At 41.7% G+C, this 142,457-nt stretch overlaps 4 protein-coding genes across 5 annotated transcripts in view; 2 read left to right on the top strand and 2 right to left on the bottom strand.

Moving 5' to 3' along the window:
• mapk4 (mitogen-activated protein kinase 4) overlaps nt 1-36,848 on the bottom strand; it is a 64,346-nt gene extending 27,498 nt beyond the window's left edge. Inside the window, exons 1-3 of one of the 2 annotated variants that reach the window (XM_034170492.1) lie at nt 36,539-36,848; nt 12,425-13,567; nt 9,064-9,239 (exon numbers count right to left, since the gene is read on the bottom strand). In XM_034170492.1, the coding sequence (XP_034026383.1) occupies nt 9,064-9,239; nt 12,425-12,791 (543 nt within the window). In that variant the 5' untranslated portion in view covers nt 12,792-13,567; nt 36,539-36,848. The remainder of the gene's footprint in view (nt 1-9,063; nt 9,240-12,424; nt 13,568-36,538) is intronic. The other variant, XM_034170491.1, reaches the window with a different exon arrangement.
• A 22,887-nt stretch (nt 36,849-59,735) lies between these two features.
• Nucleotides 59,736-83,715, bottom strand: tspan36 (tetraspanin 36). The gene is made up of 7 exons (XM_034170490.1): nt 83,560-83,715; nt 71,484-71,675; nt 71,249-71,323; nt 67,877-67,969; nt 67,231-67,383; nt 63,314-63,397; nt 59,736-60,706 (listed from the first exon to the last, which is right to left on the bottom strand). The coding sequence occupies exons 1-7, from the start codon at nt 83,617-83,619 to the stop codon at nt 60,626-60,628; spliced, it is 738 nt and encodes a 245-aa protein (XP_034026381.1). The 5' UTR covers nt 83,620-83,715; the 3' UTR covers nt 59,736-60,625.
• Nucleotides 83,716-98,449: 14,734 nt separating this feature from the next.
• On the top strand, nt 98,450-104,949 carry mpeg1.1 (macrophage expressed 1, tandem duplicate 1). Its single transcript, XM_034170489.1, has 2 exons — nt 98,450-98,957; nt 102,224-104,949. Exons 1-2 carry the CDS (start codon nt 98,505-98,507, stop codon nt 103,877-103,879), a joined length of 2,109 nt encoding a protein of 702 aa, XP_034026380.1. The 5' UTR covers nt 98,450-98,504; the 3' UTR covers nt 103,880-104,949.
• A 17,132-nt stretch (nt 104,950-122,081) lies between these two features.
• prf1.5 (perforin 1.5) lies at nt 122,082-141,181 on the top strand. Its single transcript, XM_034170488.1, has 5 exons — nt 122,082-122,352; nt 124,911-125,186; nt 125,272-125,543; nt 138,915-139,056; nt 139,167-141,181. Exons 2-5 carry the CDS (start codon nt 124,917-124,919, stop codon nt 140,052-140,054), a joined length of 1,572 nt encoding a protein of 523 aa, XP_034026379.1. The 5' UTR covers nt 122,082-122,352; nt 124,911-124,916; the 3' UTR covers nt 140,055-141,181.
• The last annotated feature ends 1,276 nt before the right edge of the window (nt 141,182-142,457 follow it).

Genomic DNA, 142,457 nt, shown 5'->3' with positions numbered 1-142,457 from the left:
TCCTCGGCCTCCTTTAGCAGTAACGGTACTTGTAATAAGTGTAGCTTATTCGTAGCTTTGGAGGCCAGGCTGGGCGAATTGGAGACTCGGCTCCGCACCGTGGAAAATTCTACAGCTAGCCAGGCCCCTGTAGTCGGTGCGGACCAAGGTAGCTTAGCCGCCGTTAGTTCCCCCCTGGCAGATCCCGAGCAGCCGGGAAAGCAGGCTAACTGGGTGACTGTGAGGAGGAAGCGTAGCCCTAAACAGAAGCCCCGTGTACACCGCCAACCCGTTCACATCTCTAACCGTTTTTCCCCACTCGACGACACACCCGCCGAGGATCAAACTCTGGTTATTGGCGACTCTGTTTTCAGAAATGTGAAGTTAGCGACACCAGCAACCATAGTCAATTGTCTTCCGGGGGCCAGAGCAGGCGACATTGAAGGAAATTTGAAACTGCTGGCTAAGGCTAAGCGTAAATTTGGTAAGATTGTAATTCACGTCGGCAGTAATGACACCCGGTTACGCCAATTGGAGGTCACTAAAATTAACATTAAATCGGTGTGTAACTTTGCAAAAACAATGTCGGACTCTGTAGTTTTCTCTGGGCCCCTCCCCAATCGGACCGGGAGTGACATGTTTAGCCGCATGTTCTCCTTGAATTGCTGGCTGTCTGAGTGGTGTCCAAAAAATGAGGTGGGCTTCATAGATAATTGGCAAAGCTTCTGGGGAAAACCTGGTCTTGTTAGGAGAGACGGCATCCATCCCACTTTGGATGGAGCAGCTCTCATTTCTAGAAATCTGGCCAATTTTCTTAAATCCTCCAAACCGTGACTATCCAGGGTTGGGACCAGGAAGCAGAGTTGTAGTCTTACACACCTCTCTGCAGCTTCTCTCCCCCTGCCATCCCCTCATTACCCCATCTCCGTAGAGACGGTGCCTGCTCCCAGACTACCAATAACCAGCAAAAATCTATTTAAGCATAAAAATTCAAAAAGAAAAAATAATATAGCACCTTCAACTGCACCACAGACTAAAACAGTTAAATGTGGTCTATTAAACATTAGGTCTCTCTCTTCTAAGTCCCTGTTGGTAAATGATATAATAATTGATCAACATATTGATTTATTCTGCCTAACAGAAACCTGGTTACAGCAGGATGAATATGTTAGTTTAAATGAGTCAACACCCCCTAGTCACACTAACTGTCAGAATGCTCGTAGCACGGGCCGGGGCGGAGGATTAGCAGCAATCTTCCATTCCAGCTTATTAATTAATCAAAAACCCAGACAGAGCTTTAATTCATTTGAAAGCTTGTCTCTTAGTCTTGTCCATCCAAATTGGAAGTCCCAAAAACCAGTTTTATTTGTTATTACCTATCGTCCACCTGGTCGTTACTGTGAGTTTCTCTGTGAATTTTCAGACCTTTTGTCTGACTTAGTGCTTAGCTCAGATAAGATAATTATAGTGGGCGATTTTAACATCCACACAGATGCTGAGAATGACAGCCTCAACACTGCATTTAATCTATTATTAGACTCTATTGGCTTTGCTCAAAAAGTAAATGAGTCCACCCACCACTTTAATCATATCTTAGATCTTGTTCTGACTTATGGTATGGAAATAGAAGACTTAACAGTATTCCCTGAAAACTCCCTTCTGTCTGATCATTTCTTAATAACATTTACATTTACTCTGATGGACTACCCAGCAGTGGGGAATAAGTTTCATTACACTAGAAGTCTTTCAGAAAGCGCTGTAACTAGGTTTAAGGATATGATTCCTTCTTTATGTTCTCTAATGCCATATACCAACACAGTGCAGAGTAGCTACCTAAACTCTGTAAGGGAGATAGAGTATCTCGTCAATAGTTTTACATCCTCATTGAAGACAACTTTGGATGCTGTAGCTCCTCTGAAAAAGAGAGCTTTAAATCAGAAGTGTCTGACTCCGTGGTATAACTCACAAACTCGTAGCTTAAAGCAGATAACCCGTAAGTTGGAGAGGAAATGGCGTCTCACTAATTTATAAGATCTTCACTTAGCCTGGAAAAAGAGTCTGTTGCTCTATAAAAAAAGCCCTCCGTAAAGCTAGGACATCTTTCTACTCATCACTAATTGAAGAAAATAAGAACAACCCCAGGTTTCTTTTCAGCACTGTAGCCAGGCTGACAAAGAGTCAGAGCTCTATTGAGCTGAGTATTCCATTAACTTTAACTAGTAATGACTTCATGACTTTCTTTGCTAACAAAATTTTAACTATTAGAGAAAAAATTACTCATAACCATCCCAAAGACGTATCGTTATCTTTGGCTGCTTTCAGTGATGCCGGTATTTGGTTAGACTCTTTCTCTCCGATTGTTCTGTCTGAGTTATTTTCATTAGTTACTTCATCCAAACCATCAACATGTTTATTAGACCCCATTCCTACCAGGCTGCTCAAGGAAGCCCTACCATTATTTCATGCTTCGATCTTAAATATGATCAATCTATCTTTGTTAGTTGGCTATGTACCACAGGCTTTTAAGGTGGCAGTAATTAAACCATTACTTAAAAAGCCATCACTTGACCCAGCTATCTTAGCTAATTATAGGCCAATCTCCAACCTTCCTTTTCTCTCAAAAATTCTTGAAAGGGTAGTTGTAAAACAGCTAACTGATCATCTGCAGAGGAATGGTCTATTTGAAGAGTTTCAGTCAGGTTTTAGAATTCATCATAGTACAGAAACAGCATTAGTGAAGGTTACAAATGATCTTCTTATGGCCTCGGACAGTGGACTCATCTCTGTGCTTGTTCTGTTAGACCTCAGTGCTGCTTTTGATACTGTTGACCATAAAATTTTATTACAGAGATTAGAGCATGCCATAGGTATTAAAGGCACTGCGCTGCGGTGGTTTGAATCATATTTGTGTAATAGATTACAATTTGTTCATGTAAATGGGGAATCTTCTTCACAGACTAAAGTTAATTATGGAGTTCCACAAGGTTCTGTGCTACGACCAATTTTATTCACTTTATACATGCTTCCCTTAGGCAGTATTATTAGACGGTATTGCTTAAAGTTTCATTGTTACGCAGATGATACCCAGCTTTATCTATCCATGAAGCCAGAGGACACACACCAATTAGCTAAACTGCAGGATTGTCTTACAGACATAAAGACATGGATGACCTCTACTTTCCTGCTTTTAAACTCAGATAAAACTGAAGTTATTGTACTTGGCCCCACAAATCTTAGAAACATGGTGTCTAACCAGATCCTTACTCTGGATGGCATTACCCTGACCTCTAGTAATACTGTGAGAAATCTTGGAGTCATTTTTGATCAGGATATGTCATTCAAAGCGCATATTAAACAAATATGTAGGACTGCTTTTTTGCATTTACGCAATATCTCTAAAATCAGAAAGGTCTTGTCTCAGAGTGATGCTGAAAAACTAATTCATGCATTTATTTCCTCTAGGCTGGACTATTGTAATTCATTATTATCAGGTTGTCCTAAAAGTTCCCTAAAAAGCCTTCAGTTAATTCAAAATGCTGCAGCTAGAGTACTGACGGGGACTAGAAGGAGAGAGCATATCTCACCCATATTGGCCTCTCTTCATTGGCTTCCTGTTAATTCTAGAATAGAATTTAAAATTCTTCTTCTTACTTATAAGGTTTTGAATAATCAGGTCCCATCTTATCTTAGGGACCTCGTAGTACCATATCACCCCAATAGAGCGCTTCGCTCTCAGACTGCAGGCTTACTTGTAGTTCCTAGGGTTTGTAAGAGTAGAATGGGAGGCAGAGCCTTCAGCTTTCGGGCTCCTCTCCTGTGGAACCAGCTCCCAATTCAGATCAGGGAGACAGACACCCTCTCTACTTTTAAGATTAGGCTTAAAACTTTCCTTTTTGCTAAAGCTTATAGTTAGGGCTGGATCAGGTGACCCTGAACCATCCCTTAGTTATGCTGCTATAGACGTAGACTGCTGGGGGGTTCCCATGATGCACTGTTTCTTTCTCTTTTTGCTCTGTATGCACCACTCTGCATTTAATCATTAGTGATCGATCTCTGCTCCCCTCCACAGCATGTCTTTTTCCTGGTTCTCTCCCTCAGCCCCAACCAGTCCCAGCAGAAGACTGCCCCTCCCTGAGCCTGGTTCTGCTGGAGGTTTCTTCCTGTTAAAAGGGAGTTTTTCCTTCCCACTGTAGCCAAGTGCTTGCTCACAGGGGGTCGTTTTGACCGTTGGGGTTTTACATAATTATTGTATGGCCTTGCCTTACAATATAAAGCGCCTTGGGGCAACTGTTTGTTGTGATTTGGCGCTATATAAAAAAAATTGATTGATTGATTGATTGTGAAAATAAATATCTGTTATATGTAAGATTAGCTCCAAACCCATCACAGTATAATGGTGTGATACACAGTGCATTTGCACAGCGTCATTAAACAAGAGAGAGAATGTTGTACATTCAGTATAGACATCTGCTTTGCTGACAACACTGTATCACAAGTAGCACAGCATCATCTGCACACTTCATCAAACACATACACACAGAACTCTGCTGAAATGATTTAATGTTATACAAATAATGACATTCTGATAGGCTGCTGGGTAACTGACATATGCCCTGTTTAGATGTTTACGTGCACTCATCATGGACATGAATGTCATGGCCATATTTGACTGCCAGTGATTTCTTTGTTCTTTTTCTTGAGCAGACGTATTGTACTGTCCAACACACAGTACAATGGAAAAGTCCAAGGAGCTCAGTGTTGAATATCTGTTGTGTAAATGAGCCAGGATTGGAATGTCTCTTGGAACCTTTTGAAACAATTGCAAAGTTAGCGAGCATCAGTTCACACGTCATTTGCTATGCAAGTACCAAATTTTCCAGTGTTGAAAGTTGCTTTTTTTTTTTTTTTACTAGTATGAGAGGCCCTGCAGTTTAAAATCCAGTGTCGCCGACTGAATGGTTCCCCTAAAAATCGGTCCACCCTGCCTTCACTACACATGCGTCATTTCTGTTGGTCATCCCGATTCACCGATTATCGCCTCGTTTCTGCTTCAAACTGCACTCCAGTCATCATCTATCTCAGCGACAGATATCTGAAGCTTTTGTACAATTATCATTTCCACATAAATTCTGCATTATTTCATCATAATAGACGGAGGAAGCGATCAGAGCGCCGCAACTACATGAGCTGCTAGCTGCTGCGATTATTGCCTCGTTTCTGCTTAAAACAGCCTCGTTTCTGCTTAAAACTGACTTTTAAATGATTTAAGAGGTTTTACCTTGTCATCTAATGGTTAATAATCAAATTATTTCCTTTGATCACTTTGGGTGTAGAGACTCAGTCCCAGATGTGCTGCTATGGTCCGAAATTACGCATTTTGGACCACAGCAGGGGGGACCATTCAGTCTGCAACACCGGTGTAACAGTATATCTTTCCCCCCAGATATCTGATATTTGATCCTTTTGTGTACTGAAAGGTACCTCACTAGAGCTGCTATATGTGAAGTTGCAAGAGTCTGCGATGTAAACTGTGTGCTGCACAGCAAGTTAAAAGGTGAAAAATGCAATGATTACAAACAAGCAAACAACAACAACAAAACATACATACTGACAAACATATCTTGAAAGATTTTTTTTTTTTTGGGGGGGGGGGGGGATATCCAGGGTGGGGGTAAAATATCCTACGACAACTGTTCCACCGGTACTCAATCCACCACATAATAAAGAAAGACATCGCTACTGCACCACATTAGTGCATAAACACAAAATACAGTATGAGCTGAAATAATGTTCAGATTGCGATGACAAACTCTCCAATTTAGTGATAAATACATGTGCTTTAATTTGGATGAATGGAAATTAACAAAATCTTTATAACATTGATAGATATGCATTCAAATATGTGTTTTGTGTGTGAAGATCTCCATGGAAACATGTCTCTGCTAAGCTGAAAACGTCAAACTCTCACAACCTCTTGTCCGGTTCCTTTATTTACCTTTAGTTACTATTTTCACTTTTTCCCTTCCCTTAATATTTCTCTTCCATGTTCCTCATCTGTTCTCTGTCCCTCGTCTCCACTATCCCTCCATATGATCCAGATGCACCCCTTGTGTCTGCACCCAGCTGATCCCTGGTCCTGTGCTCTGAGCTGACAAAGCTCATCTTTCACAAAAATGCCTCCAAACACACACACACAGTCACTCAATCTTCAAAAAAACCCCACACACAAACCTGCAAACACACACACACACATAACCTGTGCTGCTGGTGTTACAGCGTTTCTCTGGTGCATGCACAATAAAGCAGAGATTTGGAACAATGCAATGTCACATTAATCTGTCTGAGCTATTCATCTCCAACGGACAGACTAATCACACAGCTTGATTAGTACAAAACCTGACACCAGGCGTGGGAAGAAGACATTAATAGGAAGGTTTGGACCAGAGAGGAGACTCACTGTGAGAGACAGCGACCAGTAGCATCAGTCAGGGGAATGTGTAATCTGATAAGCCTATGATGAAATAGCTGTGCACTCATAAATCATCTCTCTTATTTCCTTTAAAGTCTGAACAGAAATGCAGTGGTTATCATTTCAAAGATTTTAAAATTCCGGACTTATTCAGCCATTCAGTGAAAAGATTTTTTTGAAGTAACTCAAACTCAAACAAAAGATGCTGAAAATATCATGTAATTATATATATATATATATATATATATATATATATATATATATATATATATATATATACACACACAGTCAGGCAAATAAGTATTTGGTCCACTGTCAATTTTGCAAGTTTTCCCACCTCCAAAGAATGGAGAGGTCTGTAAGTTTTATCATAGGTACACTTCAATTGTGAGAGACAGAATCTAAAAAAAATTCGGAAAACTCACACTGTATGATTTTTAAATCATTAATTTGCATTTTATTGCATGAAATAAGTATTTGATTACCTACCAACCAGCAAGAAATCTGGCTCTCACAGACCTGTTAGTTTTTCTTATTCTGTTAGTTTTTCCTATTCTGCACTCTTTACCTGTATTAATTGCACCTGTTTGAACTCGTTACCTTTATAAAAGACACCTGTCCACACTCTCAATCAATCACACCCCAATCTATCCACCATGGCCAAGACCAAAGAGCTGTCTAAGGACACCAGGGACAAAACTGTAGACCTGCACAAGGCTGGGATGGACTACAGGACAACAGGCAAGCAGCTTGGTAGAATTACTTATTAGAAAGTGGAAGAAACACAAGATGACTGCCAATCTTCCTCGGTCTGAGGCTCCATGCAAGATCTCACCTTGTGGGGTAAGAATGACTCTGAGAAAGACCAGAACTACATGGGAGGACCTGGTCAATGGCCTGAAGAGAGCTGGGACCACAGTCACAAAGATTACATGAGTAACACACCACACCGTGATGGTTTAAAATCCTGCAGAGCACGCAAGGTCTCCCTGTTCAAGCCGGCACATATCCAGTCCCGTTTGAAGTTCACCAGTGACCATCTAGATGATTCAGAGGAGGCATGGGAGAAGGTCATGTGGTCAGATGAGACCAAAATAGAGCTTTTTGGCATCAACTCCACTCGCTGTATTTGAAGGATGAGAACAACCCCAAGAACACCATCCCAACCGTGAAGCATGGGGGTGGAAACATCATTTTTGGGGGGTGCTTTTCAGCAAAGGGGACAGGACAACTGCACCATATTGATGGGAGGATGGATGGGGTCATGTATCGTGAGATTTTGGCAAACAACCTCCTTCCCTCAGTAAGAGCATTGAAGATGGGTCATGTCTGGGTCTTCCAGCATGACAATGACCCCAAACACACAGCCAGGGCAACTAAGGAGGGGCTCCATAAGAAGCATTTCAAGGTCCTGGAGCGGCCGAGCCAGTCTTCAGACCTGAACTCAAAAGAAAATCTTTGGAGGGAGCTGAAACTCCAAACCTGAAAGATCTGGAGAAGATCTGTATGGAGGAGTGGACCAAAATCCCTGCTGCAATGTGTGAAAACTTGGTCAAGAACTACAGGAAACGTCTGACCTCTGTAACTGGTAAACAAATGTTTTTGTACCAAATATTAATGTCTGTTTTTCTAGGACTTATTTCATGCAAAAATCATACAATGTGATTTTCTGATTTTTTTTTTTTTAGATTCTGTCTCTCACAGTTGAAGTGTACCTATGATAAAAATTACAGACCTCTCCATTCTTTGTAGGTGGAAAACTTGCAAAATCGAAAGTGGATCAAATACTTATTTGCCCCACTGTGTGTGTGTGTGTGTGTGTGTGTGTGTGTGTGTGTGTGTGTGTGTGTGTGTGTGTGTGTGTGTGTGTTGTGTATTATATGTATATATATATTCAAATAATGAATGTTTGAGTGCAATGGTACGAATATTTCATGAGGTGAAAGTTGGAACATTCCATCTTTCACCTCATGAAATATTCGTACCATTGAACAAATGAAAAAAACATTCAGTATTTGTTTTGTATAACACCTAAAAATTTGATATTTTATTAATTTATAAACAAGAGAAAAGCGACTTACATTTTGGTGTGCGTTACTGGTCCACACCAAACGCTCCAACACAAATATTAAATAGTAGTCCAATCCAATCCACAATTGTTCTCAATCAACTTGCAAAAACAGTCAGGCAGTTCAAAAACAATCCTGACGATGTAGTCCATAGCTGATGCCGTGCAATGACTTCTTTGTGTACTTCTTCTGCTTTTCTCATTCCAGCAAAAATTTGCAACAGAAATTTGTCAAGCTTCTTCTAACAGCAGTTCTACTTTAGCTAGAAACATCCCAGCGAATATTGCAAATGCCTCCAGACGGCTTACTGGATTTGTTTTTTCCTTTGTGTTACAAGAATGAGCAGCGCCAATAAGCTGCTAATTACCATCACCGCTCGTGTGCGCGGGAGGTGGTCACAGCATGCAATGGTACAAATCATACAGAACCAAAATTGCATACTAAATGGAGCACAATGACAAATGGGAAGAATGATCAATATCACGTGACACACAAACCACCAATCAAATGACAAGGATCTATTCAGGCATTCTATACATATATTACCTTGTGAGAATAGTGAGGGTCTACTATCCTGGCGAGGCCGAAGTCTCCAATCTTGAGCAGCAGTTGGTCAGTGTTGATGAATATGTTTGCAGGCTTCAAGTCTCTGTGCAGTACGTTAGCTGAGTGGATGAACTTCAGTCCCCTCAGCAGCTGGTAGAACAACAATGTGGCATGACCTGTTCAAGGACAAAGCAAAAACATAAATCTGAAGTCCTGACTCTTGATGTTTCAGTGACATTGTGTGTTTACAACTCAGTCTTTAATAAAATGCTTTTTCTTCATTCTGTCATTCTTAATTGACTTACCATGAACACATTATTAGTTATATTTTGCACAACTAAAATGAGGCATTTCTATGGTAATTACAAAAACATCAACATTCCATGACAGGGATCTCTGTAACCATAGAGGGTAGAGCGAGGCATTCAGCCTTAAATTACTCAGAGATCCCATATTTCCATTCGCTACAATTCTTGTTTTGTCCTTTGACCCAGATAAAATCACCACTTGTATTTCAGGATCAAGTCTGCAAAATAATTGAATTACATGTCTGTTTGTAACTACACATAATTACTCATTGAGACCTTATTAATTTCAGGAAATAAAGAATATACATTTATGTGTATGAGTTTGCATGCTGTGATGGCAGCAATGTTTTCTAGGCCATCTGCAAGGATAACAGTCACCGTTCCCTGTTTGTTCCTCTGCCATCGTGGAAGAGGTACCACACTGTAAGGACATGGACAAATAGGCTAAGAAACAGCTTTTTTCCCCAGAGCTGTAGCCTCCATCACCCCACCCATTCCCCCTATCACAAACATTCAGTAAAGGACTATCAACATGTACAATAAATAATACAACCCCAATTCCAGCGAAGCTGGGACGTTGTGTGATATGTAAATAAAACAGAATACAATGATTTGCTAATCCTCTTCAACCTATATTCAATTGAATACACCACAAAGACAAGATATTTAATGTTCAAACTGATAGACATTTTTGTTTTTGTGCAAATATTTGCTCATTTTGAAATGGATGCCTGCAACACATTTCAAAAAGCTGGGACAGGGGCAACAAAAGACTGGGAAAGTTGATGAATGCTCAAAGAACACCTGTTTGGAACATTCCATAGGTGAACAGGTTAATTGGAAACAGGTGAGTGTCAAGATTGGGTATAAAAGGAGCATCCCCAAAAGGCTCAGCTGTTCACAAGCAAAGATGGGGCGAGGATCACCACTTTGTGAACAACTGCGTGGAAAAAAAAATAGTCCAACAGTTTAAGAACAATGTTTCTCAACGTTCAGTTGCAAGGAATTTAGGGTTTCCATCATCTACAGTCCATAATATAATAAGATTCAGAGAATCTAGAGAACTTTTTACACGTAAGTGGCAAGGCCGAAAACCAACATTGAATGCCCATGACCTTCGATCCCTCAGGCAGCACTGCATTAAAAACCGACATCATTGTGTAAAGGATCTTACTGCGTGGGCTCAGGAACGCTTCAGAAAACCATTGTCAGTTAACACAGTTCATCGCTACATCTACAAGTGCAAGTTAAAACTCTACCATGCAAAGTGAAAGTCATACATCAACAACATCCAGAAACGCCACCGCCTTCCCTGGGCCCGAGCTCATTTGAAATGGACAGAGGCAAAGTGGAAAAGTGTGCTGTGGTCTGATGAGTCCACATTTCAAATTGTTTTTGGAAATCATGGACGTTGTGTCCTCTGACAAAAGAGGAAAAAAGACCATCCAGATTGTTACCAGTGCAAAGTTCAAAAGCCAGCATCTGTGACGGTATGGGGGGTGTGTTAGTGCCCATGACATGGGCAACTTACACATCTGTGATGGCACCATCAATGCTGAAAGGTACATCCAGGTTTTTGGAGCAACACATGCTGCCATCCAAGCAACGTCTTTTTCAGGGACGTCCCTGCTTATTTCACCAAGACAATGCCAAGCCACATTCTCACGTGTTACAGCAGCGTGGCTTCGTAGTAAAAGAGTACGGGTACTAGACTGGCCCGCCTGCAGTCCAGACCTGTCGCCCCTTGAAAATGTGTGGCGCATTATGAAGCACAAAATATGACAACGGAGACCCCAGACTGTTGAAAAACTGAAGTCATATATCAAGCAAGAATGGGAAAGAATTCCACCTACAAAGCTTCAACAATTAGTGTCTTCATCCCAAACACTTATTGAGTGTTGTTAGAAGGAAAGGTGATGTAACACAGTGGTATGTTTACCACTGTTACATCAGTTTTGTTGACCAGCTTTTTTGAAACGTGTTGCAGGCATCCATTTCAAAATGAACAAATATCTGCACATTGTATTCTGTTTACATTTTACAGAACGTCCCAACATCATTGGAATTGAGGTTGTACAGTCTATTTCCATATCTAAAACTATCCTTCCTCACTAAGCATTAAGCACCTTAAGTTATTAAGCAACTTTTTGCACTGCTACACTTTTTTTTTGTATTTAAGGATGTCTGTCGTCTTATAAAGCTGTTTGTTGTTTTTTATAGCTGTTTGGAAAGTGCCACCAGAATTTCACTGCAGAAATGCAATGACAATAAACATCTATTGTATTCTCGTCATAGTTGACCACTACAACTGTGCAAACGCACGGTTAGAGGTGTGTGTATTTCTTTGTATCAGTTGGTAAATGCAACACTTTGCATAGAAACATTTGTATGCATGGTTTACACACAAATCACTTCATACGAATGGTTGATATAAATGATGGCCCTGGATTGTGCACTTGTGTATTGGAATCATCTTTCCAAACCAAGACTCAAAGTAAATTATCACCTCAGTACTTGTTAAATAGGAATGAATGAGCAAAATGATGAATATACATTGTTTTATCACCTTGTTAATGAAATGTACACCAGAATAACTGTGCCCACATTCAGTGACTAATAAAAAGTGAAAAACTGAAATAGAACACAGCGATATCACAGCCTCATTAAAATTAACCAGAAATGTAGAGAGAATGTTACTGTAACCTTTAAACTGCCAGGTACACTAAGAATAAAATATCTCATCCACTTCTATAACATCACACATTTTTGTATATATTAGCATGGGCATTTAACCAAGACCTCTGATCTTGATTGCTGACCAATCTTAACCAAAAGCAAATTATATCCTCCCATCCCTAGGCCTAGTGTACCTGCCTAGTTTTATCAAAACTGGATTAGGCATTGTTAGTAAAATCGGTGCAAACATAGTTACAGAGAGACCAAAGTGACCACAGCATAGGCTTCCAGTCCTGTTGCTCAAGAAGGTCTTTTGTCTCAAAAACAAACATCACACATTACTTTTGAGTGAACTTTCTGGTTTTGTTTCACGTTACCTGTGGGTAGTGGTCCTTGCTCCAGCAACCGAGCCAGATCCGTCTCCATGCACTCCTGGATGATGTACAGAGCACTAAGCACAGTTGGGTCTTCGGGCAGGGGTTGTCCATACGGGGCTAAAACCTCGTGAACCCGGACCACATTCTCGTGGTGGAGCCGCTGGATGATTTTGACCTCTCTCAGTGCGTGTTTCACTGCCACAGCGTCACGCATTAACAATTTTTTAATTGCTACCCGTTGCCCGATACGCTGGTCCACTGCTGACAGTACCAGGCCGGTCACCCCGCTGCCCAGAGGTCGAAGGTCAACAAAGTGGCTGCTGATGTCAAAACCGTAGAGAAAGAGGGGCATGTCCTTTCTGGCCATTACAGAGTTTTTAGGTGCAGCTATCAAGAAGATGAAGAGGAATTAAGAACATATCAACAAAACCTGAGATCTATGGAGTTTACTCGAGCAAAGCCTTCCAGTCCCATCAAATCAAACTTAATCTAAAGGAAAACGAAACAAAAAATCTGTGCTTTGATTTTAACATTGTCCTACATTGAGTATGTCACATTTTGAACTATCTGTGATTTATTTGGGATGTGGACTGTCTAAGCAACAAATGGAACCTCAGAAAGGGTCAAAATAAATGAAACCAAGTGGACAGAAATCTAACATCTGGTTTTGTCTTTGATGTTGCACCTTCACGTTTAATCATGTGCTGACAGCATTTACACAATAAAATATATTTCCCCCCCCGCTTTGAACATCTTCTCATCACTTGATTATCTCTCTGCTCTCAACAGATGTTTGACACTGCACTTCTAATCTGCCTCTGAGCTCACAGAGCATCATTACTACGAAGGGCAGGGGTATCCATAGAAACAGTCTTCTGTGTGGCTGATCATGCTCTCTTATATGTGCAGGTGCATCATGGGATGTTTTATCCCCAAGGTCTTCCACTTGTAGTAAAAGCTGTCAATATCAATGCAGAATAATGGAAGTGTGTCAGTTAATTTCAGTGACACTCTATTGGTTCCTCTTCTTCTTCCATGACACCAGAGAGCTTTGCACTCAAAGGCAGAGCAGCTGTTGTAATTGGTTGTTTTCTCTATAATGATGTCAGAATCCTGCTGGTGTGGTCACTGTGGAAAGAAGCTCTGGAAAGGAAAAGAGCAGAGACAATATCTAAATATTTTCCTTTATGATTAATATATAGATTATTTTGACACCTGTGTATGGTAATACTGTACATGCAGGGGTATTGTGTGAACAAAATAACTCAGACTTTAGAGTTGCTGGAAGGCTTGATGGTCAGACAAACACAATGTGATTTGATTTTCAAAAAAATTGCTTACCTTTTTTTTATACAGCCAGTAGTTCCCAACTTACAAGTGTTCCAACACTTGCTTTTTCTATCTATCTATCTATCTATCTATCTATCTATTAATGATGTAGAAAGATTCTGTCATTTGAGTTTAGAAAAACAGAAAAGATTTCAGTCATAACCCAAGGATCACTGATTAGTCTTTTGGAAGTGCTGTATGGTTATGCTGAAACTAAAAAAAGTTGTTCTGTTACCCATTAGGTTTAAGAATTTTTTTTTAAATTTTATTGTTTCATGTTCTGTATTATTTTAACTTGTATTAACACTATGATTTCACACACTCCGATACATTAGGCGGCAGTATGCACAGCTAAAGTTGGCTTCCGATATTCCAATAAACACAGAAGAATTTTTTAAAAATGTATTCAGAAAATTTAAATCTATTTTCAAAATGTTGCTGATGACCTGACCAAGGCATTAAGGTGAGTACCAAAACGTCATGATTCATGATAGATTTAATCATTCACCTGTGATGTAAACATCTTGAAAAGGTTAGTGCAATACTAATGTTATCATGAGTATGTCTGAGCACAGTTTGCAGTTTGTATTTCTTTATTCAAAAACTTTTATAAACAAATGTTGTGCAATAAAATAAAAACAGAAAAGAAATAAATATCATAATATGACCCAAGTAAGTAACTTCATCAATTATACGTAGGTATTACAAATGGTGCAGTGAATTATCCAAATGGATCAGCTAAGACGTTCGGTAGCTCCATCAAGTAAAATTTTCATGTAATTTCATCCATCCATCCATCCATCCATTTTCTTCCGCTTTATCCGGAGTCGGGTCGTGGGGGCAGCAGCTCAAGCAAAGCCGCTCAGACCTCCCGATCCACACACACCTCCCCCAGCTCCTCCGGGGGAACCCCAAGGCGTTCCCAAGCCAGCCGAGAGATGTAGTCCTTCCAGCATGTCCTGGGTCTTCCCCGGGGCCTCCTACCAATGGGATGTGCCCGGAACACCTCTCCAGCGAGGCGTCCTGGGGACATCCGGAAGAGATGCCTGAGCCACCTCAACTGACTCCTTTCGATGTGGAGGAGCAGCGGCTCGACTCCGAGCTCCTCCCGAGTGACCGAGCTCCTCACCCTATCTCTAAGGGAGCACCCAGCCACCCTGTGGAGGAAAGTCATCTCGGCCGCTTGTACTCGTGATCTCGTTCTTTCAGTCATGAGCCAAATCTCATGACCATAGGAGAGGATTGGAACGTAGATCGATCGGTAAATCGAGAGCTTTGCCCCCCTACTCAGCTCTCTCTTCACCACGACGGTCCGATACAGCGACCGCATCACTGCAGATGCTGCACCGATCTGTCTATCGATCTCACGCTCCATCCGTCCCTCACTCATGAACAAGACCCCGAGATACTGAAACTCCTCCACTTGAGGCAAAGACACTCCACCGACCTGAAGAGGGCAAAGCACCTTTTTCCGGTCGAGAACCATGGCCTCGGATTTGGAGGTGCTGATTTTCATCCCGGATGCTTCACACTCAGCTGCAAACCGCCCCAGTGCACGCTGAAGGTCCTGATTTGATGAAGCCAACAGGACCACATCGTCCGCAAACAGCAGAGACAAGATTCTGTGGTTCCCAAACCAGACCCCCTCTACACCCTGGCTGCGCCTAGAAATTCTGTCCATAAAAATAATGAACAAAACCGGTGACAAAAGGCAGCCCTGGCGGAGGCCAACGTGCACTGGAAACAGGTTTGACTTACTACCGGCAATGCGAACCAAGCTCCTGCTGTGGTCGTACAGGGACCGGATAGCCCTTAGCAAAGGACCCCGGACCCCGTACTCCCGGAGCACCCCCCACAGGGTGCCCCGAGGGACACGGTCGAACGCCTTCTCCAGATCCACAAAACACATGTGGACTGGTTGGGCGAACTCCCATGAACCCTCGAGCACCCGATGGAGCGTGTAGATCTGGCCCAGTGTGCCGCGACCAGGACGAAAACCACACTGCTCCTCCTGAATCCGAGGTTCAACCATCGGTCGAATTCTCCTCTCCAGTACTCTGGAATAGACCTTACCGGGGAGGCTGAGGAGTGTGATCCCCCTATAGTTGTAACACACCCTCCAATCCCCCTTCTTAAACAGAGGTACCACCACCCCGGTCTGCCAATCCAGAGGCACTGTCCCCAATTGCCACGTGATGTTGCAGAGGCATGTCAGCCAAGACAGTCCCACAACATCCAGAGACTTAAGGTACTCAGGACGGATTTCATCCACCCCAGGAGCCTTGCCACCGAGGAGCTTTCTAACCACCTCTGTGACTTCGGCCTGGGTAATGGATGAGTCCGTCTCCGAGTCCCCAGTCTCTGCTTCCTCTTCGGAAGACGTGACGATGGGATTGAGGAGATCCTCGAAATACTCCTTCCACCGCTATGTAATTTCACTTATGTAATAACGTTAACATGTTAGCGGGTATCATAGCTTAGCTGATGTTAGCTCCACTCAACCATAACAGTTTACCATTAGTAAGATAATAATCAGGTCATCATTTTTTATTCCTCACCAAAGCCACTCATCAAATAAAACCACCACTTTGTTCACAAAAATATGCTTTAATAACACCCGAACCAACATTAGCCAGTTAGCTTTGTTTGGTGTACAGACAGGAGTGCATTCTCCCCACACAGGTCATTCAGAGTCTTGCCTACGTGTCAGCGCTTTAGCCATTTATGGGTTGACCGTTGAGCTATTTATAGCCACGGCAGACTGCTGTTGATTAAACAGTACAAAATAACAGATATGAATATTCTGTTCAATGCGCAAAAAATAAAACAACATATTTTAATTAAATATGCTCATAAGAAGCCCAGTGACCCAAGCTATAAGCACACCAAATTTGGTGCGCACACACACACACACACACACACACACACACACACACACACACACACACACACACACACACACACACACACACACACACACACACACACACACACACACACACACACACACACACACACACCTTTACACTATATTATGACATCACCAAATCACACCATGAACAATTAATTTGCATGACACTGCACTTGCCCCTTGTTGTTATGATATGGAACACAAAATTTATCATACTGGTCTCCCACGTGCCCTTTGGCAAATATAAGCCTCAATTTCATACAACCCCTGGCAAAAATTATGGAATTACCGGCCTCGGAGGATGTTCATTCAGTTGTTTAATTTTGTAGAAAAAAAGCAGATCACAGACATGACACAAAACTAAAGTAATTTCAAATGGCAACTTTCTGGCTTTAAGAAACACTATAAGAAATCAAGAAAAAAAGATTGTGGCAGTCAGTAACGGTTACTTTTTTAGACCAAGCAGAGGAAAAAAATATGGAATCACTCAATTCTGAGGAAAAAATTATGGAATCACCCTGTAAATTTTCATCCCCAAAACTAACACCTGCATCATATCAGATCTGCTCGTTAGTCTGCATCTAAAAAGGAGTGAACACACCTTGGAGAGCTGTTGCACCAAGTGGACTGACATGAATCATGGCTCCAACACGAGAGATGTCAATTGAAACAAAGGAGAGGATTATCAAACTCTTAAAAGAATGTAAGTCATCACGCAATGTTGTAAAAGATGTTGGTTGTTCACAGTCAGCTGTGTCTAAACTCTGGACCAAATACAAACAACATGGGAAGGTTATTAAAGGCAAACATACTGGTAGACCAAGGAAGACTTCAAAGCGTCAAGACAGAAAACTTAAAGCAATATGTCTCAAAAATCAAAAAATGTACAACAAAACAAATGAGGAATGAATGGGAGGAAACTGGAGTCAACGTCTGTGACCGAACTGTAAGAAACCGCCTAAAGGAAATGGAATTTACATACAGAAAAGCTAAACGAAAGGCATCATTAACACCTAAACAGAAAAAAAACAAGGTTACAATGAGCTAAGGAAAAGCAATTGTGGACTGTGGATGACTGGATGAAAGTCATATTCAGTGATGAATCTCGAATCTGCATTGGGCAAGGTGATGATGCTGGAACTTTTGTTTGGTGCCTTTCCAATGAGATTTATAAAGATGACTGCCTGAAGAGAACATGTACATTTCTACAGTCATTGATGATATGGGGCTGCATGTCAGGTAAAGGCACTGGGGAGATGGCTGTCATTACATCATCAATAAATGCACAAGTTTATGTTGATATTTTGGACAATTGAAAGGATGTTTGGGGATGATGAAATCATGTTTCAAGATGATAATGCATCTTGCCATAGAGCAAAAACTGCAAAAACATTCCTTGCAAAAAGACACATAGGGTCAATGTCATGGCATAGGGTCAATGTCAATGAGCAGATCTGATTTGATGCAGGTGTTAATTTGGGGGATGAAAATTTACAGGGTGATTCCATAATTTTTTCCTCAGAATTGAGTGATTCCATATTTTTTTCCTCTGCTTGGTCTAAAAAAGTAACCGTTACTGACTGCCACAATCTTTTTTTCTTGATTTCTTATAGTGTTTCTTAAAGCCAGAAAGTTGCCATTTGAAATGACTTTAGTTTTGTGTCATGTCTGTGATCTGCTTTTTTTCTACAAAATTAAACAACTGAATGAACATCCTCCGAGGCCGGTGATTCCATAATTTTTGCCAGGGGTTGTATATTTTCTTTCTCTGCAGTCACAGCCACAGGAGCTGGTAACTCCTTCAAAGTTGCTGTGGGAGTTACTGGCTTCACTCAAGTCTCCTTTCTGGAAGATCACTCCTCAGTTGTCTTGGTCTTGGCAGATTTACGATTGTGTCATACTTTTCTATTTTCCTGATTTGTTTGACTGAGCTGTGGGAGAACCTTAAACTCAACTCTAAATCTTTTATCTGCTGACTTGCCTTGGAAATAATGAGGAAATAACACACATTGAAAAAGTTCAGCAAGCAGCAGACTAATTACTTTTGGTCCCTTAAAAATTAGGACATGGCAACAGATGGTCTAACACACACACACACACACACACACACACACACACACACACACACACACACACACACACACACACACACACACACGCACACACACACACACACACACACGCTGTAATTCTTATACTCTTTATCCAGTCTGGATGTAGTTGTGTTCAAATGAAAACCATCTCCTCTGTAAAACTCTAATATTATGCTCAAGACAGCTATAATAAAAATTATATCTACGTATGTGTAAATATATACTGTACGCACCTTAAATCAAGGCTTTGGAATGGTTCAAGGAGTGAAAACAAAAAACAGAAATATATCACTAGGAACAGGAACTTTATATTTTTTTAATCTTCAGGAACAGAAACTGTCAGGAACTGAGCTGGCGTTGCACGCAGGCAGGTGGACATACATGCGGACTCATTGCTCAGAGGTGGGATTAATAAAAAGCCTTTATCAAAAAACAGGCTGAGGTCGATACACAGGTTGTCAGACAAAACAGGCAGAGGTACAGACAGTTGTGAGGCAGTGGCAGGGTCAGTAGACAAGCAGCATTCCAGCACGGGCAAACAGGTATACAGGAGGTGGCAACAACAGAGTCAGAAAGCAAGCAGGGTTCAGACATGGAGTAGCAGGTTAACAGGCTCAGACAAAAGGCGTGGTCAAAAACAAACAAGGGTCGTACACAGCAAGAAAACAGACCATGGCAAAAAAACAAAACAGGAGGCTTGGAACAAAGCAGGATGCATAACACACTAGTACTGAACACGAACACACGGGGCTTAAATACAGGGAGTAATCAGTGAGTGATGTGAAGCAGGTGCAGGGAGGAGGGCGTGGCCAGACGAGACAAGAGTGGAGTGACAGGTGGGCGTGTCAAATACAAGCAGCGATAACAGAAATGTGACGATGACAAAAGAAATGTTTAAGAACTAAGAAATAAAGATCCCTAAAATCCAATCATGACAGGAACGCAGAGCTAACAAATGCAAGAACTGAAAAAGATCAACAGGAACTAAAAGGCTGGGTCTAAACTAGAACAGAACTCAACAAGTGGCAGAAGTATGACAGATAATCCCCCAAACCTAACGTGATAAAACAGAATGACTAAGCAACAAGAAAATAAAAAGCAGAGACTAAACTAGAACAGAACTCAACATGTGGCTGAAATACAACAGATAATATGACTAAAGTGGAAAAACAGAACATCAACACTCAAGACCAGACAAAAGGACAAAGAGAGGGAAACAGACAAAGACTAGGGGACAAAACATGACTCTGGGCAGGACCAGGGTCAAAACATGACAGAAACTTTCATTTGAAATAATGGTAATTGGTCACTAACATTTTTTTCATTCTTTAAAATTAAAATATTGATAGAGTTTCCATGTTCTTCCTGTGTTTGTGTGGGTTCACTCTAAGTGCTGCATTCAAAGACATGTGGTTAGGTAGACTGGAAACTTTAATTGGCTGTATACCTATGTGTGCATGTGCATTTGTCAGTCTGTATGTGGCCCTGTGACACACAGGCATCTTGTCCAGGGTGTACACCGCCTCACACCCCATGACTGCTGGGATAGGCTCCAGCCCCCCCCCCCCCGGTGACCCTTAATTGGGGTAAGCGGGTACAGAAAATGGAGGGATACAGTTAACTTGGTGCTGAGTTCCTGTCTTCCTCTGAACTTCATTCCCCTCTTTGAATAGTAGAAAAAAAATTATCAGTAAAATAAAATCTGGTGTCCGCTACCTTTTTCCAATCAGGAGAGATCTGCTGTGTACCTTATAAATGTTGGTCTTTAACAACTTCATCATTGTTTGATGGACAATCTAACATATTAAGAGAAATGATGTTGGAAATCATTAGCTAGCTCCACTTAGGCTAAAAAAATGAGCCCATGATAGCCTATCTTGTTAACTGTGGCATTATCGATAGCCTGTAGAGTAAAATATAATCTTCACCACTAGACATTTTTATAATGTCTCAAAGACACATATTGTTATGTTGCACAGCCTTACATGGAATGTTAACCAGAATTTCATGTGGTTCTCACTGGTTCAGAAATAACAAAACCTGAAACATTATCATAGCAACTGAACTGAAGATACATATTTGTATGAAATACGGGGTGGGGGGGTGGGGGTAGCAATCAGCATGGCAGTCTGTCCATCTGTCCATTCATCTGTTTTCACACTTTTAGCACGATAACTCAAGAACCACTTGGCCAAATTCATTCATATTTAGCACAACGGTGTACTTGAGTGATCCCCCAACACCAGTCGATTACGGTGACCTTAGGGTCAATTTCAAGGTCACAGCGAGATATTCAAGGTATTGTCATTGCCACCCCAGTTTGCGAGATATCTCAAGAAGGGTTGACCAATTTCATTCATATTTAGCATAAGGGTGTACTTCAGTGTGACAGCATTTCTTTTGAAGGATTAATTTTCTCATCGGTACAGTAGTGATACTTTACCCTGCCGCTGGGGGTGACAGAACTGTCATCAGTTCTGTGCATCTGTCAGAGCACAAACCCAAAAATTATTGAGCTGAACCATCTGTAAATTTTACACAAATCACATTATTGTAGCCTGGTCCGGCTCCAGAGTGGGGTCCAGATTCTATTGTTATTTTCTTGAGGGGCTCATAGTACAACACCTGTAACTCAGGTTATCAGGAGACTCATTTACAAAACTCTGAAGAATCACTACTAAAACTATTTATGCACAAAAGCAGAAATGTGCACATGAAGTCTTTTCACCAGTGTTACAAAGTTGTGGTTATGCATGGTTCCAGGCCCATCTTGTGCCTTGAATGGATGTAGAGACACCTTCACATTACAATTTGCATATAAAACCTCTTTGTGTTTACCACTAAAAAAAGATGAACCTGTTCTGTCACACAGTGGAGAACAATGTGGGGAAAAGAAAAATACACAGAAGCACAGCCATTACACCAACAGTCCTCAGAGAGGTGGAGAAAAGAAAATGTTTCATTTGGTGTCTTTTCTGAAATCACAAATGAAAGAATAGACCAAGAACCGGGAAAAATAGGTGCTCCACTCTCATGCAGGACTTCATCTATCACCAACACCACAAATAAAGCAATGAGTAAATACAAATAATAAGAGGGCTGCACCAATATAGTAAACAGTGATTTACATTCCATTTTCTGAATTGCAAATTCTACACAGCAAATTTGTCCATGCTATTTGTCCAAGGTTAAGACACATCACTGCGAGGCGTTAAGATTCTGGTATTAATTTCAAACAAATTTACACCACATTTGTGTCACACCATAGTGTTAATTCACCTCTTGTCAAGTCTTAAGCGACCTTGACACTTGCACAAATTTGATCCCTTCACTGGCACGCAATCTTGTGTGCTAATGAGTAAACTCATCGTAAACTGTGTGAGGCCCTACGGGCAATGACATGCAGTGACACGCAGTGTTTGCGAATAAGTTGCACAACGTTCACGACTAGTTCACGCAAGTGGCACAAAATTTATGCGTGCCAGAAATTTTGACTATTTAAAATTTTCTTTCTGGCACAGAGCCTTGCACAGTTTACGTAGAGTTTACTCACTGGCATGAAGAATTGTGTGCCAGTGCAGGGATCAAAATCGCACAAGTGTCAAAGTGGATTTACACTCCCTTCATGAGCAGGAAATGAGAAAAAGAAGAAATGTCTAAATTAAAATATAATAAAATACCATCACTGGTTACATTATGCACACTCAGTGTAGTTGTACTATCATATATCTATGATACATATTAGCTGCTCAGACGTTGTAAAGGCAAAGGGAGAGCATAAAGTATTAGAGAACATTTTATAAAGGGAGATGCAAACTTTTGCATTGATGTAATTTTAATTATTTCATGCTTTCCTTTTATACATTCTTTGTCCATTTGTTTATGTTGAAGGAACATTTGTACAAGCAGTATGGGCATTAAATATCATTTTGATGAAAATTAATGTTTGTTTTATTGTTTTTTCCATTTCTCAGTCAGAGGATGCAAACCACTGCACTCAACTGTAAGTCGAGTGGACGGATTATTGAAGGTATCGTTTGTCATGACCTGGCCCGTTTGGGCCAGCTGTTCTGATTCTGGACTTTGTTTTTTCCTCTTTCATGTTCTGAGCCTTTTGTCTTTTAGTCATGTATAGTCCCGCTTAGGTTATGTCTGGTCTTGTTTCATGTTCATGTCAGGTTGTCATGCTTATGTTATCATTAGTTTTGTTTCTGTTATCCTGGTATTTGTCATTCATGTTCACTTAGTCACTTCAGTCCTGGTTTGTTTCTGTTCATTTATGCTTTGGTCTACAGTTCAGTTTATCACATTTTTGGTATTTTGCTTTTGTCACAGGTATTGGTCATTATTTATCTCTGATTATGTTCCATTTATTATTTATCTGTTAAGTCCTTTTATTTATATCTTATAATCACTGGCTCTTGCTTGCCTCTACTGGTGGTTGGCTCTCACTGCGGTATTGTATCACTTCCTGTTCCGGAGCACAGCGATGTTTTGCTGTATCTGTTAGCTGTTTAATCTGCGCAGTTAGATTGATCTAGTTACCTAGATAACGATTTGCTTCACAGTGTAATCTTCACGTGCCTTAACTAAAGCACTCCTTCTGCTGAATCACCTCTAAATTATTTACACATTATTCATTTTGTGTGTTTTTAGGAATCCGCTAGCTTAGCACAGCTACTGGCTCTTAGCCGATTTAGCATGGCGGCTTCTCCTGTCTCTCCCGCACTTTTCTGCTCTGGGTGTGAAATGTTTAGTTATTCCTCGGCCTCCTTTAGCAGTAATGGTACTTGTAATAAGTGTAGCTTATTCGTAGCTTTGGAGGCCAGGCTGGGCGAATTGGAGACTCGGCTCCGCACCGTGGAAAATTCTACAGCTAGCCAGGCCCCTGTAGTCGGTGCGGACCAAGGTAGCTTAGCCGCCGTTAGTTTCCCTCTGGCAGATCCCGAGCAGCCGGGAAAGCAGGCCGACTGGGTGACTGTGAGGAGGAAGCGTAGCCCTAAACAGAAGCCCTGTGTACACCGCCAACCCGTTCACCTTTCTAACCGTTTTTCCCCACTCGGCGACACACCCGCCGAGGATCAAACTCTGGTTATTGGCGACTCTGTTTTCAGAAATGTGAAGCTAGCGACACCAGCAACCATAGTCAATTGTCTTCCGGGGGCCAGAGCAGGCGACATTGAAGGAAATTTGAAACTGCTGGCTAAGGCTAAACGTAAATGTGGTAAGATTGTAATTCACGTCGGCAGTAATGACACCCGGTTACGCCAATCGGAGGTCACTAAAATTAACATTGAATCGGTGTGTAACTTTGCAAAACAATGTCGGACTCTATAGTTTTCTCTGGGCCCCTCCCCAATCGGACCGGGAGTGACATGTTTAGCCGCATGTTCTCCTTGAATTGCTGGCTGTCTGAGTGGTGTCCAAAAAATGAGGTGGGCTTCATAGATAATTGGCAAAGCTTCTGGGGAAAACCTGGTCTTGTTAGGAGAGACAGCATCCATCCCACTTTAGATGGAGCAGCTCTCATTTCTAGAAATCTGGCCAATTTTCTGAAATCCTCCAAACTGTGACTATCCAGGGTTGGGACCAGGAAGCAGAGTTGTAGTCTTACACACCTCTCTGCAGCTTCTCTCCCCTGCCTTCCCCTCATTACCCCATCCCTGTAGAGACGGTGCCTGCTCCCAGACCACCAATAACCAGCAAAAATCTATTTAAGCATAAAAGCTCAAAAGGAAAAAATAATATAGCACCTTCAACTGCACTACAGACTAAAACAGTTAAATGTGGTCTATTAAACATTAGGTCTCTCTCTTCTAAGTCCCTGTTAGTAAATGATATAATAATTGATCAACATATTGATTTATTCTGCCTTACAGAAACCTGGTTACAGCAGGATGAATATGTTAGTTTAAATGAGTCAACACCCCCGAGTCACACTAACTGCCAGAACGCTCGTAGCACGGGCCGAGGCGGAGGGTTAGCAGCAATCTTCCATTCCAGCTTATTAATTAATCAAAAACCCAGACAGAGCTTTAATTCATTTGAAAGCTTGACTCTTAGTCTTGTCCATGCAAATTGGAAGTCCCAAAAACCAGTTTTATTTGTTGTTATCTATTGTCCTCCTGGTCGTTACTGTGAGTTTCTCTGTGAATTTTCAGACCTTTTGTCTGACTTAGTGCTTAGCTCAGATAAGATAATTATAGTGGGCGATTTTAACATCCACACAGATGCTGAGAATGACAGCCTCAACACTGCATTTAATCTATTATTAGACTCAATTGGCTTTGCTCAAAAAGTAAATGAGTCCACCCACCACTTTAATCATATCTTAGATCTTGCTCTGACTTATGGTATGGAAATTGAAGACTTAACAGTATTCCCTGAAAACTCCCTTCTGTCTGATCATTTCTTAATAACATTTACATTTACTCTGATGGACTACCCAGCAGTGGGGAATAAGTTTCATTACACTAGAAGTCTTTCAGAAAGCGCTGTAACTAGGTTTAAGGATATGATTCCTTCATTATGTTCTCTAATGCCATATACCAGCACAGTGCAGAGTAGCTACCTAAACTCTGTAAGTGAGATAGAGTATCTCGTCAATAGTTTTACATCCTCATTGAAGACAACTTTGGATGCTGTAGCTCCTCTGAAAAAGAGAGCTTTAAATCAGAAGTGCCTGACTCCGTGGTATAACTCACAAACTCGCAGCTTAAAGCAGATAACCCGTAAGTTGGAGAGGAAATGGCGTCTCACTAATTTATAAGATCTTCACTTAGCCTGGAAAAAGAGTCTGTTGCTCTATAAAAAAGCCCTCCGTAAAGCTAGGACATCTTACTACTCATCACTAATTGAAGAAAATAAGAACAACCCCAGGTTTCTTTTCAGCACTGTAGCCAGGCTGACAAAGAGTCAGAGCTCTATTGAGCTGAGTATTCCTTTAAGTTTAACTAGTAATGACTTCATGACTTTCTTTGCTAATAAAACTTTAACTATTAGAGAAAAAATTACTCATAACCATCCCAAAGATGTATCGTTATCTTTGGCTGCTTTCAGTGATGCCGGTATTTGGTTAGACTCTTTCTCTCAGATTGTTCTGTCTGAGTTATTTTCATTAGTTACTTCATCCAAACCATCAACATGTCTATTAGACCCCATTCCTACCAGGCTGCTCAAGGAAGCCCTACCATTATTTAATGCTTCAATCTTAAATATGATCAATCTATCTTTATTAGTTGGCTATGTACCACAGGCTTTTAAGGTGGCAGTAATTAAACCATTACTTAAAAAGCCATCACTTGACCCAGCTATCTTAGCTAATTATAGGCCAATCTCCAACCTTCTTTTTCTCTCAAAAATTCTTGAAAGGGTAGTTGTAAAACAGCTAACTGATCATCTGCAGAGGAATGGTCTATTTGAAGAGTTTCAGTCAGGTTTTAGAATTCATCATAGTACAGAAACAGCATTAGTGAAGGTTACAAATGATCTTCTTATGGCCTCAGACAGTGGACTCATCTCTGTGCTTGTTCTGTTAGACCTCAGTGCTGCTTTTGATACTGTTGACCATAAAATTTTATTACAGAGATTAGAGCATGCCATAGGTATTAAAGGCACTGCGCTGCAGTGGTTTGAATCATATTTATCTAATAGATTACAATTTGTTCATGTAAATGGGGAATCTTCTTCACAGACTAAGGTTAATTATGGAGTTCCACAAGGTTCTGTGCTACAACCATTTTTATTCACTTTATACATGCTTCCCTTAGGCAGTATTATTAGACGGCATTGCTTAAATTTTCATTGTTACGCAGATGATACCCAGCTTTATCTATCCATGAAGCCAGAGGACACACACCAATTAGCTAAACTGCAGGATTGTCTTACAGACATAAAGACATGGATGACCTCTAATTTCCTGCTTTTAAACTCAGATAAACTGAAGTTATTGTACTTGGCCCCCACAAATCTTAGAAACATGGTGTCTAACCAGATCCTTACTCTGAATGGCATTACCCTGACCTCTAGTAATACTGTGAGAAATCTTGGAGTCATTTTGATCAGGATATGTCATTCAAAGCGCATATTAAACAATATGTAGGACTGCTTTTGCATTTACGCAATATCTCTAAAATTAGAAAGGTCTTGTCTCAGAGTGATGCTGAAAAACTAATTCATACATTTATTTCCTCTAGGCTGGACTATTGTAATTCATTATTATCAGGTTATCCTAAAAGTTCCCTGAAAAGCCTTCAGTTAATTCAAAATGCTGCAGCTAGAGTACTAACGGGGACTAGAAGGAGAGAGCATATCTCACCCATATTGGCCTCTCTTCATTGGCTTCCTGTTAATTCTAGAATAGAATTTAAAATTCTTCTTCTTACTTATAAGGTTTTGAATAATCAGGTCCCATCTTATCTTAGGGACCTCATAGTACCATATCACCCCAATAGGGCGCTTCGCTCTCAGACTGCAGGCTTACTTGTAGTTCCTAGGGTTTGTAAGAGTAGAATGGGAGGCAGAGCCCTCAGCTTTCAGGCTCCTCTCCTGTGGAACCAGCTCCCAATTCGGATCAGGGAGACAGACACCCTCTCTACTTTTAAGATTAGGCTTAAAACTTTCCTTTTTGCTAAAGCTTATAGTTAGGGCTGGATCAGGTGACCCTGAACCATCCCTTAGTTATGCTGCTATAGACGTAGACTGCTGGGGGGTTCCCATGATGCACTGTTTCTTTCTCTTTTTGCTCTGTATGCACCACTCTGCATTTAATCATTAGTGATTGATCTCTGCTCCCCTCCACAGCATGTCTTTTTCTTGGTTCTCTCCCTCAGCCCCAACCAGTCCCAGCAGAAGACTGCCCCTCCCTGAGCCTGGTTCTGCTGGAGGTTTCTTCCTGTTAAAAGGGAGTTTTTCCTTCCCACTGTCGCCAAGTGCTTGCTCACAGGGGGTCGTTTGACCGTTGGGGTTTTTACGTAATTATTGTATGGCCTTGCCTTACAATATAAAGCGCCTTGGGGCAACTGTTTGTTGTGATTTGGCGCTATATAAATAAAATTGATGATGAATTGATGATGATGACTGGCTGTTATCATTCTGTTCACTGTTCATTATTTAGTCTTAGTTTATACTGTCACCTCACCATTGTTTATTGCATTCACTTTTATATTTTGATCCATCTCACTCCGGTTACAGTTTTAAGATAATTGATTTCTTTGTTTACTGCCATCTTCTTAGTTCTGTCAGGTCTGGTTTATATATGATTCTGTTTTAGCTCTGTTCATTGTTCTATGTTTCTTTCACGCACGCCCAAATATGTTCCCACTCCATATCACTGCACCAGCCATTGTGTTTTTGTCTCACACTTTGTTTCTGTCTGCTTTGTATTTTCACTCACTCCCGCTCTCGCACTTGCTCACGTGTCTTTGTTACTTTCATCACTCCACTGTGTTTTCCTGCCTTCACTCTCTTGCACTTACCTTTGTCTTCCCTGGTCACGCCCCCTTCCAGAACCTTCCCTGACACGTGTCTTGTTCCACTAATTACATCACCAGTTATTTAAGCCCTCACAGTCCCTTGCTCGATTGTTGAATGATGTCACTTTCCAGCACTCACGCCCTTGCCTTGTTTTGCCTTGTATTCAGCCTGCCGGTATCTGACCTTGTTTTGCCCTCGACCTTGTACTTGTCTTTGCCTCTGATTACCTCCACGCCGTGTTTTTTGACCACAGCCTGTTTTTTGGACCAAGCCTCAGCCTCACGTTTGTCTGTACCTTTGCCGTCGCTACTGGACCTCCTGTGTACCGAATCCCAGCTTGTAATTATTAAACCTTTTTCTTTCACCAGTCTGTGAGAGTTTTGCATTTGTGTCCTGCTCGGTTTGTGCCATGCCTGACATCTTTGAGGCAAATGTTCATTTTGAGGATGCACTGCTGCTTTTCAGTGTCCTTGGACAAGATGTATCTCTTTGCAATGTCACAGACATGCATGAAGCTAAAAAATACAATACTGAAGAGCAAAATTAATGCAAAAGAAAAAAAACAAAAAAAACCCCAAAAATGAACACTTTTCAATTTTATACATTTTTGAAGGAACAATTTTTAACTCAAACAAACTGAAAACCTGACAGAGCAGAATTCATTGCCCTCTGGTGTGGGTGGTAGAGCTATGTGAAGATGGAGCAAGAATGAATATCAGTGCAAGGAAATTAAAAAGCTTGTCCATAGATGTGCTGCTGCTGTTGTAGGGAATGAAGCCATGGCTGAGGGAAGAGGATTGGGATGGGGGGGCTATAGTGCCAACAAGAATGTGTGTGATGTGCACTGAGCAGGTTTGAGTCTGAAGCAACTGGAATCAGAATCTGCACCTCCAAATCTGAGCCCATGGCCCTCTGTCAGAAAAGGGTGGACTGTCCCCTCTTGGTCAGGGGAGAAATATTGCTCCAAGTGGAAGAGTTGAAGTATCTTGTTCATGAGTGGGGGTAAGATACAATCGATTGGGGCAGAATCTGATGTTGTACAGATGCTGTACCAGGCTGTACCAGTGACTCCAACACATACGAACGTCTGAAGAGAGACCCCACGAGCGGCTATAAGAAGAAAATCATTAGCTACCTCCAAAACCTGGAGAAAGAGGGACTCATCGACAGGCAGACATACTACAGACTGTACCCTGGGGACGCCACTCCGTGCATCTATGGACTGCCCAAAATCCACAAACAGGACGTGCCACTCAGGCCTATTGTATGTAGCACAGATTCCATCATGTACAATTTGGCCAAGTACCTCAAGTGGATTTTGGCTCCTCTAGTGGGTAACTCAGACCAACATGTGGAGAACACACAAGATTTTGTGAACAAGATCAAGGACCTACAGCTGGAGGCAGATGAAACTATGGTGTCATTTGATGTGACATCGTTGTTCACCTGCATCCCCACTGCTGAGGCCATCTCAGCTGTGAGGCAGAGACTGCTGGAGGATGTGTCTCTACTTGAAAGGACCAAATTCACACCAGACCACATCTGCCAACTCTTGGAGATCTGTCTCAACACCACGTATTTCCTGTTTAGGGGGAATTACTACAGACAGATTCATGGTTGTGCGATGGGATCTCCGGTATCCCCCATTGTGGCCAATCTGTACATGGAGCGAGTGGAGAAGACAGCCTTGACGTCTTTCACGGGCATCTCTCCCAGTCACTGGTTCAGATATGTTGATGACACATGGGTTAAAATCAAACAACAGCAAGTTGAGGACTTTACAGAACACATCAACTCGGTGGACGCCAATATCAAGTTCACACGTGAGGATGCCAGAAACAACCATTTAGCCTTCTTGGACTGTGATGTTACGATTGGAGAGAACAGGCAGCTCCAGATTGGGGTTTACAGAAAACCAACTCACACTGACCAATATCTGCTCCTTGGCTCAAACCACCCCCTTTAACACAAGCTCGGGGTGATCAGGATGCTTCAACACAGAGCCCTACAGGTGCCCACAACTGCAGAGGGAAGGGCTAAAGAACAACAACGTGTTCGGAAAGCCCTCACAGTATGTGGGTACCCACGATGGTCCCTAGACAAATTGCAGAAGTCCCAGAGAACAAAGAGACCAGATAGACAGGAGACGGAGACAAGAAGAAGAGGAGTGTCTCTCCCTTATTTAGCAGGAGTAGGGGAAAAACTACAGAGGATCTTCAGAGAGCACAAAATCCCAGTTTACTTTAAACCGGTTAACACCTTGAGATAGAAATTAGTTCACCCTAAGGACATGATCCCTAGTTACAAACAGAGCAATGTAGTGTATTCTATCAGATGTCAGGAAAACTGTAACGAACACTACATAGGTGAAACGAAGCAACCTTTACACAAAAGGCTATACCAGCACCGCAGAGAGGGCGCCAGTGGACCTCAGTCTGCGGTTCATCTCCACCTTAAAGACACTAACCACATGTTTGAGGACAAGGAAGTTAAAATATTAGCCAGAGAGAAGAAATGGTTTGAGAGAGGGGTCAAGGAGGCATTCTTTGTGAAACGTTTGAAACCCAGCCTTAACCAGGGAGGGGGTCTGAGACACACTTTATCCCCTGTTTACAATGGGGTACTCAGGTCAAAGCAGTTTCAGTCTTTTGTTCATGGTAATGAGTCATTCACATCATCAAGGGAGCCATCAGAAAGGCATCCATCCCATCATTAGAGGGACAGCTGTCCTGTCATTAGGTGTGCTAACTAGAGCACAATAGTTGCTAATTAGAGCTATTGTTTTGTCACTAGCCTATAGCAGTCTGCCTCTCAGTAGGAGGGGTCTGGTTAGGTTTAAAACTCCAGCTTTTGTTGGCTTCTGTTTTATTCTTCTCTACAAGAGTCAAACAGAAGTCAGACTTCCAGAGCAAGAATTTTAGCTGAGGAAGCTTCTGCGATTTGAAGCGAAACATCCTCGCGTCAAGCAACCCAGTCCAGTCAAAGATTCAAGCTTCTCTACTATATACCAGGCTGTCGTAGAGAAGAAAGAGCTGAACCAAGAGGAGAGTCTCAATTTACCAGTTGATTCACGCTCCTATATTCACCTATGGTCATGAGCTTTGGGTAATGACCTAAAGAACAATGTACAAGATAGAAGCAGCAGAAATTAGATTCCTCTGTTGGGTATCTGGGCTTACACTCAGGGTGAGAGGGTGACAGTGTACACGGATGCTTAGGAGAAAAAAAAGACAGCAATGTGATTCATCTATAATACTCAAGACAGCAAAAGTTACCCCGAACGCCGTAGGGGATAGGAAAACTAAGGGGGGGTTCCTGGAGGGATGGCCCCCCCAGGAAATTTTGAGAATATAAGTGCCCTGTGGTGCATTCTGGTGCATTCTTTGGACTAATTTGAACCTGAAACAGCTGTTAAATTTCTCTTGTGATCTGCAGTATGGCACAACATGTGGTGTTGGAATGCATGTTGTGCATCCTGTAGGAGCATGTACAGAATATAACAACACAATAGTTTACAAATATAGCTAAATCTTAATGAAAACTTTATTTAGTTTGTTTTTGATTGGGCTCAAAGACAAGGCTATTAAAAATCATAGCTCTCAACTAACATTTAATAAATAACTTCATAACTGCTTTCAGACTAGGTAAAGAGATATCATATCATAATATCATATAATACTGAAGCCACTCCATTACTATTAGTCATTCAATAATGCACAACAATAAAATGTTAAATTTGTTTAAATTATCCATCTCAGTCTGAGCCCAAACACCTCTAAGAATCTGAACCTGAATTTTTATTTTATTTTATTGATTTTTAATTTATTTACTGATTTTCTTTTTCAACAGAGGTTTACCCCCCCCCCCCCCCCCCGTGTGTAATTTTTCACATTTTTCAATACAACATGTATTTCTCATGGAAAGAGGCTACATAGGAACTATTTAAGCTTGTGTCAAAGATTCCATCAATTTGGCAGGCGAATTAACAGTTTAACAACCAAAAAAAAGACATGGCCACATACTAAAATGCGTGGTGGATGGTGCCATTGGTGGTAACAAACTTCAATGGTCACCGTGTTTTACTCCCTAAGCATTACATTTATCATACAACAATACCAAAATATCACAGAATTTACTGGTTTAATTTATATCAGCGTTAAATTATTGCCATACCTGTATTTATCTTGTGTAATACAGTGGTCCCTCGCTATAACGCGGTTCACCTTTCACGGCCTCGCTGTTTCGCGGATTGATTTTAGTCCAATTTTGCATGCTTTTTTTTAACAGTGCATTGTGTTCCGCGGCCTCATCAAGCAGCCGGTCTCAACACCATGAAGGGAGAGCACGCGCATTGTGTTCTGCGTGTCTGTTTATAAGAATCTTCTCGCCCAGAAGAAAAAAGAGCGCCAACAACTACCCATAACTGTGTTCTACACTCGGAAAAAGACACCTGCAGCGAGGTGTGAGTCAGTGGAAAAAGATGTGACAGCGCAGCGGCGCCAGGACGAAGAGGCGCGATCAGAGGAACTGTGACATACTGGTCAGTCACTATTAATAATTTCTTATGTGTCCAACCTCGTACTTTGATCGTTAAAATTAAATTCGTTAGTTCTAAAAGCCATCATAATTATTTATAGGAAAACGTTCTATTTTTATTTCTCAAACAAATGTTTGGGCCTGAAAACAGGTTGGTCTTATTTTTCTACTCAGGTTTGAACTTTGAGAGTGTTTACACATGAGAGAAAAGAGAGAAAATGTTCATGCCTGATTGAGAAAAGTGTATAAAGTGTGTAGTGAGGGGTTTTACAGCCTTAAAACATCTATAATAATTGTAAAAAATAACGCTGGCTACTTCGCGGATTTCGCATATCGCAGGCTATTTTTAGAACGTAACTCCCACGATAAACGAGGGACCACTGTATTGGAAATAAACGATCATGAGAAACTAACTGACGAGGTAGAAAATTTGTTGAATGATGCTATGAGATTTGGCGCGGGAAGCAGGCAGGAAATTGTCTGGAACATCGAGACATTGTTGTGCATTTGCCACCTCCACAAGAGCATACGGCAAAAAGCGATTCCGCGTGGAGAGTCGTTTTGACCAATGAGAATGCGTGTTGAGGTCTTTTCCGTATACCAAAATGGCGGCCTCCTTCTCTGGTAAACAAACCACTTTCTGATGATCGATTTCAAAGGAATTTGGGCATTTTACAGCAAAATATTAGTTCGTCGAATTGAAGAAATAGAAAATAGTGTTCCGCCATTTCTTTCAGACGGCAAGAATTTACAAAAAAAGACGGAAAACCGTCCAAAGACGGCGAATAAGCATCCATGTCTACAGGTCTAAAGCATGTAAACCACCTCAAAAACAAAACAATTCTAAAATGGAATAACCATATAACCACCTGTTTCTGTGAAGGCTCTCAGTTGTACAGGTGGTTTCCATAGCAGAGAAGCTTGAATCTTCGACTGGACTGGGTTGCTTGATGCGAGGACGTTTCACTTCAAATCGCAGAAGCTTCCTCAGCTAAAATACTTGCTCTGGTAGCGATTTGAAGTGAAACGTCCTCGCGTCAAGCAATCCAGTCCAGTCGAAGATTCAAGCTTCTCTACCATATAACCACCTGTTACCACCAGCATGTTAGCTTATTACCACCACCTGTTAATATGTATTACTAAACATATTTACCTGAAAAAAAGCTGAAATCCAAAATTACCCCCCAACACCACCCACACACAAAAAAAATTGAATTCTAGAAGCTCTGAAATGCAATCTCGGACTATTCCAGACAATAAACTGCAGTGAGTGCAGCATCCATTTTGGTGAGAAAAAAGACAACTTTCCTTATTCAAATTCACTCAAGTAATATTCTGCCCTTACTAAGAAGCAGCAGTTTTCTAGCTTGGCAGATAGTTCTGGAGGAAATCACTGAAGAAATTAACAAATTGAAAATATGGTTTGACAAACTGTCATTAAACTTACATAAAAAAGGGATGAAGTGGAGGTGTACGAGTCACTAGGTGTTCACAGAAAACATTTATTTCTACATTTATTTATGTTCATTGTTAGATGGTTTTATATTTTCTGTTGTATTTTTTATCAGGTTCTTTTTGTCTCTTTCTCTAAAATTGCATTGTAGCATTATTAGTTATTATTATTATTATTATTAATATCTAAACAACCCTGAAGGGGTTCTGTAATCGACGTAGCGACATGATCATTTTCCCGACAAACACCCCCAAAAACAACGGTCACTCTGAAGGACTGATAAGGGAACCAGTGGATCGAATCATTACATACCCGAAGAGAACCGGGTTTCGATACCCAACCTAAGCATTACATTTATCATACAACAATACCAAAATATCATAGAATTTACTTGTTTAAATGATATCAGCGTTAAATTATTGCCATACCTCTATTTATCTTGTGTAATATTGGAAATAAACGATGAGAAACTGACGAGGTAGAAAATTTGTTGAATGATGCTATGAGATTTAGCACGGGAAGCAGGCAGGAAATTGCCTGGAACTTCGAGACGTTGCACATTTACTACCTTCACAAGAGTGTTTACAAAAAGACAGAAAACCGTCCAAAGACAGCGAATAAGCATCCTTGAGGGTAAGAAGCTCAACCATCTGGTGGGGACTCGGAGTACAGTCGCTGCTTCTTTGCATTGAAAGGAGGCAGCTGATATGGTTTAGGCATCTGGTGAGGATGCCTCCTGCTGGTCTCCTTAGGGAGGTCTTCCAGGCACATCCACCTGGGAGGAGACTCGGGGGAAGACCCAGGACACACTGGAGGGATTATATTTCCTAGCTGGTGTGGGAACACCTTGGCATCCCTCAGGAAGAGTTACAGGACTTGACTGAGGATAGGGAAGTGTGGGATCAGCTGCTTGGACTACTGCCACCACCATAACCCAACCCAGATAAGCAGCAGAAAATGATTGAATGAATGACCCCTTTCAATGATTCTTTGGGATTGGATTTAAAATTGGAATGAACCTTCAGTGACATGACAAATCTGAAAATTTTCACTCTCCCTCTGAAAGCAAAAAAGGAAAATGTTTCCATGCTTTCATCCACCAGTCAATAGGTTCTGGATTAGGCATTCAGAAGTACTCATGTTTCTGTCACGTTATTTCTTAAATGCCTGCGCAGGTTCTCACAACTGTAAGTTGTGCTTTTCAAGAGAAAACCTTCCACGTCAAAAAAACAAAACAAAACATAAAACTCTAAAAATCTAAATTTTTATACATTAGTAATCAGAAGCCAAAGCTCTGCCTGCCAAAAAAAAAAAAAAAAAAGAATTTCTGACATTTTTAAATAATTATTTTTTTTAACTCAAATTTGGGTTTCAAGCAGGAAATGTAACAGAAGCCCTGAAATGCTCACATCATTTTGTCAAAAGCAGCTCAAATGTGTGGCAAGGACTTGACTCATTTGAGACGTTAACTTTTGCCAAAGTAATTGGCTGACAAGACAAAAATCAACTTGCAGTTGTGTCCCCTGCCCTTTATGGGCAATTTACTTGTATTTATATGAAGCTGTAAAAATAATAAAGGCAGTGTTCTCAGTGCACCTTTAGATCGCCGCTGGAGTACCTCAATCCATCCATCAATCCATGAAACACACACACACACATTATATATATATATATATATATATATATATATATATATATATATATATATATATATATATATATATATATATATATATCAACAGCCTGAGATAGACAGAAGGAGAGGGAGGTAGAGCTGTGCACAACTTTATAAATAATGCATAACCACTGGAGATGATTCTTGCTCTTCCGTGCATTTGTTCTCCACATTTCTTCGAGTCAAAACACACTCTGATCAAATCATTTCAGTCTCTTAATTTACCATATTGAAGGTTTTCTATAATGACTGCATGCTAAATAAAAACTGACGAGGAAGCTGTGCAAAAAAAAAAAATATGTTGATAACAATTTTGAAGGTGACAGCAGACGGGCAGAGGCGGCTCCACATCCTCTCGGTCGAGTGCAGCTGCCTTTGTGTTTGCTTTCTGACTTCCCAGCAGGCTTTGAGGCAGTTGGAGCAGATGGGGAGTCTGCGTCCCCACCGCGTGCATGCTGGCTCTGTGCAGCAGCTGCCTTTGTGTGCTTGCGTGTGTGCTTACTGTATTGCCCCTCCAACAACAACAACAACAACAACACAAAGCACTCAAAGGGGAGGGTAGGGGGATTACAGACACAACCTGCTATGTTGACGATCTTATCTCTGAGTGCAAGAAGGAGAACAACAAACAGGAGAGACTCACCGGAGCAGCCGCAGCCCGTCATCCTCCTCAGCAAACACATGCGGACAAAAGACCGGTTCGATGTGAGCCCTCAGAAGATGAGAAAGTGAAAGACGACCGTGGATCACTGTGTGGAGGAACAGAGGACCACCCGGGACCGGGCCGGGTATTGTTCTGCTGACTGTCAGCGTGAGTGCAGAGGAGGAGAAGGAGAAGGAGGAGGAAGAGAAGGAAGGGAGGGAGCAATCCGGAGCACTAACACTGCACCACAGATGATTAACTACTCATCACTCCCTCCCTCTGCTCTGAAGTTGTTCGGCTTGGTTCCAATGAGCAGAATCCTGCACAGAACAGCCTGGCGGCCAGCCTTTGTGACGGCATCATGAACGGATTATGAAAAGATTATGATTATTGTCATCTATCCTTCTGTCGATTTCATAATGAAGAGATGGCTTTGCATTTTCAGGGTGCAGGACTACTTTGTGTCCCTAGGGTGAATAAGAAATCTGCAGGTCACAGAGCTTTCTCTTATTGTGCCCCTGTTCTGTGGAATGATCTCCCTGCATCAATAAAACAGTCAGATTCTGTAGAGACATTCAAGTCCAGACTTAAAGTAGACCTGCACTGAAATAAATGCAGTCAGATCTTTGGACCAAAAAATTACTTATATTTACACATAAGATCCTTCTAAATGTAGTAAAGTAAATCTGCAAGCCCAGATCTGTCATTCAACGGAGAAATCTTCATTTAAAAATGACAAATTTACAGCTAAAATTTAGCCCTCCGCAAAACTGTCATTACATCCGGCATGTTGCCGAGACTTCAAAGAGAAGACCCTATCCCAGCATGCATTGCGTGCGCCAACTGTAATTTGTGGTTTTAAGTCAGTTTGCATCCCTTACAAAAGCACCTTTTTATTGTCTTATACGGAAGGATTGACTTTTTTTAAAACTTCATATTGTCTTGCTGTACGTTTGGTGAGTACACATTTCTTTTATTTTTGTTTGAAAATTATTTTTGGGGACTTTTTCATATGCCCATTTGATTGAGTGGTGTCGCACTGAAAATCTACTGTCTTTCACCTCCGGTGTTACCGTTGCGAGGTACGGATGCGGGACCTGCAAAGAATCCAAGTCATTAAAAAGATACAAACCTCTCTCAGCGGCGACGGAGCTCTGCGGCTCCGATTACCGAGACCGTGCGGCACTGCGGATTTTTCCGCAAGAAGTCTGTCCTTGCGGGCGGCCGGAGCGCTCCGCATCAAAACAGCGAGCATAATCTCTGGACTTGTTGCCAAGTTGGCTGCACCTCCATTCAGTACAGGTGGTGCCGGCTGCACAGTAGACACGGGGGCGGTGTGAGTGGCCCGCTGCGGCGTTTACTGAGCCCGCAGACTCAGTAAGAGCATCAGAGGCAGTGAGAGCAAGGCGTCAGGGAAGAACGTCGCCCGCTGTCGATGTCGCGCTGATCTGAGCATGCAGAGCTGTATCTTGCATTCATTGCAGCTTACTTTTGGATGTTTGAAACCAGGATGTGTATAACAGTAACATTACTAGGATAAAATCAATTTCAATGCGGGATCGGACTGAAGGCGCTAGCTCTCCGTCTTCTGCCGCAGTCACTGCAATGTCCCGGATGTACAGTTTTCGCAGAGGGCCAAATTTTGCTGCAAATTTGTCATTTTTAAACGAAGATTTCTCCGCTGAATTACAAATTTGGGCTTGCAGATTTACTTTACTGCATTCATAAGGGTCTTATAAATACATATCAGCTATTTCTTTCTGAGATCTGACCACATTATTTCAATGCAGGTCTACTTAAGACGCATTTATTTTCCCTTCGTATGGCTAGCATACTAGCATAGTATGTTACTATGTTTTTTACTCTTTTAAATTAATTTTATTAGGAAACCAAGTGGCCCGCGACCTCAACTTTATCTAATTTCTTTTAGTGAAGCTTAGGGCTAGTGGCTGGCGATCACCTTAGTATTTATTCTGTTTTTCTTGTTGCTTAATGCTGCCAAATAATACTGTGTTTGTTGTCTTCTGATGCCTGATTCTGTTTTTTTCCTCTCTGTTTGAGGTGCGGCTCCATCCAGAGATGGGTGTGGTGTCTGTTTCTGAACCCTCTTGTCCTGTGCACGGCAACATTTCCTGTATATTCATTTTTGTGAACTGTTTTGTAATTTGTGTCTGTAGCATGGCCCAAGCAGAGGTCACCCCTTTAAATCTGGTCTGCTTGAGGTTTCTTCCTCAGAGGGAGTTTTCCTTGCCACTGTTGCTCTGGGGTTGGTAAGGTTAGACCTTGAATTGAAAATTGAAAATAGTCATATTAACCAATTGACCAAACAATCCGTTTCAGTTTCTTCCCAGAAAGAGTTTTTCATTACCACTGTCGCCCACGTGCTTGCTCTGGAGGTTGGTAAGGTTAGACCTTACTTGTGTGAAGCACCTTGAAGTACCTTTGTTGTGATTTTGGCGCTATATAAATTAAACTAAATTAAAAACGAATTGGATCCCTTGAATTTGCGTCGCCTGAACCACAAAAAAAGCTTTAAAAAACATCAGTAGAACAATTCTCCCATCACCCAGCTTTTTTCAGCTACTTTTCGGAATGACGCCGACCGAGAGAGGACTGACGACTTGGTGGGATACGATCGAACCGCGATAGCGGGCCGACGTGCACGGAAGAAGTCGGCCTTCAGGCATCATCCCTGGGCAGAGAAGGCAGGCAGCGGGGGGATGGAGCAAACCCCAGGCGCTGGATGACCTTAATCGCGTTGGCATCCACCTTGATAACTGGTTGCAGGAGTGGTTGGGCATCTTGGTCCTCCCTCTCTCCATCCCTGCAGGTCGCCTCTCCCTCCACTGGTCGGACACCTTCCCAGTCCAATAGCACCCCGTGTGGACAGTCCAATGCAGATTGGCAGGTTCCAGCTCTCTCCTGAGGAGAAAGTGCACCACCTACAGGCTGGGGAGTGTATGTATTGTAGTCTTTAGGGGCTTATCTGATGCGATTGCCCCATTCAGCCAAAAGAGATCACTCACCAACCACGTCCCAGGTGGTGAGTTTATCTGGAACCTTGCCCCCGTTTTTAGCCAAGACAGGGCCCTGTCACTACCCCCTCATCGACCCTATGACTGTTCCATCGATTTGCTTCCCGGAGCTACCTTAACATCTAGCAGGTTATTCAATCTTAACCACCGGGAGCGTGAATCAATGGAACAGTATATTCAGGTATTCAGGAGTCACTGGTGTCAGGTATCATCCGGCCCTCCTCCTCCCCGGTGGGTACCAGCTTCTTCTTCATGGGGAAGAATGGCACCTTCTGTCTGTGTGTTGATTACAGAGGTAGAGATAGCCCTCACATATCCTTAAACTCCTTTTAGTTGGATATCTGCTACCGAACAGGCCTTCATGCAGCTCAAACACCTGTTCACCACCACCCCTATGCTCGTTCAGCCAGACCCTGGCCGTCAGTTCATGGTGGAGGTCGATGCCTCTGATAGCGGTATCGGGGTGGTCCTTTCGCAGAGTGGAATTGATAGCAGAATGAACAGGCTAGAATGAACAGGCTTGACATGGCTCACATTAAAGGATAGGGTGGATTCGCCTAGACCTTGGGAGACTGAGGCGAACAGAAACTGGATTAATAACCTTGGAAACTGGGAATAGACCAACAAACCTGGGAGATAGTTTTCTGGGCAAGTGCTTTCAGAGGAAGATGACGAGTTGAGAGCCAAACTTTCTGTCCAGGTTCATATGTAAGTGCGGAGGACCTTTTTCGATTGGCAGCCATCTTATAGGCTGTTGAGGACCGTAGTAGGGCCCTTCATGCCCGCTCCCAGGTTCCTCTGCAGTGGAGGATGAGTCCTAGGGCAGAGGCCACAGAGGAATCAACTGCTGTGGATGGAAACAGAGGAGGTTGATGACCGTAAACAACATGAAATGGAGAAAAAAAAACAGAGGATGTAGTAGGGAGACTATTGTGTGCCAGTTCTATCTATGACAGTTGAGCAAACCATGAGGCAGGATGCTGGGAGGCGAGAAACCTGAGTCCTTTCTCTAACTCTTGATTGAGACGTTCTGTCTGTCCTTTGGCCTGAGGGTGGTAACCTGAGGTTAAACTGGCAGTGACCCAGAGGAGACAACAGAATTCCCACCAGAAATTAGACACAAACTGCGGACCTCTACCTGACACAATATCTTGTGGAAAACCATGTAGCTTACACACATGTGCGAGCATTATTTCGGCAGAGGGATGAAGTGATGCAGCACTGCCTGTCTGAGTAAGGACAGTTTGCCCGAAATGTCACGTCTCTTTGAATAAAGCTTTTTTTTTGTATGGGGGCACTGTGGTGGTGTAGATCTTGTATTTCTATTTTTAGAGGGATTGAAGTGAGCCATTTGGATAGTCTATCAACCACAGTTAAAACGGCAGTATTCCCTCCAGAGGGTGGCAGACCAGTTACAAAATCTAAAGTGATATGTGACTGAGGATGAGTAGAAACAGGCAGTGGCATTAATGAGCCCTCAGGCGGGCGGTTAGATGACTTGTGAATAGCACACATTTTGGCAAGTGTTAACATACTCAGTAATATCTTTAACATCCCAAGGCCACCAGAACCTCTGCTTAACAACAAACACTGTCTTCTTGATTCCTGGATGGCAAGAGAACCGGCTGTTGTGTCCCACCTGATCGCATCCCCCCTGAGATTGACCGGAACGAAGAGCCTACCCTGGAGACAACCTGGAGGAACCGGAATATTGCCTAAGGCAGACTGGACCCTAGATTCTCTGTTCCACGTTAATGCTGACACGAAACGGCCGGTTGACCGGGTCGCCCTGCCGCAACAATGTGTCGGGCTGACCATTTTGGAGCCAGATCAGTAAGAGGTTAGAGTACGAAGTTGAAGACGGCTGAATAAAAATGGCCCACCTGGCCTGATGAGCCTTAAAGCCGCTAAGCGGCTTTAAGGTATGCTAAGTTCTTGTGATTGGTATAAACCAAAAACGGAATTTGTGCCCCCTCCAACCAGTGGTGCCACTCCTCCAAGGCCACTTTAACTGCAAAGAGTTCACGGTCTTCGATGCAGTAGTTTTGTTCGGCAGCAGTCAACTTTTTTGACAGAAAGGTGCATGGGTGCAACCTATTGTCTGAGGAGTTCACCTGCGGCAGGACTGCACCAACACCAGTATCAGAAGCATCTACCTCAACCACAAACTGTCACGCGGGGTCAGGGAGGAAGCAGCACGGGGTCTGTGATAAAGCGAAGCTTTAGGACCCTAAAAGCCTTGTCGCACCTCGGCATCCACACGAACGGCCAGAGGGACAACGTGACCTCGTGAAGCGGAGCTATGATCTTGCTGAAATTACGGATGAACTTTCTGTAGAAATTGGCAAAGCCCAGGAACCTTTGGACTTCCTTATGGGTGGTAGGAACCGCCAAATCCTGCACGACCGCAACTTTCTCAGGGTCCATTTTAATCTTACCCTCTGCAATCACGAATGCAAGGAATGATACATTTGTTTGTGGAACTCACATTTTCAGCTTTAATGAATAGGTTCTTTTGTAACAAGGTTTGCAGGACGGTGCAGACATGGCAAGTGTGGGTTTCCAGATCGGTGGAAAAAAATCTGAATATCGTCTAGGTAAATGAAAACAAACTTATTAAGGTACTTGTGCAGCACTTCAGTAACAAGGTTTTGGAAAACCACTGGGAATTTGTGAGGCCAAAAGGCATGACTAGGTACTTGTAGTGTCCTGAGGGCATATTAAACGTGGTTTTCCATTCATCACCTTGCTTATTACAAACCAAATGATATGCATTGCGAAGGTCGAGTTTTGTGAATATTTTAGCTCCTTCTAAAAGCTCAAAAGCAGATGAGATGAGTGGCAACAGATAACGGCTCTTTACAGTGATGCTGCTGAGCCCCCGATAATCAATACATGGACTGAGGGATTTGTCCTTCTTTTCTACAAAAAAGACCCCTGCCTCTACGGGTGACGACAATGGCCTAATCAAACCAGTGGCAACAGATTCTTGAATGTACTCATTCATGGCGTTGCGTTCAGGAGCCGACAGAGAAAAGAGTCCCTTGAGGTGGGCTTGCCCCAGGGAGGAGTTCTATCGCACAATCATATTCCCGGTGAGGTGGTAATGATTTAGCTTTGCTTTTACTAAACACTGGTGCCAGGTCATGATAGCACAACGGCACCCCCGTGAGGTCTGGGTTGGAAGTGGACTGAGCGCATACAGGTTTAAAATAGACATGAATTGTTAAGCAGGCCCCCAGAAAGTAATCTCCCCTTAACCCAGTCAAAATTGGGACCATGTTTTGTAACCAGGATGCCCCAAAATGGTCGGGGTGAGTCATCTTATCAAAAATGTGAAAACTGATCAGTTCAGAGTGGTTTTCAGAAATCATCATCTGGACTGACTGAGTGCAATGAGCAATGCAACCCAATTCATGACCATCCATGCCGTGCACCACCAGGGCATGAGAGCTTATACGTTTAAGGTGTAAGGATACCTGGCAAGAGAAAACAAAATAAAGTTTGCATCAGAAACAGAATCAACAAATGCTGACACGGATACTGATGAATAAATAGAAATTAATTTAGCCAAAATCACGTTTTGTGCTGAGGAAGGAGAAATTGAATTTTGACTCACCCATAAGTCAGATTTTGGCCACATGGTGGCACCCCTGGCTTGACAATTGCTTATCAGGTGACCAGAACGTCCACAGTAAAAACAAAGTCTGCCTTCTTCGTGTTGCTGCCTCTCGGCGGAAGAAAGACAAGTGCAACCTAATTGCACTGGCTTCTCAGTGGTGTGGTGTGGAGAATCCACGCTGAAATGGCTGGAGAAGGACGAGCAGACGGGAGGTATTGCGGCGCGTCAGTCAGGAAGCCGGGCAGCATGGTGAGGAAGGTCCTGCAGATGTCGGTCGGTCCTTATGGCAAGAGCGATGAGCTGGTCAAGGTCTTCGGGCAAATCAACAGCCACCAGCTGGTCCTTGATGTTTTCAGCAAGCCCCTAGAAAAAGACGACACGGAGAGCTGCAGGATTCCAATCGCTCTAGGCTGCCAGAATGCAGAAACCCACAGCATAGTCAGTGACTTGGCATCCACCCTGCCTCAGCCTCATCAGGGTACGGGCTGTTTCTCGCACTGGAGAGGTGTATTGGAAAAGTGATTGCAATGCTGCTGTGAATGCCGGAAGAAAGGCACAGGTGCCAGATCAGCAACCCCACTCAGCTGTTGCTCATGCTAAAGCACAACTGGTCAAGTGAGTTATTGCGTAAGCTATCTTCACCCTGTCGGATAGGTACTTACATGACATGAGCTCAAAGTTTAACTCACACTGAGTAATAAAAGGTCTGATGTCACCGGATTTGCCTGAGAAGCGTTCAGGCGAAGACAGTAGATTGCAATAGTCCAGTTCAAGTACGCAAGTACGGTGCAGCTGTTGACCACCCCAGTGGAGGCATACTGGTGCTGCCGGTGGCCGGAAGTAGAAGCCTGATGATCTAGCCTAGACAGTAATTGTCCCATCTGGGAGCACACTGACTCCGTGAATGAGTCCTGGCATTTAGTGAGGTCACTAAACCCAGAAAAAAGAGCAGTGAGGTGGTCCTGTTGCTGTGCGAGCTGCTTACTGTGGTGTTGTACCACCAGCTGGAACAAGTTAGAGCTGGCTGTGTCCATCGTTGGCCAGTCTGTAGTGTCAGGCTGGCTAGGAATTGCAGGACATAAATGCATGGCTCAAACAAACAGCTCTGGTTTTTAGAAGGCTTTACTGTTGTGGATAGCAGAGGTCGGTAAACGAGTAAGCAGTCCAGAAAAAACAGCAGTACAAAAATCATCAGGCAATCAGGCATGGTTGAAGCAACAGGCTGGAGGTCAGGTACACACAAAGAGGCAAGCAGGACTATGGAACTCAGGTACAGTGCTGGAATAAAGGCACAAGGCATGACAGACTGAGAACCAGAGAGCTTATATAACCCCAGGTGGTAATCAGCAAATCAGGAACAGGTCTGCATGGAAAACACCAGAACCAGGACGTGGCCAGAGAAAGAGAGAAACACCCATCACCAAGAACCAAGAGAGAGACAGAGACAGACAGACCCAAGCAAGAGAATAATACAAACCAAAATCAATGAAATGCAAAAGTAACTAACAGAACAACAGAAAACCAAACAAAAACTCAAACCCTGACACCATGGTCTCTCAGGTATTACAATTCTGTCACTCAATCGAAAACTCAGCTGTCATCCTGGAATTAACCGAAACTTTGGATACTTTAAGAGACATTTTTGGTGGCCTTCCATGGCTGCGAACTGCAGGGATTTTATGTTGTCCTGTTCTGTTTGTGTCCAAGGCAAAGCATCTCACCAACCTCCCACTGGTCTTCTCGGTCCTCTCCCGGTTCCACATCATCCGTGGTCACACATTGGATTGGATTTCATCACTGGACTTCCACCTTCTCATGGTCACACAGTGATCCTCACCATTGTCAACCAGTTCTCCAAGGCGGTACATTTCGTCCCCCTCACCAAGCTCCCCACGGCCTGGGAAACCGGTGACCTCCTGGTCTACCTTGTCTTCCATCTGCATGGCATCCCATTGGACATTGTGTCGGATCATGCCTCCCAGTTTACGTCCCATGTCTGGGAGGTGTTCTGTTTCGTTTTGGGGGCCACACTCAGTCTGTCTTTTGGGTTCCACCCCCAGTCCAACGGTCAAGCGGAATGGGTCAGGCAGGACCTGGAATCTGCATTTCGCTGCACCACTGACAAGGACCCTGCAGCATGGAGTGACCATCTTCCATGGACAGAGTACACCCATAAATCTCAGGTGAGCATGGCCACCGGACTCACTCCTTTTGAATGTTCCTTGGGCTACCAACCACCACTGTTCCTGGAGAAAAAGGAGGAATTGGCTGTGTTCTCTGTCCAGCTGCACCTCCAGCACTGTCACATGGTCTAGGCCACTGCCTGTTCCACCTTACTGGGATCCAGTGATCAGGCTCACCACCATGCAGACCGCCATCGGAACCCAGCCCTGCTCTACTATCCCAGGAAGGACGTGTAGCTGTCTTCTGCTGACATCCTGCTGCAGGCGGAGTCCCACAATTTGGGTCCACGGTTCCTGGGACCCTTTGTGGTAGACTGGATTATCAACCCTGTGGCAGTCCGCCTTCACCTTCCGAGGCAACTTCAGATCCACCCTGTCGTCCACGTCTCCCACCTGCACAGTATAGACCAGCACTTTATGCCCTTTGGTGGTCAGTCCTCCTCCTGTTGCCCGGGTCATGGATGGTCAGTAGGAGTAGGGGTTGGGGCTTCCAAGATCTGTTGGACTGGAGTGTTATGGGACTGAGGGGCGCTCCTGTATGTCCCACTCCCTCATCTTGGATCCCGGTCTTGTCCGGGCCTTTCATTGTGCTCATCTGGAGAGGCCGGGTGGATTGCCAGGGGGCTCCCATTGAGGAAGGGAGGTCCCTGTTGTGGTCCAGGGAATTGGTCTGGGTTCTGTGTGTCTCCCCCTCCCTTCTGTGTTTCCCCGCCAGTGGAGCTGATTGACATTACCTGCAGCTGCAGTGCACCTGCATTAGCGGCATCCCATTTATGCCTGGGCTGAACTGGAGGACGCCATCAGATCTTTCCATCCATGGAAGTAGTAACCTGGCCTCCCAATTGTATTCTATTGTGTATCAATTGTGTCCCTTTGCTTGTTTTTCTCATGTGCTTTCTTGGTGGGTTTTTTTTGTGTACTCATCACTGTTTTTTCCCCTTGATTGCAGTCTGCAGCCGCCACCCGCTCCACTGGCCCACCTGGTAACCTTCACCTGTGGCCTGTCCTCCAGTGACTTCATCTCCTGGTCTCCACCCTCATCCACCTCAACAGCACATTTTCAATAAACTTCAATAATAGTTTGTCTCAAGTTCCGGGTGTGCCACAACAGAAAGCGAAGTGGCCTCTGTGTACGTGTATGCATTATGTACACAGAACACACAGAACACGGAACAAATTTCAAATTCAAATTTAATTTCAAATTTATTAAGCAATATAGCGCTAATTCACAATGAAATTGTCTCAAGGCACTGCACACAACATAAAACAATTAAAAATTTAAAACACAATAAAAAGATGACCATAAAAGAAAGACAACCATAAAAGAATACAAAAATAAACACAACTGTGGACAGCTGCCATTTGCCATTTGGTATGCTTATGTATTTTGGCTGCAGGATGCCACCAAAACATAACATTGATAGGACTAATATTTTTGGAGAAATTACGGATATTATCAATCAATCAATCAATCAACTTTTTTAGCGCCAAATCACAACAAACAGTTGCCCCAAGGTGCTCCATATTGCAAGGCAAGGCCATACAATAATTATGAAAAACCCCAACGGTCAAAACGACCCCCTATGAGCAAGCACTTGGCCACAGTGGGAAGGAAAAACTCCCTTTTAACAGGAAGAAACCTCCAGCAGAACCAGGCTCAGGGAGGGGCAGTCTTCTGCTGAGACTGGTTGGGGCTGAGGGAAAGAACCAGGAAAAAGACATGCCGAGAAGGGGGGCAGAGATCGATCACTAATGATTAAATGCAGAGTGATGCATACGGAGCAAAAAGAGAAAGAAACAGTGCATCATGGGAACCCCCCCACAGTCTACGTCTAAAGCAACATAACCAAGGGATGGTCCAGGGTCACCCGATCCAGCCCTAACTATAAGCCTTAGCGAAAAGGAAAGTTTTAAGCCTAATCTTAAAAGTAGAGAGGGTATCTGTCTCCCTGATCTGAATTGGGAGCTGGTTCCACAGGAGAGGAGCCTGAAAGCTGAAGGCTCTGCCTCCCATTCTACTCTTACAAACCCTAGGAACTACAAGTAAGCCCGCAGTCTGAGAGCGAAGCGCTCTAATGGGGTAATATGGTACTACGAGGTCCCTAAGATAAGATGGGACCTGATTATTCAAAACCTTATAAGTAAGAAGAAGAATTTTAAATTCTATTCTAGAATTAACAGGAAGCCAATGAAGAGAGGCCAACACGGGTGAGATATGCTCTCTCCTGCTAGTCCCCGTCAGCACTCTAGCTGCAGCATTCTGAACCAACTGAAGGCTTTTTAGGGAACTTTTAGGACAACCTGATAATAATGAATTACAATAGTCCAGCCTAGAGGAAATAAATGCATGAATTAGTTTTTCAGCATCACTCTGAGACAAGACCTTTCTGATTTTAGAGATATTGCGTAAATGCAAAAAGGCAGTCCTACATATTTGTTTAATATGCGCTTTGAATGACATATCCTGATCAAAAATAACTCCAAGATTTCTCACAGTATTACTAGAGATCAGGGAAATGCCATCCAGAGTAACGATCTGGTTAGACACCATGCTTCTAAGATTTGTGGGGCCAAGTACAATAACTTCAGTTTTTCTGAGTTTAAAAAGCAGGAAATTAGAGGTCAACCATGTCTTTATGTCTGTAAGACAATCCTGCAGTTTAGCTAATTGGTGTGTATCCTCTGGCTTCATGGATAGATAAAGCTGGGTATCATCTGCGTAACAATGAAAATTTAAGCAATACCGTCTAATATACTGCCCAAGGGAAGCATGTATAAAGTGAATAAAATTGGTCCTAGCACAGAACCTTGTGGAACTCCATAATTAACTTTAGTCTGTGAAGAAGATTCCCCATTTACATGAACAAACTGTAATCTATTAGACAAATATGATTCAAACCACCGCAGCGCAGTGCCTTTAATACCTATGACATGCTCTAATCTCTGTAATAAAATTTTATGGTCAACAGTATCAAAAGCAGCACTGAGGTCCAACAGAACAAGCACAGAGATAAGTCCACTGTCCGAAGCCATAAGAAGATCATTTGTAACCTTCACTAATGCTGTTTCTGTACTATGATGAATTCTAAAACCTGACTGAAACTCTTCAAATAGACCATTCCTCTGCAGGTGATCAGTTAGCTGTTTTACAACTACCCTCTCAAGAATCTTTGAGAGAAAAAGGAAGGTTGGAGATTGGCCTATAATTAGCTAAGATAGCTGGGTCAAGTGATGGCTTTTTAAGTAATGGTTTAATTACTGCCACCTTAAAGGCCTGTGGTACATAACCAACTAACAAAGATAGATTGATCATATTTAAGATTGAAGCATTAAATAATGGTAGGACTTCCTTGAGCAGCCTGGCAGGAATGGGGTCTAATAAGCATGTTGATGGTTTGGATGAAGTAACTAATGAAAATAACTCAGACAGAACAATCGGAGAGGAAAGAGTCTACCAAATACCGGCATCACTGAAAGCAGCCAAAGATAACGATACATCTTTGGGATGGTTATGAGTAATTTTTTCTCTAATAGTCAAAATTTTGTTAGCAAAGAAAGTCATGAAGTCATTACTAGTTAAAGTTAATGGAATACTCAGCTCAATACAGCTCTGACTCTTTGTCAGCCTGGCTACAGTGCTGAAAAGAAACCTGGGGTTGTTCTTATTTTCTTCAATTAGTGATGAGTAGAAAGATGTCCTAGCTTCACGGAGGGCTTTCTTATAGAGCAACAAACTCTTTTTCCAGGCTAAGTGAAGATCTTCTAAATTAGTGAGACGCCATTTTCCTCTCCAACTTACGGGTTATCTGCTTTAAGCTACGAGTTTGTGAGTTATACCACGGAGTCAGACACTTCTGATTTAAAGCTCTCTTTTCAGAGGAGCTACAGCATCCAAAGTTGTCTTCAATGAGGATGTAAAACTATTGACGAGATACTCTAACTCCCTTACAGAGTTTAGGTAGCTACTCTGCTCTGTGTTGGTATATGACATTAGAGAACATAAAGAAGGAATCATATCCTTAAACCTAGTTACAGCGCTTTCTGAAAGACTTCTAGTGTAATGAAACTTATTCCCCACTGCAGGGTAGTCCATCAGGGTAAATGTAAATGTTATTAAAAAATGATCAGACAGAAGGGAGTTTTCAGGGAATACTGTTAAGTCTTCTATTTCCATACCATAAGTCAGAACAAGATTTTTGAGCAAAGCCAATAGAGTCTAATAATAGATTAAATGCAGTGTTGAGGCTGTCATTCTCAGCATCTGTGTGGATGTTAAAATCGCCCACTATAATTATCTTATCTGAGCTAAGCACTAAGTCAGACAAAAGGTCTGAAAATTCACAGAGAAACTCACAGTAACGACCAGGTGGACGATAGATAATAACAAATAAAACTGGTTTTTGGGACTTCCAATTTGGATGGACAAGACTAAGAGACAAGCTTTCAAATGAATTAAAGCTCTGTCTAGGTTTTTGATTAATTAATAAGCTGGAATGGAAGATTGCTGCTAATCCTCCGCCCCGGCCCGTGCTACGAGCATTCTGACAGTTAGTGTGACTCGGGGGTGTTGACTCATTTAAACTAACATATTCATCCTGCTGTAACCAAGTTTCTGTTAGGCAGAATAAATCAATACGTTGATCAATTATTATATCATTTACCAACAGGGACTTAGAAGAAAGAGACCTAATGTTTAATAGACCACATTTAACTGTTTTAGTCTGTGGTGCAATTGAAGGTGCTATATTATTTTTTCTTTTGAATTTTTATGCTTAAATAGATTTTTGCTAGTTATTGGTGGTCTGGGAGCAGGCACCGTCTCTACGGGGATGGGGTAATAAGGGGATGGCAGGGGGAGAGAAGCTGCAGAGAGGTGTATAAGACCACAGCTCTGCCTCCTGGTCCCAATGCTAGACAGTCACAGTTTGGAGGATCCCAAAAAATTGGCCAGATTTCTAGAAATGAGAGCTGCTCCCTCTAAAGTGGGATGGATGCCGTCTCTCCTAACAAGACCAGGTTTTCCCCAGAAGCTTTGCCAATTATCAATGAAGCCCACCTCATTTTTTGGACACCACTCAGACAGCCAGCAATTCAAGGAGAACATGCGGCTAAACATGTCACTCCCGGTCTGATTGGGGAGGGGCCCAGAGAAAACAACAGAGTCCGACATTGTTTTTGCAAAGTTACACACCGATTTAATGTTAATTTTAGTGACCTCCGATTGGCGTAACCGAGTGTCATTACTGCCGACGTGAATTACAATCTTACCAAATTTACGCTTAGCCTTAGCCAGCAATTTCAAATGTCCTTCGATGTCGCCTGCTCTGGCCCCCGGAAGACAATTGACAATGGTTGCTGGTGTCGCTAACTTCACATTTCTCAAAACAGAGTCGCCAATAACCAGAGTTTGATCCTCGGCGAGTGTATCGTCGAGTGGGGAAAAACGGTTAGAGATGTGAACGGGTTGGCGGTGTACACGGGGCTTCTGTTTAGGGCTACGCTTCCTCCTCACAGTCACCCAGTCAGCCTGCTTTCCCGACTGCCCGGGATCTGCCGGGGGGGGGAACTAACGGCGGCTAAGCTACCTTGGTCCGCACCGACTACAGGGGCCTGGCTAGCTGTAGAATTTTCCACGGTGCGGAGCCGAGCCTCCAATTCGCCCAGCCTGGCCTCCAAAGCTACGAATAAGCTGCACTTATTACAAGTACCGTTACTGCTAAAGGAGGCAGAGGAATAACTAAACATTTCACACCCAGAGCAGAAAAGTACGGGAAAGACAGGAGAAGCCGCCATGCTAAATCGGCTAAGAGCTAGTAGCTACGCTAAGCTAGCGGATTCCCAAAAACACACAAAGTGAATAATGTGCAAATAATCCAGAAGTGATTCAGCAGAAGGAGTGCCCCAATCAAGGCACCAAACGGGCCATGAAGCAGCACAGGCAACGCACGACAACAGCGAAGGCACGACAACGGTGCTAAAATAAAATAAAAATTAAAAAAAATTAAAAATAAAAACGAAAGCGTTAGCAAGCTAGTTAGCCTACCAACGCTAATGAAAGTTAGCTGATAAAAGTGCTCCGTTGCGATGTTTCGACCGTTAGAGGTCTTCCTTAGGCGTTGGAGCACAGTAAAAAAGTTAAAAAAAATTAAAAAGGTAAAAAAGTAAAAAAGTCTTGAAAAAGACTGTTAGTTCAAGTCCAAAGCAGCAGGTAGCAGTCTCTGTGTAAACAGTCCCAACGATAAAACTGAAGTCCACCCAACATCTGCACAACAAAGGCATAACAACAGTGAACAATGGGCATTGATAATTACATTCTGGACTCACACACCATTCCCAATCATTTTAGAAACTTTGCAGAATTTATTACCACTCTTGAAAAATGTCAGCTACCAGTTGTAGAAACACAACCCAGCTAGAGGCCGTGGATCCCCATGGTTGCTAGTGTACATTATTTTATTGCTATATTTTTGGCATCTGGAAGGGGGTGCTGTGACATCTGCTTTTCCAGCACATCCACTTCCCCTGGCTTTGCCTGAAGCTGATTATGGGAGAGTCATCACAATGCGAGTAAAGAATGTGTTCTTGAACATGCAAAGGTGTTTGTGCTGCAGGGGTTAGCAGGCTGGAGTGAGATCAGGTAATACAGCCAGTGAACACTGAAACGCTGATCCTCAATCTGCAAGTGAGATCTCTAAGTGCAGAAACAGAGGAAGTGTTGTGGATTTTAATTTCCATGTCTGCCTCATAGTGAAGACTGTAAGTGGGGAAAAGTGATGGAAAAGCGTCTTCTCTCATCACCTTGGAAATCTCACATCCAAAAGAGTCAGTCTTAGATCTTATTGGGGCAGAAGAACATGACAACCTAAGTCACATTCAGTCATTGTTAGCCTCTGAGTGATATTCTCACATTTGACATTTGCTTTGTATGAGGAAAAATCCCTTTGAAGTCAAATTACATTTCTCTGTAGCATTTCTTCATGGCTGATGTAAATAAAGTCCAAGGCATAATCAGTGCCTTGGAACTGTTCATGTATCCATCCCTGACTTTTCTGAAGAAGACTGGACATAAAAATGATGATCTATATGTGTTAGGGTGCACTTACTTATTCACACAATCATTTTGGCTGTTAGATTTTTGTTTCTTTTAATTAATGATGTAGAGATTACTTTTCACTGTGAGCATAAAGGGCATAAGTGCATAAATTTAATATAAAAAGCCAGAATTTTTGTTTTGTTTTGATGTCCTAAAGAATTTCAAACATGCAAAAGCTCAAGGGGCAAACATTTTAAATCACTTTAATACCAACATTAATCTATTACAGTATCCTATGCTTTACCCACACACTGGACCATACAGTGAATTTATCACTTCCAGCCATTTTCAAGACCGGTGACATTAAACAATCCAGATTGGATCCTGGGATTAGGGAAAAAAATATTTTGGTGTTGCAAGCGCTTGTGTTGTATTGTGTGCAGGAGACATGCTATCAGATTAAACTGTTTTATGAGCTGTAGATTATATTTGCATTCTCTGTGTTTGCAAGCATTTTCTCAGTTTGTAAAAAACATTTCTTGATGCAACTAACTCTTCTTTGTATTTGTTTTCCGCATTTACTAATGTCTTCATTTGCAAATGTGGCCGCTGTCGGCCATCCCACATACGTCTGTGAAAAACAAGAGGGGAAAGGGATGGGTTTGTGTAAAGGTAGAATTTGTGCATATCATTTTTTGGCTGCATTTTAGGACTTGAAATCACTACAAGCTTGATACTGAATAATATTACACTTCTACTAAAGTGAAGCCAGCAGATGAAGGGTCAGTGATCCGTTACTCATTAAAGCAGCTTTAATAAGGGAGCTGGTACTATTTAAAAGAAAAGAGCCGAAAGACTCTTGTGCCTCATTAAAGCCTTGAATCGACGTGTAGTTTGGCCTGTATGTGAAAGAAAACTCTGCTGCAGTTTGGCATCAGATTCCTGAACTCATCCTCTGTGTATGTTTCTTATCCTGTGTGCCAGCAGGGATTACACATGGAATGTGGAGGAAATTGCTGCATATTTTCGTTGACATTGCTGAGAAGTGTTTTTCTCCAGATCACTTTGTTCAGTTGCTGGAAAGCTTTTAGAAAAATGAATAAAGGTCAGTTTGAAAGTGGGAATGTGTTTGTAGTGTACACTGTAAACAAAATGCATGTGTTATCTGTTGATCTGCGCTTTTATGCATAACTGTTCAGGGGTCTAATTATAGGCGACCCGCTGAAGGCCCCCAATAATATCAGCTCAAAAAAAAAAAAATGTGAGATCTCAGTTTTATTCAAATGTAGTTATTTTATTCAGACACTGCATACATTTTCTCTTTCCTTGTTGCTTATCCATTAACCCTCAAATAAACAAATGAGGTAATTTCTGATAACCAAGCCAAGTCTCATTGTGATAATTTTAATCAGGAAAATATCCTGCCATGAATTTGTCAATCTGCTTGTCCTACAATATGCCCCATTATTGTTGCAAAGATATTGGAAACTTACATAGGGTCATTTATAGTAGGGGGTGGTTAAGTGGCCAAGCAGTTAAGGGTTTGTTTCAAACCCACTCCTGGCCATTCTCCATGTAATATAGAGTTGTGCCAGGAAGGGCATCCAGTGGAAACCATGTACCAAATCAACATGCATATCCACCTTGGATTTGCTGTGGTGACCCCAAGTTAAAACAAGGGAGAAGCTGGAGGGTGGTGCTAATAAATAAAATAAAAAAAACTTTCATGTCATTATGGGGTTTTGTGAGTAGAGGGAAAGAATGAGTTTACTCCATTTCGGAATAAGGCTGTAATACAGAATGTGGAAAAAGTGAAGCGCTGTGAATACTTTCTGGATGCACTGTACGTAACTAAAGCATCAGGGACACAAATAATATAATTGTTATGCACACACCTGTCAGCCCTCTGCACAGCCTTGTGAGTGTGCAGCATTGCATTTTCCCAACTCAGATTACTTCCCTTCAACAGATCCCTGTGTAGGTCAGAGAGGAAATAAATAAAATAGTAGCCACATTGCATTGAAGTGACATCGAGCTCATCTCACTGTGTGAGTGTTTCGTCCACAGAGGTAATAGTTCAGAGAATGGCGAGAAGCATACAGTATTTGTAGGAGTGTAAAGATGATTCATGAGGGAACAGAAGTGGAGGAATGCACCATCACCCACTGCATTTAACACTTTCTACTCTGCAGCCTTATATCATAAAACTATCCACGACTTCACACACAGTTAAAGCATCAGAAAATGGAACATATACAAAAAAAAAACAAAAACAAAAAACAGTTGAGTTGTTTTCTGAATCATGCAGAAAGCGGAAAACGCACCTTAATCCAATAACTAATGAAATGCTCTTATTTTCAGATGTGCATGAAAATAACTGTTAGCATAATTACACCACTGAGCAGGTACAGAGCAAACCAGAGGGTCAGACAGGCCACTTACATACTAATGCAGCATGATTATGAAGGCCACATTACTCAACAAGCAGAGATGGTCTTAATGGTCACCAGGCTGAGGCTTTCATCAGAAGCTGGGGTGGGAAAACAAGCCAGTTTCAAAACCACATATATGTTGAGAGAGCGAGAAAATGAAGACGTGTCTGGTTCAGCTATATTCATCACATGCTTTACCCAGGGTTGTATGAGCTATGTCATCATGTTAGAGCTTTTTAAAGTAAATGCTGTTAAGAAAACAACAGTTCCGGGCCCATTTGCTGCTTAGTATACCTGCAGTTCTGTCTCCCTACACACACAATACTTTCCACAGAGTTCATGTGACATTATTACTGGAGTTTTACAAGATAATCACTGCAAAACAATCAAAAAAGTAATGGTTTGTGTGATGAAGTACATTTCTATGTGGAAATTGTCTTTTTCCCAGCAACCACACCACCTCCAGCATGCAGCAACCATCCAGCAGGTAGCAGAAAAGTTTACAGGATTTTGCACAACCTAAATTGTTGCATTTTGGTTGGTGTGGTAACTCAGCAACTGTCAAATTTGAATGAGACTGTCATTATATACCCTTTAAATTATGGTGAGTGACAAGAAGATAGCATGACAGTTTGCTAAATCCCATTTTCTGAAACCTCAAACACAAATCCAAAAATTCGAACTACATTCACAAAACCCCAGACTCTTCTATTAAAATCAAACTATCACCTCAAAATTAGTTATCCATGATCAAAGCCAAACTATGTTCAGCTCACACAGCAAGTAAAAATATCTTCACCAAAGAGCATTCGTTAGACACGACATAAAATAACTTAGGACACAGCATCCAGGGCATGTTTGTAAGTGGAAACGTTGATTGTAAATGTATTTTGCAAAAAATTATTGTAGTTAAAATGTAGTTGCAATAGCTACAGTCAGCAATGTCACAACAACAAACAAGAGCAATCCAAGATTTCTGACATCTGCCAAGGGTTGACGAGGACTCAAAATAATTTATATGATTCACATCGTGAGCCAGACTTTACCTGGATCCGGATTCCACAACACAATGCAATAACTGCATACAGATCCAGAATGGTCGAACTGATCAAGATGTTGCAATGTGATGTTTAATTCACAAGCTGAAACAAACTAGTGTCTTCCCGACCGTGGTTTTACATTGTGAGGTCATATCCATAAAGTAATGTTGACATCATCCATAAACGTCTAAAAAGTGAAATCCTGATCCAGAATCTGGATCCGTAATCCAGATCACCTTCAACATTTAATGGAGTCTTCCCAGGCCGAACACCAATGTGTGGTGAAATTTTGATGAAAATCCACAAACTCCAACAATGTGAAGCATACAAATTGAAATCTGATCCAGAATCTAGATCACCTCCAGAATTCAGTGGAGTCTTCATGGCCTAATATCTATCTGTGGTGCAAATTTGGTGAGAATCCATTAAGTAGTTTTGACGTAATCCATAAGAGCCTATATAAAAAGGAAATCTTATCCAGAATCTGGATCACCTCCAAAATTTAAAGTAGTCTTACATGCCCCAATATGAAAATTTCATCAAAATCAGTGCAGTAGTTTTGATGCAATCCTGCTAACAGACCCCCCCCCCCCCCAAAAAATGCAGATACATAATAAAATGAAATAAAAGCACATCATGGCACAAAGTCACCGAGATTCATTCTCCAACATCATGTCTTGTGCGTGGTCTGGCCAGATTACAGGCAATATGGTGTGCGGAACCCATCCTTGTCGAGACTGCGGTATCATCACAGGCCGGTTCCACTGCCTCCAATACAGTTGCCCTGATGCAGGGCTGTCGGTCATAGACCATCCACTGCCACGCAGAGGAAAAACTCCTCTGGTGGATTCAGAAAGGGGCTGTAAGGTGGAAAGAAATCCTTTATGAAGTGCTGGTTGTTGGTGACTCACCCATGTATCAGGACAACACCGTGAACACGCACATTGTCCCAAACTATGACACAGGATGCAGTGCTGCTGATCCAGTTTCCCGAATAGCATCAGTAATGATTGTTCATGGTCTTCCTCATCCCCTTCCTCCTCATCCACCACCTCTCACATGAACTCTTCCGCCTCTGTCTCTATGTGTCTGTCCATGATAGATGGATGCACGTGTGCCACCTGTGCACTCTAAACTGACTTTTTCTGCCCAGTTTGTCTGGTCACATCAATATAAATGTGTGTGTTCAGTTCCGAGTTGTTGTGTGTAAAAGCTGACAGCTGTGTTGGAGTTGTGTTCACATTTTGCTGTCTGTGTATACAAATTTGCAACACAAGTGTAATGTTGTGTTTAGTGAATGAGAATGTTGAGTTTTGCAAAAAGTGTGCTTAAGATCTGCAAATTGTGTCCATTAAGGTAGACATTTTTCCTATTCAGTCATTGCATTTTATAGCATACATTCCTCAGCTTCTCCAAAACACAAGAATTATAGTTTTCTTTTAGTTTTACCCTGACATTGTGGTTATGTGGTTCTATCATACATACAGCGAGGAAAATAAGTATTTGAACACCCTGTAGTTTTGCAAGTTCTCCCACTTAGAAATCATGGAGGGGTCTGAAATTTTCATCTTAGGTGCATGTCCACTGTGAGAGACAATCTTAAAAAAAAAAAAAAATCCAGAAATCACAATGTATGATTATTTTTTTTTTTTAAATAATTTATTTGTATGTTACTGCTGCAAGTAAGTATTTGAACACCTACCAACCAGCAAGAATTCTGGCTCACACAGACCTGTTAATTTTTCTTTAAGAAGCCCTCTTATTCTTCACTCTTTACCTGTATTAACTGCACCTGTTTTAACTTGTTACCTGTATAAAAGATACCTGTTCACACAATCAATCACACTCCAACCTGTCCACCATAGCCAAGACCAAAGAGCTGTCTAAGGACACCAGGGACAAAACTGTAGACCTGCACAAGGCTGGGATAGACTATAGGACAACAGGCAAGCAGCTTGGTAGAAGACAACTGTTATTATTTATTAGAAAGTGGAAGAAACACAAGATGACTGTCAATCTCCCTCAGTCTGGGATTCCATGCAAGATCTCACTTTGTGGGGTATGGATGATTCTGAGAAAGCTCAGAACTACACAGGAGGACCTGGTCAATAACCTGAAGAGAGCTGGGACCACAGTCACAAAGATTACATTAGTAACACATGATGCTGTCATGGTTTAAAATCCTGCAGGGCAGCAAGGTCCCCCTGCTCAAGCCAGCACATGTCCAGGCCCATTTGAAGTTCACCAGTGACCATCTGGATGATCCAGAGGAGGCATGGAAGAAGGCCATGTGGTCAGATGAGACCAGAATAGAGCTTTTTGGAATCAAATCCACTTACCATGTTTAGAGGATGAGAACAACCCCAAGAAAACCATCCCAACCGTGAAGCATGGGGGTGAAAACATCATACTCTGGGGGTGCTCTTCTGCAAAGGGGACAGGACGACTGCACCGTATTGAAGGGAGGATGGATGGGGTCACGCATTGCGAGATTTTGGCAAACAACCTCCTTCCCTCAGTAAGAGCATTGAAGATGGGTCATGGCTGGGTCTTATGGCATGACAATGACCCCAAACACACAGCCAGGGCAACTAAGGAGGGGCTCCGTAAGAAGCATTTCAAGGTCCTGGAACTACAGGAAACGTCTGACCTCTGTAATTGCAAACAAAGGCTACTGTACCAAATATTAAAATTGATTTTCACAGGTGTTCAAATACATATTTGCAGCAGTAACATACAAATAAATTATAAAAAAAATAAATAAATAAATAAAATAAAAAAAATCAGTGATTTCCGGATTTTTTTTTTAGATTATGTATCTCACAGTGGACATGCACCTAAGATAAAAATTTCAGACTCCTCCATGATTTAAGTGGGAGAACTTGCAAAATCGCAGGGTGTTCACATACTTATTTTCCTCACTGTAAATGGTAATGTGCAGTTTACTGAATTAAAAAAAAAAAAAAGTTTACTATAACAGAAACATCCAAGAAAAATCTTTTCAACAGGAAAGGTTTAGTCTAAACCACATTATCTTAAGCCGCAAAGACAGGCCGAGTAAAAACAAGCTACTCCTGTGTGTCTCAGGGTCACCACAACAAATACTCCATGGATCCACACTTGAGTTGGAAAACATTTTGTGGCCAGTATCTATCATGACAAAACTCCAGAGGTACATAGAAAGTTGGGTACAGATGGCCTTAATCCAGGGACTGTTTTTTTTTTCTTAAGCATTTGCACCACCATGCTGCCAGAGTACACAATCAGATGTAAACTGGCACAAACAAAAACTGTGATTGAGCGTAAACAGTCACTGGCAGAGATCAGTTCTTAAATCACTTATGCAAATGTCGCTGCCCCCCTCCCCCAAAAGGGACACACACACACACCCTAAAATCTCACACGTCTGCCCCTTCCAAAAAGTATTAAAATTGCACGTGTGGCAATGTCAGCTGCTAGGTATGGTCAAAATGACCCCCCAAAGAAAAAAGTTTGAAAGGAACCCCAAACTCCAAATATTTGGCATTATGTGGCAGCTATTTCAAGAATTTGGTGAATAAATGGAAGCAATCTCTTTGACCATTGTAGCAGATACATTGTGCCTCTTTGATCCCTGTGACACCAGAGCCAGTTCTCTCGCACTGCCTGTAAGTTTTTGTTAGTTATTGCATCAGAGACCCCAACAAAAAGGTCAGGCTGGTGTTGTCCATATGCATTCTCTAAACCCACTTATTCCAGATAAGAGTCAGTGAAGGGTGCGGTCACTGGGTACACCATGAAAAGGGTTAAATTTTGTAGACTGTACCAGGCACAACATTTACAAAAAGTAATAAAGGTACACCAGACTCCAAATGATTGTGTTGATACTTTTATTTTAGAAGCAAACAAACAATACAGTTGACCAACCATAAAAATATTACATATTTAATAGGTTATCAAAACTGCAACTTCTAAATATGAAAGGAAATCACCAGTTTCAAAAACACAATCTACTGCATTTTAAGAAACACTGACAGCTTAAGATTTATATATTTTTTGCACATGTCCTCCACCTACATTCCAAAGATGTCCTTTCAAAGACAGTAAGGCCTTCTCACATTATCCTAAGTGAAACAGTTCACATATTCCACTTATGACACTGTGGCAGCAAAGAAAAGTCACAGTAATATGGATCAATATATGTCAGTTTGCCACACCTAACTACAACATGTTTTTATGAAGTCATTACCAGATTTGATGTCTACTTTTGCGCATCTGAAGAGTGGCATTTGAGTTTAGGTTTAGCAAGGGAAACTGTCTTTATAGCAGCTTCGGAGATATTCCTATAATTTAATTACATTAAAAAGGCATCTTATCTGTTATCTGTTGTGCTAAAGGCAACAGAACGCTCCAGAAACTCAGCAATTTGTGGCCCCTTTCACACCTGCTTCATAGAAACCTGTCAAAATTAAGTTAGTGCTTTGGCTCAATTCAAATCTATAAGTATATTTTTGGTAATACGTCACAAGTGAAAGGAACATTGTACTGATTTCATTACATGAGGATTACGTCAGAATGATCCACCTGACAGTCAAGTATGTACTTCAAAATCAACACTGGAGGAAAGAAAAAGATATGATAGGCCTATCATAGCAAGATGAGGAGGTGCAATAAGAGGATACGATGCTATCTATAGGAATTGCACTTAGTTCCTGTGAAGCAGCTGCTGATGTTTCACATCATTGAGAGGTGCAGGAGGGGGTTCAGGCATACAGAGGCTGGTAGCCACTCCTCAAGCTGCTACTTCTACAGGTGATCACACAAACACTCACCATCCCCAAGAACTGTAAGAAGAAACAAATATAAATGCTTCACATGCACTAATTCTACAAGTATTCAGCCAAAGGAAAAGTTCAATATAGGTTTAGCCAATTATCTCCCCTTGAAGACATTTGAACAGAACCATTTTCATTCATGTACGTGTTCCCATGGTGAGCAACCAGTGTGAAGTAGTGCTGGGTTGGAATGATTGATTTGCCAATTTTAAATTCATTCTCATTTTAATTCCCACATCCAAAGATCAATTTTATTTAAATGCTTGAATGGTTTGGCTCCACCTTATCTATCTGAGCTGTTGTCCTCTTATGCTCCCTCAAAGATGATGAGGTCCACCAATCAGCTCCTTCTCAATGTGCCAAGAACAGGTTTGAAACCAGAGGAGACAGGGCCTTCTCTGTAGCTGCTCCTAAGCTGTGGAACAGCTTTCCTTTTAATATTAGATCTGTGTCTTCCTTAAGTCATTTTAAGTCATTACTTGAAGACCCATCTTTTTGCACAGGCCTTCAACACTTAAGCAGAGCAGCAAACTTTTATTGTATTTATTAGTGTTTGGATCTTGTATTTTCTATTTTATACCTTTTTATTTTGTATCTGTGAAGCACTTTGGGCAGCTTTGATTGCACTATATAAATAAATTTGACTTTGACTATATGGTAATCTCAAACACTTTAAACATAAATAAATAAGGCCACTCATGTGAATAGCATGACAAATTTGGGAATTTGTTGGTTGGAAGGAGACCCACCATATTTACAACCCCTGGCAAAAATTATGGAATCACCGGCCTCGGAGGATGTTCATTCAGTTGTTTAATTTCGTAGAAAAAAGCAGATCACAGACATAACACAAAACTAAAGTCATTTCAAATGGCAACTTTCTGGCTTTAAGAAACACTATAAGAAATCAAGAAAAAAAAAATTGTGGCAGTCAGTAATGGTTACTTTTTTAGACCAAGCAGAGGTGGGGGAAAAAAAAAAAAAAATATGGAATCACTCAATTCTGAGGAAAACAAATTATGGAATCACCCTGTAAATTTTCATCCCCAAAACTAACACCTGCATCAAATCAGATCTGCATCTAAAAAGGAGTGATCACACCTTGGAGAGCTGTTGCACCAAGTGGACTGACATGAATCATGGCTCCAACAGTAGAGATGTCAATTGAAACAAAGGAGAGGATTATCAAACTCTTAAAAGAGGGTAAATCATCACGCAATGTTGCAAAAGATGTTGGTTGTTCACAGTCAGCTGTGTCTAAACTCTGGACCAAATACAAACAACATGGGAAGGTTGTTAAAGGCAAACATACTGGTAGACCAAGGAAGACGTCAAAGCGTCAAGACAGAAAACTTAAAGCAATATGTCTCAAAAATCGAAAATGCACAACAAAACAAATGATGAACGAATGGGAGGAAACTGGAGTCAACGTCTGTGACCGAACTGTAAGAAACCACCTAAAGGAAATGGGATTTACATACAGAAAAGCTAAACGAAAGCCATCATTAACACCTAAACAGAAAAAAACAAGGTTACAATGGGCTAAGGAAAAGCAATCGTGGACTGTGGATGACTGGATGAAAGTCATATTCAGTGATGAATCTCGAATCTGCATTGGGCAAGGTGATGATGCTGGAACTTTTGTTTGGTGCCGTTCCAATGAGATTTATAAAGATGACTGCCTGAAGAGAACATGTAAATTTCCACAGTCATTGATGATATGGGGCTGCATGTAAGGTAAAGGCACTGGGGAGATGGCTGTCATTACATCATCAATAAATGCACAAGTTTACGTTGATATTTTGGACACTTCTTATCCCATCAGCTGAAAGGATGTTTGGGGATGATGAAATAATTTTTCAAGATAATGCATCTTGCCATAGAGCACAAACTGTGAAAACATTCCTTGCAAAAAGACACATAGGGTCAATGTCATGGCCTGCAAATAGTCCGGATCTTAATCCAATTGAAAATCTTTGGTGGAAGTTGAAGAAAATGGTCCATGACAAGGCTCCAACCTGCAAAGCTGATCTGGCAAAGGCAATCAGAGAAAGTTGGAGCCAGATTGATGACGAGTACTGTTTGTCATTAAGTCCATGCCTCAGAGACTGCAAGCCGTTATAAAAGCCAGAGGTGGTGCAACAAAATACTAGTGATGTGTTGGAGCGTTCTTTTGTTTTTCATGATTCCATAATTTTTTCCTCAGAATTGAATGATTCCATATTTTTTTCCCCTCTGCTTGGTCTAAAAAAGTAACCGTTACTGACTACCACAATTTTTTTTCCTGATTTCTTATAGTGTTTCTTAAAGCCAGAAAGTTGCCATTTGAAATGACTTTAGTTGTGTGTCATGTCTGTGATCTGCTTTTTTTCTACAAACTTAAACAACTGAATGAACATCCTCCGAGGCCGGTGATTCCATAGTTTTTGCCAGCGGTTGTAGCCTCATACCCAACAACTTATCGTAAGTGTGTTTTACGTTCAGCAGAGCTACGTACGTTTCTACTGTAAAACAAGTTTGTCTGAAGACTGGTAACGTCAGATCAGTCAGCAGTACCTCCAGAATTTCAGCACACATCTTTGTGAGGTCATACACCACTTACAAATCAACATTTACCTTGAAGAGGGCACAGCCCAGGATGACCAGCATAGCGTAAACTAGCACACTCTGGAGGAACTGCTCAAGCTTTCCTTCACAGCCCTAAAAAGCACACACATACAGCAAAGAAAAAAAATACACACAATTCCTAGACATGAAGCATTTGATTCTATTCAATAGAGGTAAGTAGTATCTATGTAAATTTATTAAAGTATTACATTTTATTTGATTGTAGGAATGGGGTTACACAAAAACAACCAAAAAAGGCGCAAAAATATCATGAAATAAATATTATGCTCAGGATATCTGCCCTCCTTGAGGTCTTCGGCTTTAAAGAGGTCAATACCAGTAGGATGACCTTTAGCACAAATAACTAATTGATCCAAATATTTAAAAATAATGTGTGCTGATGGTGATGGTGGTGGGGGGTAACTTCTGTAGAGTCTTAAAATAAAATAATTAAAAAAAATCTAATAACTCTAAAATTGAAATATTAATAACCAAGTGGCCTCTGTGTACATATGGCTCTGATCATGGAGTAACTGGAGAGAGCTGACATTTGCCATACTTTGTATTTTGGGTCATGGATGAACACTGAGAAAACAGAAAGTTGATAAGACAAATATTTTTCGAGAAATTAGGGATATTAGTTAACAACAGTGAACAATGGATGTTGATAATTAAATTCTGGACTCATGCACCAATCCAGCAGGTGGCAGTAAATCATCTATATATTAAAAGTCTAGTGGCCTCAGCATATGTGATTTTATTTAATAAGTTCAATGCAAGTACATTATATAATTGTAAATACACAGATGACACAAAAAAGTAGGGCTCAAACGATTAGTCGAGTAACTCGAATAAATCTTACAAAAAATGTTTGAGGCAAATTCTGTGCCTCGAAGCTTCGTTTAACGTTGTAGTACATATGCCAGGCCTGTGTGTGGTGCTGTAAGACTAGAGCATGCCCATAAACAGTGTAAAGGCTAATCTAAAAACTACTGCTTTCCAACGCCACACACAGAGTAAAATAAAGCCTTTTAAGAGAAAGAGGGTCTATGTTGATCATCTGAAATAGACTGACTGCGCATTTAAATCAAAGCAGCGTTTGTCTATTTAAAAAAAAAAAAAACACAAAAAAAACACACGGTTCGTTCTATGTGGGAAGTGACTATTCGCCCGGCGGCCAGCTGCTGTCTCTCTCTACCCAGTGTAAGGGGCTCTCAGCACTCCGCTCACAACCGGGTGAGTCACAGCTCTGTCCCTGGCCACACTGACAAACAGTTTCTGAAGGATCCTCTCAGCAAAAGTCCACTCTTTTTTCTGTGTTTTGCTCAGACTCGTATCGAGTGTTTCGCTTTTTAATTTTCGCTTTTTTTCACTGCAACTTAAAGTAATAATAAAAAACTGACTGTGGGGCTTGTATGTTCAACCTCCACCTGAAATGCATCTGCTGAATTGCAGAGGAAGAGAGATTTAAAAACAAACAAACAACAACAACAAAAAAAGGGCTCAATCCACTGCCCTTAAAAAAAAAAAAAAAAAAAAAAAAATTACAAGTTGGGGAAAAAGCAAAACAGAAACCACATCCCATTGCCATTTCAGCAAAAAGTCAACACTGGCGCAGCGACATTGTGCCAGTGCTTCGGAAGGGCCCTGGATTATTGATGTTCAAAAACGAAGTACTTTTTATCCGATTAATCGCCAGAATACTCGATTACTAAAATAACTGATAGCTGCAGCCCTACAAGAAAGTGAAAACACTTATTTCGATTATGGTCCATATAAAAATCAAATGACAAAATAGAAGTAATAAAAATCTTTATTATTATTATTATTATTTGATAACAAGAACCTAAACAATTTATAAATATATTAAGACACTGAATTAGCATTTATTTATTTTTTACATAATTAACAGGAAATAAGAGTCCTTCCTGTAAAAACTGTTAAGGTCTAAGGTTCTAAAAAACATTCTGGACTCACACGCCGTTTCAACGCAAACTTTTTTATTACCACCCTTGAAAAATGTCAGCTACCTATTTTATAAACATTACCCAATCTAGAGCATGTTTACTTTAGATAGATACCTAACATATTACATCATAGCTTCTGTTTCTATAATAAAATAACCATATTTATAGCTTAGCCTACTAGCTGTAATTTGATTTTGCTGCTAGTCTATAGACTAAGTGTACATATGCTACAATCTTCTCCTTTATTAATATTTAGGTTTTAGAAGCTTATTCCTATAATATTATATAGTAACCATATTTCTTGTATATGTTGTTTATTACCATTATTATGTAAATATTACTTATATACATGATGTCTATTTTTTTATTATATGTCTTATGATATGTCCATTTTCTTGAGCCACTTGGGTGGCTAGGGAGAGATCCCATGGGCTAAAAAAAAAAAAAAAAAAAAAAAAAAAAAAAAAAAAAAAAGCTTTTCAACCTACCATCCCTGGTTTTCAAGACCAGGCACCTAAGTGGCTCTACTCTACTCTGCTTTTTTTTTTTTTTTTAGATATTTACATATACCTTAGCATAAACTAGTAGAGGTATACCTTAGAATTGGAATATATTATAGAAGACATACCTTACTGAATTTTCATGTGGATCCCTACAGGCAACATGATAGCAAATTAAAGCGCAACATCACTGTGAACTTGACTATTTGGGTTGATGCAACAAGCAATTTTAAAAGCACATTACATTGGTCAGGGTTAAAAAGCACAGTTTTTTTTGTTTCCTTCATGCTTGGAATATTGCATATACAGGATAAAAAAAACAAACAAAAAAAACCTAGAAGTAATTCATCTCTCCCGAGTACCTTACATTCAGATTGTGTACTGTATTTTCTGGTCAATAATATATATATAAATAAATAGATGGACAGTTTAACAGCACCCCCCCAATACACACCTTGGTTTACGGTAGTTGGCATCCAGTTTAATGGTGCATTACAGTTACCTTCTGGCCAGGAGTGTTCATCACAGTACCTGATCCAGCATATAGGCGCAGTTTATGACACAATGGCGGCGCAGATTCTGGCTACATCACGATGATCTCAACAATGCATAAAGAGGTGGATCCCGGTTGGCTCAGCGTGTGACAAAAGAAGCCTGTACATGAGAGTCTCTTCGAGACAGAATCACCGCTAACAGGCTAACCTTGTTTCTGGTGTTTAATCATATTTTTGGGGACTGTGCAGTTGTTCTAACAGTTTGTTTTGGTGTGAGCATTAGAAAAAGTTATGAACACTTATTTTCTCAGTAATTGTGTATTAAAGGGAACTAATCGATGAAGCTACCAATGGGAGTGCCAACACTGTTAGCATAAAACATTAAATATGACAAGCATTTCACTTGGCATGAATATTGCAGCGGGAATGTATTTGATGATTAATTAAGACATTTCACCACACAACAAGCCATATTATTCCAGATGTATGTAATAAAATGCTCCAAACTACAATACACAGCCCTCCAAAACAGCTAGCAGGCGCATCAAGTGGACAGTGAGAGCTGTGATGGGTTCAGTTGCTGTCACTCAAAGTGACCATGCCCCCAGTTATACATAACTATAGAGACCAAAACAGTTTTTCTACCAGGCTGTAAACATGTTAATTTCTGCTCTGTAGTTGGACATTTTAACATGGACTTGAATGGAATCTTGTTGACTTTTGGAGCCAGCTTCAAGCTGCTAGTCAAGCAACTACAACATTATTTTTTTCTTCTTTTTCTGGGAAGGCTTCATCTGAGCCCATCAAAGCTTACCGCTTGGAGATGACCCACACAGAAAACCGTTTAGTTTATGAAAGCATGTAAAACAATAAATATCTCCCTAGTACAACTGAACATTTTAATATTGCATGCAAATAAATCTTTTACATTGAAGGCAGAAGTCCAGACCAACTGAAAGATTTACCTCCTCATAAAGCAGGTCTGGCTGGTTCAGTTTCCCGATGCACGCTGTGTTGTTCCTGTTTTTGCAGCAGGACAAGGGCACAGTGTTGTTGTGGCTGTTGAACCAGGGAGTTGTTGCCCAGCTGGAGGCATTATAAATACCACAGCACTGCAACTACAACAGAAGCAGTCAAAGGACAGGTGTTACAGAACAGCCAGAAATAAAGAGACAAGGTTACATGTGTGTCACAGCAAAAACAAATCCTTTTAATAATAATAATAAAAAACACACACACACACACAAAACACAAAGCTGCTCTTAGACTACATCATTAATCTGTAATGTTCACCAAATCCAAGTAATTAAGCAGTAGCACAGACTTGTAATTTTCTTTCAAGTTAACTTATTTTAAGTTGCATCTCTCACAATCACACGGGGAAATAAATAAAAACAGATCATTAGTTAAAGAGAACTACACTATTTTACAGTGGTTGCAGCTACCTGAAAGAGACGGGGGGAGAGGGAAGCACCAGTTATCAAGTTTTAACCAAAAGAAAAAAGAAGACAAATTTAATGCAAGAAAGAATGCAAATGAGAAAAATGATAAGAAAAATCAAAGTAAGATTGACAGAACAAAGGTAATGAAATGCAGCGAGTTAACACTAACCTGAGTTTGCAGGTCATCCACAGCTTTGGTCTCCTTTTGGCCATTGTAGTTCATGAAGGTCTTATTCATAGAGCGTTCCAAGTTTTCCTTAATCTGCACAGACACCCAATGCGGCTATCAGGCCTTTACAAAAGACCTCACAAACTACAATCTATTGTTTTTAAGGTTGGGAGCACGGTGAGCACGGTGTGAAAAAAGAAAAAAAAAAAAAAAAAAAAAATGGTCGGACTTTTAATCAGGGAAATGACTCTGGTCCCACTTTTCTCAAATTGATTAGTGTCAGAGCTGAACTTTAATTTGTACCTCTGTTACTGTGCACATCCAGACTGCTCTGGGTTTTTAATGGAAATACATTGCAATCGAACGGGACATTTTATCCAATGTGAAAACAATACAAAAACTTTGGGACTTTTGTCCGGTGACTGTGAGTATCTGGTTTAGGTGAGTATTACTGTACATAGTAACTGAATTTTCCTCTCAACTTTGATGATGATGTCAGCTTCCATCCCACACGGCTGACTTTATTTTCCCAAATGTTTCTTCTGTTCAGATCTGAAGGGAATCTGTACATCTTGAAGCTCTTGTTGTGTCTATTTGTGCATCCAAATGCACAGCAACCTGGCATTTTCAGCAAATAAATAAATAAAATCGGTGGATTTACATGCAGACACATTAACAGTGAACGCCATTTTAAACCTAACATGGCACCACGAGTCACATGACCATTTGTTTTTTTCCGACTCATCATGTCGCCACTCTACCCTATACCACTATCACTGCTCTAAATCACAGCTCACTTGATTAAGGCCGTGTCACACTAGGGCAGATAGAGCTAACTGATTAACTGTGCATTTAAATATTTTGTCTGGTGGCAAAAAAGTGTCATCCGTTGTTCCCGACTAGAATTTGGGATGAGACCATGGTCCTTTGGAGTCAAAAAATGGCCACAACAGACAGCTGTGTGTGCGTGTACGCACATTAGCAGTGGTGTCGCTTAGAAAATTAAATAAGTGCTAAATTGTGTGGGCTTTCCAGACTTTTGCATGTTTGGCTGGAGGATGTTTTGCAGGTGATTTACTAAGAATAATTGCACACATGACAGTGGGTGGTACCAGGACAACAGCAGCACATAAATGACGATTTTGTGTTAATTACAGCAAGCACAAAATGAAATTCAGCCACTTATAGCTATATGCCTTGTGCTCAGTTATACATTCACGACTGGCCAAAAACTGCATGCACACACACCACTAGGAGTTACAGGCATTACTACTCTATGTCAGTTACACATAGCATTGTGTTTCACTCACATAAAGTCTGCATCAAAGTATTAAATGCACAGACTGGTTTTAATTACCCTCACAACATTAAAAACCCTTAATCTCTTAAACAAGCAGTTTACCTCAGCAAAACTGAAATAAATCAAATGTAACTTCTGACATTTGTTCACATGGTGTAACTGATCTGCTAGGACCAAAAAATGTCCCATACCTGTGTTGCCATCCGCCAAGATGCGGTGCATCAACTATAGTTACATGCACCTTATGTTTGCAACCGATGATTAGCAAAGCATTTTTATAATGTTATGATTGATTGATTTAGAAATTCCATATAAAACATACAGCAAAACGTGTTAAAACATATGCGTATACATTTCATGGAATTTCAAGGATAACACAAAAAGGTCAAATGGTCCTTACATAAAACACCACAATAGGCAACAAAGATAAATAAATAAAACACCAACAGAATAAAAAAAATAACCAAGAAGCAAATAAAATAAGACACAGTTATACAAATTGGCTAGACTGACTTTGTAAAACAGTTAAGCAAAAATGATTTTCACATGAAAATGACTGTAAGGATCACGATGTTACACTAAAATGTGCTCTGTGCATAATTATGGTCCCTCCATCTGTTACACATGTAGAGGTTCACAAGCACAACGTGAACCTCTTTAATAAGCATGTCATTTACAATTAATCATTTTTGTTCTGTCTGCAAGGAGGTTCCAGAGATTCTGTTGTGGACACAGCAGTCTGTCAAGTGCAATACTGTAAGTTCATACGCAGGTTTTAATTGTGTGACATACAGACTCAATCAATTCAAGAACAATCTGACAAATGCTCAAGAACCCGGATGGCCACAGGTTACACTTAAACAGAAGGACAAATCCCTTATTCCCCTACTTGTGCAGTGGCACAGATTAACTATTTAGTGGAGAAGATAACTAATCTTTCATTTCTGGGAACAAACACCAGAACTGGCACACTTGAATTATCAACAGGCAGCCAGGTAGGGGTCAAGTGAAGACTTACACAGGGTTCAAAATGAAAAGATATTCCAATCGTATTGAAAACTATACCACATTATTTGTCTGATCACAAATATTCTAAAAAGGTCTAGTTGGACTATCTATGACTGAATGTTATGGAGTTATGGGGTGAAAACAGCAAGAATGGTGCCAAAGGTCAGTCAAGCTGCACCAATTTTGGTTAAAAAAAAAAAAAAAAAAAAAAAGTGGTACAAGTTATTGGTTGCGTGTATATGGTTTTAAAAAGCAAACGTTTGTACGTCACGCTTAGTTATCATTTTACATGTCATAGAATCAAACAGATGCTGACATTGTTTGACCTTTACCCTGCAGACCAAGCACTCAACACAGTCAAAACTATTCCATTTATTAATTAATTTGTGCTGAATTTGGTCCTTGTTTCACCATTTGAAAGATTCCTCTGTAAATATTCTGTTATCTGCTGCACTATTTCTAAGAGACTGGTCAAAGAGCAAGCAAAACGGACAACCCCCCCACAACATAACTAGAGATTTGCTCACTTTGATCTGTAAAATATGTGACTGATTAAAAGTCAGAATATGAAGTCATATTCAGAAACTAAATCTAAAGCTCATATTGATCACCTAAGAGTTTGCCATAATTTTGTACAAATTAATGAATTCACTGGAAAGCCATAAAATGACCCCCACAGCCCAGAAAACACATTTTGATGAATCACTAGCATAATAAAAAGTGATATTATGAAAGATGATGAAAACTCAGTTACTGATTATGCTTCAGCCATCACTGAAGTGGTATTGACAAATGATGGTTTCTTTTGTGCTTCTTTGTAAAATTCCTGTCCGTTCTGAGTCACGACACTGCACACCGTGTTTCCGAAGGGCTTTCTCTTAGGTTGCATTCACACAGGCTGAAGTGACCTTTGAGTCATCTGAACAACACATCCAACTTGCTGATCTAACTCCGCTCTTATCATCCTGTCTAGTATGTTGCTCTGGTGCTACACACTATACAAATTAAATGAACTTACCAAGTGTTACAAAGCTCTTTTAAATAAAGAAAAGTACATTTCTCACCTTGCCTTGGTAGATTAAGCCACAAACCAATGCAGCCACTTCAGCTGCAAAGATCAATAAGATAATCAGGAAGAACTGGAAGAAACAGAAACAAAAGACATTATAATAATACTCAAAGATGATAAATGTAGCAACTGCATTAATACTTGGCATTTTCTTTTTCGCATTGTACAGGTTGGACCTGCCAGAATGAAGGACAGGTTATGCACACATGGTTCTGCCACTTGACACTTACACAGCCGAGACCAACTTTGGACTCCTGGAGAGTGGCGCAACATCCCACCAGACCAAAGATGAACACCACCACACTGACACCAATGATGATTCCCGCAGGAACCAGTGTGGACCGGTCATCTATGATTGTGCTAAAAGTGCTGTAGCTTGAGATCATATGGCCACCAACGTATGCCAACGAGGCTCCTGCAGCCTGCAGGGAGCATAGCGGAAACATGGACAAACGTGTCAAAGACCTCCATGACAATAAGGGTCTAACATGCTACATACAAAACACACATTATGCATAATTTGATCCATTGTTCTCTCCATTACACACAACTGTCAGACAATGCACATGCACACAAAATGAGCAATTGATAGTTCAGCATGCAGGTACTCAATATTTATGACGACAACTTTACCTAGCCACACCGAATAAGAACTTTTTATATTCAAATGCAGTAGCTAAAACAAAGAGTTCCCACAAAAAAGTTGATACGAGTTTTACACCCTCAGTGGGTATAAGCAGCGGCAGGGATGGTGGCCAAGTGGTTAGTGCTCTTGGTGTCTGTGCAGAAGTTTCCCTGCCACATTTCTCCCTGTAATGTGGAGTTGCGTCAGGACCACAGACCACCTGCCTGTAATCAAACTTAAATTTAGGTTTCATAATCTGTGCATTTCATAGATGAAAACTTGAAAGCAACAAACTGAGTTGATTTTTAACATCCTTAAAATATTTGGGCATTTATCTTATCACCATGACATTTTGGTCTTTTTTGTAAGATTAAAAAAAAAAAAAAAAAAAAAAAAAAAAAAAACCCAAACTAAATTTTGCTTGTGACTGTGACACATGAACTGTGAACTACTGTTTAGTACAATAGTGAACTGTTCTTCATCACTAAAGATCAATGACTGACTGTCTCTGCAGGGTCACGTAGGAAAATCATTCAATCACACCATCATCAGCCAACACCATCCTCCCCCCGCAACTCAAAAAAAAAAAAAAAAACACAAACACTTGAACCAGCTGAGAAATAATAAGACTCTGTATTGAATCCCATTTGTGTGTATCTTATATATTACAGGCCAAATTTACATTAGAGTCATCCATCATTTATAGTTTTCCCAGAAACCCACCAGAAAGTACAGAAACAAGGACAGATGTATTGTTGTGATGTGTGTTTGATGTTTCAAAGGTGAATTAGTCAGCTGGTTATGGGGCCTTTTCTATGAAACAGTTTGCCAATTGTGATAAGAGACTGATTCTGTGGACTCATTTAAAATATATATATACTGAAAACGTATCAGTTTTCTGCTTTGTCTAATTGACACTGATTAGCACTTTTATTCCCATTTTGTTTAAATTGTATTTTATGGAATTTTGTTTTATTATTTTATTACTGTTAGTTATAATCAAATCTCAGATCTTTTGTATTGCTTAATGTTAATGTTTTATATTGTTGTTGAGTTGGATCTGATCTTTTGGACCCTGCTCTTGAGGTGAACTGTGTTGTGATTTGGCACTTTATAAAACTGAATTGAAATAACTAAGTGAATGTGTTGAAAATAAAGCAGAACTGTGATGCTGCTGCTCTCATCACATCATTACCATCTTTTTGCACTACAACAACATGATTATCTGTACGACCATTAATTTCTACACTTTGTTATAATCTCATTTTTTAAAATTTATACCAGTTATATTTCTGGAGTAATTACATTCCCAGTACAATTACCTTTTCATAGTGCAGTTTCTTATTCTGTTTTTCCTTTCATTTTATTCAGCTCTAATGTTTTCTTTTACCCATTTGTATATATATATATATATATATATATATATATATATATATATATATATATATATATATATATATATATATATATATATATATATATATATACACACACACACACATACATACACACACACTACATAGCTTTTCATAATTTGTAAATACTGCTTTTATTTTATTTTATTTTTTTCCTCGCTTCTTTGTGTTCGGCATTTCAGTTCTACTTATTTACATCTGTCTTAATTTTGCTGCTGCAACAAGTGAATTCCCAGTGTGGGATCAATAACATCTTATCGTGCACCAGACTTGTGATTCATATTTTCCACTTTACTGGTGTAACAGAGCGTCATCATTCCTGCTCAGCAGCCCCATGACTCGGGTCACGGGATTCCTGAGGCTTTAGTACTTGTACCCTGCCTCTGTTCACCTCTAATCTTCTTACACACTCTGAACTGGCGTTTAACACTATAAAGCAGACTGTAGCGTCTACACATCACACTACCTCTATAGAATATGACCAAAATGTTATTTTTTTAATTCTTTTAGACAGTCTCCAGCTGTACATATTTAATAGCAACTTGAAAGTGCAACTAATTTGTAGTGAGTTTATTGAATTAAGCCCTTAACACGCTTAAGTGTGTACTTATAAATCTTAGGTTCTTTAAAATTTAGGAAAGAAACATATGTAGAATTTTATATCACATACAGTAGATATATTGTACCTCTGACCACAAGTTATAAAGACAGACTTGTTAGTCCAACTCTCACACCTGGCAGATGACATGAGCGAGGTGTAAAAACCATACACAAGAGGAGGAAGTGAAAGGAGTACTAAACTTAGAGACAAACCAAACCAGTGTTTTCCCTTGCAAATCCACAGAGACCGGTTTCTACCTCACAGATATCAGATTTTACATACACAGAGAGGTAAACAACCTCACTGCATTTTTATTCATTTTCTGCTACTTACACAGTGTCAGGATTTGTCATTTTAGAGAACAAAAATTAAACTGAAATACATCATAGATTCACGGTCTACAGGTCTGGAGTGATGACGTCTCCAGTACAGTGACATGCCATCAACATTTCTGGTTTATGTTCAGTGTTCATACAAGCAGGGCAGTGGCCACTTTTTAAATTTTCCTTCTGTACACTATCACAACAAAATAGAAATAATCAAGATATGCTTATCCTACTGAATTAAGATTTAATTCAAGGGGTTAAAAAAAATTACATTATATTTTTCAGAGGCCATACATAACTAGACAAATTAAATAAGGATTTGATGGCTAGTACAAATCATCACTTTCACAGCTGGCCTTCTGTAGACAAGTTAGGAAATAGACATATGAACATTTTCAAGCCACTGAATAAATCTTGGACTTCATTGACATCTATCAATAGGAAAAACAACCAGTATGGTACCATATGGTAAATCTGATGAGAGTAGGTAGTTCTCACAACCTGAGTGACCATGCAAGAAGGAGATTAGTAAAGGAAGCCATCAAGACACCAATAACTCTGAAGGAGTTTTACACTTCTGTGGCTGTGACTGGAGTAAATTCACATGAAACTTTTGTCTGTTGCAACAGATACCCATGAATGAATGAATGAATGAATGAATGAATGAATACTGTTTATTTCGAACATTTGATACAACAACAATTACAAGATAGATCAGTAAAGACAACAACAAAAAAGTTCCTACTGTGTACCCAACATGTCCGAAAAGGGGTAGGGTGAAGCATCAGCTTATTTATCCCTACCCCTTCTTCCCCACAACCAGTAATACCCTTTGCCACATATACACATAGATTCCTACACACCTAAACCGATATCAATATATATATACATATATATATACACATACACATACATATATACATACACACATCAACATACATACACATATACATACACATATATACACAAACATAAATATACACCTACACATACCTACTTACATACAAAATACTATATATTTACAAGCCGAAGCAAAAAACAAAAACACCCTAACCCTCATTACCCTTCCTCCTCCCTATACCCAGAAAAAAACATATTTTTGTACCGCTGTTTGAACTGGTTCATGCTTGGACATTGCTTGAGCCCCACTCCCAATCTGTTCCACATCCTCACCCCACAGACAGAAATACAGAAACCTTTTAATGTTGTTCGTGCCCACTGATGCTTTAAATTAAATTTCCCCCTCAGACTGTAATCCCCTGATCTGTTAAAAAACATATTTTTAATATTTGCTGGAAGTAAATTGTTTATTGCTTTATACACAATTTGTACTGTTTGAAAATGAACCAAGTCTGTGAATTTTAAGAATTTGGATTGTAAAAATAGTGGATTTGTATGATCTCTATAGCCAGTATTATGAATAATTCTTATAGCTCTTTTCTGCATTACTGATAGTGATTGTGTTGTACCTTTATAAGTATTACCCCATACCTCTGCACAGTACTGTAAATATGGTAAAACCAGTGAGCAGTAAAGAATGCGGAGTGAGTTGTGGTCCAGAATATGTTTCGCTTTGTTTAGAACTGAAATGCTTCTTGACAGTTTACTTTGTATATGTTTTATATGAGTCTTCCAGTTTATCTTATCTATTATCACCCCCAGAAACTTATTTTCATGTACCCTTTCAATATCTACCCCCTCGACTTGTAACTGAACCTGTATGTCTATATTACAATAGCCAAATAACATGTATTTTGTTTTACTTAAGTTTAATGATAATTTGTTTCTGTCAAACCATATTTTCAATTTTCCCATTTCTATACTGATCCTCCTCAGTAACTCCTGCAAATCCCCCCCTGAACAAAAAATGCTTGTGTCATCTGCAAATAATACTAATTTTAATATTTTGGAAACATTGACAATATCATTTATATAAATTAGAAACAGTTTTGGACCCAATACTGACCCCTGTGGGACGCCACAAGCATTGTCCAAGCATGATGATGTATATTCCCCCAACTTCACAAACTGTTTTCTGTTACTTAAGTAGCTTCTCACCCAGTGCAACACCAACCCCCTAATCCCATACTGTTCAAGTTTATTGATTAATATGTCATGATTAATTGTATCAAAAGCCTTTTTAAGGTCTATAAATATTCCAACTGAATGTAATTTGTGGTCTATGGCGTTTGTAATCTCCTCAACTGATTCTATTAATGCAAGTGATGTTGAACTATGTGCTCTGAATCCATATTGACTATCAGTAAGTAATTTATGTTTATTTATGAATTTGTCTAATCTATTATTGAATAACTTTTCTAATAATTTGGAAAATTGTGGAAGCAAAGAAACAGGTCTATAATTTGTGAAGTGGTGTCTATCCCCAGTCTTATGCAGCGGCACAACCTTAGCTATTTTCATTTGATTGGGAAATTTACCGGTTTGAAATGATAAGTTACAGATGTATGTTAATGGTTCTACAATCCATTCAATGACCTGTTTTACCACCACCATATCAATTTCATTTAAATCGGTAGATGTTTTATATTTACAATTATTCACAATGTCTATAATTTCATTTCCATCCACTGCTGTGAGGAACATTGAACAGGGATTTCTTTCTATGAGATTATTATCCCAATCCTCAGGTTGGGAATCGGGAATTTTTTCTGCCAAGCTTGGTCCAATATTTACAAAAAAATTATTAAAACCGTTGACTACCTCATCCTTATTTTCCTTCTTGACATTATTAATGAAATACTGAGGGTAACTCTGTTTTTTATTACCATTTTTGATAATGCTATTTAATATATCCCATATTCCTTTAATATTGTTTTTGTTATTATATGTTACTATAATATTCCTTCCTACATACCCGTATAATATTAGTTAATCTATTTTTGTATTTCTTATATCTATTTTCTGCCTCTTTAGTTTTATGAATTCTCTATACAGTGTATTTTTCTTATTACATGCATTTCGTAACCCTTTCGTCATCCATGGTCGAGCTTGGATTTTTTGTTTCCTGTAGTCTTGTTTAATTGGACAGTTTTTATCATATAATGATGTAAATTTGTAAAAAAGTTTCATATGCACTATCAACATCACTTTCACTGTATACCTTTTCCCAGTTTTGCTCCTGTAAATCCTTCTTTAGTGTGTTCATGTTTTCCTCTGTCCGCACTCGCCTGTATTTTATTTTCTCCTCTGGCTGATTCTGCCGATGGTTTCTATTATAAACGATGAAAACTGGTAGATGATCACTAATGTCATTGATTAATAATCCACTCACAGTGTTATTCTCAATATCATTGCTGAATATATTATCAATTAAGGTAGCACTATGGGATGTAATTCTGCTTGGCCTGGTGATTTTTGGATATAAACTCATACTGTACATTATACTGATAAATTCATCTGTTATTTTATGCTTATTTGGATTGAGCAGATCAATATTTAAGTCACCACAAATGAACACAGTTTTTTGATTAGTTTTTGAGAACATTTTTCCCATACAGTCAGTGAATGTCATATTTGTTTAATATGCGCTTTGAATGACATATCCTGATCAAAAATGACTCCAAGATTTCTCACAGTATTACTAGAGGTCAGGGTAATGCCATCCACAGTAAGGATCTGGTTAGACACCATGTTTCCAAGATTTGAGGGGCCAAGTACAATAACTTCAGTTTTATCTGAGTTTAAAAGCATAAAATTAGAGGTCATCCATGTCTTTATGTCTGTAAGACAATCCTGCAGTTTAGCTAATTGGTGTGTGTCCTCTGGCTTCATGGATAGATAAAGCTGGGTATCATCTGCGTAACAATGAAAATGTAAGCAATACCTTCTAATAATACTGCCTAAGGGAAGCATGTATAAAGTGAATAAAATTGGTCCTAGCACAGAACCTTGTGGAACTCCATAATTAACTTTAGTCTGTGAAGACGATTCCCCATTTACATGAACAAATTGTAATCTATTAGACAAATATGATTCAAACCACCGCAGCGCAGTGCCTTTAATACCTATGGCATGCACTAATCTCTGTAATAAAATTTTATGGTCAACAGTATCAAAAGCAGCACTGAGGTCCAACAGAACAAGCACAGAGATGAGTCCACTGTCCGAGGCCATAAGAAGATCATTTGTAACCTTCACTAATGTTGTTTCTGTACTATGATGAATTCTAAAACCTGACTGAAACTCTTCAAATAGACCATTCCTCTGCAGATGATCAGTTAGCTGTTTTACAACTACCCTTTCAAGAATTTTTGAGAGAAAAGGAAGGTTGGAGATTGGCCTATAATTAGCTAAGATAGCTGGGTCAAGTGATGGCTTTTTAAGTAATGGTTTAATTACTGCCACCTTAAAAGCCTGTGGTACATAGCCAACTAACAAAGATAGATTGATCATATTTAAGATCGAAGCATTAAATAATGGTAGGGCTTCCTTGAGCAGCCTGGTAGGAATGGGGTCTAATAAACATGTTGATGGTTTGGATGAAGTAACTAATGAAAATAACTCAGACAGAACAATCGGAGAGAAAGAGTCTAACCAAATACCGGCATCACTGAAAGCAGCCAAAGATAACGATACGTCTTTGGGATGGTTATGAGTAATTTTTTTTCTAATAGTTAAAATTTTGTTAGCAAAGAAAGTCATGAAGTCATTACTAGTTAAAGTTAATGGAATACTCAGCTCAATAGAGCTCTGACTCTTTGTCAGCCTGGCTACAGTGCTGAAAAGAAACCTGGGGTTGTTCTTATTTTCTTCAATTAGTGATGAGTAGAAAGATGTCCTAGCTTTACGGAGGGCTTTTTATAGAGCAACAGACACTTTTTCCAGGCTAAGTGAAGATCTTATAAATTAGTGAGACGCCATTTCCTCTCCAACTTACGGGTTATCTGCTTTAAGCTACGAGTTTGTGAGTTATACCACGGAGTCAGGCACTTCTGATTTAAAGCTCTCTTTTTTAGAGGAGCTACAGCATCCAAAGTTGTCTTCAATGAGGATGTAAAACTATTGACGAGATACTCTATCTCACTTACAGAGTTTAGGTAGCTACTCTGCACTGTGTTGGTATATGGCATTAGAGAACATAAAGAAGGAATCATATCCTTAAACCTAGTTACAGCGCTTTCTGAAAGACTTCTAGTGTAATGAAACTTATTCCCCACTGCTGGGTAGTCCATCAGAGTAAATGTAAATGTTATTAAGAAATGATCAGACAGAAGGGAGTTTTCAGGGAATACTGTTAAGTCTTCTATTTCCATACCATAAGTCAGAACAAGATCTAAGATATGATTCAAGTGGTGGGTGGACTCATTTACTTTTTGAGCAAAGCCAATAGAGTCTAATAATAGATTAAATGCAGTGTTGAGGCTGTCATTCTCAGCATCTGTGTGGATGTTAAAATCGCCCACTATAATTATCTTATCTGAGCTAAGCACTAAGTCAGACAAAAGGTCTGAAAATTCACAGAGAAACTCACAGTAACGACCAGGTGGACGATAGATAATAACAAATAAAACTGGTTTTTGGGACTTCCAATTTGGATGGACAAGACTAAGAGTCAAGCTTTCAAATGAATTAAAGCTCTGTCTGGGTTTTTGATTAATTAATAAGCTGGAATGGAAGATTGCTGCTAATCCTCCGCCCCGGCCCGTGCTACGAGCATTCTGACAGTTAGTGTGACTCGGGGGTGTTGACTCATTTAAACTAACATATTCATCCTGCTGTAACCAGGTTTCTGTAAGGCAGAATAATCAATATGTTGATCAATTATTATATCATTTACCAACAGGGACTTAGAAGAGAGAGACCTAATGTTTAATAGACCACATTTAACTGTTTTAGTCTGTGGTGCAGTTGAAGGTGCTATATTATTTTTTCTTTTTGAATTTTTATGCTTAAATAGATTTTTGCTGGTTATTGGTAGTCTGGGAGCAGGCACCGTCTCTACGGGGATGGGGTAATGAGGGGATGGCAGGGGGAGAGAAGCTGCAGAGAGGTGTGTAAGACTACAACTCTGCTTCCTGGTCCCAACCCTGGATAGTCACGGTTTGGAGGATTTAAGAAAATTGGCCAGATTTCTAGAAATGAGAGCTGCTCCATCCAAAGTGGGATGGATGCCGTCTCTCCTAACAAGACCAGGTTTTCCCCAGAAGCTTTGCCAATTATCTATGAAGCCCACCTCATTTTTTGGACACCACTCAGACAGCCAGCAATTCAAGGAGAACATGCGGCTAAACATGTCACTCCCGGTCTGATTGGGGAGGGGCCCAGAGAAAACTACAGAGTCCGACATTGTTTTTGCAAAGTTACACACCGATTTAATGTTAATTTTAGTGACCTCCGATTGGCGTAACCGGGTGTCATTGCTGCCAACGTGAATTACAAGCTTACCAAATTTACGCTTAGCCTTAGCCAGCAGTTTCAAATTTCCTTCAATGTCGCCTGCTCTGGCCCCCGGAAGACAATTGACTATGGTTGCTGGTGTCGCTAACTTCACATTTCGCAAAACAGAGTCGCCAATAACCAGAGTTTGATCCTCGGCGGGTGTGTCGTCGAGTGGGGAAAAACGGTTAGAGATGTGAATGGGTTGGCGGTGTACACAGGGCTTCTGTTTAGGGCTACGCTTCCTCCTCACAGTCACCCAGTCAGCCTGCTTTCCCGGCTGCTCGGGATCTGCCAGGGGGTAACTAACGGCGGCTAAGCTACCTTGGTCCGCACCGACTACAGGGGCCTGGCTAGCTGTAGAATTTTCCACGGTGCGGAGCCGAGTCTCCAATTCGCCCAGCCTGGCCTCCAAAGCTACGAATAAGCTACACTTATTACAAGTACCGTTACTGCTAAAGGAGGCCGAGGAATAACTAAACATTTCACACCCAGAGCAGAAAAGTGCGGGAGAGACAGGAGAAGCCGCCATGCTAAATCGGCTAAGAGCTAGTAGCTACGCTAAGCTAGCGGATTCCTAAAAACACGCAAAGTGAATAATGTGTAAATAATTTAGAGGTGATTCAGCAGAAGGAGTGCTTTAGTTAAGGCACGTAAAGATTACACTGGGAAACAAATCGTAATCTAGATAACTAGATCAATCTAACTGCGCAGATTAAACAGCTAACAGATACAGAAAAACACAGCTGTGCTCCGGAACAGGAAGTGATACAATACCGCAGTGAGAGCCAACTTTCACTGACCTCACAAACTTCCGTGCATTCCTGTAGCTGCCAGGTGTCAGCAGGAGTAGTGAGCCAGTCACATTCCACCCCAAGAGCATCAAACAGAAAGTGAGACTCTGGCCCTACCAAGTCTGTGGGAACTGTAGCTGCATTATTGCAGCATGTCCTTCATAAGCTGGAGGTCATGGATAGGAGCGTCAGCAGCGGATGTGGTGGTCACCCAGTGGCTGGTGTAGAATAAGGCCAGGAACTTGTTCATCCTCTCCAGCTTGAGGATAGTGTCCTTGCTGTACAAGTATTTGAGGTCCTTGGAAAACATGAGCATAAATGTTCCTGGCCATCCAGCGGGCCTGGTGAATGGCAACCGGCTTGGCCCAGTGGATACCTCGAGGAGGTTCCTCACCAAGGAGGATCAGGCACAGCTCTGCCACCTCTCTGTAATCTGCCCTCGGATTTACTTCCTCAAGGAAATTGCGCTTATCTTCTTCTGTTTCAAGTCTTGTTCAACTAGGCCCAGAACTCTTGGGCAGTCCTTATCCAACTTGTTCCACTTCTCTTTCACATTCTTTAACATCGGGTTGTCAGGACTCTTGACATTGTTGAACACAGCCTCCCATTTTGACTGCTACTTAGTACTAACTTAATATGTTTGTATGCTATATTAAAACCATTACTTAGAAAAACTTTAATTGCACAACACATATTTATAGAGTAAAGCTGTATAGACTATAGAGTAACATTTTTGAGATAAAGTTATGTATCATATGATGTCATCCTTTCCAAGCATCAAAAATATGTATGTTTGTGCATTAAAATTAGTTAAAATTTACACAGGTGTTCATGTGTTTGACACCATATGCAAAAAACTTTTATTAGCTTTCATTTGGTACCACTTTCAATGCTATAGCATCAACCTCTGGGAAGCTACAAAGAAAACAAGGACATAATATCCCGCATTTTGCAGCATTTTTGAAAAACGTCAACAATAAAACTACATGGCTCTTGAGGCAGGCATAGCCAAGGTCCAAGATCAAAGTAACTGGTATATTTAGTTAAATTAGACCTTGGAGAATGGGAATAATATCAGTTTGCATAGGTTTGATGAAAAAGGTCTCATTTGAAGACGTCTAACTGCCCCTTACCAAGAACCAAACCACTGTATTCTCGTTTTTAGTTCATTAAAGGTCAGAACAAAAACCAGGCCTGTGTCCCTCACAGACAGTGTCCATCTTGTGAAAGCACACAAAGTAGCTTGTACAACACTTTTAAACAATGCGAGTGTTAACAATGGGTGTGGTTTAGTCTCACATTTCTAATGTTACTGGCTCTCATTAATGGGGAGATCTCCCTGTGTCTGAAACTTAACTTATATTTCTCAGATCTTCTAAACAAATAACACAAATACATGATAGCTAACATAAAATAAAGAATTAGCACAGATAATATCTAACAGTGGTTGTGGTTCGCTTAGGAATCTAGTATCAAAAAGTAGTCTCGTGATCACATGACCTAGATATTGAGCAAATAGAATTTATGTAAGGATAGCCACTGCCTTTAAAAATTAAACCATGCATCAATCAATGGCTAAATGACCTAAATCATCTTGTCTCCAAAGAATTAAAAAAAATATAAAAAAAAAATAAATAAATCCATAAGATTGTTTCGCTCTTTAATGTTGAAACTTGCCCCCTTTGTTATTTGTGATCTCCCCCCAACCTTAATACTTTTCTTTCAACCTTTCCCAGTTTCGTTTGATGTCTGACGTAAAGCCCTTTGTAGTCTGTCTACATACAAAACAGTTGTAATTTATTCTGCCCTCTGCGCGTCCTGTTTGTTTGGCCGATAATAACCCTCTGGAGTTTATTTTGACAGCAGAATTTAAAAGGTGCGATAAATCGTGAAAATGAGTAAGCAGTCGTGATTAACGAGCGTCCGCTAAATTTATTATACGATTTAAAGACTCTACCGCATTAAACTCATCAGAACAATCATGAATAACCTGCCTTTTTTAAAATACCCCTCCAGAGACATACTACTGCAAGAAAAAAAAACAAAAAAAAAACAGGCACATTCATCTGTCAAACAAAGGGCTGGAAAACAAACTACGAAGATAAGAACAAATAAATAAATAAATAAATGAATGAATGAGAAAACTCACCCAAAATACCAGGCTGAGTAAGAGGAGGACGAGCTTGGACAGAGTAATTCCGCAATCCATGATGTTACAGGCAGAAACACTTGACTTTCTGTGTGCTCTCCGTTTGTGGGGATTTATCAAGGCACACGCGCTGATTTCCGCAATCTGCGCGCACAGGTCACGTGGCCACATGCTGTGAGCCGCGCGCGCGCGCGCGCCCACAGCTTTTCATGGTAACTACGAGGGTAGGCTGAAAGGTTCTAAGGATCACCAAGAAGGAGAAATGCCATTTCAGTAAAACTTGGCATGCATTAAGTTCAACTCTTCTGATGACTGTTATTTTCTTCCAGGTTGTGAGGTAGTTTGTGGTTCATAGCCAAGTTTGAAAGTTTGTGGTAGAGGGAAACGGCAAAAATGGACAAAATCTGGCATCGCGGTGTGATTAAGTACCTGCACAAGAAGGGGTTAAAGCCCAAGGACATTCATGCGGATATGGTTGCTACATTAGGGGATGAAGCTCCCTCCATATCTACAGTGCAGAAGTGGGCAGCTGAATTTAAGAGGGGCAGAGAGAGAGCCTTGAAGACGACCCAAGGTCTGGGCGGCCTGAAACAGCCACAACCCAGAAAAACATTGACCTTGTTCATGAAATGGTGATGGACGACAGACAATCAACGATTAATCAGCTAGCAGATGCTGTGGGAATATCCCGTGAGAGAATTGAACACATTCTGCATGAAGAACTTGGAATGTCAAAGGTGTCAGCTCGGTGGGTGCCACGTCTTCTGACGCCTGATCAGAAACGCACCAGGCTAGTCATGTCGAAGGCAAACTTGGTGAAATTTGAAGAGGATCCAGCCAATTACATGGAACGTTTTCTTACCCAGGATGAGTATTGGGTTCACCACTTTGAACCAGAGACAAAAAAACAATCAATGCAGTGAAAACACCCAAGGTCACCACCTCCAAAGAAGGCCAAGGTCATTTCATCTGCGGGGAAGGTCATGGTTTCAGTTTTCTGGGATGCCAAGGGCATTGTGTTCATGGACCATCTTGACAAACCATAAATGGACAGTACTATTCTAACCTACTGAGACAGTTATGTGAGGCTATCAAAAAGAAGCGACCAGGAAAGCTGACGAAAGGGGTGCTGTTCCATCAAGACAATGCCCCAGCTCACAAGTCAACAGTGGCCATGGCCACTATCCATGAGTGTGGATTCGAACTGGTAGATCACCCACCATACTCCCCTGACTTGGCACCCTCGGACTTTCATCTGTTCCCAAACCTGAAAAAAACTTGGCTGGGAAGCACTATCGGAGCAATGATGAGGTGATGGCTGCCGTTGAGGACTATTTTGACTCTCAAGATGAAAGCTTCTATGCCAAGGGAATCGAAGCATTCAAGCACCGCTGGAAGAAGTGTGTGGAGTTACAGGGAGACTATGTAGAAAAATAACCCTGAATTTGTTCAATTCAACAACTGCATCATAGTCAGCCTTAGAACTTTTCAGCCTATCCTTGTAGAGGTGGGCAATACCGGGAATTTGGTAATGATCTGATACCAAGTAAATACAGGCCCAGTCTCACCGATATCGATACCAATACCGATACTTTTTCATATTTAAGCTTCATAGATCCAAAGGATCCAAAAGACCTAGGATAAAATTTTGCCAAACATTGTACGTGACAACAAAATACTTTCTTATCACAATCAACATTTTTGTTTAAAAAAATATCACTCAACACAACTTAAAACAAAATCTCCTGAGTTAGAGGGCTGACAAACCACAATACAACAAAATTAACACACCACAACAAATACTGTCAACAGTTTCAAACTTATTCTGTTTTTCAAGTCGAACAATACAATAAAATAATTAAAAAAAGGAATTTCTTCCCTTCGAGTGCACTTCTCTACATTGTTTCTTAAATAGAGTGTAAAAAAAATAGAACTAAAGCAAATTACAACAATCTTCTGAGGTTAGAGAGCTGACAAACCACAATAGAGAAAAACTAACACACCACAACAAATATTGTAAACAGTTTTCAAACTGTGTCTTTTTTTTCAAGTCGAACAATACAAGAAAATAATACAAAGAATAAGGAATTTCCTCCCTTCAGTGCACTTCTAGCTTTAAACAAAATAAAAACAATAAGTGAAAATTAAATAAAGAAAGTATAAATAAGAAAGAATATGTTAAGGCCCTGTCCTCCTGTTGAGAACAAAGGATTAGAGGTTTTATTTAACAGTATCATGTTCACAGTGTCACTTGTTGACTCGAGGAGAGCGCTGAGTGGGTGGGCCAGGCTGAGCCTACCTCCATGGCTGTTGGCTGGCGCCGCTGAGCCACGTGACGGCGCAACAACAAAAGACCAGAGAGGGGAGGGTGTGCTGCTCTATGTTGTGTGACACAGCACAGCGCTGCTCTTACAGACAGAGAGTAGACTTTGATGAATCTGCGTGCACAGCAGTCAGTGCGTGAGGGAGAGAAAAAAAGCTTGAGTATCGATCTTTTTACATGAGGATCGTTCAATATCCATACCATTATACCATATCATTATCAATATTAGGATCGATCCGCCCACCTCTAATGGGAACGTTATGGAGGCCAAAGGCAGCAAAATAAAAACAACCACCAACGATTAATCACAACGAGCACATGCCCTGTGGGGTTCCACGGGTTCTACATTGGGTAGTGTTTATTAAACAGGTAGCTGACATTTTTAAGGGTGGTAATAAGTTAAATGATGCAAAGTGTCTATCATGATTTTAACTGAAAGTGCAGGAAATTAAAATAAGAAGGTTTTGCGAATAATTGTATTTATTATTTGGCACATTTAGTTTGTGTCATGTTTTACAACTGGCAAGGCTGAAATCAATCAATCAATCAACTTTTTTCTTATATAGCGCCAAATCACAACAAACAGTTGCCCCAAGGCGCTCTATATTGTAAGGCAAGGCCATACAATAATTATGAAAAACCCCAACGGTCAAAACGACCCCCTATGAGCAAGCACTTGGCTACATTGGGAAGGAAAAAACTCCCTTTTAAACAGGAAGAAACCTCCAGCAGAACCAGGCTCAGGGAGGGGCAGTCTTCTGCTGAGACTGGTTGGGGCTGAGGGAAAGAACCAGGAAAAAGACATGCTGTGAAGGGGGGCATAGATCGATCACTAATGATTAAATGCAGAGTGATGCATACGGAGCAAAAAGAGAAAGAAACAGTGCATCATGGGAACCCCCCACAGTCTACGTCTAAAGCAGCATAACCAAGGGATGGTCCAGGGTCACCTAATCCAGCCCTAACTATAAGCCTTAGCGAAAAGGAAAGTTTTAAGCCTAATCTTAAAGTAGAGAGGGTAATCTGTCCTCCCTGATCTGAATTGGGAGCTGGTTCCACAGGAGAGGGAGCCTGAAAGCTGAAGGCTCTGCCTCCCATTCTACTCTTACAAACCCTAGGAACTACAAGTAAGCCTGCAGTCTGAGAGCGAAGCGCTCTAATGGGGTAATATGGTACTACGAGGTCCCTAATATTTCCTTTATTCAGAGCTTCTCTGGTTACCAGGGACTGATTAATGGTGATATCAATGTCTATTGTTCACATCTTGTTACATAATATCCCTAATTTCTCAAAAAATATTTGTCCTATCAACTTTCCATTTTCCTAGTGTTCATTCTTGACCCAAAATGCATAAGCATACCAAACGGCAAACGTCACCTCTCCCCAGTTTCTCCTTGATTGAAGTTACACACACACACGTATACAGAAGCCACTTCACTTTAATATATAGATAATAACAATAAGAAATATAGCTGCAGGCAGCGATTGACGGGGTCCCAAGCCCTGTTTATGTATTTCGCCTCCTGTCACCCATATGTGTATCTGAAAAAAAAAAAAAACATTTTCTTGAATAATGAGTGCCTTGTGGAAGGTATGTGACAAGTTTCACTGCCATCCCTCTTAAACTGTCTAGCAAAAAGGTATTAGTGAAGAGTAGGAATAAACCAAGATGGCCACCAGATACAATCCAGCAAGCATTTTTACATTGAAAAGAAGTTTAAAAAACATCTATGCCCACCGTTGAAAAGACGTTCAAAAATGGTTCAAACGTGAAAGTTTTTCAATGTCTATTTGTAGACATTTAATCAACATTCAGTTTAGACCATTTTTAACTGTGATTTTGAATAATGGTATTTTTCAACCTGTAAGTAAATTGTAGGAAATCATAATCTTGAGCATAGGTTGTTATGTGTCGGAACGCAGCTCGGAGAACCGACCAGCGTTTGAAGACCCAGTATGAAATAAGCAGAGCAACGGTACAAAGGCTAACTGAATTTAATACATAACAGTGATACAAAAATACAAAAGAAAAGTGCGGTCTGGCGTGGTGCGCTCCCAGCAGCGCTAACGGTCCCAGAGCCAGAAGCTGTTCGGACCCAAGGACCCCGCCGACACCCCCCAGGTGGCCGCAACAAACCGAGTCTGTGAAAGAAGGAACCATTATGTGAGTCCACACTCTACACACAGAGAGAACACTTAAGGTGTACAAACAGCAAACACTTCCTGGCTTGATTACTAATCAGCTTCCCAACCTGCAGGCATGGAACATCCAGTTCACAAAACTCCACTGCAGTGGAGCCGATACATGACTAACATACAGCTCAATATAAAAGGTGTGAGGGACACCACATTTACTGACTGTATAAATGTTAGTCACAAAATCTAACGTACCTCAGGAAGTGTGCTGACGAGCGTGAGACCTCACCCCCTCCTCTTTCACAGACCGTGCATCAAACCCTGGACGTTCTCTGCATCCACTGATGATGAGATGGCTCCAGAGACTCGACCTCACCCCGTCTGGTCACAAGGTCGAGTCTCTGGCAATACACACTGTATACTCCAGTCTTAAATGCCACCATGTTCCAATCCATATAGATGCACCTCAGCTGTGAGTCCTGACGAGCCGCAGGTGATCAGGGTGAGGTCCTGATAACCTCAGCAACACAGCCACTCAGTCCCAAATGCAAGCCACCTGGAAGGAAAAACAAAAGACAGAAACAAAAAGGCAGCCAGGCCCCCCAGCCATACAACATAGGTAGCAAGTCACATCCATATTTGTCATTTAAAAGCTGGCAATGAAAACCATATTGAAAACTGGTCTAAATGTGAATGTTTATTCAACATCTATAAGTAGACATTGAATAACTTTCAACCTTGCCAGTTGTAAATGTATGTTTCATAATCAAATAAAATTTGAGGTAAAAAATAAAACATTTGCAAGGATTTTCTTCAGAAAACCGCTGTGTATAAATGAGCAGTTACACTTCTGACTGTACTCTTCTGTATTTCGCCTGATGCCTCCTTTCTATTGGACAGCACGAAGCTACGTCACAGTGCACAGCAGCAAAAGTTGGATTGGGTTGAACTTTGGCTGCGGCAGCTTGACAACAAGCAGCAATGCGTGCTCCTGGTGGAGTGTTGCGTCAACTTGGCTTTTGAAAAATGCAAAGCGTCTCATTGAAAATAATGGTTCTGCAACGTGTCTAACTCCCTGAACATGTGCAGTGTGAAAGGCTCTTAAGTTTATTTGTTTTGGAAACATTTCTCAAAACCAACCCCCCCCCCCATACTTACATAAAATGGTTCAGTCCACCTGCTCTGTCAGCTGTGGAGCCTTAACTTTTCACAGACAGCAAGTGGAGGGAGAAGATGACAGGCAAAACAAAAGAAGCGACAGTATGTCACCCAGTTCTAGGCAAGGTGTGTCTGTTTGTGGTTCATGCGATGGAAAGTTCTGGAACGTTTGTTGGATGTTCCTAACTTTGTCCATAGTTTATAAGATAGCTCACTTTTAACCCATATTATCGCATATTTCGAAGAAAACTCTGGCTTTATACCATTCCTGTTGTTTTAGTTAACTAATCAATGCAGGCAAATGTTAAGCAGGCTGCTCTGCTCAAAAATGATGCATGTTCCCAAACAGACATGTCAAGATGGCAGTAGCAGCAGTCTGTCAGAAGATATGACTGACTCACAATACCCAATTCTCTTCTGCAAACAAACATATTCATTCATTTTCTACATGTGCTTACTCCACACAAAGGTCACGGGGAGCTGGGGCCTGTCCCAGCAGTCATCAGGTGAGAGGCAGGGTACACCCAGGATGCCAGTCTATCCACAGGGCCGCATATAGATTAATAAGCTCATACACAACTACTGTCAATTTAGTTTCCAGTTCACTTGGTAGGAAGCTGGAGCACCCCGTGGGAATCCACACAAACATGGAGAGAACATGTAAACTCCACACAGAATGACCTAGGTGGGAAGCAATCCTAGGACCTTCTTGCTGTGAGGCAGCAGTGCTAACGATTGAGGCACCATGCTGCCCAACAATATATACATATATTTATCAATAAAATTTGTGCAAGAGCTGGGAATTGAGAATCAACCAAAAATAAACTGTAACAAATCTAATTCAATTTTGAAGAATTCATATTGCACAAATGTTCAGCAAGCTTTAACCTTTGCATCTTTTAAAGCAGATATATAAAAGTACAGAGTGTAGGATTTAGTGTCATCTAGTGGTCTAGTGTCATTATGCCTGTCAGTTTCTTTTCCCTTCACGTTTTTGTTATTTTGGCAACATCTTATGTTCCTTTGCCTTCTCTTATGATAATGTGTTTTAAAATTGTTAGCCTTCACTAGGAACCAGTAAATAGTCTACAGGGGAGCAAGGGGAGAATATTTGAAAGATGAAAAAAAAAGTTTTTCTTTTAATTGCTTAATTTAAAATTTCTCGACAAAATATTAAGGATCTGTTGCGTTAGCAGTTTCTGCACGCGCCTAAGAATGCAGGCAGTAACCATGTGGGAAGTAAGGTGATTACAAAGGTGATTTATTGTCCAAAAACAACAGGAACCAAGTCCAACAAATTGAGTGAGTTCATTTCCTAAGGGCACAATAGCAGTAACGTGGAGCACAGACAAAAACGTAGGTGACACACAACCAGGTAAAATGAAGAGGCAAAAATACAGGGGAATGTCAAACAACAGCTAAAAACTCCCAGAGGTGTCAAGGATGATTGATACTCACAACACGGAAAGAGCCAAAGAACAATCCAGTAACTGGGAAAGAAAGAGTCTTAAATACTGATAACACAAATGAGCTACAAGTTACAGGAGTGGAATGCATGGGAGAAGAGGAGACCAGAGCACAAGACACACAGAAACTAACCCACACAAACTGACTCAAATCTCAATAGAATCCCGGGGATGAGTAGAAACTAAACATATCTCATAATAATAATAATAATGATAATCAAACAAAAGGAGAACCACAAAAACCAAAGAGGAAAGGGCAGCAAGCCAACATGGAACTCAAAGGTGCAAACGAGTACAAACAAAAACAACACAACTACGTAATAGATGACACACAATGACAGTTACCATGTAGTGCACCTGCATGGCATTAAAATCAAACAAAATGCTTGTAAGTGTTGTATATAACTTTGAAAATCTAACAAAGAGGTGCATGTTAAAACAGCGTGCTACCTGCACATACACACATTCCAGATACAAATTCCCACAGACTCTCTCAAAGTAAAATAAAAGTAAAGCCTACCAGCTCCACTACACTACAAAAGAGGAAAAACATGCCACTCACCCAGTTGTAAAAATTTCCAAATGTAAAGTCTACACCATCAAAGAACTCCCCGCGTACACGATCGCCAGTCGGAGAACAATGCAGGTCCACTATCACATGGCTTGCCAGCCAGAGACAATGTCCAGGTTCACTATCACACGGCTTGCCAGCCAGAGACAATGTCCAGGTCCACTATCACATGGATGGCTAGCCAGAGAACAATATGTCCACTATGTCCCCAGGCATGGATCACACGCAATCACTGGCCAGCAGCTCTGCCATTAGCTCAAGTTCTCACAATTGTTGCATGTTAGATAGAAAGTCCATTATGTATTCAGGCTTATTCCAATGTTAGAAATACATCTGCGTGTCTCGGCAGCTTGTTTAAAACAGCATCATGGAGATGTCCCATGTCCATGTTCACAGCTGCAGTAAATCAGCATCCTGCCACACAAACAGCAGCGTCACAACACTTTAGGTTCCAAAATCCGACAGACTGAAAAAGTTTAGAGTTTTGGGGTTAAGTGTGTCGTCTTCTGTCTGTATATCCTCTGTAAATCCGAGCCATCACTTTCAAATGAAAGCTCAGAAGCTTTGCTATTGGACGTAGCCGGTTCGTTTCACTCTGTCTGTCAGTCATCGGGATGTTTCAGCTTTTACTAAAATGTACGTCACATGCTGAGAAATGCAGAGAATTGCTGACTAAGACGTTTTCCGGAAATGCACCTGTCAACGCTTAGAGTTGTCAGGATTGGGCTTTGTTTGCTGTGCTTCTTGTCTTGGTTTGTTGGTTCTGTTATGTTTAGTCTCTTGTTGGGGTTTTTCTGTCCCTTTCTCTCTTGTTTGTATACAAACAATGGACCTGCAAGAACTAACACAAAAATGTGTCCTTAAATAACCAACATACTAATTACATATACTAACAAAAGGGGAGCACCAGGGGGCAGCAAACCACCAACATCCACAACTGGCTGAAAATCAAGCATAACAATGACACAACCTGAGACTAACATATCAAGAAATAAGAACACACTAGCTGGGGTACCCGGCGCAGCCCAGGTTAACCTGTTTTACACATAAGTCAAATGCCAATCATTTTAATCAAAACAACTGCTCAACATTTGTTTTTATAATGCTGATGTCTTATAAATATAATAGTTAATGGGCTAAAGTTTGTCCAGCAGAACTATAAGAGGTGGACTCCCCAAATTAAGTGGAAATACTTGGTTAAAAGACAAACACATTTGAAGTCCTTCATGCACACTTTGTTTTTCAATCAAATTTATAACAAAATTACACACAAAAGGTAGGTAACAGTAAATGTAAATATCAATGAATCGAAACTGAGGTAGTGGTGTATTTCATTGTTTTTACATTGCTGTTGTGTGGGCCGCCAGAAGAGGAGGTACTGCTGGCCCACCACCAGAGGGCACCCTGCCTGAAGTGCGGGCTTCAGGCACGAGAGGGCGCTGCCGCCACAGACACAGCCGGGAGTGACAGCTGTCACTAATTAATTCCTGACAGCTGTCACTCATTCTTCATCATCGCACTCCATAAAACCCAGACGTCATCTCCACCTCATCGCCGAGATATCGTACTTCTTTGGAGGTAATAGACTCAGCCGTTTGTGTTTTACAATATAATCTGTATATTGTGAGTGTTTGCAGGAGTACCGGTCCCTCTGTCTGTGGAAGCTGAGTGAGTGCTGGACGGCACTCTTTTCCCCTGAGGAATCACTGCGGTACTCTGCAGAATATTGTGTTATTCCCACCGTTGTTGTTACGGGGTGTACACACACCCACACTTGACTGTCTTTGTTCTTCGCCAGCAGTACCAGATCCGACAGTCGGGGACGGTGATCACCTGGGAATTCGGGACTTGGCGGCTCCAGTATTCACCAGGTTCGGTGGCGGCGGAAATCGTGTGGTTCCGGCTCTTCTCAGGACAGACGTCTTCTATCCTCGAGCCTGCCCACACGTCACCTTTGTGGATTGACTGTATCATAGTCTGAGATGGTCTGTATATTCGTTGTGCACCATTCACACATTAAATTGTTATTTTGTGCTCATCTATTGACCTTTCATTTGCGCCCCCTGTTGTGGTTCCGTGTCACTACACTTTCACAACAATGCAATTTACAAACATAAATGAATGTATTCAGACAGGAAGGCAAACTGGGTTGTTACAGGACAGTCAGGTGCTTAACAGTTGAGAACATAAAGCAGCTGAAGAAAGGGATTAAATAACACATATACAGGGCTGGAAATTTGAATCTGCCTGGTCATACCCACAGCCTCAGCCCAAGCATGTTGTTGTTTTGCTGAGTGTGCTGTGGCTGTGCTGTGCTGAGTGTGCTGTAGAAAGGGATTAACTAAACAGAGATGGCCAACACATATACAGGGCTGGAAATTTGAATCTGCCTGATCATACCTACAGCTGGCTATTTTGGGGGTAATTTTCAGTTTAACATTTTAAAAAATGGTACCAGTTTGTTCTCCATATCATGAGGATTCAGAATATATATAGTTTTTAGGGCTACATATTATAGTTTGGAAGTTTATCTTGGACAGACAGATAGACAGATGTAGGCCTTGTATATAGATACCCACAGCACGCATAGGGCGTGTACAGTGCAACAGGAAAATAAAACAAGATTAAAAGGTGAAGAGGCAGGGGTGGAGCACAGGGAACAGACCTGAACAACAAACAAGACAGATGACAAAAACATGACCTAAAGGTTGAACTCAAACATGCATAGGACTAGAGACCAAACCCCAAAAAACCCTATAACCTGTACCATTGGAGGCTACAGTTGGGGAAACATACGAACAGAAGCGACTGAAGTACGCCAACATAGCCACTGAGGCAGAACAACACGGCTGGCTAAGTGCTTCCTGTTGAGGTCAGATGTAGAGAGTTTGTTGCCACATCCACTACAAAGTTCCTCAAGGGAATGGGAATGCGAGGACAGGCCTACCAAAAAGCCATCAAATCACTGTCGGAAGCTACTGAACAAAGCAGCAGATGGCTGTGGATCAAGGGAAAGGAGCCCATCTGGACTACAAAATGATGACCAGGGGTAAAAGCAGAGGGGAGCACACCTGGGACGCCACTTGTCGCCGTGGAGCCCTGCAGAGGTGTCGTGGGCCTATCAATGTAACACCAATGAAAAGCAGGACGCCCACCTGAAGACCCCCATGAAGCGGTTACTCCTACCCCACTCAATACCAAGTGCTGATTATTACAAGGGATTGTACTACCAAATCCCATGATCTTAATTCATTGATGTTAAATAGACAGTGAAAAACAGCTCTGCTCTTACAACACCAAAATACATACTTACCATATTTTCCGGTATATAAGTCGCACCTGTTAAAAAATGCATCTTGAAGAGGAAAAGCCCATTATATAAGTCACACCTGCGTATAAATTGCACCTTTTTTCCTGGATTATCAACTCTATGATTTGAGATTTTTGTGCATTGATGTCATGTACTTTTTATTATTGACATTTATTTTTTTATTACTAGAGTTTAAACTATGGGATGCACTGGCATTACATCTGAGATCTGTGGACACTGCTGAAACCTTCAACTTCTGTTTTTATTTTATTGTTGTTGTAAAGCACTTTATGATTTTATCTTGAAAGGTGCTACATAAATAAATAAATAAAATTTACTGACTTACTTAATTACTTTATATAGTTTAGTGCTTTGATTCCTGAGAAAGTCCAATATAAATAGGATTTGACAACAAAAAATACCTGTGCGATACATGAAGCAACGCTTGGAATCAAATGTTGTTAACAGAAGTTGCCAAAAATAATCATTAAATGAAATAAATACAGCATCTCTACATCCATCCTACTGTAGCCAAAATAATGTACACAATAAAATATATTAACTGGCTCTAGATTCGACAGTGTTTATAAAATGGGTAGCTGACATTTTTCAAGGGTGGTGATAAATTGTGCAATGTTTCTATAATGAGTTGGAATGGTGTGTGATTCCAGAATGTTTTTAGAACCTTAGACCTCAACTTTTTTTGAAGAAGCAGAAGAAGAACTCAACCTTTTTATTTCCTGTTGATTACATAATTTTTAAATGGTAATTTACTGTCTTAATGTATTTATAAACTGTTTAGGTCTTGTTATCATATGCACATTGTTATATTATTATTATTATTATTGTTGTTGTTATTATTATTGCAATTATTATTTTTATTTTATTTTTACTTCTATTTTGTCATTTGATTTTTAAATGGACCACAATGGAAATAAGTGTTTTCACTTTCCTGTGTCACCATTGTATTTTTAATGTATTTATATTATGTACTTACATTGAACTCACTAAATAAAATCACACACACATGCTTTTAATATATAGATGATTTTCTACCCCCAGCTGGAATGGCGTGCGAGTCCAGAATGTAAATATTAATGTCTGTTGTTCAGTGTTGTTAGCTAATATATGTAGCTTCTCTAAAAATATTAATCCTATCAATGTTCAATTTTGGCACCATGCATCCTTGATCCAAAATACATAAACATACCAAACAGCATTGTCAGCTCTCCCCAGTTTGTGTGTCATCAAAATTGCATGCATGAAGGCACGCACGCATGCACACACACAGAGCTTTTTGTCTTTCTCCAGTCTGCTGTAAAGCAGGTGCTTTTAATATGATAAACAGAAACGTGGCTAAAGACATTAAAAGCACTACATATTTCACTTATGGTACCAACATGACACTTAAGTCACTCATGGCAACAGCTACATACAAGGGTGCAATTTAGAACTAGAAATTGGGGGGGCAAAGTGCGAGGCCCGCAGGGCCGAAGCCCATTGGCCAACGGTTTCTAGATAAGCTCAGATGCATTCTGAGCATCCAGAACAGTAATTTTAATGTTTTGAGAAGACCATAAAGTGGACACCATTTGACTTATACAATTTGAAACTGTGGATATAAGTCCTTTATTCTGAGAATAGCCAGCATTGATTTTATTAACATCCTGGTGTAAATAAGGTATCACCACAAGTGTAGAACTCAAAAAGAATGAGAGGTTGAGTTTTCATTAAAAACAACTGCAATGTGGTAAAATGTATTCAAAAATATGAAAGAACAGGCTCTTAATAATTACTAACTATTGCATACTGTATTTTTTTTTTCTCAAGATTTGTTTTTGCATAAGTTTGAAAAAACAACAGATCATAAGTTTTGGATAAATTACTTATCATGAATTTAATTTTTGAAGTGGCACTAATGACAACACTCATACTGAACATAATTTCGCTTGCATAGACTGATTTTGGAGATCAAGCAATAATTGCAGATGGGCTTTCTGAGGTCCCAGATAGCTTTTCTGATTTCCTTTTCTAACTTTCAGAATTTAGTAAATTAGCATATGGTCCATTGATATTTATGTGTAGACACTAGTCCCTAGAGGCAACTATTTTTGGTTTCAAATCTGGGCAAATGCAGTCCCAGAAAATTCCAAATGTGACAAACAAGAAACAGGTGTTGTAAACAAGTCAATGCTGCTAAAAATGCAAACTTGCAGAAACAAAGATACTATTTTGACATGGTTTGCACATAAGACAGGCATAGCATGTTTCAAGTACACACATATATGTCAGAAGGTGTGGGGGGGAGCATACCATATTCTGTCCCCCCTGGTTGAAAAGCTGGGGGGGGGGGACATGTCCCCCCATCTCCCACCAAATTGCACCCATGGCTACATAAGAATTATCTAAAGTGACAACCAATTGAACTACAAAAACGCAATAAATCAATAACACTAACAACACTGTTAAACTAACATGAACCACAATAACAACATTTAAAACCTCAAAACCCTGAACTCCCATGGTGCATTGCAGCATGAACGTCCACTGTTATACTGGTTAGTTAAAATTGCTAATTTCTCAGAAAATATTTGTTCTATCAATTTTCGGTTTTTGCAGAATTTATTCTTGAACCAAAATACAGTACATAAGCATACCAAAACAGCAAATGTCAGCTCTCCCCGGTTTTTGCGTGATCAAAGCCATACACACACATGCATACAGAGGCCACTTGGCTAATATAAAATAGAAGATTTAATCGTGAACATTAACCTATGATTCAAGTCAATTCAACTGAGCAATTAAATATGGGCCACTCTAGGAAAATTATATGCACTGGTGCCAATGTGCCAATTACTTCTAACCTGAAAAAATATTGGAGTTGAAAAGAACCATCCCTATTCTGCTTCTCTGCCTTAAAATATTGGGTTGTTTTTGCAAAATGTTTCAGGTCATTGTCCACTGAATGAATGGCAAACATTTGCTGAATGTGAGCAGGTGATAGAATCCTGTACACTGACTAGATAATCCATTACGTTGCTTTTGCCAGTAAAATAAAGTAGGGATCCTAACTGCATGCTTCTTGTCTGTGTTCTTGCTTTTATTGTATTTTTTGTTATTTCCACTGTTCCGCTTTGTCTGAGCCTGCCCTCAGGTTGATTGTTATCATACTGTCATGCGATGACTGATGTTTAGAAAGTCCCAGAACATTACCTATGATGTCTCCTAATGTGACAATAGGGAACAATGCCATTTCCTGACACCAGGCCTTCCTTGCATAGCTGCTCTTCTGTTCCCTTTGAAAAGAGGAACTTAAAAACAATTAATATGTATAACTGGTACCTTAAAAGGGGAAAACTGTTCACCCGAAAATCCTTGACTCAAACAAAGATGTGTTCTGTGCCTGTTGATAGTCACAGTTAGGTTAACTTGCACTTTCTTTTTTAGTTTGCCCACTCTATCTGTTGGTATCACTGCTGATTTAAATGTTAGGTGAGAGAATTTTAAAAAAGGTGAGACTAAAAATATGAGTTTTGAACATGCAAACATTGCGCACCTTAAAATTAACTGTACGTATTTGATTTGTACTGAGTAAGAAAAGTGTGCTGTTAAACTATTTGGATTAACATAGGTCACATTACAATAACTCAAATATATGTTTATGTCTGTTAGGGTGGTTTTTGTGATTTGTTTGCCAATGGTTCTAATATATATTATTATTTTTATAATCATTACATCAGATATTTTTCTGTGAGAGAAAATGACCTCAATCCATAATTGAAATATCAGTTTAGCCTTATCTTTGTGCCATCTTAAATGAATTTTATGGGGTTTTAAAAGGTGTGGCTTTTATAAGTGAAAGAAAAACTTCATCTGCCCCCACAAACCTGTTTGTTCTTGTTTGTCATGTGATGAAGTGCATAAAAGGAGGAGGAATTGAAAGGTCTTGTTCAGCTCTCCTGTAACAGTCCTTACAGAGCCATGGCAAAGACAGCGGTGACACTTCTGGTTCTGTGTCTGTTTCATGTCTGCTCTCCGGTCCCTGTCAGCCGGCCCACCAACTGGCTCCGTCAGTGTCGGGCATCCACCAACCTTTCCATCACAGCACTGGAGGTGCTGCCAGGTGGAGGCTGGGACAACCTGCGGAACATGGACATGGGTCGGGTCATGAACTTCAGCTACTTCCAGTGCCAGACAACCGAGGATGGGGTCTACCTTATCCCAGATGAGGTGTTCGTCATTCCACATAAGGAGACGGGTGTGGAGACCAACTCGGAGATAATCAGCTCCTGGTTGGAGGAGAAAAGCACAACATCTCACACCATCAATTCAGATATATCTTTCACCTCAGTGCTGAACGGCAAATATTCCAGTGAGAACCAGAGGATGAAAACTCACCAGGTGAAAGACTCTTCAACCACAGCAAGAGTGCAGGTGAGCATTTAATGTTCCAGCTTTGGATGGAAACAGAAGACTGGTTGAACATCAGCTAAAAACATTTACTCATGAATACAGCTATAAAATTGTTGATTACATTTAAAGGGGTCATATTACACAGTTTAAATAAACTCATATTGGTCACCCAGAGTCTTAAAGAGGAACTGGGATTTTTTCAACCTAGGCCCATTTTAGATGTTCACTTGCAGGAAAAAAAAAAAAAAATCCAGTAATGAGTTAGAACACAAACACCACCAAGGGCTCCACAGCTGTACAATATAAGCCTGTGGGGGGAGCTAAAAATCTCAGATCTGCTTCTTATCGTCACTGAATCTGTGAAAAAGTCATTACAAATTTTTGGCTACATGGACAAGATCCATATGGAGGTACGTGTGTGCTTGTTTACTTCAGTGAATATAAAGCTGTTGTCCTTTCGGCTGCCCCCCTTTGTAAGGGGTTGCCACAGCATACGAGGTCTGTCCATAAAGTATAGGTCCTTTTTATTTTTTTCAAAAACTATATGGATTTCATTCATATGTTTTTACGTCAGACATGCTTGAACCCTCGTGCGCATGCGTGAGTTTTTTCCACGCCTGTCGGTGACGTCATCCGCCTGTGAGCACTCCTTGTGGGAGGAGTCGTCCAGCCCCTCGTCGGAATTCCTTTGTCTGAGAAGTTGCTGAGAGACTGGCGCTTTATTTGATCAAAATTTTTTCTAAACCTGTGAGACACATCGAAGTGGACATGGTTCGAAAAATTAAGCTGGTTTTCGGTAAAAATTTTAACAGCTGATGAGAGATTTTGAGGTGATACTGTCGCTTTAAGGACTTCCCACGGTGCGAGACGTCGTGCAGCGCTCTCAGGCGCCGTCGTCAGCCTGTTTCAAGCTTAAAACCTCCACATTTCAGGCTCTATTGATCCAGGACGTCGTGAGAGAACAGAGAAGTTTCAGAAGAAGTTGGTTTCAGCATTTTATCCGGATATTCCACTGTTAAAGGAGATTTTTTTTAATGAAAGACGTGCGGACAGATTGCAGCATCGGCTCGCAGCCGCCGCGACGCTCCGCCACAGGAAAAACACCTCTGTTGGAAGCCTTAAGGACAAGTTGGAACATGTCCAGCTGTTAAACAATTTCTCATATACTCACTCCACTGAAAGCCATCAAAAGCCGCCTGGATTTTACAAATGGTTATCAACACGGAGGTGTTTTTCCTGTGCCGCCGCACCGCGTCGGCTGCGTCCCGACGCGCGGACCCGTCCGCACGTATTTCATTAAAAAAATCTCCTTTAACAGTGGAATATCCGGATAAAATGCTGAAACCGACTTCTTCTGAAAGTTCTCTGTTCTCTCACGACGTCCTGGATCAATAGAGCCTGAATGTGGAGGTTTTAAGCTTGAAACAGGCTGACGACGGCGCCTGAGAGCGCTGCGCGACTGTCTCGCACCGTGGGAAGTCCTTAAAGCGACAGTATCACCTCAAAATCTCTCATCAGCTGTTAAAATTTTTACCGAAAACCAGCTTAATTTTTCGAACCATGTCCACTTCGATGTGTCTCACAAGTTTAGAAAAAATTTTGATCAAACAAAGCGCCAGTCTCTCAGCAACTTCTCAGACAAAGGAATTCCGACGAGGGGCTGGACGACTCCTCCCACAAGGAGTGCTCACAGGCGAATGACGTCACCGACAGGCGTGGAAAAACTCACGCATGCGCACGAGGGTTCAAGCATGTCTGACGTAAAAACATATGAATGAAATCCATATAGTTTTTGAAAAAAATAAAAAGGACCTATACTTTATGGACAGACCTCGTATACAGTCAGATCTGCATGGCGCAAGTTCTATGCCAGATACCTTCCTGACGCAATTATAGTTTTACCTGGAGAAACACACACAGCCCCTGGTGTTCTGTAGAGGTCTCCCATCCAAGTACTAACCAGGTCCCACACTCGTAGCTTCTGAGATCTGACAGGATCAGACTCAGAGCAGACCGTCTGCTACCAGTGAATATAAAGAAACTTAGAAAAAAAAAAACCCTGATTATACAGACAGTGACTTACATTACACTTCTTCCTATTTGACTATGCCTCTTTTCAATAAATCCATACCAGTTGGTTGTCAATGAGGGACTTGTTCTTGTTGTAAGCAAAAGACCAAGTCCATCATCTGTTTTGAAACAGTGCAGACTAAACAGATGACCACGGCATTTGCCAATTAATTCTGATAATTACACAAACATTCCCAAACTGCAACTTCAGGACGACCCAATGTTATTTTGATAGCCTGGACAATGAAGTAAAAGTGATTTTTTGCTAAATCAGAGGTTGATGGGTGGAGTTGTGCGTGCTAGTAAGTGTTTTTGGAAGGACATTCCAAATAAAAGGAGCAACATATAATACGGCAACACCTATACTGACATGACATATGCTTTTATGTTACGGATAAAAAGATAACATACAGAAAATTCAGGCAAATTTGTTATGAAATGTTTGCTGCAAATTCCAATAATTATCATCATGTTTTTTTCATGTCTACTGTACAAAGCTGAATATTTCTGCTTTCGGGTTAGCAATTTTGACTTGAAAAATTGAAGGAAGATTTTGAGATTTTTAAATCTAAATTGAAGACATCTTTTTTCCCTGGTTTATCGCTAGTATTTTATGTTATTGCATGTCTTCTTTTATTATTTTTACTTATTTATGTTTTTATTATTTTACTATGCTTTAAAAAATCTTTTAATTCATTTTGTTTTGCTTTTTTAAGTTGAGTTGTGTGTGTGACCCCGTCATGAATTGGCGCGATATAAAATAATAAATTAATAAATTTGAAGGATTTATTTATTAATTTTTTTTTGCCAAGTGTAGTAGGCATGGTGAAAGTCAAAAATTATGGAGGATGTAAAAATAAATGTGTCTGTCCATAATGAAAGCAAAGCATGATGGTGGCAGACTTCCCTGCTGTTTGCTTTAAATGAAACAGACCTGCTTCTGCCCACAACCCCTCTGTCACGATCATAAAAGTCCATTACTGTGTGGGCAGTGTCTCCGAGAGAAAGCAGGAGTCCATATATGGAAAGTTTCCATTTGCACAGTAGAGTCAGTAGACCTTTGCGGCATCTAACATTAATTCCAAATCATATTTAAAAGTAAAAGACATATAATCCACATTTTGCACAATATGACCACTTTAAATGAAACTTTCTAAAGGTGAAAATGGAGCAGACTATAGATTGTAACTTCTGATCTTTCAATTTTTTCTCCAAAGGTTCGGAACTTCATTTACACAGTTAAAGCTAATCCAGATTTTGCCCTGGACTCTCGTTTTGCTGAGCAAGTGAAAGAAATTGCCGATGCTATTGAAAACAACCAGACTAGAAATGCAGCCTATCTCTCGGAGAAGATGGTACTGGACTATGGAACCCATGCTATCACAAGTGTTGATGCTGGGGCCACTTTGGTGCAAGAAGACTACCTTACTTCCTCATATGTGTCAGACAGTGTGTCACAAAGTTCCTCCATCAAAGCTTTGGCTGGATTAAACTTTTTTAACAAACTCAAGTTTGACATAAGCAGTCAAAGTTCCCAGCAGAGTTCTGAGTCCAAGACATATCAGTCCAACATTCAGTACTCTCTTATTCAAAGCCATGGAAGCATTCCTTTCTATCCTGGCATCACTTTGCAGAAGTGGCAAGAAAATACCCAGAACAACCTGGTTGCCATTGACAGATCAGGATTTCCCCTGCACTACTTTATCAACACCAACACTTTGCCTGATTTGCCGCAGCCTACAGTCATCAAAGTGGCTCTGTCAGTGAGTCAGGCCATCGAACGCTACTACAAAATCAACACCCGGCCCGGATGCGTTGACGTTAACTCAAAAAACTTCAACTTCCAGGCCAATGTTAATGATTTATCCTGTGAGGGCCCAGTGACAAATCTCAGTTTTGGTGGTGTCTACCAGAAGTGCACTCAACTCTCCTCTGATGCTGGTCCACTTTGTGAAGCCCTGGCTCAGAAAAATCTAGACACAGGCGACTATTTCTGCCGTCCCCCTTATGTCTCCACTTTACTGAGATCAGAAGTGAGACAGCAGGGTTACACTTCCTACAAATGCCATGATGAAGTCCATCATTGTGGAATTTTTGGTCTTAAGCATTGCCATCGTCAAGTGTGTCAGGACTACTACTACGTCCGCATTGCTCGTATCGACACCTACTGGTGCTCTGTGAATCAAGATGCTCCACAAAACTCAGGCTATCTGTTTGGAGGCATATACAGCCCCTCCCTCTTGAACCCCATCACAAACACCAAAAGCTGCCCTCCCAATTTCGTACCCATAAAGTTTCTCTCAGATGGCGAAGTGATCTGTTTGAGTAAGGATTATGAAGCTGGTTCCAGATTCTCAGTGCCTTTTGCTGGCATCTTCAGCTGTGAGTCAAACAACCCACTAGCAGGGGGTCAACGTCGCTGCCCTGCAAAATTCAGTCAGCACCTCGCTGCAGTCAGCGACGGATGTGAGATTCTCTACTGTGTCCAGTCAGGAATTTTCACAGGTGGGCAACTGCTGCCAGTTCACCTTCCTCCTTTCACCCAGGCTCCGTTAATGGTGAACATGAAAGTTACCAATACGGTTATGGTGCTGATGGAGGGGGAGAAGAGCTGGGTGAGGGTGGGAGAGACCAGGATGTGGAAACTGGTCAAACCAGAAGAACTAATGACAATTGAGCAGAGTCTCAGAGCAGAATCGAGTCAGTTGCCTGGTGGCGCACAGGCAGGCATAGCCATTGGGGTAATTGTTGCAGTGGCAGTGTTGATTATAGCGGCAGTTCTCTTGAGAAAGAGAAGGAGGAACCTGCTTGGGTCTAGAGGCTATGAGGAAATAAGAGGAGAGTTTGAAAGGGAGGAACAGATTGAGGCATGAGAAACAGACAGAGGCACAGGTTTACACAGTGCAAGCTTTAATTTCCTTTTTCATGTCATATTATAAAACATTTAAATGTGAATAAATGTAACTGTTGCTCGAGTTTCCAATCATTTTTAATCTATTAAAAATGCCCAATTCACACTGTCACAACTGCAGTTTTCATAGTATCATTTTTCTGTCAATATCTTTTGTGTATATGAGTGTAAAACTACTGTTGAGTAAAAAATTTCTGCATTTTCATTTTGCAAACTATTCACTGCTGCCTTATTGAATAGACCTAAAATACAAATAAAAATTGGCCTCCAGCAGCTATTCAAAATGCATCCAAGATGGCTGCAGAAATATGGGTCAGTTGGCAGCCATCTTGGATGCATTTTCAAATTCCATTAATGAAATGCTACATTCTATTTTGCATTTGAGGCCAGTTTTTATGTTGAGGAAATTTTCACTTTAGTTTAGACAGAAGTTGCCAAAGAGCTGGTCCTACATGACCAGATTTTTTTTTTTAATGAAACAACTATGATAGAAACAAATGTGTGAAAATGTTGTTTATCAACATTTAATTTGTTCCTAAAAAGAAGACAAGTCTTCCTCAAACTAGTGAGCTTTGGGTTTTTTTGCTCATTGCTGTTATTATTTGTTTTTGTTTGTTTGTATGAATGCACTGATATTCCTGATGTGGTCACCTCCAGTCAGCCATGTTGTTTGTTTTAAATGATTTTTCATCTGTTGTTAATTTGTGTCCACTGTAGTGGCTGGTTTGGTTATTTGAACCGTGTATACATGTAGAAATTGCTTTAGTACCTTTTCCATAAAACACATCCAAAAAAGGGTTAAAAACACAAAAGTAGTTTGTAGATTTTAAATCAGTACTGCCCTCATGTGTTCAAGATGAAAAGTAGAGATGAATGATTGCACAATCTTTGAGTTTACAAAATGTTTTTTTTTTTACAAATAATGACATTGTCTTATTGTACCTTTTGTGCCATGTTGTCAAAAATAATATGTATGTCTTTGTTCTGTCATGTACTTAACTGCTAATAAAAGCAATGCAAAACTACTGAATGACTTCAAATCTTCAATATTTCTTTATGTAACCGGTCTGAAGTGACACCCTGGTTTGAATAGTACTCTGCGTTGTGTTGTGTACGATAAAGAAGGAGTCAAGGACAACTTCTGCCTTGCGGACCCGGGGGATTTATTCTCTCTCCACACCACCTCTCTCTGTGCAAAACACATTCACATCAGTTCAGCAACTTCTTACATCCCACTTTCCACAGCAAACCTCTCACGACGCCTGGAAGACGACTGAGGAAAATAGTGGGAATCTACAGGATATGACATCACGGATGGATCACGCAACAGAGATACATCTTGTCAAAATAAAAGCTCCCCAAAATAAATACAGAAACAAATATGAAGACACAAAAAAAAAAACATACGAACAGACAGGCACCTGGATTTTGTGAAATATGTTTACATTTAGACACTGGTTACATCCTCCCCTCCTAGATTTCACCAAAATGCAGACCATACCTCTTGATGTAACCAACTATTGCGGCGGGATTATCAACCAAAACCTGGAAACCTGGCTGGGATTCACAACAGAACTCTTAGCTCTACCATCAGCTATATAAGCCACCTAAAATAAAGGTTCAGAGAAAACATAAGGTTGATCAGGCCTCTGTCCCCCTTAGATTAATATGATGCCTTTTACACCATACAGATCACCTACCGATTCCAAATACATAAAACATACTGCACTTCAAACTTTAAATTGGTCACTGTATCCCTTAAATGCATATTCACATAACCACAGGTGTACACACACAAAAAAATGCTTGTCCCTTTAAAACAGTGTGAGAAGAGACTGGGACCTTCTGCTAACTGAACTTGCCAAAATCCTGAAGCTTAAAGGCTTCTGAACCATAGATTCAATGAGTCTATTGACCCTTTTGCTGACCCTGCCACCCCGTGTTCTAACGTGTTCTGTGTCCGTATGGGGGTGTGTTTGTGCACCTGAGCCATGAATTGAATCTGCCTCTTGCAACTGTGTCACTGTATTCCCAACTGAGTTTGCTGGATGTGAGGAAGTTCCCCTTTCACATGAAAGCACAACTGACATAGATGGAGAATCTGGATCAGGCAATGCAGCTAAACTGTTTAAGTCATTGTTCCTGACTGAGAGGCTGTGCTCACTTGAGGGGCACTAGATTTGATCATAAACACACTGCTCCCTGTGGTCTAGCTCTGGAACATCTTGATTCAACTCATCTGTCTCAGGCAGTAATTCACTCAGAATCTCCTGACTTTCAGCATCCTCTGAAGTGCTCATTACCCATGCGCTGGTCCTTTTGTCTGCATCCTCTTCTGCAAAAGCATCCATGGAGTCATCTGCACATGTTCCTTCCTCTGACTCGACATCACACAATACCCCTTCAGTGGTCTCCACAGGCAGAAAACTGATATCAAGCACCAGATTGTGATGCACTATCTTTGCGTTGCCTTCGCTGTCCTCCAACTTGTAAGTGTGAGTTCTCAGATTTCTGTCTTTGACTGTGTACACTATTGGACTCCATTTATCTGCCAACTTCTTTTTTCCTTTTTCATCCTTGCTTACAAGTACTCTGGCCCCTATGTCCAAGTGAGTGCCTTTCAGTTTTCTGTTGTAACCCTTTGCTTGATTGTCCTGTTCTTTCATAGCATGTTTTTGAGCTATCCCAACTGCTTCATGGAGATGTGACAGGAGTATTTTCACATAGCTCTTGTGATCAACAACCACTGGATCGTGCAACAACTGCTTGAACATCACATCTACAGGGAGCCTTGGGACTCGGCCAAACATAAGCTGAAACGGGGCATACCCTGTAGTTTTGTGAACTGTTGCATTATATGCAAATGTCAGTGTCTGTATCTGTTGGGGTCACTTGTGTTTCTCTCTTAGAGGAAGGGATCGCAGCATGCCTCCGAGTGTCCGGTTGAATCTTTCAGTCCCACCGTTTCCCATTGGATGGTATGCTGTAGTATGTGACATGGAGACCCTGGATAATCTGAGCAGTTCAGCTATGAGCTCACTTTCAAAATTGGTACCCTGATCAGAATGAATACGCTCAGGGAAACCATACACACAGAAAATGTGATCCCACATTTTCTTAGCCACTTGTGTAGCAGTCTGATTTGTACAAGGGAAAGCATGAGCCAATTTAGTGAAGTGATCTGTCATGACAAGAACATCCACAGAATGCTGCTTGCTATCCTCAGCACTCCAGAAGTCCAAACACACCAGTTCCATAGGAGCAGAAGTTCTGATGTTTTCAAGAGGGGCTCGAGCAGAAGGGTCAGGTGTTTTGGCCAGAATACACCTTTGGCAGCGCTTGATGTACTCTTTAACATCAGACTCCATTTTTGGCCAAAAGAACCGCTGCCTCGCGAGATGCAGAGTCCTGGCCTGCCCCTGATGTCCAGCAGCATCATGTATGCCATGCAATGCTTTTTCTTTGAGGCTGTCTGGCAGTATGTATTGCAGTCTTTTCTGCTTACTAATGTGGTCCTTCATAACTCTGTAGAGGACACCGTTTCGAACCTTGAGTCTGTCCCGCTGTTTGATAAGCACCATGGCTTTTACATTAAGTCCCACTCTTTTGCGTCGGGAAGGGCATCTCCTGCGAATGACAAAAGGTATAATCGTGGAAATAAGGGGATCCAGTAGTGTGAACATAGGCAGTGTGTCTTGCCCTGGTGGCGACAGATCCTGAACAGACTGGATAAACTCCACAGCTCTCGTCTCAGCAGCAACCTCTCCTTGATCATGAACATCCAAAACAGCTTTAACAACCATAGCATCACAAGGACATTTGAGAGAGCCAGGCTGAATCGCCACTGCCCCACGACTTGATTTCTTTACCCGGTGACACTGAACCTTCAACCGGAAGGTGTCTTGAATACCATCTTGGCTGACGGCTTCAGCTTCAGCAAGAAGATGACTGTACTGCTCTGTGATGAGCCTGTGACTGACTGCTTTTGCAAAAGGGTCTCTACTGAGTGCATCAGCCACTACATTTTTGGTGCCAGGTATATGTTTTACATCGAATGTGTAAGGGGTGAGTTTGGATACCCAGCATTGCTCACATGCATCAAGCATAGGTTTTGCCATGATATAAGTTAGAGGGTTGTTATCAGTCTACACAGTAAAAGAATGGCCTCTTAACCAGTGACTGAATTTCTCACACACGCTCCATTTCAAAGCTAAAACTCAAGCCTGTGAGCTGGGTATTTCTTTTGAGAACTGCTTAGAGATTTGCTGGCGAACGCTATGGGGCGTGCTTTCCCTTCACCTGCTGGTATTTGGGACAACACAGCCCCAAGGCCATCTATCAATCAATCAATCAATTTTTTTTTATATAGTGCCAAATCACAACAAACAGCTGCCCCAAGGCACCCCACACTGCAAGGCAAGGCCATACAATAGTTATGTAAAACCCCAACGGTCAAAACGACCCCCTGTGAGCAAGCACTTGGCTAGAGTGGGAAGGAAAAACTCCCTTTTAACAGGAAGAAACCTCCAGCAGAACCAGGCTCAGGGAGGGGCAGTCTTCTGCTGGGACTGGTTGGGGCTGAGGGAGAGAACCAGGAAAAAGACATGCTGTGGAGGGGAGCAGAGATCGATCACTAATGATTAAATGCAGAGTGGTGCATACAGAGCAAAAGAGAAAGAAACAGTGCATCGTGGGAACCCCCCAGCAGTCTACGTCTATAGCAGCATAACTAAGGGATGGTTCAGGGTCACCTGATCCAGCCCTAACTATAACCTTTAGCAAAAAGGAAAGTTTTAAGCCTTTTGTCCGGCAGTAAGAGCAAACAATGACTTGGCCATGGAGGAGCAGTTGGGGATGTTGGTAATAAAAAACCATCCCAAGGAAGGATTTTATCCTCTTCACTGATGGTGTACAGCCATCATCCTCCATCAAGTCTGCTTTTGACATCTTTGTTATGGCCTCAATTTTTGCAGGGTCCACCAACACCCCATCGCCATCGATAATATGACCAAGAAACTTGACTGAAGCTCTTAGCAAGTGGCATTTCTTTGGACTCAGTTTAAGGTTATGAAGTCGTAACCTCTGAAAAACCATTTCTAACCTCCTCAAACCCTCTTCTTCAGTGGCGGCAAACACAAGAACATCATCAAGGTAGCACAACAGACTGGTGAAATTCAGATCTCCAAATATGCTGAGCATCATGCGCATAAAAGAGGCAGGACTGTTACACAAATCCTGTGGCATCCTGTTGTATTCATACAGCCCCATAGGAGTTGTAAATGCCGTGTATTTCTTGTCCTCTTCTTCCAGCGGAATGTTGTAAAATCCAGAGGTCAAGTCCATTGTGCTGAAATAGGTGTTCCCACCCAAGGCAGCCAAACAGTCTGACTGATGTGGTAACGGGTGTGCATCCTTGAGAGTCCTTGCATTTAGCCACCTGAAGTCTGTGCAAAGTCTCAAACTGCCATCTTTTTTCCACACAAGCACGAGAGGAGAGGCATAGTCACTCACTGACTTTCTTATAACCTCCTGCTCTTCCATTTCAGACAGGACCTGCCGTAATTTCTGGTACTGTGCTGGTGGTACGCGCCGATATGGGAGGCGGAATGGTTTGTCATCAGTGAGTCTGATGCGATGTTTGAAACCTCTTGCTTCACCACAGTCCAGTGCATGTTTGGAAAAGATGTTGTTGTATTTCTCCAGCATTTCAACCAACTTTTCCTTCCCCAATTGGTCAGTCTGACACTGATCGATATCAATGTCAGCCAGCCCAACTTGTCGTAGTCGCTCTTTTAGATCATCAGGCTTGACATTGTCATGTTTCTCTTCCTGTTCGGCTCTTTCAGGTTGGTTTGTGCCCTGAAAAACTTCAAAATCCTTCACAGCCAGACAGGGAGACACATCTGCCAACTTACTATTTCTCTTCAGGGTAAAAGGTTTGTCTGTCAGGTTAGTGACTCTCATGGGAATCCATTGGTCACCCCACAATGGTGTAATAACACGGCCAACCATGATGCCACGAGGCATTGTCTTGGATGAAGTTGGCTCAACAATTACTGTACTGCCGGGCGACATGGGGACATTATTTGGTAGTTTTCCCCAAACCAAAAGTTCTTGCTTTGCCAACAAGGTGACTGACTGCCGAAGCTTGACAGTTCCAACCACACCTGGAAGTTCTTCACCTCTCCACCGGAATGAGTTAGCCAGTAGGTTGAGGAACTGCACACACTCTGGGACAAGACCACCAGTGGACGCAAGACGCCAGTAGTCGTTATTCGCCTTTAACTGATGTAAGAGGAATCTGATAACATTTGTACCAATGATCAAGTCATCACGTTGGCCAGGCACCACAAGAACAGGTACAATACAACTTGGTCCATATAATTTCATTTCCACCTCATACATGCATTTTGGTTTACTCAACGTCCCCCCACAACCTACTAACACAACCTCCTGATTGATAGGAATTGGAGCTGAATACATGTTCTCACTCAACATCTTTAGCTCTGCCTGCTTGCTGAACGTACAGGCCAGGCCATAGAACCAGAATCAAGCATCCCCTGCACCTGAAATGTATCATTTATGCTAACAGGGGTGTAAAACAATTCATCAAAAGAACCCATTCTCTGGGTGTTTTGTGCTATTACTTTGACACCAGCTGATGCAGTTGCACATGCTTTTAAATACTGTTGTTCAATGGCCAATCCAAAATGGCTACCAATAGACCCTTATCATTAAAATACATAGTAGGAAGTTGTTTATATGTTGTTTAAAGGTGTTTTAGTGAGAAAAACCCTATTTTGGTGGCCATCTTAATTGGCAAAGCTTCTGGGGAAAACCTGGTCTTGTTAGGAGAGACGGCATCCATCCCACTTTGGATGGAGCAGCTCTCATTTCTAGAAATCTGGCCAATTTTCTTAAATCCTCCAAACTGTGACTATCCAGGGTTGGGACCAGGAAGTAGAGTTGTAGTCTTACACACCTCTCTGCAGCTTCTCTCCCCCTGCCATCCCCTCATTACCCCATCCCCGTAGAGACAGTGCCTGCTCCCAGACCACCAATAACCAGTAAAAATCTATTTAAGCATAAAAATTCAAAAAGAAAAAATAATATAGCACCTTCAACTGCACCACAGACTAAAACAGTTAAATGTGGTCTATTAAACATTAGATCTCTCTCTTCTAAGTCCCTGTTAGTAAATGATATAATAATTGATCAACATATTGATTTATTCTGCCTTACAGAAACCTGGTTACAGCAGGATGAATATGTTAGTTTAAATGAGTCAACACCCCCGAGTCACACTAACTGCCAGAACACTCGTAGCACGGGCCGAGGCGGAGGATTAGCAGCAATCTTCCACTCCAGCTTATTAATTAATCAAAAACCCAGACAGAGCTTTAATTCATTTGAAAGCTTGACTCTTAGTCTTGTCCATCCAAATTGGAAGTCCCAAAAACCAGTTTTATTTGTTGTTATCTATCGTCCACCTGGTCGTTACTGTGAGTTTCTCTGTGAATTTTCGGACCTTTTGTCTGACTTAGTGCTTAGCTCAGATAAGATAATTATAGTGGGTGATTTTAACATCCACACAGATGCTGAGAATGACAGCCTCAACACTGCATTTAATCTATTGTTAGACTCGAGTGGCTTTGCTCAAAATGTAAATGAGTCCACCCACCACTTTAATCATACCTTAGATCTTGTTCTGACTTATGGTATGGAAATTGAAGACTTAACAGTTTCCCTGAAAATCCCCTTCTGTCTGATCATTTCTTAATAACATTTACATTTACTCTGATGGACTACCCAGCAGTGGGGAATAAGTTTCATTACAGTAGAAGTCTTTCAGAAAGCGCTGTAACTAGGTTTAAGGATATGATTCCTTCTTTATGTTCTCCAATGCCATATACCAACACAGGGCAGAGTAGCTACCTAAACTCTGTGAGTGAGATAGATTATCTCGTCAATAGTTTTATATCCTCATTGAGGATAACGTTGGATGCTGTAGCTCCTCTGAAAAAGAGAGCCTTAAATCAGAAGTGCCTGACTCCGTGGTATAACTCACAAACTCGCAGCTTAAATCAGATAACCCGTAAGTTGGAGAGGAAATAGTGTCTCACTAATTTAGAAGATCTTCACTTAGCCTGGAAAAAGAGTCTGTTGCTCTATAAAAAAAAGCCCTCCGTAAAGCTAGGACATCTTACTACTCATCACTAATTGAAGAAAATAAGAACAACCCCAGGTTTCTTTTCAGCACTGTAGCCAGGCTGACAAAGAGTCAGAGCTCTATTGAGCCGAGTATTCCTTTAACTTTAACTAGTAATGACTTCATGACTTTCTTTGCTAATAAAATTTTAACTATTAGAGAAAAAATTACTCATAACCATCCCAAAGACATATCATTCTCTTTGGCTGCTTTCAGTGATGCCGGTATTTGGTTAGACTCTTTCTCTCCGATTGTTCTGTCTGAGTTATTTTCATTAGTTACTTCCTCCAAACCATCAACATGTCTATTAGACCCCATTCCTACCAGGCTGCTTCGATCTTAAATATGATCAATCTATCTTTATTAGTTGGCTATGTACCACAGGCTTTTTTTTAGGTGGCAGTAATTAAACCATTACTTAAAAAGCCATCACTTGACCCAGCTATCTTAGCTAATTATAGGCCAATCTCCAACCTTCCTTTTCTCTCAAAAATTCTTGAAAGGGTAGTTGTAAAACAGCTAACTGATCATCTGCAGAGGAATGATCTATTTGAAGAGTTTCAGTCAGGGTTTAGAATTCATCATAGTACAGAAACAGCATTAGTGAAGGTTACAAATGATCTTCTTATGGCCTCAGACAGTGGACTCATCTCTGTGCTTGTTCTGTTAGACCTCAGTTCTGCTTTTGATACTGTTGACCATAACATTTTATTACAGAGATTAGAGCATGCCATAGGTATTAAAGGCACTGCGCTGCGGTGGTTTGAATCATATTTATCTAACAGATTACAATTTGTTCATGTAAATGGGGAATCTTCTTAACAGACTAAGGTTAATTATGGAGTTCCACAAGGTTCTGTGCTAGGACCAATTTTATTCACTTTATACATGCTTCCCTTAGGCAGTGTTATTAGACAGCATTGCTTAAATTTTCATTGTTACGCAGATGATACCCAGCTTTATCTATCCATGAAGCCAGAGGACACACACCAATTAGCTAAACTGCAGGATTGTCTTACAGACATAAAGACATGGATGACCTCGCATTTGTGCAATATCTCTAAAATCAGAAAGGTCTTGTCTCAGAGTGATGCTGAAAAACTAATTCATGCATTTATTTCCTCTAGGCTGGACTATTGTAATTCATTATTATCAGGTTGTCCTAAAAGTTCCCTAAAAAGCCTTCAGTTAATTCAAAATGCTGCAGCTAGAGTACTGACGGGGACTAGAAGGAGAGAGCATATCTCACCCATATTGGCCTCTCTTCATTGGCTTCCTGTTAATTCTAGAATAGAATTTAAAATTCTTCTTCTTACTTATAAGGTTTTGAATAATCAGGTCCCATCTTATCTTAGGGACCTCGTAGTACCATATCACCCCAATAGAGCGCTTCGCTCTCAGACTGCAGGCTTACTTGTAGTTCCTAGGGTTTGTAAGAGTAGAATGGGAGGCAGAGCCTTCAGCTTTCAGGCTCCTCTCCTGTGGAACCAGCTCCCAATTCAGATCAGGGAGACAGACACCCTCTCTACTTTTAAGATTAGGCTTAAAACTTTCCTTTTTGCTAAAGCTTATAGTTAGGGCTGGATCAGGTGACCCTGAACCATCCCTTAGTTATGCTGCTATAGACGTAGACTGCTGGGGGGTTCCCATGATGCACTGTTTCTTTCTCTTTTTGCTCTGTATGCACCACTCTGCATTTAATCATTAGTGATTGATCTCTGCTCCCCTCCACAGCATGTCTTTTTCCTGGCTCTCTCCCTCAGCCCCAACCAGTCCCAGCAGAAGACTGCCCCTCCCTGAGCCTGGTTCTGCTGGAGGTTTCTTCCTGTTAAAAGGGAGTTTTTCCTTCCCACTGTAGCCAAGTGCTTGCTCACAGGGGGTCGTTTTGACCGTTGGGGTTTTACATAATTATTGTATGGCCTTGCCTTACAATATAAAGCGCCTTGGGGCAACTGTTTGTTGTGATTTGGCGCTATATAAAAAAATTGATTGATTGATTGATTGATTGATTATAAGGTTTTGAATAATGAGGTCCCATCTTATCTTAGGGACCTCATAGTAGCATATCACGCCAATAGAGCGCTTCGCTCTCAGACTGCAGGCTTACTTGTAGTTCCTAGGGTTTGTAAGAGTAGAATGGGAGGCAGAGCCTTCAGCTTTCAGGCTCCTCTCCTGTGGAACCAGCTCCCAATTCAAATCAGGGAGACAGACACCCTCTCTACTTTTAAGATTAGGCTTAAAACTTTCCTTTTTGCTAAAGCTTATAGTTAGGGCTGGATCAGGTGACCCTGAACCATCCCTTAGTTATGCTGCTATAGACTTAGACTGCTGGGGGGTTCCCATGATGCACTGAGTGTTTCTTTCTGTTTTTGCTCTGTATGCACCACTCTGCATTTAATCATTAGTGATTGATCTCTGCTCCCCTCCACAGCATGTCTTTTTCCTGGCTCTCTCCCTCAGCCCCAACCAGTCCCAGCAGAAGACTGCCCCTCCCTGAGCCTGGTTCTGCTGGAGGTTTCTTCCTGTTAAAAGGCAGTTTTTCCTTCCCACTGTTGCCAAGTGCTTGCTCACAGGGGGTCGTTTTGACCGTTGGTGTTTTTCCGTAATTATTGTATGGCCTTGCCTTACAATATAAAGCGCCTTGGGGCAACTGTTTGTTGTGATTTGGTGCTATATAAATAAAATTGATTTGATTTGATCTTGGATAAATGGCTTGAGGCCAGTTTTTATTTTTGGGAACATCCTGATTGTGTTTTAGGGTCATCTAAGGAACCTAAAAAAGTTGGTTTGGTTTAGTCCTGGGGGGGAGGGTGCAAAGGTAGTGGTCGTAGCTCCCCTAGTATGAGAGAATTAAGGCCTTTAATGCAAGAATATTATTGACATCCTAACTTGAGTCTCCTGTTGACTGACAAACTGTGTCTAACATTTTCATGAAAGAAAATCTTTCTTTATATAATGCCTCCAACTCGTTGAATTGAATATTCCATCTTTCCCCTCATCAAATAGTCTTATCATTAACCTCATAAACATTCATTATTTGTATATTGTATAACACCTGAATAGATCCTTGTCATTTGATTGGTGGTTTGTATGTCACGTGATACTGATCACTCATGTCATTTTCCGTTGTGTTCCATTGACTGAGCAAATTTGGCTCAATTTACCGTGCAACTTTGGTTCCATATGTTTTGTACCATTGCACGGTGCCACCACCGTGTGCACTCACACTAGCGGCAACGGCACTTACCTTAAAAACAAACATGGTGGGGTATGTTTTATTAACGGTGCTCAATCTTGTAACACACACACACAAAAAAACAAATCAAGTATGCCATAAGCCGTCTGGAGGCATTTGCAGTATTCACTGGGACATCTCTACCTGAAGTACAAACACTGTCGGAAGAGCTCTACAATTTCTGACGCGATTTTTCATTGGACTGAGCAAAGCAGACGGCACTCTGTACATGAAGAAGTAAATACATGGCATCAGGTACGGACTACATAGTCAGGATTGTTGGGCAATGGAAAGAATATTTCATGAGGTGAAAGATTCCATCTTTCACCTCATGAAATATTCTTACCATTGCACTCGTAAACATTCATTATTGCATACTGTGCTTCTCCACCATAAAGCTGGGTATGCAACTGACAAACTTGCTGAAGGCAAACTGTCTACTACTGCCAGCTGGGAGCTGAGTTTGTGGTTAATAGAGGAGTGACGTCTTCACCTCTCACTCCAAACCGGCTAAGTAGTACTTTTCAGGCTCTTCACGAACTGTGTTTTTCTGGTGTTAAGGTGGAGGTGTTTTCCCACCTGACTAGTAGAAGATGAACTTGCTGACTGTTTTTGCTCTTCGCCAGCAGTACCAGATCCGACACGCGGAGACGGTGGCCACCCGGGGGAACTCGGGACTTGGCGGCTCCAGTATTCTCCTGGTTCGGTGGCGGAGGAAATCGTGTGGTTCCGGTTCTTCTCCAGACGGACGTCTCCTATCGTCGAGCCTGCCCACACGACACCTTGATTGATTGACTTTGTATTCATTCTGAAATCTGCTGTGTGTAGTTGTGGCATTCACAATAGTAAAGTGTTCATATTTGACTTCTTCTATTGTCCGTTCCTTTGCGCCCCCTGTTGTGGGTCCGTGTCACTACACTTTCACAACAGGATATCTCGGCCAGCGTCATGGACTCCGAGGGGCGTCACCCGGCAGTTGAACGGCCAATGGGAGAGCAGGGTGCACAGGCATCTGCAGGAGGCCTGATTGGTGAGTTGCAGCACATCCTCACCGCCTTTACTGCTCGGTTGGATCAGATGACCGAGCAAAACATCCTCCTGAACCGCAGGATGGAGGCTCTCTCCGCACAGGTGACAGCGAGCGCTCAGGGCGCTGCTACAGCTCCTCCTCCTGCCGACCCTGTGCAGGATATAAATGTTCCACTGGTCGTTCAACGACCCCCCCCCCACCTTCCCCTGAAGCATACATAAGCCCCCCAGAGCCGTACGGAGGTTGTGTGGAGACGTGCACGGACTTTCTTATGCAGTGTTCGCTCGTCTTTGCACAACGTCCCGTCATGTACGCGTCTGATGCTAGTAAAGTAGCTTATGTGGTTAATCTGCTTTGAGGAGAGGCACGCGCTTGGGCTACGGCGCTTTGGGAGCAAAGTTCACGGCTCCTTCATAAGTACACTGGGTTTGTGAGGGAGTTCAGAACCGTGTTTGACCACCCTAACAGGGGAGAGACCGCTTCAACTGTGCTGCTGTCAATGAGACAAGGATGCCGGAGCGCAGCCGCTTATGCAGTCGACTTCTGCACTGCGGCTGCGAGGTCCGGCTGGAATGACGCTGCGCTCCGTGCCGCCTTCGTAAACGGACTGTCGTCGGTCCTGACGGAGCACCTGGTGGCTAAGGACGAACCGCGGGAATTAGATGGGCTTATCGACCTCGTTATATGGTTAGACAACCGGTTGGAGGAATGCTGTCGGGAGCGAGACGAAGGACGTGGCCGGGTACGCGCCGTCCCTCTCCCTTCCGGGTTCGAAAAGGTTCCACGCTCCACAGCCGCAGCGCTCCGTGGGGCAACAGCTCCCCCTGCTGACGTTGCTAGGGAAACGCACAGGGAAAAAATGAGAACAGATGACAGAATGAGGAGGCTGGTCTGCGGGGAGTGTTTCATCTGCAGCTCAAAAGAGCACATACAGAAAACTGCCCCAAACGGCCACAACGACAACACCCGCCCTTAGAGACTGGGCTAAGGGGGGTCATAACATTCACGTGGGACACACACATATTGCCACACGACTCCCAGTTACAATCCTGAGCGGGGATTTAACCCTTCAAACCCCAGCACTGGTGGACAAGGGGTCAGAAGGGAATCTGCTAGACAGCAGATGGGCAAGGGAGGTAGGGCTCCCTCTGGTGGCGCTTCCTTCGCCATTGCAGGTGCGGGCACTAGATGGCACCCTTCTCCCTTTAATCACGCACAAGACACAACCTGTAACTCTGGTGGTGTCTGGAAATCATCGGGAGGAGATCGAGTTTTTTGTGACTCCTTCTACCTCCCGCGTGATTTTGGGTTTCCCGTGGATGTTGAAACACAATCCCCGGATTGATTGGCCGTCTGGGGTAGTGGTTCAGTGGAGCGAAACCTGCCATCGGGTGTGTTTAGGATCCTCGGTTCCTCCCGGTTTACATGCTAAGGAGGAGGTCAAAGTCCCTCCCAATCTGACGGCGGTGCCGGTTGAGTACCACGATCTTGCTGACGTCTTCAGCAAGGATCTGGCACTCACCCTTCCCCCGCACCGTCCGTACGATTGTGCCATTGATTTGGTTCCAGGCGTTGAGTTCCCGTCCAGCAGGCTGTACAACCTCTCACGACCTGAGCGCGAATCAATAGAGACCTACATCCGGGACTCATTAGCTGCCGGGCTGATCCGGAACTCCACCTCCCCGATGGGTGCAGGTTTCTTTTTTGTGGGCAAGAAAGATGGCGGACTCCATCCATGCATTGATTACAGGGGGCTGAATGAGATCACGGTTCGCAACCGATACCTGTTGCCGTTGTTAGATTCCGTGTTCACCCCCCTGCATGGAGCCAAAATCTTTACTAAGCTGGATCTTAGGAATGCGTATCACCTGGTTCGGATCCGGAAGGGAGACGAATGGAAGATGGCATTCAACACCCCGTTAGGTCACTTTGAGTACCTGGTCATGCCGTTCGGCCTCACCAACGCCCCCGCGACGTTCCAAGCCTTGGTTAACGACGTCTTGCGGGACTTCCTGTACCGGTTCGTCTTCGTATATCTGGGCGATATACTCATCTTTTCTCCGGATCCTGAGACCCATGTCCAGCGTGTACGTCAGGTCCTGCAGCGGTTGTTGGAGAACCGGCTGTTTGTGAAGGGCGAGAAGTGTGAGTTTCACCGCACCTCTTTGTCTTTCCTGGGGTTTATCATCTCCTCCAACTCCGTCGCCCTGGATCCGGCCAAGGTCGCGGCGGTGAGAGACTGGCCCCAACCTACGAGCCGTAGGAAGCTGCAACAGTTCCTCTGCTTCGGAAATTTTTACAGGAGGTTCATTAAGGGCTATAGTCAGGTAGTTAGCCCCCTGACAGCCCTGACCTCACCAAAGATTCCCTTCACCTGGTCGGATCGGTGCGATGCCTCGTTCAGGGAGTTGAAACAGCGCGTCTCGTCTGCACCAGTTCTGGTGCAGCCCGATCCCAGTTGCCAGTTTGTGGTTGAAGTGGACGCCTCTGACTCAGGGATAGGAGCCGTGCTATCCCAGAGCGGAGAGAATGATAAGGTTCTTCACCCGTGTGCCTATTTTTCCCGCAGGTTGACCCCAGCAGAACGGAACTATGACGTGGGCAATCGAGAACTCCTAGCGGTGAAAGAGGCTCTTGAGGAGTGGAGACATCTGTTGGAGGGAGCGTCAGTGCCATTCACGGTTTTTACTGACCACCGGAACCTGGAGTATATCAGGACCGCCAGGCGGCTGAACCCCAGGCAAGCCCGCTGGTCACTGTTCTTCGGCCGTTTTGACTTCCGGATCACCTACCGCCCCGGGACCAAGAACCAGAGGTCGGATGCCTTGTCCTGGGTGCATGAAAATGAAGTCAAAACTGAGCTGTTGGATCCACCGGAACCCATCGTACCGGAGTCCACTATCGTGGCCACCCTCACTTGGGACGTGGAGAAGACCGTCCGGGAGGCCCTGGCACGGAGCCCGGACCCCGGAACAGGGCCAAAGAACAAACTGTACGTCCCACCAGAGGCCAGAGCTGCGGTCTTGGACTTCTGTCACGGGTCCAAGCTCTCCTGCCACCCAGGGGTGCGTAGGACCGTGGCAGTGGTCCGGCAGCACTTCTGGTGGGTGTCCCTGGAGGCTGACGTCCGGGCATACATCCAGGCCTGCACCACCTGCGCCAGGGGCAAGGCGGACCACCAAAAGGCACAGGGACTCCTTCAGTCGCTTCCTGTGCCTCATCGCCCCTGGTCCCACATTGGTCTGGATTTCGTCACGGGCCTCCCGCCATCCCGGGGGCACACGACCATCCTCACAATAGTGGACCGGTTCTCCAAGGCGGCCCACTTCGTGGCCCTCCCGAAGCTCCCGTCGGCCCAGGAGACAGCGGATCTCCTGGTCCACCATGTCGTACGTCTGCATGGGATACCAACAGACATCGTCTCAGATCGTGGTCCCCAGTTTTCCTCGCAGGTTTCGAGGAGTTTCTGCCGGGAGCTGGGGGCCACCGTGAGCCTCTCGTCTGGGTATCACCCACAGACCAACGGACAGGCCGAACGGGCTAACCAAGAGCTGGAGCAGGCCCTGCGCTGTACCACATCCGCACACCCGACGGCTTGGAGTGAACACCTGCCCTGGATCGAGTATGCGCATAACAGCCAAGTGTCCTCTGCCACCGGCCTCTCCCCATTCGAGGTGTGTCTGGGGTACCAGCCCCCTTTGTTTCCTGTGGTGGAGGGAGAGGTCGGTGTGCCCTCGGTCCAGGCCCACCTGCGGAGATGCCATCGGGTGTGGCGCACCGCCCGTTCGGCCTTGTTGAGGGCCCGGACGAGGGCGAAGACCCATGCAGACCGTCGACGGTCCCCGGCCCCCGCATATCAGCCCGGGCAGGAGGTGTGGCTATCTACGAGGGACATCCCCCTCCGGGTCGAGTCCCCCAAACTCCAGGACAGGTACATTGGGCCCTATAAAATCCTCAAGGTCCTCAGTCCCGCCGCAGTGAGGCTCCAACTCCCGGCTTCACTGCGGATCCATCCGGTATTTCATGTGTCAAGACTGAAACCGCATCACACCTCACCCCTCTGTACACCCAGCCCGGCGCCGCCTCCTGCCCGTATCATCGACGGGGAGCCGGCTTGGACTGTGCGGCGGCTCCTGGACGTCCGTCGAATGGGCCGGGGTTTCCAGTATTTGGTGGACTGGGAGGGGTATGGACCCGAAGAACGCTCCTGGGTGAAGAGGAGCTTCATCCTGGACCCGGCCCTCCTGGCCGATTTTTACCGTCGCCACCCGGACAAGCCTGGTTGGGCGCCAGGAGGCGCCCGTTGAGGGGGGGGTCCTGTTGTGTGGGCCGCCAGAAGAGGAGGTACTGCTGGCCCACCACCAGAGGGCGCCCTGCCTGAAGTGCGGGCTTCAGGCACGAGAGGGCGCTGCCGCCCCACAAGAGTGGCCGAGGTGACAGCTGTCACCCATCGGCTATGACAGCTATCACCAATCATCTACGCCTCACCCCTGATAAAAGCAGGACGACACCTCCACCACGTCGCCGAGATATCGTCCTATCAAGGAGGTAATTTTCTCAGCCATTTTGACTGTGCTGTACGCACAAGTTTTCTCTTTTTTGAGTGTTGTAGGAGTTCCTGTCTACTACTGCCAGCTGGGAGCTGAGTTTGTGGTTAATGGAGGAGTGACGTCTTCACCTCTCACTCCAAACCGGCTAAGTAGTACTTTTCAGGCTCTTCACGAACTGTGTTTTTCTGGTGTTAAGGTGGAGGTGTTTTCCCACCTGACTAGTAGAAGACAAACTTGCTGACTGTTTTTGCTCTTCGCCAGCAGTACCAGATCCGACACGCGGAGACGGTGGCCACCTGGGGGAACTCGGGACTTGGCGGCTCCAGTATTCTCCTGGTTCGGTGGCGGAGGAAATCGTGTGGTTCCGGTTCTTCTCCAGACGGACGTCTCCTATCGTTGAGCCTGCCCACACGACACCTTGATTGATTGACTTTGTATTCATTCTGAAATCTGCTGTGTGTAGTTGTGGCATTCACAACAGTAAAGTGTTCATATTTGACTTCTTCTATTGTCCGTTCCTTTGCGCCCCCTGTTGTGGGTCCGTGTCACTACACTTTCACAACACCATACCTCTTATTTTGCTCTAAAGGATTCACAGAGACGAGAGAATAAATAAACTAGGTCAACCCTGTACCAATGTCAACAGCTCTTTGAGCACAGAGGAATATACTGTATATACCTGCTTTGGTTTGAGTTGTTAAACTGTATAAACATTTAAAGGAGCACTTTCTTAGTATTTTTAAATGTGCAACCATCTCCAGGAATGACACATAGTTTTTCCCTCTTTTCTGTGCGTCTCACTACACATACAGACATGCTTGGCACAGGGCGACTATTACTGAGAAAACCAACATTCCAGAACATCGAACGCAAAGCTGTCCTCATGGTTTTTATAAGGTCACACTGACAGGGCGGCTGAGACTTAAAGACAAACACACACACATGCACACACACACACAGTGCACATCCACTTCCCGTAAAGGGCTCACATTAATGTGCATCTTTTCTCTCTTGACTGTACAAAAACCTCCCTCCCCCACATGGCACGCAATGCTAACCCGCACAGCTGTGACACACTCAGAGAGGTTGATGTTGAACATGAAAACAAACCCACTCATGCTGAGGAAATTGCAAAGTCCTGAGGGGAGAAGAGAGGAATACAGTCCACAGCTGGAGAAGGAAACACCCTCTCTGGTCTTTTTCAAGTGCAAGTGCAGACAAAAGAGTGCACCCAGCACGCTGTCTGCACAGGCCGCCAGCAAAGCTGAAGCTTTCATCCGTGCCTTCATCTGCAGCAGCATCAAGAGTTTAACCAGTTCAGGGTTCACCATTTACAGTGTGCATCTATCAATGGTGTTAGGAAAGACGAAGACCCACAACCAACAAAATTCAGGAGGCAATACAAACTAAGGTAAGACTGCATGTCCCCTCTTAGAGCCTGATCTCTGGTTGTATGTTTTTGATGGGTTACATGATGCTCTATTCAGAGAGGATTAAAAACCCATTTAATTGTATCGTATTATCAAGGTTGCAATCAGCAGCGAACTTGCAGACTCGCTGCTGAGAAGTTGAGGCAGAATTTTGAGAATCGGAGAGGATAGGATAGGATTAAAGTAGCAATGAGCAGCTTAAAATGGTGTTATAATGAGATTGGTTCTTTAAATTAAAATGTTGCAAACAGCACTTATGACTAGTGATCTCAAGGTTATGGCCTTGCTTATTGGTATGGATCTTAATAACTTTATCAATACCTGATCAATTTCATGTGTGAAATAAATGAAGGTCTACACATTTTGAAGATCAATGCAACTATTTTCCTTTCTGATACCTGCAGATTTTGATGTCATGTTGCCAGATGTGACATAATGACATGTATGCTGCTGTAACACAGAAGCATCCAAATAAAACGTCTGCACTGATAAGTAGAACTGAAAATGTCTGTGGCATAGAATTTAGATGTCTTGAAAAATGTAGAACCTGTTCTCAATTGGAACCAGCTTTCAATTCAAATACCTATTAATGACTACTGTAATTGGACAGTGGTCTCGTTTGAGGGCAGGCGCTAAAGGGTTAAAATATGATGCAATAATCCTACATCCGGGGACAGCCCTCTCAAGCCGCGTTCACACCGGGCGCGATGCCAGCAACTGCAGCCACAGGTTGCCATGTAATCCCTATGTAAGGACGCGTTTTGGTGCCAAACCGCACAGCGCAACGCGAGTGAAGCGATTTTGAGCGTTTTTGTGCGTTTGTGGCGCGATATTGCGTCGCGTCGCGTTGCCCTCCTCCCCAAGTTGAAAAATCTGAACTTTTTCGTCTCGTCGCACCGCGATGACCAATCAGGGACTGAATATGTAGTGACGCGGAGATGTCTGGAGTTTGAAGATGTGAACATGCCCTGTATCTGGTAGCAGCCTGTGAGCAGGACTTATGTCTCTTTTGTCCTTCATTTCACAATCATGACAGAGTTTTTGGAGTGAGCAGCAGCACCACAGCAGCGGGAGCAGAGTTTCTTTCTCCTTTTATTTTACGTGTGCGCGCGAGTGAATCGTCTGTGGAGATTATTTTACTTATTAACTACACAGATGTATAATAAAACAAATGGTGACTGGTTTCTAAATACAATTATAACAGTTTTTTGGGAGAAGAGCAAGCTGCAGTCCACAGCAGGCAGCAGTTTTCTTTCTTTTTTTTTTTTTTTTAATTGTTTACATGTGCGCGCATGAACGGGATAGGAGGTCCTCAAGCTGGGTCCCACAGAGGAGGAAAGACCGCTGAAAGCAGCCATCATCCAGACGCAGCTCCTGGAGCAAATAATGATACTCCCTGTATTGGGAGCTTTCCACAACAACTCGCTCCGTGTGATCAAGGTCCGTCATGTTAACTTGACTGAAAACCGGAGCCGGCGAGCGGAATGGAAGCTCCTCCTATTTGATGACTCACCGGGGCGAATTTTCCAGCAAAAGCAGAGCGACACACCGGGCGAAGGAGGTGCGTCCGTCGCCTGGCGACCCACGCAAATTTGTAGCGTCTGATCATGCCTGGTGTGAACGCGGCATCAGAGTTTATGGCCAAATTACACAGCAAGCAAAGGGAAAATGCGGTTTGTTTATGACCCAGAGCTCAAACATGTCGAGGCGGTTGTGCAGGCGAGAGACCACAGCTACTCTAAAGTGTGTAGGCTAACGCCAACATGACCTCTCCCATTTGCCTCGTCTTCCCTTCTCCACTGGGAACTAAAAAACGGCACTTTTCACGACTGCTTCTGTGATTGCAGCCGAAAACAAAACAGTACACCATTTTTCAGTGTGAAGTGATGCTTTGTTTGTATTGCGCAATGGCAGGTTGTCCCCGGAAGTGGTCAAATCCCGCAATATCGCGCAGGGATTCAAACAAGGCTGCGCTGCCCTATTTAAGTATGAAATGTGAAAAATAACCATGTCATGAAACAGTTTTTCAGACAGCTCCAAAACATTGCATAAGATTAAAAAGGTTTGCTTTCATAAACAAACCATAACCCCCTTCTAATAAAAAAAAACTCCCTGTCTAGTGTTCTAGTGTCATTTCCCATCATGCAGTAGGATAATGATCTCTTAGCAGGATTTATTATTAGTTGCTGTTCGGTGTAGAATTAATATTTTGTGCTCGGTTCATGTTTCCACAATATTTATTTATTGAGATATATGATACGGGGCCTCTGAACATCAGCCCAGGCAAATCCGTTGCATTAATCCACCCCTGGGTGGGGGAGTAGGATAATATGATCCTATGTATAGACGTAAAATAAACAAATGTCAAAACATGTACTCTTGACACCATCTACAGCGTCAAAAAGTGTTACTCTCATATTTAAATTGATATCCATTTGGATTGGGAATGTATATATTTGGTATTGCATTGCAAAGGTGCCCAAAACAGTGTACATATTGTCATTTGTTCTACACCCTCAGCAGTGTTTTTTACATTTAGGTAACCATGCTTCTCGGAGTGATCTCACTGAGTAACCTCATCCTGTTTTTGTTGGCCTTGTCGACCACATGGGAGGCCGACAAAGTCCTGAGCTGTTGGATTGGTCCGGAGTTGGAGTGTGAGAAAGCTCCCTTTGTGCCAGGTCACAACCTGGCGGGGGAGGGTTTTGATGTGGTGCGGATGCGTCGAACAGGGGCGTACGTCATCAATGTCAAAGCTCATCTGGTCGATAATCACACCTGCACACTGTGTCACAACCGCTTCCAGAAAGGACAGGTGACAGTTATTGAACTACTTTATTGAAAAAGGGTCTGTCCTGTAATTTTTTTTATGTCTCACTTCTCTCCTCACTGTTTGACAGATTCAGAGGCTTCCTGCTGCAGTCCTGGACTGGCGGGCTTTCAGCCGCTGCAGCAAGCAGCTTTCGAGTGCCCTCCACCACTCAGTCGACTCTCTGTTACGCAGCTCCAATTCCCTGGTGAACAACAACTGGGGTCTGGGGCTGAGCCTAGATAAAGTGGGAAAACCTCTGCTGGGGGGAAGCCACTCAGATTTGGCAAGGTTTGCTCGTTCACAACACAATATGGACAAAGCCACTTTTGCTATCCATGAACTCAGCTGCACCCACTACAGGTAAGGTTTGATGGCGCACTATCCCGATGAGGTAACAGAAGTGGACGATCATGTGAGTGGACAGCAGGCTCACACAGTGATTCTACAATCCAGCTGACAAAGTAGTATGGATACCCTATTCACCAAAACAAAACAAAACAAAACAAAAAAACAGGAATTAAGGCAATTTTGCATTTTGCAATGTTGTTGTGCTTAAGTGGTTTCACAAGACACACACACACTCTGACTGCACACATCATCGCCAGTCACCTGCATTGGTGTAGTATTAACATAAGGGCTTATTTTTCAATTTTAATTTATTTTCATTTATATAGCACCAAATCACAACAGAGTTGCCTCAAGGCGCTTCACACAAGTAAGGTCTAACCTTACTAACCCCCAGAGCAGCAGTGGTAAGGAAAAACTCCCTCTGAGGAAGAAACCTCAAGCAGACCAGACTCAAAGGGGTGAATCTTTGCTTGGGCCATGCTCAGGCATGGACTGGCTTAGGGCCCACCGACACATATTTTGGGCCGGGGCTGTCATAATTTTATCTAAAAAAAAAAAAAAAAAGTTTAAAAAATCGTCCGTGACGGTATTTGAAACACAAAATGTGGCCATTGGTAGAATCTCTCGAAGGACACTGGGCTAATCCAATGAAATCTCTCAGCCTTCCTCGGCCCGCCCTCCCCCTCACGTTGACCCAGGTTATTAATTTCTGCCATTTGAGCTGAACGGAGTTGGAGAGAGTTAAGTGAATATCCGGCTATCGAAATGGATAAACAACAGAAACGTAAGGGAGGCGCAGAGAAGCTGCGAGAGAAAAGACTCAAAAGCCTACAAGTTGACGCAGCGAAATGTGCAACAATTACAGATATGTTTGCCAGTGCTTCAGCCACAGCAGCAGATGCAGGGCCATCAATGAGTGCAGCGCCGTCAACATCAAAAGCAGCCCAGAGTGCACTGGCTGTTGAGGTGGCACAGAGTTTGGTGGAACAGAATAGTAGGCAAACATAGAGGAAGAAGTAGCAATCCAGGTGGATTCGGAGGCCGAGGAGATGGAGGAGGAGAGACACGTGATCCAGGAGGAGGTCAGAACAGCTACTGACAACCCGGTAAGAAGTAGCTCGGCGAAATGTTAGCAGAATGACCGTCTTAAAGGGAGGACAGAGGGCTCTTGAACGACTGGCTTCACTAAATCAGTATGGGCGGAATTATTATGTGCCAAAAGTGTAAATTTAGGAAATTATTACAGCACTCATTTTATTCAGTCAGACTAAAACATGAATTAGCCTATAGAATTTTATGCACAACCTCGTTGGTTTGGAGGTGGTCACCCGTGTGTGTGTGTGTGAGTGACAGAGAGAGAAAATAGCCTTTGTTTTTGAATAATGCTATGAGTAGATTTGTTGTCCAACTTACCACATTAGATAACAGCCCTTGGCTACTTTATTTGACTTAAACCATGAACATTAATGCAGGCTATACTGTTATAAAGTGTCATTTGATTTTTGTAGGCTAATGTAAAGTTGACACTGGTGTGCAGATATTACAAAAACTGAATGACATCATTAATGTTCATGACGTCTTATGTCATGTTTATGATAGGCTCATGTCACTCTAATGTAAACACCTATTAGTCTAAATGTTCAGTGTTATTTCAGCTTGTTATAAATTTGTTGTTTGCAGGTGTTATAGCTTACAGTTGATCATGTAATATTAGTGAAACATTGCTTTGCTGAAATATGGATGATTATTGGTAGGTAACCAGAGAAATAACACTAGTGAAATGAACATTCCTGCCTCTTTCTGTTTTTCTGTGTTTAGTCAAGAGAGACTGTTGAAGGAGTCACAGGGAGATCAGGCAGTTGACTATTTTAGCCGCCCTCATCCCACAAAGGGGCAGGAATTTTTAAAGTTTCATCCACAACAGGATCCCACAAACCCAGTCGTCCAGAGGCTCTTTAACAGAACGGAAGACATAGCATGGAAATGTATGACGTATTGTAGTCAACGTCATGCTTTATTTTGTTTTGTTTGCCTTGCTTTTAGTAAGCCCAATGATCCAAGTGCTTTTATTAGAGGCATGACAGACTGGAGGCATGTGCACCAAAGAAGAGCATGAGAGAGGCATGGCACATAGACAGTGTGCTGAGGTATATTTTTTTAAACTGCTCCAGAGCAAGCATTGACCACCTCCTTGAGGGAAGACAGCTGACAGGACACCGTGAGCAGGTTAAGAAGAGACGTCAGGTGTTGGAACGTGCAGTGGAGCTGGTGAAGGTCATAGGGAAGAGAGGCTTAAGCTACAAGCAGGAGCACAATGAGGCTGCGTACAACTTGGACACTGACAGCCTCGATCATGGCAATTTTTTGGAATTGATAATATTGCTGGGGAAATATGATGTCTGCTTAAAAGAGCACCTCAGCAACATAAATGAAAAAAGTAACCAGATCCATGCTTCAGGAACCCAAGGCAGAGGTTCTCTGATCACCTTCCTGTCAAAAACTATAAATGTAATTTGTGGCACATTCTACTGCGCCTTATATTAATGTTTGAAATAACACAATGTGTGCATATATCCTCTGGTAATGGTATATGTTTTCGTGTATCGTATAAATAATCATGGTGGGCCGCCATGCCCAAAAATGCCCGGGCCATTTTTTGGTCCCAGTCCAGCCCTGGCCATGCAACAAACACACATTACAGAATTCACAAAACGAATATACAGGACCCACACCATCATAAGCCATCAGGCAATTGTACACAAAGGAAAAATGGAGCAGGAGGACAAACAAAAGATTTCCCTGAGCAGAATCCAGCATGCTAGATGCCTCAATGCTGAAGATCCTGGCAAGTGGATGAGGTCCCACCAAGCAGACGAGGCCATGGGTATGCCCACATATAACCTGACTGTGGTTGACATATGGCTGCTTTTGGAGAAAAATGGTCTGCCTGGATGACCCAAGCTGGTTATGTAGGGCCTTGGCTGTTGCACCATGTATTACCAGTTGTCTGTCTGTCCTCAGATTAATCCTGAAAGGTTCTTCTTCTTATTGTTTTGGCTGCTTCCATTAGGGGTCGCCACAGCAGTTCATTTCCATCTCACCCTGTCCTCTGTATCTTCCTCTGTCACACGAACCACCTGCATGTCGTCCCAAGGCACATCCATAAACCTCGTCTTTGGTCTCCCTTTTCTCCTCCTGCCTGGTGACTCCATCCTCAGCATCCTTCTCCCTATATACCCTGGGTATATACAGTAGTGTTCAGAATAATAGTAGTGCTATGTGACTAAAAAGATTAATCCAGGTTTTTAGTATATTTCTTATTGTTACATGGTAAACAAGGTACCAGTAGATTCAGTAGATTCTCACAAATCCAACAAGACCAAGCATTCATGATATGCACACTCTCAAGGCTATGAAATTGGGCTATTAGTAAAAAAAAAAAAAAGTACAAAAGGGAGTGCTCACAATAATAGTAGCATCTGCTGTTGACGCTACAAACTCAAAACGATTATGTTCAAACTGCTTTTTTAGCAATCCTGTGAATCACTAAACTAGTATTTAGTTGTATAACCACAGTTTTTCATGATTTCTTCACATCTGCAAGGCATTAATTTTGTTGGTTTGGAACCAAGATTTTGCTCTTTTACTAGTGTGCTTGGGGTCATTGTCTTGTTGAAACACCCATTTCAAGGGCATGTCCTCTTCAGCATAAGGCAACATGACCTTTTCAAGTATTTTGACATATCCAAATTGATCCATGATACCTGGTATGCGATATATAGGCCCAACACCATAGTAGGAGAAACATGCCCATATCATGATGCTTGCACCACCATGCTTCACTGTCTTCACTGTGAACTGTGGCTTGAATTCAGAGTTTGGGGGTCGTCTCACAAACTGTCTGTGGCCCTTGGACCCAAAAAGAACAATTTTACTCTCATCAGTCCACAAAATATTCCTCCATTTCTCTTTAGGCCAGTTGATGTGTTCTTTGGCAAATTGTAACCTCTTCTGCACGTCTTTTATTTAACAGAGGGACTTTGCGGGGATTCTTGCAAATAAATTAGCTTCACACAGGCGTCTTCTAACTGTCACAGCACTTACAGGTAACTCCAGACTGTCTTTGATCATCCTGGAGTTGATCAATGGGTGAGCCTTTGCCGTTCTGGTTATTCTTCTAGTCATTTTGATGGTTGTTTTCTGTTTTCTTCCACACGTCTCTGGGTTTTTTGTCCATTTTAAAGCATTGGAGATCATTGTAGATGAACAGCCTATAATTTTTTGCACCTGCATATAAGTTTTCCCCTCTCCAATCAACTTTTTAACCAAACTACGCTGTTCTTCTGAACAATGTCTTGAACGTCCCATTTTCCTCAGGCTTTCAAAGAGAAAAGCATGTTCAACAGGTGCTGGCTTCATCCTTAAATAGGGGACACCTGATTCACACCTGTCTGTTCCACAAAATTGACAAACTCACTGACTGAATGCCACATTACTATTATTGTGAACACCCCCTTTTCTACTTTTTTTTTTTTTTTACTAATAGCCCAATTTCATAGCCTTGAGAGTGTGCATATCATGAATGCTTGGTCTTGTTGGATTTGTGAGAATCTACTGAATCTACTTGTTAGGGTCCCTTCAGGTTGTTTTTGAGGTCTTGTATTTTGTCTTCTTCCTTGTCTGTCTGTCCTGTCTTCTGAATGGTCAGTGTCCAAGTTTCTGTTGTATTTGCTCTGTCCATGACTTCTGTCTTTGTGAATCTGTGGGTTTGTCATTTGGATGGAGTTGGAGTCAGGTGTGTGTGTGTGTAGGTGCATGTGCACGTCTGGTTAGTGTGCTCAGCTATATGCGCATGTGTCCTGGCACGCCCCCCTCCTAGTCCACATTGACATGCATGCCGGCCCTCATCTGTGTGGATGTGTACGAGTACGTCTGTGTGTGTGAATGCAGTTATACATGATTTCCTCAGGCGCTCAGTCCTCACTTCTTGTCTTTGTCTCCTCTTCTGTCTTGCTGCGTATGTGTGCATATTATCCCTCCTTCTTCTGTGTTGTTCCTGGTGCATGTGCGCTCTGTGTCTGGGTACTTCTCACTGAGCGTGCAGTGCTGTCGGTCTGGTTAGACCCCGCCCTTTGTTCACATTATGTTTTGTCTGTTCTCTCATCTTTCTTTCCAACCAAGTTTGTCCTACACTCCTGTGGTTGCTTGTGTCTTGGTCTTTCCACTGTGTGTTTGTCATTGTTTGTCAGCACGGTGCCTGCTCCCAGACTACCAATAACCAGCAAAAATCTATTTAAGCATAAAAATTCAAAAAGAAAAAATAATATAGCACCTTCAACTGCACCACAGACTAAAACAGTTAAATGTGGTCTGTTAAACATTAGGTCTCTCTCTTCTAAGTCCCTGTTAGTAAATGATATAATAATTGATCAACATATTGATTTATTCTGCCTTACAGAAACCTGGTTACAGCAGGATGAATATGTTAGTTTAAATGAGTCAACACCCCCGAGTCACACTAACTGTCAGAATGCTCGTAGCACGGGCCGAGGCGGAGGATTAGCAGCAATCTTCCATTCCAGCTTATTAATTAATCAAAAACCCAGACAGAGCTTTAATTCATTTGAAAGCTTGTCTCTTAGTCTTGTCCATCCAAATTGGAAGTCCCAAAAAACAGTTTTATTTGTTATTATCTATCGTCCACCTGGTCGTTACTGTGAGTTTCTCTGTGAATTTTCAGACCTTTTGTCTGACTTAGTGCTTAGCTCAGATAAGATAGTTATAGTGGTCGATTTTAACATCCACACAGATGCTGAGAATGACAGCCTTAACACTGCATTTAATCTATTATTAGACTCTATTGGCTTTGCTCAAAATGTAAATGAGTCCACCCACCACTTTGATCATATCTTAGATCTTGTTCTGACTTATGGTATGGAAATAGAAGACTTAACAGTATTCCCTGAAAACTCCCTTCTGTCTGATCATTTCTTAATAACATTTACATTTACTCTGATGGACTACCCAGCAGTGGGGAATAAGTTTCATTACACTAGAAGTCTTTCAGAAAGCGCTGTAACTAGGTTTAAGGATATGATTCCTTCTTTATGTTCTCTAATGCCATATACCAACACAGTGCAGAGTAGCTACCTAAACTCTGTAAGGGAGATAGAGTATCTCGTCAATAGTTTTACATCCTCATTGAAGACAACTTTGGATGCTGTAGCTCCTCTGAAAAAGAGAGCTTTAAATCAGAAGTGTCTGACTCCGTGGTATAACTCACAAACTCGTAGCTTAAAGCAGATAACCCGTAAGTTGGAGAGGAAATGGCGTCTCACTAATTTAGAAGATCTTCACGTAGCCTGGAAAAAGAGTCTGCTGCTCTATAAAAAAGCCCTCCGTAAAGCTAGGACATCTTTCTACTCATCACTAATTGAAGAAAATAAGAACCCCAGGTTTCTTTTCAGCACTGTAGCCAGGCTGACAAAGAGTCAGAGCTCTATTGAGCTGAGTATTCCATTAACTTTAACTAGTAATGACTTCATGACTTTCTTTGCTAACAAAATTTTAACTATTAGAGAAAAAATTACTCATAACCATCCCAAAGACGTATCGTTATCTTTGGCTGCTTTCAGTGATGCCAGTATTTGGTTAGACTCTTTCTCTCCGATTGTTCTGTCTGAGTTATTTTCATTAGTTACTTAATCCAAACCATCAACATGTTCAACATGTTTATTAGACCCCATTCCTACCAGGCTGCTCAAGGAAGCCCTACCATTATTTAATGCTTCGATCTTAAATATGATCAATCTGTCTTTGTTAGTTGGCTATGTACCACAGGCTTTTAAGGTGGCAGTAATTAAACCATTACTTAAAAAGCCATCACTTGACCCAGCTATCTTAGCTAATTATAGGCCAATCTCCAACCTTCCTTTTCTCTCAAAAATTCTTGAAAGGGTAGTTGTAAAACAGCTAACTGATCATCTGCAGAGGAATGGTCTATTTGAAGAGTTTCAGTCAGGTTTTAGAATTCATCATAGTACAGAAACAGCATTAGTGAAGGTTACAAATGATCTTCTTATGGCCTCGGACAGTGGACTCATCTCTGTGCTTGTTCTGTTAGACCTCAGTGCTGCTTTTGATACTGTTGGCCATAAAATTTTATTACAGAGATTAGAGCATGCCATAGGTATTAAAGGCACTGCGCTGCGGTGGTTTGAATCATATTTGTCTAATAGATTACAATTTGTTCATGTAAATGGGGAATCTTCTTCACAGACTAAAGTTAATTATGGAGTTCCACAAGGTTCTGTGCTAGGACCAATTTTATTCACTTTATACATGCTTCCCTTAGGCAGTATTATTAGACGGTATTGCTTAAATTTTCATTGTTACGCAGATGATACCCAGCTTTATCTATCCATGAAGCCAGAGGACACACACCAATTAGCTAAACTGCAGGATTGTCTTACAGACATAAAGACATGGATGACCTCTAATTTCCTGCTTTTAAACTCAGATAAAACTGAAGTTATTGTACTTGGCCCCACAAATCTTAGAAACATGGTGTCTAACCAGATCCTTAGTCTGGATGGCATTACCCTGACCTCTAGTAATACTGTGAGAAATCTTGGAGTCATTTTTGATCAGGATATGTCATTCAAAGCGCATATTAAACAAATATGTAGGACTGCTTTTTTGCATTTACGCAATATCTCTAAAATCAGAAAGGTCTTGTCTCAGAGTGATGCTGAAAAACTAATTCATGCATTTATTTCCTCTAGGCTGGACTATTGTAATTCATTATTATCAGGTTGTCCTAAAAGTTCCATAAAAAGCCTTGTTAATTCAAAATGCTGCAGCTAGAGTACTGACGGGGACTAGAAGGAGAGAGCATATCTCACCCATATTGGCCTCTCTTCATTGGCTTCCTGTTAATTCTAGAATAGAATTTAAAATTCTTCTTCTTACTTATAAGGTTTTGAATAATCAGGTCCCATCTTATCTTAGGGACCTCGTAGTACCATATCACCCCAATAGAGCGCTTCGCTCTCAGACTGCAGGCTTACTTGTAGTTCCTAGGGTTTGTAAGAGTAGAATGGGAGGCAGAGCCTTCAGCTTTCAGGCTCCTCTCCTGTGGAACCAGCTCCCAATTCAGATCAGGGAGACAGACACCCTCTCTACTTTTAAGATTAGGCTTAAAACTTTCCTTTTTGCTAAAGCTTATAGTTAGGGCTGGATCAGGTGACCCTGAACCATCCCTTAGTTATGCTGCTATAGACGTAGACTGCTGGGGGGTTCCCATGATGCACTGTTTCTTTCTCTTTTTGCTCTGTATGCACCACTCTGCATTTAATCATTAGTGATCGATCTCTGCTCCCCTCCACAACATGTCTTTTTCCTGGTTCTCTCCCTCAGCCCCAACCAGTCCCAGCAGAAGACTGCCCCTCCCTGAGCCTGGTTCTGCTGGAGGTTTCTTCCTGTTAAAAGGGAGTTTTTCCTTCCCACTGTAGCCAAGTGCTTGCTCACAGGGGGTCGTTTTGACCGTTGGGGTTTTACATAATTATTGTATGGCCTTGCCTTACAATATAAAGCGCCTTGGGGCAACTGTTTGTTGTGATTTGGCGCTATATAAAAAAAATTGATTGATTGATTGATTAGTATGTTGGGTCACTTCATGTTTGCACTCTTCAGTCATGTATGTTGTGTTCTCTGCCGCCATCTAGTGTCTTAAATTAGTCTTCACACTTCTTCTGAGTTTCCAGCTGGAATTAATTCACTCATCAGACTCTGTATTTAACCTCACCTGTGTTCATGTCCCATGCTGGTCCATTGTAGCTGATTCCTGTGCTGCTTTTCATCTTTGTCCATGCAGTGTGCTACTTATCATTCTGTTGTTAAAGTGACTGCTCACCTTTTCTTATGTCCTGTGTTCTCCACTGCTCCCTTTTTGTAAGTACTCAGTTCTGGTTTTTGCACTCCCTGGAAGATTGTCAACTTAAGTTTTGCTTTGTCTCCTCATGCCCTGGATCTCCCCACAACCTGAGTGGGTGAACTTTGTATTTTGGTTGTTCCTGCTCCTCCACTGTTTTTGTATCTTGCCACCAGTCCAGCATTAAACCTGGTATTCTTTAAAAATTCAACCTTTTGTTGTGACTGCTCTGCATTTGGGAAATCTCAGCCTTTGTTCAGATCCTGGCCTCAAATCATAACACTACTGGTACCTTGTTTACCATGTAACAATAAGAAATATACTCAAAACCTGGATTAATCTTTTAGTCACATAGCACTACTATTATTCTGAACACTACTGTACATGTATATGTCCAAACCATCTCAATTTCACTTTGTCTCCAAACCTGTGCTGTCCCTCTGATATGTTCATTCCTAATCCTGTCCATCCTCATGACTCCCAAAGAAAATCACATCTTCAGCTCTGCTCAAACATAGCTGACCTCACAACCATCTTGTAAACTTTCCACTTACATTTTTCAGATATCCTGTCACAGATCATTCCTGCTACCTTTCTCCACCCTGCCTACACTCTCTTCATGTCTCTGCCACATGCTCACTTGGATAGTTGACCCCAGGTATTTGAACTAATCTACCTTAACCACCTCTAATTCTTGTAATGACACTATTCCACTGGGCTCCCTCTCATTCACACACACAAACTCAGTCTTGCTCCTACTGACTTTCATTCCCCTGTGCCCAGTATCGCCACCTCTCTAGGTTCACCTGGACCTGTTCTCTACTCTCACTACAGATCAGTCATCTGCAAACATCATAGTCCATAGAGACTCCTGTCTGATCTCATCAGTCAACCTGTCCATCCCCACTACAAACACTGAACATCTCAGACCTGATCCTTGTTGCAGTCCCACCTGTACCTTCAATTCATCTATCATTCCCGCTGTGCATCACACTGCTGTCATACTGCTGTCACAGTGCCCTTGTATATTGCTCAAAATAATTAGAGGAACCCTGTGTTCCCCTAAAATAATTAGAGGAACCCTGTGTTCCAGGCAGATAGACAGATTGCTCAAAATGTCATTGTTGTCCTTTCGGCTATCAATTTCAATTTTCAATTTATTTTCATTTATATAGCGCCAAATCACACTAGAGTTGCCTCAAGGGGCTTCACACAAGTAAAGTCTAACCTTACTAACCCCCAGAGCAACAGTGGTAAGGAAAAACTCTGAGGAAGAAACCTCAAGCAGACCAGACTCAAAGGGGTGACCCTCTGCTTGGGCCATGCTACAGATGCAAATTACAGAACAATTCACAAAATGAATATACAGGGAATGCTGTTGGTGCACAGGACAGGAGGGTCTCCAGCACAAATACCACACCCATCTATGGATGGAGCTGCACCTTAAACAGAGAGGAAAACAGAATCAGACATCAGAAAGACAAGAAATACAGTATAATTTGTCAGCATTAAACAACAAGAAAAACAGGAAATACTGAGGTGATCGCCAGCCACTAGCCCTAAGCTTCACTAAAAGACCCAGAATTTAGGTAAAGTTGAGGCCGCGGCACGCTCAGTTTCCTAATAAAATGAATTAAAAGCGTAAAGCGTAGAACTATACTATGCCAGTATGCTAGCCATACGAAAGGGAAAATAAGTGCGTCTTAAGTCTGGATTTGAAAGTCTCCACAGACTGTTTTATGACGCAGGGAGATCATTCCATAGAACAGGGGCACGATAAGAGAAAGCTGTATGAAAGGCAGACTTCTTATTCACCCGAGGGACACAAAGTAGTCCTGCACCCTGAGAACGCAAAGCCTGGGCCGGTACGTACGGTTTAATTAGGTTAGCTAGGTAGGGAGGTGCCAGTCCGTGAACAATTTTATAGACTAGTAGCAGAACCTTAAAATCTGATCTCACTGGGACAGGAGATCAGCTGGCTGTTCCCATTTGTTCGGGGTAGCTACAGCAGATACAGCAAGACTGCTCAAAATAATTGTGTGTGTATATATATATATATATCCTGTTTTAAGCAGTGTATATATCCTGCACTACCCTCACATACTTCTCTGCCACTCCAGACTTCCTCATAAAATACTACAAGTCTTCTCTTGGTACCCTGTCATAAGCTTTCTCTAAATCCACAAACACAATGTAACTCCTTCTGGCCTTCTCTGTAATTCTCCATCAGTATTTTCAGAGCAAACATTGCATCTGTAGTGCTCTTTCTCGGCATGAAATCATATTGCTTCTCACAGATCTTCACCTCTTTTCCAAGTCTAGCTTCTATTATTGTTTCCCATAACTTCATGCTGTGGCTGATCCAATTTATGCCTCTGTAGTTATTGCAGCCCTGCACATCACCTTTGTTCTTAATTTGAACAAGGAAACTTATTCTGCACTCCTCAGGCATCCTCTCACTTTCCTACAATCTGTTTAGAAACCCAAATGACACCTCTCAAAAACATTTCCATACCTTCACTTGTATGTCAACTGGACAAACTGCCTCTTCACTCTTCATAGCCATCCTCACATCCTTTCTAATTCCTTTCTCTTCCTGATTTACTCTCTCCACATCATACAGACTTCCCTCTCATTTTCTACATTCACCTGCTCCTCAAAATATTCCCTCCAACTTCTCAACACACTCTTCACTTGTTATTGCATTACCATTTGTATCCTATATTACCCTAACCTGCTGCACATCCTTTTCAGCGAGGTCCCTCTTGTCCTCCTCTCTAAGTGTTCAACTTCATGTACAGCTTGCTATGTGATTAAAGCTGAAAAGCTGCTCTGCAGAAATTCCTTGCTAAAAAATTTCCATCATCCTGCATACATACTATAGATAGTAAGAAAGTAAAAATTATTTGTATAGCACATTTAAACACATCTCACACTGACCAAGGTGCTGTACATAATCCATTAAGTAAGAAAATAATAATAAAAATTACACTTACAAATCAACAATCTAAATTCAACTGACATCAAGAAACAACAATTAAATTAGACGTATCAAGGTAAGACAGACAATTAAAACGTGGGAAATGCTAGAGTAAAAATGTGTATTGAGTCTGGATTTAAAAACCGTAATCGAGTGGGCATTTCTAATATCAGGTGGAAGCTGGTTCCAAATCTGACGACCAGCAACTACAAAAGCTCTGTCACCTTTATGTTTAAGCTGGGACCATGGAACATGGAGGAGACCTTGGCTGGAAGATCTACAAGATTTGGTAGCTACCTTAAATTGGATGAGATCAGCTATATAACTGGGGGCCAGGGAGTTAAAAGTTTGAACACCATCAATAAGATCATAAATTGAATCCTAGACTGGACTGTGAGCCAGTGCAGGGAGGCTAGGACCAGGGCTCACTTTTTTTTTAGATGTTGGTGCTTTAAACTTTGAAACCCAGACAGTGGCCGCACCAAGGGGGGGCCTGGGGGAGCCTAACCCCCCAATGATGAGCCAAGCCCCACCCCCCAATAATTCTGCCAATAATGTGAATAGCGACTGACATATTTGTGGATCTCAACTGCAGTTTTGCACTGAGAATGTCTCAATATTGCGTAACTGATGTAAGTGATGAATGTGTGTGTTCGGTGATCCACCAATGCTTAATCACACTTCACAAACAGAATTTTCAGTTTTGCAAATAAACATTTATTTGTAAAAACCCACACACAAGTTACAAATCAGAAATTTGTGGTTGTGGATCACAAAGCACATGTACAAATCAAAGGATATTTGTAAATAACCCTCTGTGCATTTTGCAAGTATTAATGAGACAAATTTAACTCCATACTCCAAAAATTTAGGTTTCCTAAATATTTATTACAGCCACTCTTAAAACTTCACTTTTTATAATTACTGGTAAATTTTAGAATTGATTTAGATGAGATATAGTTATCTCACAGGAATATATCACAATTATCTGGGAACTACTTTTTGCACAGGAATTCATCAAGCACGTCGGCTGCAGCCATGCACTAACACAGAATATACAGAAGCTGTACATCGTTGTTCGGCAATCATTCTAAGTGATGTGTGTGTGCATTGATACCACATTTTAGAGGAGCACAGGTGACAAAAACATATACCTTGGTATTTATAGAGCAATTTACTATATATTGTTCGACATTTTGTGGAGCCCCCCCAACAAACATTTCCTGGCACCGCCACTGAACCCAGATAATGTAGATATTTCTTGGCTGCAAGAAAAAGTTTCAGGAAAGATATTAATTTACAAACCTTATGCAAAGTATGGACGATTTAGCCCACAATGGATAACACAAGGGGAGACCTCAACATGAACTTGACTGTTATCAATGACCCACAAGAGTCAAGATTCCATTCTCGCACTGCAGTTGAACAGCACATGCTGTTTTTTTCCCCCCTTCTTTTGTTGTTATTGCAGCTACAGGCTGGCTGACCACCCCCAGCTGAGTGCAGAGTTTGGAAAGCATCTGAAGAGACTCCCACAGAGTCTTAATACAAGTCAGGACAGAGCGCTTTACAGACGGCTGATCCATACCTATGGAACCCATTACATCCAACAGGTGAGAGTCACAAGTTCTACAAAAATTACATTTTGCACAACACCAAATAATGATCTCTGAAAGGTTATGGTTGACGGGATGGACTTTTCTTTTCATGATTTGTTTCCCAGGTCCACCTTGGAGGTAAAGTGAGGCGAATCACCGCTTTCAGGACCTGTCTTGCTACCCTAAAAGGCTTCTCCGAGTCAGAGATCAAAACGTGTCTGAACGTTGAACTCCGTATAGCTCTGGGCTTTCTCCCTGCCAATGCATCCTTCTCCAACAAGTGCAATGATCTCTTGAAGGGTAACATGAGCATAGGCTTCTACCAGGGTTTCATGAGCCATAAGATAGAAGTCATTGGAGGGGAACGCTACTTTCCAGATATACTCTACCAGCAGGACCCCTCTGAAGCATACCACAGCTGGATGAACAGTCTCTATGACAACCCTGATGTGGTTTCTTACGCCATCTTCCCTCTGCACAATCTGATTGAGGATCGTCAGGTCAGTACTAATCTCAGAAATACAGTCACAGAGTATATAAAAGAGAACCAGCTTTCAGAGGACCAGTTTGGTTTCAAGAACTGTTCCCCAACTCCAAACCTGGACCATAACTGCTGCCCTCTACGTGCCGGCAGAGGGACTCTCAGACTGGAGATCCACAGAGCTGCTGGTCTGAAGGCAGACACCTTCACCAAAACAGACGCCTACGTTAAGATCTTCTACAGTGGCATGTACGAGGAGACGGAGACTGTGATGGATGACAATAACCCAGTCTGGAATGCGACATATGACTTTGGCTCAGTGGAACTTAGCCAGGAGTTGAGATTTGAGGTTTGGGATAGAGATGTGCTTTATAATGATGTAGCAGGGAGATGTGTCATCTTCCCTGAGCGGGGAACTCACTCTCTAAGCTGTCAGCTGAACAAAGGAGTTCTCTATTTCACTTACACCGTGACATGTGACACACACCTGACAGGCTTCAGGTGTGGCCGATACTCCCCCAGTGCAGAATAAGTCACCAGTTAGAACATTTTATTTATGTAAAAAAATATACTGCTTAACAAGGGCTAAAGCCAGGTCCAGAAATAGTGAGACCAAATGTGCTTTAAGTGTTGACTGTCAGCTTTAATTGAACAGCTTTATTAAAAAATATCACAAGAATTTTGGAATTACAGCCATCCATCTACAGAAGCCTATAATACCTTCAGAGTTGTCATGGGTGCATTGATAGCATCCTTCACTGGGGCTTTTCTTACACAGCCACTCAGTTTTAGAGAAGTGACTCCTCCAGTTTTACCATACGGTACCATACTGTCTGAATTTCTGAATGACTGATGTAAATGAAGCCATTATAGCCTTTGGAAATGGAGGGACTGTGTCTAAAATTGACTGTAATTCCTAAATGGTTAATGTGAAAATTTTGTTAAACGTCTTGAATTAAAGGTGAAAGTCGACACTACACGCACATCTTTGATTATTTAATTTCAACTGAAATTCCACAACTCCTTTCCATGAAATTAGTCACTTTCTTAGTGTGGGGTCAGAAATTTGATCTTAATCATTTACTAATAAAAATCAAATCACTTCTTTCCATCCACAGACCCAATGTATCTTAGAATCAGACTAATCTGAGAGCTCATATTACTGTAAATTTGAGAATTATCGTATGTTCCAGAGGATAGGTTGCACCTGTTAAAAATGGCTTCTTGAAGAGATAAAACTCCTAACTCGCTCATTAAGTTAGAATTTTTGTGCATTGTTTAAGTGTACTTTTTATTATTGCCATTTATTATTTTATTCCTGGAGTTTATTTTGTTTAGTGCTTTGATTCCTGTTAGAGTCCTATAAAAATACTTACTGCAACTATTATTATTAGGAATAACAAACTGTTTTCTTTATACATATGTTGCACCCGAGTATGAATCGCTACACCAGCCTGAATGCACCTGCCAAGTTTGTTCAAAATCAAATTAGCCATATTTAAGCTATATCTTGCTAACACACACTCATACAAACATAAGGTAATAAGACTAAGGCGATCATAAGATCGTACACTTCAGGCAGTGTTGCTTATAAACAAAGTTCCTTTGCATGTTCACCCAAATGTTTGTCAATGTGGTATAAATTGTAACTGGACTGCATTTATGTGCCACTTTTCCATCAGATGCAGACACTTTGAGTGTCTGCATCTGATGTAATGATGCCTGTCTCTCTCACACACGTCAGTTTGATGCCATACAGTGTGCACAGCTGCACAGAGAAGATATTTTAGCTTGTAAGTTTTTTTTTGCTTCCATGTTTTCTAAATAAGAATTAAGGTTAAGTTGTACAAGGATTGTTTTTTCTTTCTTAATGGGTGAATTTTTGTTTCAAGGTGTCCAAACTATGAAGAGTTAAGTCTTTCAGAAGTATGGTATCTGCATCAGTTGGTCACTTCCTTTCTGGTGGAGAAATGGGTCTGTCCTCTCATGCTCTTTGACATTCTTATTAGCAGGGAAGCTTCTGCTGTTAAGCCTGTTTCGATCTGGGCCATTGCTGAAAATAAAGTCTGACAGAAGTAGGTTGAAACAAACTAAAGTTTTCAAAACTTGTATAAAGTGTTGAAACCGTTCCTCTACAGTTTAGCTCCTTCCGCAGGTCTGTAAGTAGCATGCCACATATATTTTGGGAAACTGTGTTTCTGACCCATTCCAGCTGCTTAGAACTCTTGCTTACATCACAAAATTGTGATAGAAAATAGAAAATCATGTTAACCAAGAGTCCTTTCAGAATAGTTTTCACTGTTTATTCACAATCCCTTGCTGGTAAAGAAGGCATCAGACTGAGTAAAACAGCTAAATCTCTTCCACAGCTTTCTTGAGAAAACCAACGATACAGTTTTAAAATAGTGTCTGACTTGTAGACTGACTCAACTCGTTCAGCTTAGTAAAATTATCTGCTCGGCACGTGACCTTTGTCCTTAAAGAGGCACAAGGACAAAAAGAAACATCTCATTTCCCAGCTGGTCTGTCAGTTTTCACTCACATTATCCCCTGTAATACCACCAAGTAGCCCTGTGTGGAAAACACTGCTCTTGACGGAATGTGTGAAGGCCATCATTTCTTGCTCAGTCTGTAACCTCTGAGGATTTCTTGTCAAAGTGTCAGTAAAATACAGACATTAAATACAGTAGATGCAATTAGACTCTCATCTATTTTATTTTTTTGGTTACTGAAACGCTCCGCTCCTGTTTTTTGTAGGATTGTGAAAACTGCACGGCGTACTGATTAGTACCATTTATTCGAAGTGAAAGTGAACATTTAACTGATACCAGGCGTTTACAACCCCAAACCCCAATTGTCATGTCCATGTTTACAGAAGCACTACGGTGTTGCCCGTGGGGATCCACGGGCTCTAGATTGGGTAGTGTTTATAAAA

The sequence above is a fragment of the Thalassophryne amazonica genome, chromosome 5 (assembly GCF_902500255.1).
Source record: "Thalassophryne amazonica chromosome 5, fThaAma1.1, whole genome shotgun sequence".
Lineage (NCBI taxonomy): Eukaryota > Metazoa > Chordata > Actinopteri > Batrachoidiformes > Batrachoididae > Thalassophryne > Thalassophryne amazonica.
The sequence above is the reverse complement of the archived record's forward strand: the minus strand, read 5'-3'. Positions and strand labels throughout refer to the sequence as shown.

Bases quoted from the DNA above. Each gene is read 5' to 3' on its own strand.
- prf1.5 (XM_034170488.1), top strand. From the start codon at position 124,917: ATGCTTCTCGGAGTGATCTCACTGAGTAACCTCATCCTGTTTTTGTTG. The intron at 125,187-125,271 runs GTGACAGTTATT...ACTGTTTGACAG, and splicing joins ACCGCTTCCAGAAAGGACAG to ATTCAGAGGCTTCCTGCTGC. The intron at 139,057-139,166 runs GTGAGAGTCACA...TTTGTTTCCCAG, and splicing joins GAACCCATTACATCCAACAG to GTCCACCTTGGAGGTAAAGT.
- mpeg1.1 (XM_034170489.1), top strand. From the start codon at position 98,505: ATGGCAAAGACAGCGGTGACACTTCTGGTTCTGTGTCTGTTTCATGTC. The intron at 98,958-102,223 runs GTGAGCATTTAA...TTTTCTCCAAAG, and splicing joins CAACCACAGCAAGAGTGCAG to GTTCGGAACTTCATTTACAC.
- tspan36 (XM_034170490.1), bottom strand. From the start codon at position 83,619: ATGGATTGCGGAATTACTCTGTCCAAGCTCGTCCTCCTCTTACTCAGC. The intron at 67,384-67,876 runs GTTAGTGTTAAC...CTTCTGTTGTAG, and splicing joins TGGATGACCTGCAAACTCAG to TTGCAGTGCTGTGGTATTTA. The intron at 63,398-67,230 runs GTAAATCTTTCA...TGTGCTTTTTAG, and splicing joins CAGACCTGCTTTATGAGGAG to GGCTGTGAAGGAAAGCTTGA.